The sequence below is a fragment of the Myotis daubentonii genome, chromosome 18 (genome assembly GCF_963259705.1).
Source record: "Myotis daubentonii chromosome 18, mMyoDau2.1, whole genome shotgun sequence".
Taxonomy (NCBI): Eukaryota; Metazoa; Chordata; class Mammalia; order Chiroptera; family Vespertilionidae; genus Myotis; species Myotis daubentonii.
The window spans coordinates 4,918,167-5,040,813 of NC_081857.1; the positions used below are offsets into that span (position 1 = coordinate 4,918,167).

The 122,647-nt window shown below is 48.5% G+C and overlaps 2 protein-coding genes across 3 annotated transcripts; both read right to left on the minus strand.

The window, feature by feature from the left end:
* Positions 1-1,043: 1,043 nt before the first annotated feature.
* On the minus strand, positions 1,044-63,135 carry F5 (coagulation factor V). Its single transcript, XM_059675491.1, has 25 exons — positions 62,830-63,135; positions 59,220-59,311; positions 54,564-54,686; positions 40,957-41,169; positions 39,358-39,501; positions 36,537-36,758; positions 34,987-35,152; positions 30,682-30,859; positions 28,405-28,504; positions 27,196-27,407; positions 25,964-26,114; positions 25,014-25,226; positions 21,038-23,774; positions 18,688-18,862; positions 17,609-17,845; positions 16,307-16,517; positions 14,973-15,152; positions 13,032-13,148; positions 12,121-12,192; positions 11,089-11,189; positions 10,232-10,387; positions 7,953-8,097; positions 6,537-6,688; positions 3,369-3,551; positions 1,044-1,637 (listed from the first exon to the last, which is right to left on the minus strand). Exons 1-25 carry the CDS (start codon positions 62,985-62,987, stop codon positions 1,491-1,493), a joined length of 6,585 nt encoding a protein of 2,194 aa, XP_059531474.1. The 5' UTR covers positions 62,988-63,135; the 3' UTR covers positions 1,044-1,490.
* Positions 63,136-66,100: 2,965 nt separating this feature from the next.
* Positions 66,101-100,214, minus strand: SELP (selectin P). Of its 2 annotated transcripts, XM_059673293.1 has the most exons (16): positions 100,071-100,214; positions 93,906-93,996; positions 91,636-92,022; positions 87,863-87,970; positions 86,915-87,100; positions 86,138-86,323; positions 83,965-84,150; positions 81,712-81,897; positions 78,098-78,283; positions 74,413-74,598; positions 73,306-73,515; positions 72,110-72,295; positions 71,193-71,312; positions 68,801-68,831; positions 67,741-67,796; positions 66,101-66,701 (listed from the first exon to the last, which is right to left on the minus strand). In XM_059673293.1, the coding sequence occupies exons 1-15, from the start codon at positions 100,071-100,073 to the stop codon at positions 67,742-67,744; spliced, it is 2,307 nt and encodes a 768-aa protein (XP_059529276.1). In that variant the 5' UTR covers positions 100,074-100,214; the 3' UTR covers positions 66,101-66,701; position 67,741. The 2 variants fall into 2 exon arrangements, with proteins under 2 accessions (XP_059529276.1, XP_059529277.1); XM_059673294.1 differs by lacking the exon at positions 83,965-84,150.
* Positions 100,215-122,647: the final 22,433 nt, after the last annotated feature.

A 122,647-nucleotide genomic window follows, 5' to 3' on the forward strand; every position in this document is an offset into this window, starting at 1 on the left:
AAAGCGGTTTTAACATTTCTACACAGATCAGATGTAACCCAAACATTTTATCCATCTCCAAAGTGATTTTCATATCAATTAATAATTCATATTAATATTCATGTCGACCTGTCTGGGGAGGATGAATCATAATCGTTATCATGATCATTTCCATTTTATGGAACAGAAACCAGACTGAAGGAGAGGTTGGGAGTCTGCTCATCTTGTTTCCAGTTTCACCTCTGACTCGAACTAGCCGTGGCCCCAGGCAGGTGGTTGAAACATCGTGGCCCTTTCTCTTCATGCAGTGGGTAATGAGGCTGGATCTCTGCTCCATTCTCCTCTCTCCCCTTACTGCTACTCGGCCTGATTTCCTTGCCTCTATTATACCTCGGTAGATAAGAAGAGATCCCGCCCATTTCTACAGTAGAGTGACCTCTTGCAAATTGCAAATGTTGGACTCATTGTTAAAAAATTATTAAGAACTTCAAGAGCGTGACCACAGAGCATTAAGTTGGCCAGGAGCCCCAGACTGACTGGCATCGCTGCACTGGGCCAGTGGGTACCAGCTGTCCCTTAGGTGAGCCTATGTTTGAAACAGTGCCACGTAATGTCAGCTGGAATGAAGCCAAAGTTCCGAGTTCTATGTTTAATGACCCCTAATGCCGAACATCCGCATTGTGCCATCAACTCAAGGGAGAGCAGGTCAGATTCATAGGCCAACGGGGCTGCTGAGAAGATGCTTACTTGCGTTTTCCTCGTGGGGGGTCAGAACAATCTCTGTCCTGTGGGTACGACAGGACATTTGAGGCTTTCTTCGTTCACACGATAAGATTGCTTTTCTCTCCACTGTCCAAAAGTCAACATTAAAAATCCTCATTTGTTTCCTTTACTCTTAAATCAGTGTGTATGTTTTAAAATAATTTTTATGGATTTCAGAGAAGAATGGAGAGGGAGGGAGAGATAGAAGCATCAACGATGAGAGAGAATCATTGATTGGCTGCCTCCTGCACCAACCCCACTGGGGGGTTGAGCCCGCAACCGAGGCATGATGGGGAATGACTTCCTGGTTCATAGATCCATGTTCAACAACTGAGCCACGCCGGGTGGGCCATAGATTATGTTTTTTAAAGAAAAATGTAGGAGTGACAGCTACCCAGGTATGGTTTTAAACATTAATATCTTTTTTATTAATATGTTCAGGGTTTAAAGGAACTATGTGAAGCATGTTAACTACTTGAATAGAATATTACTTTATAGAGCAAATTTAATCATTGTGAAAGATAAGCCATTTTCTTGTTGGTTCTTGTTATTTTCCCATTTACATTCAAATTAATGCAAAAACACCAGCTATCATCTCAATTAATGGTAGCCAGGAGTTACATTATAAAAATTTCACATATAAAATTTTATTCTCTAATAGAGAATTTAACATAGCTATAAAATACATTGCCCACTCTAAGTGGCTTGATACGTTTAAGAGTCCTTCCCGTCTCTCTGAATATTCAATTCTAGTAAATATCACAGCCGAAGAGCTCCAGGCGAAGGGCAATACTTTGATTCCACGTTTTCGGAATGATACGGATAAACCTGGAAATGATTGGAGGGTTGAAAAAGTTCTTCACATGCCCTTTGATATTACTATTTCCTTCAAAAATCTGAAAGCAAAAGATGAGAAAATCCTTAATGGTAGTATAATGAGTACACAAATCTTACAGTTAATTTTAAAATTATTTTTGTTCAAACCGAAGGCATCCAAGAACACAGACAACATTAACACAGAGATGACCCTCAATGAAATCCCGCTCCAGACAGGCCTCATTAGGAATTCCACCTCCCCAGTGATCTGAGTTGAAGTAGAGGAGGAGAAAACATTTGATGCTGTATGAGCAGCTACAAGCCCAGCTCTGCCTTCAGGCCCTTTGCCACTGAGTGACTTGGAGCCAGTTACTTAAGTTTTCTGATTCTCGATTCCTCGTTGGCAAAATGGGGATAATAAAATTTTACCTTATGGAAGTTGTAAGAATTAACAAAAGTCTGTAAACATATAACAAGTACCTAGTAAGTGACAGACAGTGGCACCAATACATGGTTAGCTCTTACCAATATTTAAAATAAAATGCTGCCAAAACCGGTTTGGCTCAGTGGATAGAGCGTCGGCCTGTGGACTGAGAGGTCCCGGGTTCGATTCCGGTCAATGGCATGTACCTGGGTTGCGGGGATGTGCAGGAGGCAGCTGATTGATGTTTCTCTCTCATCGATGTTTCTAACTCTCTATCTCTCTCCCTTCCTCTCTGTAAAAAATCAATAAAATATATTTTAAAAAATATTTAAAATAAAATGCAACCATGCGTCTATAGTCCTCCTTTTTGGATATACCCTATAGTTTCAGCTAAACTGTGTCCTTGCTCTGTTTTTGTTTTTTTGGGGTTTTTTTTTTGCTTGTTTTTTGCATCCCCAGCAAGTTTCCCATGATTCACACACAGCAGAAGCTAACCCACAGTTTGTTTCTGACAATGATGCTTATTCTGCTAGGAGGACATCCTGGTACAGTGAGAAATAAACCAAACCAAACCAAAGAAACAGCCAACCCAAGGGCTGGTTGTTATGGCCATGGGTGTGTGATCAGTCATGAACAACAAGCATATTCAAGGCAACGCTAATGCAGTGGTAGAGTTTCTGGACCCCTCTATGGACTGCATGTTTGTGTCCTCCCAAAATTCATATATAAACTTTGATACTTTATATAAAACTAGAGGCTCGATGCACGAAATTCGTGCAAGAGTAGGCATTCGCAGCCTTGGCAGCTGCAGCCCTGGCTTGGTCCGGAAGGATATCTGGTCTAATTAGCATATTATGCTTTTATTATTATAGATAAGTGAGGTAGTATTAGGAGTTGGGGCCTTTGGGAGGTAACTAGGATTAAATTAAATGGAATTAATACACATAATGAAGGGGGGAGGAGACCTGGGAGCTCTCTCTGCATGGACTCAACAAGGCAGGCCACGTGAGGACATAACAGGAAGAGGCTCTTACCAGAACCCGACAGGGCCTGCACCCTGATTGGGACCCAGCCTCCAGGAGTGTGGGAAATAGGTGTTTAAGTCAACAGCAGCCCAAGCTCCATCTCTCTCGATCAGAGGTAAGGATGTTTCACATCAGACCCTGCAGCTTTGTTCTCACTGCTTCACAGGGGGCTCAGTCAAAGCAGGAGGCAATGTGCATGGTCCCGGTCCCAGGACCAGTTCCCTGCAGAGCTAGGGTTTAGAGGGGGGACCTGCCAGCGTGTATTTGTCCAATGCAAAGAGCTATCTGCAAATGCAAGGTACCATTCTCATCACAGCACCGTTTTCTAACGGCTTCCTTTTTGCCCGGATACCACCCTGTACCTTGTCCACCATGGAGGATTTCTGCCTGTAAGGCTTCCATTCCACTCCCTGGTCACTGTAGTGGACGGCGAAGCTCTTCACGTACATTTCAGAGGAGAGGGACTTGCAACCCTGCGTAACAATCGCAGTTATCTTCTTGATTTTGAGCAGATCGATTTGTAACCACTGCTTGTTGTTGTTTGCCTGTGAAGATGAGGAGAACACATGGGTAAGACAGATGCCAGAACCTTCACTTTTTTTAGACCAAGTTACTCAGAAATGCCAGAGCTCCAAGGGTTTCTTTTCTGTCTCATCCCTTACGACTCCTCGAAGCCTTCCCTCTTCTGTTTGTTGCTACAACGCGTATGCTCACTTCTTCCGGAGTCGTTCACACATATGCAATCATGATCTGGGTCCATCTTTGTATCCCTTTGTCCCTGAGGACAGGGACCGATGAGTTTCGTTTCTATGCACTTATCACAGAGCATTGCACACAGTTGGTGTTCATCAAATATTTGTTAAATAAAAAAGTAAATTAAATTGACTTGGGAAAAATATTCAACCGATAAATTATATTTAAGTGTTATTCTGGTAAGCAAGTTGGTTTAAGTGCTATGATGATATTACTGATTACTGAAGGGTTACCTGGGAAAGAATGGAATAGTATCCTGTCTTTATTTTAGAAAAGCCCACTTTCCTTTCTGTTGTTAATGTCCAATAAGAGACATAGTCCAATTTCTTCTTTTCAGGTATTTCAAATACACTGAGAGACTTGATAAAGCTAGACCTAGGGTTTGATATGCACAGTAATTGTCCCGCCTCTGGCCAAATAAAATGCCTAGATACATGCTTAGTGCTATGCATGTGGAGGAGGAGGATCAGAGGACAGATTGAGTTTTAGAGTAATCTGAGATGAATTTTCAATTCTGGGAGATTTATCAAGCCCCATAGCCTCATTTAGATCTATCTGAAATAATGAAATAATGAATATTGATATATTTGTCTTAACATCACTCATATGCGCATGCCTGTATACACATATGTATACACATGCATATGTATATAGTCATATACCTTATATATCTCTAGAGAAAATTAATTGGATTAAAAGTATTGTATTGGATGATTTTTATTAATTCTGTTATACCCTTTAGTGGCATTTGGTGGTATTGTAGTGTCTTCAAACCAAGGTGGTATTAGTGAAGCAGAATATAGGTAGCTAGAGGGGTTTTCTAGGCATAACTTTTTTTTAGGCATAGAAGGGGTAGAGACCCTTCCAGTTGAATGCATGCCTATATATGTCTCACTTAGATTTTCATCCTCTCTAAAGAGACCCTATAAACGCATTTCATACTAATAGGTTAAGCGAAACAAATAATTGTGACCTAGAATTCCAGATTTAAAATGACAGCATTAAAAATTAAAATTAGCATTTCTTCTTTGGAGCCTTTATTATTTCACAAAGACTAAGAGCATATTGTATTCTGAGCAAGTTTTTTTAAAAGGCTGGACCATGGAGGGTGGGGGACAAGGTTGCACCATGAACAAATCTAAAGTGTCATCTGGGAAACACCTTTCTTTTTCTCTCTCCTTAACCTTTTACTCTTATTTTTATGATTTTTTAAAATTACATAAATGTAATGTGACATTATTGACTTTATTATTTTATCTTTTTGGGTCTCAATTCCCCCCTCTGCAGAATTGCAAAATGAGGTGTTTGGGTTGGAGGAAGGAGCACTGAGCTGCCTATGGGGAGAACGGGATTTCTGAGGAGAACAAGAAGTCTAAACAAAAGTATTTATTTCATCTCCTTTGTGTTGAGATTTGAAAGGAAAAATCCAGATCAGATACTTGCTGTTCTAACATTCTGGTGACCCTCTGAAGGTCCAGACATGAGTTTCAAGGCCTAGATACTGGTTCCCAAAACTATCTGTACAGGGCCCAAGGTCTTCTAGTCACTCCACCACCGTCTCTGGTGACCTAATTTAAGGACAGGAAGTGGCAATCCCTAGCAAGTCCAGGGAATTGCAGTGGGCACCTTAAGGGAGGGTTAGGAGGGGAGAAAACAGGGAACTTGGATTAAATTGGTTGATGGGATTGTTCTCATTTCTGATGTCATTCTGATGTCTCAGGTCAGTTGAAGAGTGCAATAAAAGTGAGTCAGTTATTAAGTTACCCTAAAATTGTCACCTGAATTACTCTGTCGGTGATATCAGGGGCAATATAAAAGCTGTTTCTCCAACTTAGATCACTGTTTTACTTCCTGGTTTTGCCCCATTTTACTATGCGGCCAATTGTCTAAAGCAAGCGTTTCAAATCGCAGCTGGTGGGCCGCATGCCTTGAGGCATGTGGCTTTTTTATTTTTTTAATTTTTTAAATTTTTTATTTATTGGTTTTTTTACAGAGAGGGAGGGAGAGAGATAGTTAGAAACACCGATGAGAGAGAAACATCAATCAGCTGCCTCCTGCACATCTCCTACTGGGGATGTGCCTGCAACCCAGGTACATGCCCTTGACCGGAATCGAACCCGGGACCTTTCAGTCCGCAGGGTGACGCTCTATCCACTGAGCCAAACCGGTTTTGGCAAGGCATGTGGCTTTGAGTTTGACATGCTTGGTCTAAAGGAATGTCACCAAGTTCTCAGAAAAATTGGAACAAAAGAATTTTAATGGCACTCTTAAGAAAATGAAAAATATTGCTAAATGGGGGCATGGTGGAGGAAAGGAAGAGATGATGTTGGAAATCTAAATCACTTAGTGCTAATGTAAGTTGCCTCAAAGAGGATTTGCAAACTACAGCCCAAGGCCAAATCTGACCTACCACCTGTTTTTGTAAATAAAGTTTTATTGGAACTCAGCCGTGATAATGTTTATGGTTGCTTTCCCGCTACAACGAGAGATGAGTCGTTTTGACAGGAAATGTATGGCTCACAAAGCCCAGAATATTTATTACCTGGCCCTTGACCACCCCTGGCTAAATTAAGATTCGACGAAGAACTGCAAAGATGATGATAACTTCTCTGTGAGTCAGCGTTAGAGCGAAAGCTTGCAGGTTAACAGGTATGCTCGTCCTCAGGCCCAGGGTCACAACCTGCAGAAACAGGGTGTGCTGTCTGGCTTCCCAGGCCCCCCATGTTCCTTTGTTGGCTCCTGGAAGCTGAGAGAACTGTGTTAACAGGGAGATTCACCTTGGCTTGCCAGGCATTCACCCGGCCCTGGGCATTCAGGCGGGCACGGGCGGGTTCCCAGTAATCTCCCCACCAGGACTTTTTAAACGAGGAAGCTGTGATTTGCGCGTCTTCTATCTTCCCACTTTCCACACCCAGTGGGGTGGAGCATCCTGGTGAGAGAAAAGTAATGGGATTAGTACGCACCACCAGTGCTCCCTGTACCCCATTTTGTGTGCAGAGGAGGGAAGGAATACTGTTCCTCAGAGTGCCAGCAACAGCAGCCATCACAACAATCAACCGTGTGGATGAACAGAGCTGACTGTCCCAAACTACTGCTGACATCAGACACCACACGGGAGGAAAACAATGATTTATGGAGCTGTTCCAAGGAGTGCGGCTGCCTGTAGGAAAGCTGTATTTCATTGGAGATGGTACAAGCCCCTGCTACCTGGGCACTGGCACAATGCCCATCCCTCATCCCTCATGAATATCAAGAGTGTATGTGACATTGCCTGCTCGGATAAGAAACTGGTTCCAAGGTTCGGCTACCTTCTCCACCATGAGCGTGGCTCTTCCCTCCACCCTGAGAGAAGGTGCTGTGGCTTCCCAGCAGGCTGCCACAGCGAGTTTCAGGTGCTTATATAGTGGGCTCTCCCTCCCCTTAGTCGTGAGTAGCCAGGTGGGGTCGGATCAGCCAAGCCCTGGGCCGGCTGCTTTATTCTATTACCCCAGGCCCAAGGCAGGGATTACTTTCTGTATGTGTTTTGCAGTGAACATTTTTTGGAAAGCACCACTTGAAGAGTCAGAGAGGGAGAATAGTTATTATGACTCTCAAACATCTTTGTCCTACATCGTAGAATTTTATTATGGCCACATGTGGTCCCCTACATCTATTTATACCAGAGGTCACATTACATCCCCTGAAAAATAGCGGCTTAACACAGAAGAGGCTTGGGTACCTACATAGGATGTGTAACAACACAGAGCCTGGCTAAGGTTTCAGGAAGTTGGGAAGCAGAGGTAGATTGCAAAACCACTCGCTGGATACTGACGCATGCCGGGAATGTGGCCAGATGCTGTTATTACATGAGTGTCCGCGAGGACTTGGGAAGAGCCAGGCCTAGTTTGAATCTCAGTCCTCTGGGAAATGGGCTGAGGGAGGTCATTCTCAGCCGGGACCCTCCCTGGGGGTCAGGGCGGAGACCATGTCATCCAGGCGCTGCTCACAGCGATGGCACCCACCCCCTGCCCGGGAGAACCTGTGTCCCGCTGAGTCACCGTGAGTGTTTACCTGAGTGGAACCTCTGCTTCCCAGAACATTGCTTCAGGAGCCTACGTGATTGAAGAGAACTGAAAGTCCTTCCCCTTCTCCCGCACCTCCTGACCTGGACTCTCTGAGCGGTGGTAAGATAGTCACGCATCTTGGTTCCTCACCATTAATCTCACAGCCTTGCAGCTCCAGGCGCAGGGCAGGTCTGTGGTAGAATCTGGTTGGATAGACCCTAATGTATCTTGCCACAATCGGTGGGTCAAACAGATTTTCTTTTACTGTAAAGGCGTCGGAGTTGCCATCAAAATACTAGAGGAAACGAGATAAGCTTAGTTATGCAAAAATTCTCTGTAAAGTGATCTTATAGTAAAATGTTGGTGTAATTTAATATGATGATGTTAAATTTTCATGTGGCCAGAACTAAATCAATATGGTCTTAAAACATATTGAAGGATGCTCCCACTTTAGGAATATGGGACAGATGTACTTTTCCCGATTCCTCCTGTTAAGCACAACTAAAACCATGAGAACGCTCTGGAAGGGGGAGAGAAGATGTTAAAAAAGGCAAATCTCTAACAAGACCAACAGACTGGCTAGAATTCTAGGACCCTAGGAACAACATGGTCATGGGCTCCAGACTTGGAAGAGAAGAAGCCAGCAACCAGGAAACACCAATGAGCACAGACAGAAACAGCCCCAGCACAACCCTGCTTTCTCTAGCCTCAGAACCAAGAGAGGGCAGCCCAGCACGACAGGGCTCTTTTAGACAATCATTGCTCTCCAGCAAGCTCAGCTCCACAGAAACGACTATGGCCTCTCCTCATCGAACAGCAGCGAAGGCCAAGGGCGGAGCCTTGACCTCCATGGGCGTGAAACTGCGATGAGCCACCTCTGTGCCCTCACTGGGGTGTGTCAGAAGGCCAGGTGGGGGCCAGCTCCTACCAAGGATCCCACCGCTGCAGTGTCCGTGGAGAGCATCTCATCCCACCAGCAGCAAAGAGGAGGAGTCCCTGGCAAGTGGGCAACCTGGGCTGGACCCCCTGGCAGTAGGAGGCCGTGCCCCATGCGCTTCCCCTGCCAGAGCAGCATGAGATATCCAGCTGAAACAGAGGTAGGCGCAGACTAAGCAACCAAGTAAGCAAGACAGAAAAGAGAAATACGGCAGAAAGAGTAATGAGGCAAAGAGCCAGTTCTTTGAAAAGATGTTAAAAAAGGCAAATCTCTAACAAGACCAACAAAGCAGAAGGAGAAGAGACGCAAATGACCAGCACCAGACGTGAGCAGGCAGTCTCACCGCTGACCTTGCAGACGTCAGAAGGGTGATAAGGGATGGACAAGCAACTCCAGACATGAATATAGCAATTTAGAGGAAATGGATCCACTCATTGAAAAAACACTATTCCGACTCACCCAATAAAAAACAGATAATTTGAAAAGCCCGTAACTGCTGAAGAAATTTAATTTGTAATCTTAAAACTTCTGGAAGAAAAATCTCCAGGCCCACATGGTTTCACTGGTGAATTCTGCCAAATGGTTAAGGAACTAACACCAATTCTAGACAATCTTCTCCACAAAATAGGAAAAAAGAGCACACTTCCCAATTTAGCTTGTGAAGCTAGAATTACTCTGATATCAAAACCAGAAAAGACAGTACGAAAAAATAAAACTACTACATACCAATATCTCTCATGAATCTAGATGTAAAATTCTTTAAGCTAGAGACTCTCACTGAAATCTATGTGCTCTCTCTGATACTGATTAGTAAGAGCCATCATTTAGGATTTTGCTTATCTATCCTAGAAATACCTAAGTGATAACATAGAAAGTTAGTCATGGAGAATATAGAAAATTGGAAAAAAATTAATAACATCAGAACTCTTGATGGCATATTTTTAACCTTAAGCACCAGATCAGATAGATGCTCTACGCTGCCATACACCATCTGCCAATCTGAAAAGTCTGGGTATTTCGTTTGATGAAAAAGTGATTTAAAAAAAAAATATTTTATTGATTTTTTATAGAGAGGAAGGGAGAGGGATAGAGAGTTAGAAACATCGATGAGAGAGAAACATCGATCAGCTGCCTCCTGCACACCTCCTACTGGGGATGTGCCCACAACCAAGGTACATGCCCTTGGGCGGAATCAAACCCAGGGCCCTTCAGTCCGCAGGCCGACGCTTTATCCACTGAGCCAAACCGGTCAGGGCGATAAAGTGATTTTTAAAAAGTTTTGTGGAGTTTTGAAATTTCAGAAGTCAGGCGTATCCCTTTAATTTGTAATGTACAGACCCATCATTTTACCACTTTCCTTCATTAGGCCCTAGAAAGCCCTCCGTGTTTCCAATGCCTAGAAAAGTACTTTTACAAAAGCAAAGAGTCATGGTCACAGTCATAGTGACCATCGGGTGGGTCTGGAGACTCTGAAAGAGATGTGCACACTGACCATCACATTCCTTGTGCTGTTCCCTTTGAAAATCTGCCAGTTGGTCTGGTCGGAGCTGTAGGCCACACAGAACTCGGTGGTGAAGTAGGACTTCAGGTAGTGTTTGGCGCCTTGGGACTGGATGCCTGTGAATACGACTTCCCTTTGCATGTCCACCTGCAACATAGCAAAGCCACTGAACAGAACTGTCCGTGTCCACAAGTCACACGCCACCGCAATTCATTGCGCGACCAGCCAGCTTTCTTCAGCACTAAAGAGCCAGCACCTCAGGTTTTACTTAGCAAACTAATAAAATGCAGTCTGTATTTGAGCACAGAGGACCTGAATCCCAGGTCAACCACTAACAAACTGTGCTTGATGCTGAGAAGTTAGTTAACCCCTCTGTGTCTCAGTTTTTTTCATCTGGAAGATGGGATATTATTAGAACCAATCTCAGAGGGTTCATTTTAAGGATGTTATCTATTTAGAATATTACCTGGCACCTAGTAATTGCTATTTCCCCTAACAACATTGCAAAGAAGCAACAAGAAGTTATTAAATCAGTGTCACTTTTACTATTACAACTAAAGGCCCAGTGCATGAAATTTGTACACGGGTAGGGTCCCTGGACCTGGCTGGCGATCAGGGCCAATCAGGGCTTATCGGGGCCTTCTGGCTGTTGGCCAGGGCCTTCCTTCCCTGGCTGCCGGCTGCTGGCCTGGGCCTTCCTTCATTCTGCACCGCCCCCTTGTGGTCAGCACATGTCATAACCAGCAATCGAACTGCCGGTTTCCCAGTTGAACTCCAGAGGGGACAATTTGCATATTAGGCTTTTATGTATATAGATAGCAGTAAATCTTATCAGATTAATGTCATACCTGGATCCAAGGTTTAGAGTCAAATTCTGAAGTTTTTTCTGTCATCCATGCATTATATGATCCACCATTGTTTAATCTTGCTAATTTGGGCTCCCAGTAACCTAAATCCAAAGGAAGAAAAAATGTATTCTGAATTAAACACACACACACACTTAGCAATTTCTCAAGCGAGTTCAGTCCCAGTGGAAAACCAGATCCCGGAGGGCCTTCTGTGTAGTTAGAAGACCAGGCAGGTGGCACACGCTCAGGATGGCTTAGCCCAGGATGACGAAAGCTTGGCTTCAGGTCTGTGCTTGGCCAGCTGCCACCTGCCACCCACCCCCTTTCCTGGATACAGGTCGTGTTTATCTCCTCTCAGTTATGCAAATTACTGTGGCCGCTGCTGAGTGTGCCTGCCTACTAGGAAGACATGGGAGGGACTTATGGGAGCCTCACGGTCCCTTGCAATTGACCCCTTGATCTTGGGAAGGGCTCTGAGCAGTGAGGACAGTTAGGAGGAGTTCCTGACACACAGTGGGGCATCAACGAAGTTTCTCAAATAGATGAGTGGTGGGCACAGCCAAGGGTCCTATTAATGGGGACTCTAACACGTGCCCAATGAGGCCCCGTGAATCTGGCTGGAACATCATGTGTGACCCAAACCAGAATGGGAATGAGTGGGGAGAGTCTTGGAAAAGGGCACATGGTCATGAGAGCAAGCTGTGTCCTCTTGCCCACTCTGCTGAGAGGTCAGACTGCCTATGGAGAGGGACCACGCTCTTGGTCTTTCCTGGGAGAGACTCTTTAGGAACATCCTGCACCAGAGGGGGTGGCGGCAATAAGGGTGCCAAGTGGCTTTAGCTCCTGCCACAGCGCTCCTTCCTGTACCAAGAAGCACCCCAAATAGAGCTGCTGTGCTATGTTGTGGTGGAGGAAAGCCTGGAGAGGAGCAATGCCCAGATTCTCCAGGCCCGGCTGGCATGCCTGGTTGTGCAGGCTGTATCCTGCACAGTGGGGGAGGTGCCTCTCACAGACTACGCTGCTGCTGCTTACCCACAAACTCCGACGCCTTGATCTGGGTATCAGCTATGAGGCCTGTGCTTAGTCCCAGTGGCATCTTACATTCTGCAAAAAAACAGGACAAGGAATAATGTTTGGTTAGAAAGTACATTTAACAACGCCTAACTCCATGGCTAGAGATCATACTTGTGGTGGGTCAGTAATTAGATATTGTTACCTGCCTTGCATAGCACTGACTTAAATGCATCTGATCCTAAAATGGTAAGTGTACTAACAAGACTGGTACTTTAATAGACATAGTGACACCCTATCGAAAAATAACTGAAATCCTGAAATGCAATTTGTTTTTAAACCAATTTCTGTCTGCTTATATCTTAAAACAAACCACTTTATAGCATTAAGTACTAGCCCTCAGGGTTATTGACAACCTGATTGCATCCCTGGAAGGAATACCAGCGAAGGGGATGCAACCACTGAACCATCTGGATGTTGACACCATGCTTGGCACTCAATGGGTACTTGATCAATGCTGGCTGGCTGGCCGGCCGGACAGACAGATGGAAATTTGTCCCGAGTCCTGGGATGCCAAGTCCAGGGACTCTTGGGGATTGCTGAGCTCCTCGTATCTTTTCCTCCTCTGTGCTAGGAGCCTGGAGGATTTCTTACATGCACTTTCCAGGGGGTCACACATCATGAAGGAGGATGCTGTATGCTGGTTCCCCAACTGGGAGGAATGCCTTTGGGCCGAACCATTTGGCTTAAGTTTCCTGGATGACTGATGTTTGCAGTATAATCAGACCGCGGCCAGAACGAAAGCACCAGTGCCACAGAATGTGCCTTTGTCATATCAGAGCTCCGAGTTGGATGTTTCCTGTCTAAAGGTCAGCAGTATTCTAGCAACAGGACTCTCCTGCGTAAAGGGTCCCGCGGCTCTTGGCTGATACCTCTGTCTATGATGAGAAATGGCGTTTGCATCCCTGCTATCTGGTTTTCTCCGACCTCCGTGTTTAGGAGCCACCAGCCAGGTTTTGATGCCTTCATTTCAAGAGTTTTAAATGAACCTAAAATTGAGAGTGAAGGACAACATTGCACACTCAAAGATTAACAGGTTACTATTTGGCAGCGATCAAAGGATCCTAATATCCCTGCATCCCAGGGAGCTTTAGGATAGAACTTAAGTGTTATCCACTCATTTCTGTGCAGGACTAGAAGTGTAACAAACAGGTCACACACACACACACACACACACACACACACACACACACACGGACAAATAAATCACCCAGAACCTTAAAAAATAAAGCTTTCATTTATCTGAACAGAATGTTATGGGTTAACATTCACATAACACAGCTTCACCGTCCTAAGGACCAGAGCAACCCGGAGTGACCCATCCCTGGGCCTCAAACACTTGTCCATCTTTCCTTTCCCTCTCTTTATCCCACTAGCTTTTCTTTTTTTCATACAAGAAACTTAAAGTGAAACATCTCCACATTTCAAATGTTTGATAAAGTTTACGTACGTGGGTAGAGCATGCATAACTTGTTTCAGGACACCCGGAAAGAATGAGTTTCTGAAACCTCTGCTTATCCATGCTCGCGTTGGCGATTACTACTGCCAGTTAGTACTTCAGTTCTGCCAGCTACTGCTGTGAGCATTTCCCAGGCGGTGAGTAAAGATGAAAAGCTGATAGACACCCCTCAAACAAGATTGTGAGTAAAAATGAAAAGCTGATGGTCACCCCCGTTGAACCCTAAAAAGATGTCCAGCCTTTCCCTCAGGGACGAGATCCTTAGGGTTGAGGTTTAGACGGCCAGCCCACCCCAGCCTCTCGGGGCTTCTCCTGGGCTCCTGGGCGGCCGGCTGGCCTGGTCTCCCTGGTGACAAGTAAGGAGTGTGTCTGACTCAATCGCCTCTGTCCCTGATCTCAATGGAATGGGCTTTATTAGTGGGTCACTGGCACGTTTGAAACAAGCAAGAGCTCTCCCTTTCCAGACCCTGAGCCAAAACGGGCCCATGGGACTCGTGTGCTTCCTCCTGAGGCTGACTCACAGGGCAGCTCCCAACCCAGAGCCCTGCCCGGGACGCCTCCCTGAGCTTCCCAGGCAGTGCTCAGCTGGTTCCTGGGTTTCCTGTGTCCACTGCAGCGGAGAATCAGTGGCATCAGCCTTCTCACACACGCATACCTACACACACATACACACACACACCTACACACATACACATATACGTACACACATACCTACACACACATACACACACACACCTACAAACAATGCATTGGCACATAAGAATCCTTTTAGGTGACTAGTTTGTTTAAACATTATTATTTTGCACACCAAAAGCTATAAATACCCCTGTTATTCTTTAGCTTTCATAATCATTAAAAAAATTTTTTTTTCTCCAAAGAGCCTCACGAGTTGGTTTGAGATGAAGAATCCTATAGTTACTTACCCAAAGATGTCAGGGTGATAGAGTAGAATTCAAGAAATCAAGACCCCCCCCCCATCCTTGCAGCCCTGGCAAACGTCCCTCTCGCTCCCGTAGGCTGCCTGAGCCCTGGGGGAGGGGGCCATTCTGCCTGTAAGCCCCCCCACCCCACCCCGCGTGGCACAGAGCGGCTGGGAAGAGCTTGCACCGAACATGGTTTCTTTGCCAAATGGAGTCAGGCCACACTGTTAGCTGGTGCCGCAAGCAGTGCGAGCCCTCGCCGGCCTTTTACACCCTGAGTGCAGCTCTGGGGTGTGGCTTTGCCGGGATCCACGCAGAGCCCATCTCCACCCTCAGCAGTAAATGCCCAGGGAGAGGAGAGGACTTGGGGACGCTGGGTGGCCTCCTCTGGCCGTGGTTTAGCCAGGACCTCTTTTCATGGCCCAGATCTTTACCAGGCAGCAGGGGCCAGACGCCGAGCTGGTGCTGCTGAGTGCCGTTTTCCAGCAGGGTCTGGCCGTGAAAGTGAACCACGTGGATGTCCCGGGAGCCGCCCAGGTTCAGCAGGTGCAACCTCACCCATTCCTGCTCGTACATCCTCAGGCCAGGCAACTTGTAAATCATCCCGTTGATGGCTGAAAGGACAGAGGACGGCAACCCATTAGAATCTGTGTGCACAGGAGAGAGGCTGCGAGGGCCTAGGCGGGTCTCCCTCTCCACCAGCTCCTCCATCAGCCTGCAACGGGGGTGGGTGAGCTCCTCTCCCAGAACTTTCTCTGTCTCTTCCCCAGACTTTCCACGGCTCCTGTCTGTACTTCACCCACACAGCCTTTCCATTTACAGTTTGAAGTTTCCTTTGCTGCTAATAGAAAAGGCTGATGTGGCCAGATAAGGGAACTCTAGTGTTTAGAGGAGAGAGAGTAAGTCAGGGGGTGTGCAGTGCCACCCTCAGGCCCCCTAAAGTCAGAGATAGAACCAGGCCAAGTCAGGAGGTCGGACTTCATCTCTACAGCACCCACAGCCGAAGAGACTCATGCTAGTTCTCTCATTCACACGCCAGCTGCTCTGCCCCCTCCCAGCTTGGATGCCCAGGGTTCTGAGATGCAGCCACTCTCCCCTCAGTGGGGTCTATGTGTGTGTGTGTAGCACCTGGTACATCAGATCTCCTTAAAAATACTACTGTATTTCAATGATAAAGCTTAGTGCTACCCCGCATTTAACTGGGACTAAAGTGAGGGAAGCTTTTGTTGTTGTTCTTGTTGTTTATTCTTCTAAAATTAAAGGCACCACTGTGGAATTTCAGGAGCCAAGCCAGTGAGCTGTTGGAGGGAGAGGAGCTGAGAGCACTTGGCTGCCTGTGTTATTCACCTGTGCTTGGTGCCACCGGGAGCTGCTGAATACTAAAGCTGTTATTTCTGAAAGCACAGGTGGTTGCTTCTCCTACAGACATCATTTTCCTTTAAAGGTCAGGAAACAGTCTATTAAGCACTTAAATTGCAGAATAATGCTAAGTCCTCGTCAATGTATGTTTAACTGAAGCGCACTGGCTCATTGCTGTGGGTTTGGGTTTGTTTCGTGGCAGCGCCGTGCCTGTCTCTCAGAACCTCTCGAGTTTCTTTGCCTGGAGTGTCACCTGCTGGGCCCCCCAGGCCCCCCGAGACGTGTAGGGACCTGGCTTCGTGGTCGCTCCTGGTTTCTCAGAAGCATCTCTTGCCTAATCTTTGGAGACCTAAGGGCAGGTGTCCCTGTCAGCCCGACTCCCAGATCAGATCGAATCAGAGGAAAATACCATGGAACGTGTGGGAGGGTTCTGCTTCTGAGGATCCATGTCTCCAGGAACTTTGGTGTTTCTTGTCATAGTACCAGCTCTTCTTTTCATCAAAGACCATGAAAAGCAAGATGAACTCCCTCATGTCCATGGGCATTCCGCTCTCCCTGTTCAGCGTTCCTTTCCGGCAGATCACAAGGGGGCCTATCAGGCCCGAGTGGATGTCCCGTTCCTGGAAGACAGCGGGAGGAATGGAGCACACACCCTGCCAGCACTCTCTCGGCTCTTCCGGCGATCAGTCGTTGATCGCATGGAAGAGGGAAACTTCTTAGAGGCCTGACTGTGAGGAGCACAAATGAGTAGCTTCATAAAGCTGCATCTATGGCATTCCTATCCCCTTCCTTTGCTTAGCTGTTTATCGTGACATGGTCGTCATCATAATGATAATAAAATATTGATGCTATAACAAATACTATTTATTGAGCACTTACTACTATATTAAATACTTTGCCTATAGCCACTTATATAATTCTGACAACAATCCTATATGGTAAAAAGAATTCACTTATTAAACAAATATGACCAACTATGTGTGATGTATGTTGTTATCTCATGTTTAACTTTGGAAACCGAGGCTAAGAGAGGACGAGAAATTTGCCCAGGGCCACACAGTGGGTGACAGGGGAGGAACTGAAATCGAGGCCGGTACACTCTCTACCATGCCCGAGAAGGAAGGGGTCTTGATGATGTAGTTCTTCCACAGAGAAAGAGGAGGAGAAAGCTCATATTCACTCCAGGAAATTGCAAATAAATGCCTTCCTCTATAAGGTGGTCTGTCTGACTGGGCCAGCCCTCTCAGCAACCTTCACTCCTCTTCACTGAGCACACCTTTCTCTCTCACCGTCATCTCTGTAGGTCTGCAGGGAGGTCCCTGCTATGGTAGGTGTGGGGTGTTGGCCACAATCCTTACACCTTCCTCACAAATAGCAAGACAAGCATTTAGCAAGAAATAATCTTCAGCCCTAGCTGGTTTGGCTCAGTGGATAGAGCGTCGGCCTGCAGACAGAGGGTCTCAGGTTTGATTCCAGTCAAGGGCACATGCCTTGGTTGTGGGCTCGATCCCCATTAGGGGGCCTGCAGGAGGCAGCCGATCAGTGATTCTCTCCCATCATTGATGTTTCTATCTCTCTCTCCCTCTCTGAAATCAATTGAAAAAATAAAAACAAAACATCCAAAAGAAAACAAGAAGTAATCTTCACCTTCCATTTAGCAGCCTCGGGTTCTAAGTTAAGGGAATGACAGCACATTGACGGCTGTGCCTACCGTGTTCACTGCTGAGTAGTAGGCCCACGCCCGGCAGGCGGAGCCGGGGTTCTCCGGCCCCGCTCTCCCGGTGGCGTGCCACACGTAGGTGTAGCTGCTGTTGGGCTGAACAGCATTGTCTTCCTGAAACCACTTGAAGGACTCATCTTCATAAGTCTTTCCCTCCGACGACTTTTCATAGGAAAGCCCGTGGGCATGAAGAGAATACGGTCTGGATGCTAAGTTTTTAAAACGAACCTAGAAAAAAACAAGGATCCACAACACACTGAAGCTTAACAAAATGCCAGTTGCCACGGAACTTAGGTACATTATTTCCTCTAACTTTACTAGCATCCTCCGAGATAGGGCCCAAGCAGCTTCCCCCAGAAATGCCAAGCCATGCTTGCTCCTCGCCCAAAACAAAGTTATTGACCTTGTCAGCAGAGGCCATGCTACTGACAGGAGCTCTGGTTCTGAAGGTCATGAGGCTTGGCTTTTGTCACAGCAAGCTTTCTGCCTGCTGCTGAAGAGACTGCACATGTGAATTCAAGTTACCCTCTGGGGACAAAAGGTGTCGTACATCACACGTGAACAGGATAGAGAGAGGTGCCTGGGAGGAGCCATTCAGCTGAATGTTTAGAAAGGCTGGAGGGAATTAAAAAAAGTTTCCTAGGGGAGACGGAATAGTCCTTATAGAATAAGCAGGAGCTTAGCAGAGGGAGAAATAGAATCATAAGATTATTTTTTTTCTCGAGGATTGCCAAATACTTGGCAACTGTCTTGGAGAAGAAATGTCATTATTTATTAATTTTGGAAAAGAAGTAAATCCACCCAGCCAGTGTGGCTCAGTGGTTGAGCATTGACCTATGAACCAGGATGCCATGGTTTGATTCCCAGTAGGGCACATGCCTGGGTTGTGTGCTCGGTCCCCCACTAGGGTGTGTGCTGAAGGCAGCCGATTCATGATTCTCTCTCCCACTCTCTTCCTCTCTGAAATCAATGAAAATACATTTTAAAAAAAGAAAATAACTAAATCACCCATAGCTCTCTCCTGCCACCATCGCCTTTACAACCCTATGGTGCTGGAGGGAATGACTCACTTGGATCACGTCATCCACCTCAGCTCTAATAACAGGACCAAGAATGCCAAGATGCTCTTCAGACTCTCCCCGAGGGTCCCGTTGGGTGAAAGTGCCATCCAGGTACTTTCGGAAAACAACTTTCTTGTATATGGTGTCCTCTGGAACCTCATCAGTGTCTTCGTTATCCATGTCACTGAAATGATAATGACAGTATTTGTTTACAAGAACAAATGAAAGACCATTCAAAGAATTTAGGAAATGGTCTCTGAATATAGCATCCAGCATAGAGAAGATATTGAGCACATATTTGATGAGCAAATGAATGAAAATAGAAATGACTAAAGACACAACCAGTAGCTACCCAGCTGCCAGTTCAGATACCATTTCTTAGGTAAGTCCTCCCATGAGCCTTTAGGTTAGGTCAAATCTCTGTATAGCATTCCTCCATTTCTATAGTAGTACTATAGTGCATATAGTAAAGTCCTATAGCATTGTAGCATTTCTGTAGTATATACAGTAAAGTATGTATCACTTATTTGTGTGATTATCTGTTAGTATCTGACCTGCCACCAGAGCAGTGGTCGGCAAACTGTGGCTCGTGAGCCACAGGCGGCTCTTTGGCCCCTTGAGTGTGGCTCTTCCACAAAATACCACATGCGGGTGCACACATACAGTGCGATTGAAATTTCGTGGCCCATGCGCAAAAGTCGGTTTTTGGCCTGGGTGAATCTATTTTGAAGAAGTGGCGTTAGAAGAAGTGTGGGATGTTGGTCGGTCAGGCGATGGGAAATGCGGTGCAGGCGAGCCAAGGGATACACAGTGCGGGGGGGGGGGGGGGAAGGCGCATGCGATTCCTGCACGAGTTGAGTGAGCCAGTCAGTCAGCAGTCTCATTGTGCAGTGGTTAGTGCTAGTCGTGTCTGCAAATCGCGCCCGGGTAACTAAAGTACCTACTCTAAGCATAAAGTTACCTGTATTTTTCCAACCAGCTACAAATCCTATAGGTATGTTTGTTATCAATTTAAGAATTGTAATTCTTTTGTGTTGGTGGCTTTATTATTATAAAACTAGAGGCCTGGTGCACAAAAATTTGTGCACTTGGGAGGGTCCCTCAGCCCGGCCTGTGCCCTCTTGCAGTCTGGAACCCCTTGGGGGATGACCACCTGCTGGCTTAGGCCCGCTCCCTGGGGGATTGGGCCTAAGCTGGCAGTCATACATCCCTTTGGCAGCCCGGGAGCCCTTAGGGGATGTCCAGTTGCCAGCGGGGAGCAGGCCTAAACTGCAGTCGGACATCTTTAGTGCTGCTGAGAAGGCAGGAGAGGCTCCCACCACCACCGCTGTACTGGCAGCCATCAGCCTGGCTTGTGGCTGAGCAGAGCTCCCCCTATGGAAGCACACTGACCACCAGGGGGCAGCTCCTACATTGAGCATCTGCCCCGTGGTGGTCAGTGTGTGTCATAGTGACCAGTCATTCCCAGTCATTCTGCTGTTAGGGTCAATTTGTATATTACCTTTTTATTATATAAGAGTGCCTGGCCAGCCTGGGTGAGTGGCTGATGGCTGTTTGCAGGCTGGCCACAGCCCCTTCAGGGTGGGGGTTCCCCCTTGGGTGCCTGGCCAGCCTGGGTGAGGGGCTGAGGGCTGTTTGCAGGCTGGCCACAACCCCCAGCTACCCAAACTCCCAGTGGAGGCTGGCTGAAAGCAGGTATCTGGGATTTGTCTTCTATAATTGAAACTTTGTTGCCATGAACGGAGGCCACAGCTGGCTCAAGGTAGGCGGGAAGCTTGGCTTTCTCCATCACCTGGGCAACCAAGCCTCCTGCTTGCTCCAGCTCTGTGGCTGCCGGTTGCCATCTTGGTTGGGTTAATTTGCATATAGTCGCTCTAATTGGCTGGTGGGCATGGATTAGGGCATAGCAAAGGTATGGTCAATTGGCATCTTTGTCTTTTATTAGTGTAGATAAAACATCTTTTTAGGTTCCCTGTTTGAGATGGCTACGAAGAAGAAGCTAAGAAAAACGGAAGGTGAAAACCATGAATTTAAAGTTGAATGTATCTACCTATATAGTTTAAGTTTAAAAAATTTGGCCCTCAAAAGAAATTTCAATCACTGTACTGTTGATATTTGGCTATGTTGACTAATGAGTTTGCGGACCACTGCACTAGAGGAAAAGCCCCATGAGGTAGGGATTGTGCCTAGTTAGCTCACGGTTTTATTTCCAGTGCCTCACAGAGTACCTGGCACCAAGTTGCAGCAGGGGAACAAAATTATGCTTAGCTAGTTTGCCCAGAATTATCTCCTTGGACTGTTGAAATTACTTTTCTGGCAGTAGTGGGAAAACGAGAAGAGATAAAAACACTGGCCAAACCTTTGTGCGTATTTTGCGTAATCCCAGGATATTTCTTCCGCAGCAATGTAGTAATATTTTTTGTTCCCGTTGCTGCTGCGGAGGTACGATGCTGCAATGCGGTCCGGATTTCTGGAGGATTTGGTGTCTATCCTAATATCGGTTAGGTAAGGGTCATCGTAGGTCACAAGATCTATTTCAAGAGCATCTTCTTCACTGCTCTGTGGTTTCTTCCTCGGTGTAATCTCAATGTACTCTCCATCTTCTCCACTGAAGCCAAACACAATGGGTGGATTAAATTCACTTGCTATCAAAGTGTTATTCAGTGAAGGAGATGGTTGCGGAGATGGCATCTGACCAAAGTCTGAATAAGGAAAAGTAGGATCAAATTCTGGAAGAGGCGAGGATGGACTGGATTCAGAAGTGTAGGCTGTTTGACCAAGGTCTGGAGGAGGTGATGTCTGCCTGAGATCAGGAGGAAGACCTGTCTGAGTGATGTCTGGAGAGAGAGTTGCATGTCTGAAGTCTGGAGAGAGAGTTGCATGTCTGAAGTCTGGAGAGAGGGTCTCCTGGCCGAGGTCAGGGGAAAGGGTCGTCTGGCCGAGGTCAGGGGAAAGGGTCGTCTGGCCGAGGTCAGGGGAAAGGGTCGTCTGGCCGAGGACAGGGGAAAGGGTCGTCTGGCCGAGGTCAGGGGAAAGGGTCGTCTGGCCGAGGTCAGGGGAAAGGGTCGTCTGGCCGAGGACAGGGGAAAGGGTCGTCTGGCCGAGGTCAGGGGAAAGGGTCGTCTGGCCGAGGTCAGGGGAAAGGGTCGTCTGGCCGAGGTCAGGGGAAAGGGTCGTCTGGCCGAGGACAGGGGAAAGGGTCGTCTGGCCGAGGTCAGGGGAAAGGGTCGTCTGGCCGAGGTCAGGGGAAAGGGTCGTCTGGCCGAGGACAGGGGAAAGGGTCGTCTGGCCGAGGTCAGGGGAAAGGGTCGTCTGGCCGAGGTCAGGGGAAAGGGTCGTCTGGCCGAGGTCAGGGGAAAGGGTCGTCTGGCCGAGGTCAGGGGAAAGGGTCGTCTGGCCGAGGACAGGGGAAAGGGTCGTCTGGCCGAGGTCAGGGGAAAGGGTCGTCTGGCCGAGGTCAGGGGAAAGGGTCGTCTGGCCGAGGTCAGGGGAAAGGGTCGTCTGGCCGAGGTCAGGGGAAAGGGTCGTCTGGCCGAGGTCAGGGGAAAGGGTCGTCTGGCCGAGGTCAGGGGAAAGGGTCGTCTGGCCGAGGTCAGGGGAAAGGGTCGTCTGACTAAGTTCTGGAGGGATGGCTGTCTGCCAGACTTCACGTTCTAAGGAAGGGGACACTTGTCCAGTGTTGGTAGGGAAGGACTGGGTTCCTCCATCATAATCAGGCATCTGGCCAGGCTCTGGAGAAGCTTCATGACTGGGGCCTGGAGGGAACTGTGTTTGATCAGAGTCTTGACTCGGGAACGTTTGGTAGAACTGTTCGGGGGGCATTGTCTGATACATGTCTGGCGAGAAGCTTGTCTGACCAGTGCTGTCTGGGAGACTGAGATTATGGTCGGGAAGTGAGGCTGCCAGGCTGAGATTCCCACGGGGGAATGCCTGGGCGAGGTCGGTGGGAAGAGACGTCTCCTTGGCCTTGTGAAGGGCGTCTGGGAGGGTGAGGTTGCCCTCCCCTCTGGGAAAGTTCCTTGGAGAGAGAGGAGCGTGGTGTATAGGCTTCCTTTTTCGTGTCCGAATGAGAAAAGTGCTGTTCTTCACTCTACTGCTTCCTCCAGGTCTTGTTTGTAGAAATTTATGTCTAATTCCAGGAAACTTTGGGTGGCCACCTTGCTCTCCATGCTTGTTGGTAAGAGGGATGCGTTCTCCCCATGTCCTTGAGGCATTCTGGGGGCTGTTCCTCAGCTTATTAACCGCCATGTCTTCATCAGCCTCGGGGATTATTTCATAGCTACCTTTTTCAGAAACCAAATGCCATTTCCCATTCAAATTCTTAGAGAAAGTCTTGTGTTTTAAGAGATCACTGGGAAGGTCCTTCCAGGGCCCCATGATGGAAGAAGAGTTGCCTTGGCTTAAATGTCTCCCTGTTTTATGTCCTAGAAATTTCATCCGGGATAACCTGTGCCTTGCCTCCAATCCCTTATGGTGAGCATGCCCTTGGCTTCTGAATCCTTCTGCACCAAGTGGTAGGAGGCTCGTCCCTGTGACCTTTGGCTGTAGAGGATCCTCTATAGGGACTTCAGAATAAGGGCTGGAATGCTCTGCTGTGAAAGGGCCGAGAACTGAGCTCTTTTCTGAGCTGTGCCCCACCTGAGGACCAGCTGTGGTGGTTTCAGGGTGAGGAAGGGTTTTGTTAGGTTCTGCAAATTTATTGTCAATGAGCCCGCTGTCACTTGGGGAAGAAGAATTTGAATCAACGGCTGTATCAGTACTTGGAGGGATAAATTCAGAGCTGTTCTCCAGGGCTAGGGCAGTAAGATTGAACTCATCTTCCTCCTGATTCAGTGATGAATTTCTGAATGACCTAATTCCAAAGTACGAAGCCATCCGACTATCGTAATCATCTTCAGTCTCACCTCCTTCACCCTGGTTTTCCGAAAACTCATGAATTTTCCGTGTAGTCATGGATGTAGATGGTGGAGGTTTGTATATTACATGTTCATTTTCTTCATCACTTTCATCATTCCGGTTACACTTAACATCCCTGAATTTCAGCCGTAGGTTTTTGCTTCTTGGGTTAGAATTCATGGTAGTTAATATCCAAGTTCCTAGAGAAGAGAGACAGACAGCATAGAGAGCTTTAAGTCCAGAAAAAGACAGAAAATCCCTAGCATTTGTTGTAGCAGATAATTCCCAACAAACTTTGGCCAGGGATACTCAAGTGTGGCCTGTGGACCTCTGCTTCCTTGTGAACTGCTGGTTACGGGTCCACAGTGCCACCAGAAGAAAAATTGAGAGCCAAGTACTTAGGACACTTCTGAGCAATTTGACATTGCTGTGTCACCCAAGCATGTGACCAATGCACTTACCTCATTTAACAGAATATAGACCAAAGGTATTGGTCAGCAGAGCGCAGGGAGGAAAAAATCATCTTAGCTCAGATAGTTTGAGGGTCACTATTTCAGAATATATTTTAAAAGGGATGGATTGAGAATAAAACAAATTTTAATCATCTCTGTCTTGTTAGCTGCACATCTTGTTTGAGGATTGTAGTGGGGGGAGGATGGTGATACCTACTCCCAGAAATGAGAGACATTTAGGTATTTCCAATTGACCAATAATTCATGTGGGTCCAGGGCAAGTTTGAATCTCTCTGAAATGGTGTGACTTGCCGGCACACTGAAGATTTCCTGGGAAGTGTCCAATGGTTACCACTTGCTGAGTGTCTACTGAGTGCTGGACACTTGGCACATATTATAATTAATGACCAAAGCAGCTCTGTTGTTGTTGTTGGTGTGTGTGTGTGTGTGTGTGTGTGTGTATGTGTGTGTGTTTTCATATGAATAAACTAAGCCTCAGTGAGGTCAGGTCAGCTGCCCAGGGTTATACAGGTGTTGCGTGGCCGGGCAGAATTTGAACCCAGAGCTAATGAACTCCAAAGCCCACGTGCTTTCCAGGGCTGTGGCGTGTCTGAGGCCAGCCTCGCAGGCACTATACCTGGTGATCACGAACCCTACCACAGGTGGCTGTCTTACAAAACTGGAAAGGGCATTTTGATAAAAGAAATGTCTTTTTGAGACTGAATGGTCATGCTGCCTCCTCAAAGTCATGCCATATCTTCTATGGATGTGTGTCTTTACTTCTCACTTACAGAAAAGGATGAACAGAACCCACATTAAAGGGCTGAACCCACTGAGGCCAAACTGAATTAATTCCCCAAATGGAAATCATGACAAGTATCAAAAGGGAAGCCTGCAAGGGATCTGAGAGCTGAGCCCAGGACCTGAGCCTGGAGAGCTGCAGCAGACCTAGGGACCAGGAGTCCCTTCCCCGCGCCAGGCTCTCACCCACGTTATCCATCGTGACGGTCACCGATTCCCCGTGCATGGGGAAGAGCGTCAAGGTGTCCTCATGCCTCTTCCCGTAGATGAAGGAGTGCCCAGTGAAGTGGATTGTCAGAAAGTCATCCCGGGTCCCCACGCTGCAGAAGTGCCACTGGATGGTGTCGTCAAAGCAGAACCCGAGTGTGGAGATGCTGTCGGGCACGTAGCCATTGATGGCTGAAAGAGTTGGATCGGTTAGAATGCCAGGCCTATGCCAGCACGACGGCACGTGTCTAACACGTAAAACGCATGCCCCAACGTTAATTTGGTTGCATCAGAGCAGTGATTACCTGAGATCAGCTTTACCAGGTCTAACATGTGACTACAAGGTCAAACCCAGACTTCCCACAGCAGTGGCTCTGAACTTAAAACTGCAGCACATGGCTCAGGGAGTACCTCCTCTTCTGAGCATCTTAGTACACACTTCAAACCCCTCCCACAGAATGACTTTGCAAAACTCCTGGCTAACCTTTTTAGTGTGATTTGAAAAATCTAGTTTTGAATTACTTATTTGGTTTCTGCCCTGGCCATGGAGTATCACCTTGCACCCAGAATGTCTATTTTGCACCCCAGATACCACAGACCAAGGCCTGTAGCCCCTTCCTTTACCACCCCCATCCCTCACCTGTTCTTCTCTGCCCAGAGCACACGCACAGGTTTACACACACACACACACACACACACACACACACACACACACACACACGGAGCAAGAGAAGACGTATAAGGATAACAAGCCTTTGACCTCTCGCTGTAAAAAGGTCACCCTTTATATGATTTCATCACCAAATCCCCGGATGAAGGTGAAGCTGAGATGTGAGTTGCTTCTCATCCACGTCTGCCTCTAGGCACAGCACGCTTCAACCACACGGGTGAGAAGTGATGGACAGAGAGGGGAGTGTGCTCCGACTTACTGCTCATGATGTTTGACTCATAAAACTTAGGGTCGTCACGCTTCACCTCCTCAGGATTCTCACAAAACTTGTTGATGTTGTCCTCAATGTACCAGCTCTTGTTCTCATCAAACACAGCAAACACAGCCTGCTGCTCGATGTCTGCTGCCCTCTGCGGGGGGAAACGCTGTGTTCTAACATCCCAGCCAGCGACCCACAGCTTCAGACACCCCAGGACGCAGTCCTCGGGGTCACTGAAGCCATGCATTTAGGCCTTGGTGAGAGCCCCTTGTGTGCAAAGCCCTCGTTAGAGCCAAAGGTATTACGCAAAAGCAAACAGAGCAGATCAGGAAATTCAGAGACTAAAATATCCTAATAGAAAAATTCCATTTGTCATGGCAACTGTAATTCTGTTTATCTCTGTGACGGAACACCTTTCAACCGGACTGTTCGACCGACAGGGTGTGCTACGAACAATTGCAAAGGATAAAGCAGGAGGCTGCAATAGGAAAGCTTCATACCTCTCCCTACGCGTTTCCTTTCCAAGTTCAATAAATTAGGGTCTTTCTAATGTTCGTTTCTGATTTTCTGAGGCATATATTTATTTTGTATGCCTTGAATGAGACCCTTTTAAAAAAAATTATAGCTTTGCCCAATTGTCTGTGAATTTAATGGAGCTTAATAAGATGAGACTCTTCTACAGTAAAGATCGAGTCAGAAGATCCACATCTTTGTCTAATTCAGTCTCACTAGAGATGGACCATTGTCAAGGTGCAGTCTCACCAGAAACTATATCTCCTGCGTATCTCTCTTATCTCTTTCTAGTGCAGATCTCTACAGGTAACAAGGATCGGTACAGAGCCTTACACTCTTGCCAGGTGCTACCTCCCTGAGCCCCCAAACAACCTGTAATGTTTAGGATGGGTCTTACCAATCTCATACAAGGAAGAAACCAAGGGAGGCTAAGAGACTTGCTCAGCACACAGACAATAACAACAGACATGGACTGTGAAACTAGAACGAAGTATGGCTTCGCACTGTAGACTTGCCTTCTGCAGTGAGAGTCTGGGTGAAAATCGGCAAGACAAAAAGTTCCCAAAGGAGTCAATGTCATCTCAGTCACACCCAAGAGGACTACTTAGTTTAATGTTTTCTGTTCCAGAAAAGTTCCTTTATTTAGCAGGGAGACCTAGTCTGTTCCAGCCAGAAGAAATTCCTGGAATTTCTGAATGGTTACGTCAAGGACAAAATACCTGTATGCCTCTTTTGTCCAGGGATCTGCTCTTACAAATCAGAAGTAGCCCTATGAGCCCAGAGGCAATGTCCCTTGTGACGTCCACATCACTGTAGTACGGTCTTGTTAAGCACTGGGCGTCATTGTCCGTGGGCTCATCAGACTCCAGGATATTCCATTTATAAGTGTAGGTTTCCCCTGGTTGAACTGCTCTGACCATGGTGTTACTGCCTGAAAGAAAATATAGTCAAAATTATTTTCATTTTCAAAATTATTTTATGAGAATGAATGAATGATACAATGGAGCTTTCATTGCAAGCAATTAATATTGGGAAAGGAATATTTTTTTTAATATTAAGATCCACTTATTGGAACCCTTGATAGCATGTACTCATCAGATCTTGCTCCCCTAGAGGCCTCTATGGCACTAATAAAGGAGGCTGTAGGGCAAGCATGTCAAACTCAAAGGCTAACATGGGCCAAATAAACAAGGTTTAAGTATATGTGGGCTGCGAAAAAAAACAAAAGCTTCAATTTTCAGAGAAATTATAGTAAGTTTATTTTGATAGATACATGCTGAAATAAATGAGTCCTCATTAACATAAAATAAATAGAACATTTTAATAAAAATTAGTGTTTTTCTTGTCCATTAACTTACCAGACACTGAATAACTGCACAAATTAATAAGCGTAACACTAATAAACCTGTTTTTCTTGTTCTCTGAAAGCGAAATATTTCCTGTTGTGCACACCAAACAAGTCAGTACAAGACTAATGACGTGGCCATCGGCTGCTAAAATATTCGCTGCAAGTATTAGTGGAGAGAAATGGTGCGCCTGCGCGTAAGGGAAATGAATGCAACATGATTATAGTAACCAGTAATTAGAGAACGTTGTAGTTTGTTATTAATAATTATGTATAACAGGATATTGTAAAAATTAAGTTACAAAATTTTTATTAAAATGTTTCTTTCATATCATTATATTGGCTGGGCTGCAAAAACATTCCTTATGGGCCACAGGCAGCAGGCCGCGAGTTTGACATGCCTGCTGTGGGGTAAGTAACCCCCTGAGATGAGCAGGGTTTCCCTGTGGTTTTTAGGTCCCTGCCCACGTACAGACACTACCTGACTGCACAAGGTTTCCTACTGAGCAAGAGGGACAGTAGGAAAATATGGTAGCTTCTCAGAGGTCGATAGCTTCATTCAGCAGAAGTGAAAGAGGCAAACCTGAGGTGGAGGAAGAGTTGACGGTGTCTTCAAAAGGAGAGAAGGTCACGCCATGAGGGTAGATGCTGTAGGCGCGGCTGGCCATGTTTTTGAACGTGATCTACAAAGTTAACCCAGATTCATTATTCGGGACTTCAGGTTGATTGCGAGCATTCATATAGGATGTTAACGTCGCACGCTCACTTGTTGGATGGTGCACGTGCGTGCAATCTTGTTCTGTTTATCTGAGCAGCAATCTCTCCATCACCCGGCGGAAGCATTTGAGAGAGTTTCGCCTCACAGAGTAGTCTGACCTTAGAAGTGACATTTTCCTTACAGTCCACCACCCCCTCCGAGCTGGTCCCCATCTCCTTCCCTTCTCCTTTCAGCTCAGACCCCATCTGTTTTCATTTTCTGCTCCTCCTCTTCTCTATACCATGACTTCCTCCTCCCACTGGCCAGGTCTCCCAGAACCCTTGTCCTTGAAGCTGTGTCCTGAGGTCATGGCTAAGAGCCGGATCCTCAATTTCCAATGAGGTGTATTTATACTCCCTAACAGTGGTCGGCAAACTGCGGCTCGGGAGCCACCTGCGGCTCTTTGGCCCCTTGAGTGTGGCTCTTCCACAACATACCTACTTCTGCGCATGGGCCACGAAGTTTCAATGTACATGCGCGCCTGCATGTGGTATTTTGTGGAAGAGCCACACTCAAGGGGCCAAAGAGCCCCATGTGGCTCGCGAGCTGCAGTTTGCTGACCACTACCCTAAGAGTACCTCGGAGGGATCAGAGATGGGGGAAGGGAAACAGAGAGCAGCTGCTTCTGGTCCTTTGGTTATTTTCAAATGAGCAGAATTGGCCTTGTCTGCAGACGCCCTCCTAGCTCCGCCCCTGCAGCAGTGAAGTATGGTCTCGGTAAGCACTGGGCGTCATTTTAGGAGCATTACCCACACAGGAGTCCTGGTGAGGCTCCTTAATCTTCCAAAGAGAACCTTGATTGTATCTTTGGTTGATTGCCAAAGCATTTGGGCCATCCTCCATCTGTAGATAATGTGCATTCTAGAATCTTGTCAAAGATTGCAACCTTCAATTCTCTGCTTCCTGTGCTTATAAAAAGCTTGATGTCCCTAACCAGTTTGGCTCAGTGGATAGAGCATAGGCCTGCGGACTGAAGGGTCCCAGGTTCCATTCCAGTCAAGGGCATATACCTTCGTTGCAGGCACATCCCCAGTAGGGGGCGTGCAGGAAGCAGCTGATGGATGTTTCTCTCTCATAGATGTTTCTAACTCTCTATCCCTCTCCCTTCCTCTCTGTAAAAAATCAATAAAATGTATTTTTTTAAAAAATAAAAATTAAAAAAATAAAAAGCTTGATGAACCCGGCCGGCATGGCATGGCTCATTGGTTAACCATAGACCTCTGAGCCAGGAGGTCATGGTTCAATTCTGGTCAGGGTACATGCCTGGGTTGTGGGCTCGATCCCCAATACGGGGCGTGCTGGAGGCAGCCAATCAATGATTCTCTCTCTCATTATTGATGTTTCTACCTCTCCTCCTTCCTCTCTGAAATCAATAAAAATATATTTTTTAAAAAGCTTGGTGATGTGACATAGCATTAAAGGAAAACTATTTGAACAACACTCTGTTCTCATGATAAATATGTAAGTCTTTCTTCATCAGAGACCAAACTTCAGAGAACTACATACCAAGACCACAGTGAAGGATTTTTTTTCTCAATAGTATTTACTGTGATATTTTTAGCTATAACAAGAAACACTTTTATAAGACTCTACAATATTTTTATTTATTGTACCAATTGTAGGGGTTTTTATCAAGGAATCTATCCACTGCAGCAATAGCACCCTCTCTTCAAGGATCCATGTGAGAAATTCTTCTCTGGTCGCTGTGCTTCTTTTGTGACTACTGTGACTCTGGCCCTAACAGATTTCCCTTTTTACTTTGGCTGCTAGAAGGCTCAGGACAAAATTTGCAAACAACCTTATAAGATCATATGGTAAGTACTTGATTATACTTACCTTGTCCTTGGTTTTCTTTTCTTTGTCCCCAATATTATTCACCCCAGTTACATTGACTATTGTATTCCTTTATAATTTGATAAACTATCTCTGATTCTTTGTATTATGGAGTAAGCTATAAATAAGTGCAAATACTAAATAAAAACGAAAAGTTGCATTTGAATTAAAAATTACATGGACACCTTTTAAAAAAAATAAACAGCCAGTACGTATAATGTCTTTTGTTACTTAATTTCTTTTGCACGGGCCTACCTTTCTGCTACTTACTTTGAGTGTGTCTCTGACCTGGGCTCTGATAATAGGGCCCAAGATCCCGTCTTCGTTGTTTCTGGACTCCTCCAGGCGTTTGGTGAAGGTCTCATCTTGGTACTGTTTGTACACAACCTTCTTATAATGTTTTCCAATTTGGTTGGAGAAATTATCCAAGTGCAGAGATCTGTATTTTCTTAAAGTGAAATGAAATATTAAAAAATGAACCATTTTCTCAAGTAGAGACCCCAGTAGGGTGGGGAAACCCTTGTGTTTAGAAGTTCTGCTCTTGGATTAGCTAAAAAAACAACAAACAAAAACAAAACCACTCTTAATATGATTTGCAAAGTCCTGATATCTTCCATCTGGTTGGAAAGCTGGAATCCTCTGATCCGTCTGATAAAGTCATAATCATGGTTAGAAGCAGCTTTTTAGCTCTTCCTGTCCCTTTGGTTACTAGAGAAGACCTTAGATGTCTCTGGGGAAAGGTCTATCTGGCTGAAAGGACAGGATATGCTATAAATTTTTCTCAAGTCTCTCCTATCACTTAATTTATGGTACCTTGGTTGGCTTTTCAGGTATTTCTCAATCTCTAAAAGTACTTTCTCACTCCAGGAAGTTTTTATTATCTTTGTTAGATATGGCTCTGTGCTGCTGGTCTATCCTGTCTACCACCCACTCAGTCTAGGTGCCAAATGAAAAGCCACCACCGTCACCCAGCTTCTGCAGTTCTGCGATAAATGATTAGGAAGCAGCAACATGAACCACTTCACACCTTGGTCTTCTTTATTACCTTAAAACAGTACCTTCGTAAAAGCAGAAGCTCCGTGAGAGAATTTATCCATTTCATCCATTTATTTTGCATAATAAACAGCACTGACTGTTGCCAGAGAGTCCTGGATCCCTATCTCAGTTCTGTCAGTTATTATATAATCTTGATCAATTCCTTTTTTGATTTTTTAATAGCAAATACATTCAAACGATTTTGATTAGTGAAAACTCTCACTCACATACTATATCCTCTCAACCCCACCTCTCTACCTCTCTCTCTGCATTTTCTAAGTATTGGTTTATATTAATGTATACAATTCCAGATAATCTGTATGCATATCCCTTCCAAGATTTGGAAAGTTTTCACCCATTATTTTTAAAGAAGCTTTCTGCCCCTTTCTCTTTTTTTCCCTTTAGACTCTTACAGTGCACATGTTAGCTCTTTTGATGGTTTCCACAATTCCTGTAAGCTTGCCTTATCCTTTTTCTTTCATTTTTCTTCTTGTTCCTGTAAGTGAATAATTCCAAATTACCCGTCTCTGAGTTTGCTGAATCTTCCTTTTGCATAATTGATTCTGGCATTAAATACCTCTATTGATTTTTTTCAGTTCTGTTATTGTATTTTTCAGTTCCAAGATTTCTGTTTGGTTATTCTTATGGTTTGTTAGACTTCTCATTCTGTTCATGCATTGTTTTCCTGATTTTGTTTAGTTGCCTATCTGTGTTCTCTTGCACTGCACTAAGGTTCTCGAAGATGAGTATTTTACATTATTTTTCCAGGCACTTCATAGATCTCCAATTCTTTGAGGTTGTTTCCTGAAGCTGTATTAGTTTCCTTTAGTGGTGTCATAGTTGCCTGATTCTTTGTGGTTTGTGTCGCCTTGGGCTGGTGCCTGTGCATTTGAAGAAGCAGACACCCTCTTCCAGCCTTTACAGACTGAATTCGGCAGGCAAAGACCTTCTCCCAACAGGTCTCCTGACTGATGGGATTGCTTTTAGGATCACAGTCAAGTGAGGTTGGATCAGGTCACATGGCTGCTGGCGGGCAAGACTTTACCAAGAGCTCAGACGGGTATGGGTCCTGTCTTGTCCCTGGAAGATGGGACTGCCTCTGGGACCTTAGTCAGTGGAGCTGGTGCTGGAATAATGGCCCATTTTAAGGTCCTCAGTGGAGTTTTCAAATGGTAGGCCTGTTTCCGGGTGTGTAGGTGGGTATGGCTCCCATCTGGTCCTTGGGAGGACTCCCATCACGTCCCTGGGTAGGTCCCTGATGGGCAGGACCACTTCTGGACTGCAAGTGGGAGGGCTGGAACTGGGCTACAGGGTCACTTCAAGATCTGCACTGGGACCAAGGTCTGCAGGCCAACCTCCAGGGTCATGGACAGGGCTGGCTCCTCCCGAGTCGCTTGTCAAACAATGTTGTAGCAGGGGCTGTCGCTGAGTCCATAAGAGGATGAGGCTGCTTCTAGGCTTGTAACCTGGACCTCAATGAGCAAAACTACCCCCTGAGCATGGACTAGCCTTGTAAAACAGACCTCTGTGGTCCTGGCTTTCCTTGGGATTTTGTAAGTTTCTACCTGGATTACACAGCTCTCACAAAGGCACTTTTGTTTGTGGATGGCTGACAACTATTGTTGCCGTCAGGGAGAGAGGTGGGGGACCTCCTATTCTGCCATCTTGCTCCCTTGACTTTTTAATTTAACAATGGAGAACTTTTTATATTAGTACATAAAGCATGCTTGCATCCTTTTAAAACAGATGCATGGTACTCTATGTATGGCTATCCCATAATTTATTAAACCAATTTCCTATTGATGGACATTTTGGGTTGTTTCCAATCTTTTGCTATTACTAACAGGGTAGAGTGACTATCCTGTATGTACAGCATTTTTCCTGTGAACAGTATAGCTCTATAGTAAATTCCCAGGGTGAGATTGCTGGGCCAAAAGGTATAGGCATTTATAATTTTGACACAAATGCCAGATTATCCTCTAGATGGCTCTTCCAGTTACTCGCTCACCAGCAAAATGACAGTGCCTATTTCCCACAGTGTTGCCAAGAGATTATGCTACCTGGACTGTGAGTCCGATGGATGAAAATAGTATTTCAGAGAAGTTTAATTTGCATTTCTCTCATTGTGAGTGAGCCTGAATATTTTTTTCAGGTGTTTCAGAGCTATTTGAATTTCCAGATTTCTTAATATCTCTGACCTATTTCCTAATGTAATCTAATAAAAGAGAAACATGCAAATTGACTGCACCTCTGCTACGCCCCAAGCCATGCCCACCGGTCAATCAGAGTGACTATATGCAAATTACCCCATCCAAGATGGCGGCCGGCAACCACAGAGCTGGAGCAAGCAGGAGGCTTGGTTGCCCCGGTGATGGAGGAAGCCAAGCTTCCCGCCTGCCCTGGCTGGCTGTGGAATTCCACTCAAGGCAACAAAGTTTCAATTATAGAAGATAAATAAATCCCAGATACCTGCTTCCAGCCAGCCTCCACTGGGAGCTTGGGTAGCTGGGGGCCATGGCCCGCCTGCAAACAGCCATCAGTCCCTCACCCAGGCTGGCCAGGCACCCCAGAAGGACCCCCACCCTGAAAGGGGTTTGGCCAGCCTGAAAACAGCCCTCAGCCCCTCACCCAGGCTTGCCAGGCACCCCAGTGGGGACCCCCACCCTGAAGGGGGTGTGGCTAGTCTGAAAATGGCCCTCAGCCCCTCAACCAGGCTGGCCAGGCACCCCAGCGGGACCTCCACCCTGATCCGAGACACCCTTCAGGGCAAACCAGCTGACCCCCACCCATGCACCAGGCCTCTATCCTATATAATAAAAGGGTAATATGCAAACTGACCCTAACAGCAGAACAACTGGGAATGACTGGTCACTATGACACACACTGACCACCACGGGGCAGATGCTCAATGTAGGAGCTGCCCCCTGGTGGTCAGTGCTCTCCCACAGGGGGAGCTCTGCTCAACCACAAGCCAGGCTGACAGCTGCCAGTACAGCGGTGGTGGCGGGAGCCTCTCCTGTCTCCTCAGCAGCGCTAAGGATGTCTGACTGCAGCTTAGGCCTGCTCCCCACTGGCAAGTGGACATCCCCCAAGGGCACCCGGGCTGCCAGGGGGCTGTCTAGCTGCCAGCTTAGGCCCAATCCCCTGGGGAGCGGGCCTAAGCCAGCAGGTGGTCATCCCTTGAGGGGTCTCAGACTGCGAGAGGGCACAGGCTGGGCTGGGGGACGCCCCCCAAGTGCACAAATTTTTGTGCACCAGACCTCTAGTCTACTTAATAAATAAGAGCTGTCTCTCACTTCTAGAGATAAAGTGAAGCTCTTAGATAGGATTTAACACAGTGCTTGGCAATAGCAAACATTCGACAAGTGGTAGCTGCTATTATTATTATTATTTTTTCCTTTAGTGAGTTTGGGGTAATTCCATGTGGATTTTGAACAAGACCTGAACGGAATCCAAAACATGTAATCCCTTGACCCGCGAACCCAGGACCCCATGGAACATGCCTGAACCTTCGCACAGTGGTCAGAACCCCCCACTCACTTGTTCATGTTCACTGGAATGAAGGGTGCGTAGTCCCAGATGACTTCCTCCGCAGCGATGAAGTATTCCCACCTCTTCATGTGCCGCCGCTGCTCCGGCGTCAGCCACTTAGGACTCCGCGTCTTCTTGGCGCAGTTCTCAATGTCGATACGAGCCTGCATCCCAGCTGAATTAGGATATACAGACAGTGAAAGAATTGGGGAGAAGGAGCTAAAGCTGTTCAAACTGTAACTTTTTAATGGTGGAAGGGTTAACTGATGATGGCGAAAGCGAGGGAGAGAGGGGACGGGCTGGGAGGGAAATCTGGGAAGATTGCCTTTGCTTCTTCCAGAGCAGGAACATCTGTGGCTTCCAGACCCTGAAGACCCTATGACTTAGGTCTTGTTGACTTCTCCTTTTTCCTGTCATCTGCCCCTTTATTTGTAAAATCAAAAGAATACAGTAATACTGTATGAAATTGTTAAAAATTAAGTAAGTTAATACAAAAGCAATTAACCTCAACAATGTTAGTTTTGTTGTTTTATGATCACTTGGGTGACAATTTCATTAGTTCAAATATAATTTTGAATGCTCAGTGCAAAAATATACCACAGTACCCGAGCCCTGGCCGGCATGGCTCAGTTGGTTGGGCATTGTCCTGTGCACTGAAAGGGTCGATTTCTGGTCAGGGCACATGCCCAGGTTGCGGGTTCGATCCCTGGTTGGGAGTGTGCAGGAGGCAGCTGATCAATGTTTCCCTCTCACATCGATGTTTTTCTCTCTCCTTTTCCCTTCTTCTCTCTCTAAAAGCAATAAAATAAATCTTTTTTTTTTATAAAATGAAATGGTCCTAATCATCTTTCTTATGTGTTTTGCTTGTACATATTATTTTGGTAACAAAATAATTTCCTATACTAATATCATTTGCTTATAATTTAGTCTCTATTTATAGGAAACCTCCTCCCAATAGTTTCAAAGCAACTATGTGTAATAGAACAATGAGTATTTTGTATACATGGAACCACATAACAACCTGGGCTGACCTTCCCCCACCAGAGTTCACTGATGTTCTTTCAAGCTCATTCCTCAGCTGCTTAGGTTTTGGGTTTGAGCCATTCAGTGTACAGTCATTGGGTTCCTCTTTGTGCTCATTTTGTTCTAAAACACAGTCTTTTCATGTTAAAACGTCTACACTTTCTCTAACTTGGCACTTCTATACATTTGCACGTTTGCCTTGTCCTGGCAGCCAGATCTTTTAGCTACATGCTAAATACCACAAGAAAGAACATCTCTATGTGCATTTCTCTCCTTCCTCCCTTTTCCTTTCAAGGAAGTAGAGACCTCTTCAGCTTTTGCTTCATTTAAAAAAGTCTTTGTCGATTCCTCCCCTTCCTTCATCCCCAAGCAAGGCTGTGAATCTAAGAGTGGAGAATGTAAGTTCTCTTCCGAGGGGCCACGGCAGGTATGTCTGGAGTGTGGGTGGCTTAAGAAGGCAAAGGATAAGGAGGGAGTTAGCGCCTGGGAAGAAGGATCCTACATTCATAAGCAAGACTGTTGGGAGCGTGTCTTGCCTTGAAAGTGCTTGGGGATGAGAGAAGAGATGATCCACTTCCCCTCCGGGCCCATCGTCATGTTAGCAGTCGCGGACGTAGCGCTGACGAGGGTCACGGCTGAGACCTTGCGATGGTTCTGCTCCAGGACCTGGCCATTGAAGTGAATGGAGAACAGTTCTGGTCCAGAGCTCATGCCGATCAGATGCCAGCTGATGTGGTCCTGGGCACAAACGGTGATATCTGCGAGAGGGGGAGAGATGGGGGCGGGGCAAAGCCAGGCAGTCAGCATTCTGTGGTAAGAACTTCTTCACCCCAAATGGATGAGTACCTGCTGTTGTGCAAGGTTCTGAGGAACAGACACTCAGCTGTAGTGCCTGCCCTGGAAACGCAGACATCTGAGGGATGGGCCAGCCAGCAGCTGCCACTCATTGCGGTGAGGGATACTACAGAAGTGAGAGCAGAGCGGTGAGAGGGGCCGTTAGTTCAGAGACAGGGATTGCTAAGGGATTAGGCCAAGGAGGGAGCCAGGTAGGTGACCACCATCCTGGGTTACTGGGACCGAGGGGTTTCCCCGGATGCAGGACTTTCACTGTTGGAACCAGGACAGTCCTGGGCAGGTCAGGCAGCTGGTCACCTAGAGCCAATCTGGGCTCAGCTGGAGGGAGTCGCTAGTCTCCACGAGGGCCGCGTTCAGAGCCTAATGTCTCAGCAGGATAGAGAGAGGCGCAAGCTCTGCCTGAGGAAGAGTGTGAAGGTGGTTAAGGGTTGCTGATTGCGCCTGTGCCCCTTGCTGATCGCTTTAATGAGACGGCAATGAATTACTCTGTGGGTCACAGGCTCTCCTTAATACCCAGAGGACAGGTCCTCATGTGCTGGGCCCCTGGGAGCACTTCATGGGCGGAGTAATGGGAACTGAGCACAGAGGCTGAGTTCTGCTCCTTCTTTGCCCCCCACAGCGACTGGGAAAATGTGCCTTTGCTGCGTGGGAGATTCCAACCCTGGCTTCCCTCCTTGGCCCGGCTTTTAAGTTTCAGATCCATGATCGCCAGATACAAGCAGTCACACCTCATTGCAGCAAGTGCTACCATAGAGGTAGGGTCGTGGGGCTAAGGATCAGTCTCTCACCCACAGAGGGCTGAGGGCTTGTCTTTTTTGGGGGGACCATTACAAGACAGGGATTCAGACAGCATGATGAGAACAAGAAGCTAGAACCTCAGAATGAAGCTGAAAGGTAGGCTTTGGTGGAGGCATTTAGCACCCCAAAGAGACGCTCACATCGACTGGAGCATTCAGTACATCTGCATTAGCACTTACCACCGCTATGCAGTCTACATGCTTCGTGAGGCTGTTTACAAGCATTAACGTCTGTTTCTCCTCACGCCATTTCCCCTCCCTGCCCTTCTTAACCCCAACTGGTCTGTCTTTTTCAACTACAAATTCAAATACTTCATGCCCTGGTCAAGTTATTACTTTTATTTTTGTGCCTATGGCTTGCTTCAGGGGGCTTCTGCATATTTAACAGATGATTCACTCGGCCAGGACACAGATACAGCTTCTCCTTGGAACACACCCCTCGAAGGCCCATAGCACTGGACATGCAGTTTTAAATGTAAAAAAAACAAAAACAAAAAACAAATTCTTAACTACCGTCTATCCCAGGAGAGATGTTTAATCCACTTTTGTAAGTTAGCTCATCTCAACAACTAACTGCCAAGGACCACACTAAGGTAGCGAAATGAGCAAGGAGCCTCAGTTAACTACATTTTGGGCGCTGAATCAAAGCCGAGAGTCATCGGGGTGTGTTTGTAATAACCCAGGCAGAGACGCAGTGAAATGAAATAGAAAACAATTGAAAGCAATGCCCAGACCTCAACTCCTGACAGGTTTGGTTGGTGGTAGGTGAAGCCATTTGTGATTTTTCAGATATAGAGAAGGACCTGTGAGAAATTTAATAAAACAACATTTTCATTTTTCTGCTTTTTCCCCAGGATCTTTGGTGCTACGCATTTCTATCAGATAGAAGTAAAAGTGGTGTAGGTGGGAGTCAGTCCTTTTCTCTTAGCAGTTGCTATGATGGAAAGAGAAAAGGTCTTCAATGCCTTTGAATAGTTCTCATCTATCACCGTTTGAAGTGCTAGAAGTGTTTCCGTAGGTTGGTATTTCTCCGAGTCTCCTGCTCATCTTCACCATATTTTTATAGACTTTTCCCTGCTAACCCTTTCTGCCAGGGCTTGACCTTGAACAGCTGTCCTAAGGCTTCCTCTGTGGCTGAAAGCAGGGTCATGTGCAGCAGGGACCACAGAACCCACTGAAGGAGACTGAGCTGATATCCTGGAGGCCTTCCTGGAAGTGCAGGCCCAGGTGAAACCTGCTCAGAGCTCTCCATCCAATACTGCTGCACACCCCTTCCCTTAATAGCTTCCAGTTTGCCTGTTGTACTTGCTGGTTTAAAAAACATGACAAAATCTCAACCAAGCTGGTTTGACTCAGTGGATAGAGTGTCAGCTTTTGGACTGAAAAGTCCCGGGTTCGATTCTGGTTAAGGGCACATGCCCAGGTTGTGGACTCAATCCCCAGTAGGGGGCGTGCAGGAGGCAGCCGATCAATGATTCTCTCTCACCATTGATGTTTCTATCTCTCTCTCCCTCTCCCTTCCTCTCTGAAATCAATAAAAATATTTTTTAAAAAGATGATAAAACCTTGAGGACCCTGAGCTAGATCACCTTACCTTCCTGATTAAGAGTTGAAAGTAGTGGGTACAATCACCTTTCTTAGTGCTGGAGGACAGCCGCAGGCCTAAGGCACTGACGAGTCTAGTGTTGTTGGGAACACGCGTTACCTGGCAACGTCCCGTTCACATAGCCGTTGACCGTGTACATGACGGATGATGACCGGCTCCCGCTCTTGCTTTCATCAAACACAGCAAACATGAGCACCTGCTGCCTGTCAAACATCTTCTGACTCCCATCCTCAGTGAGGGTGCCTGGGAAAGAAAAGACGTGCTTGTCAATAGCATCCCAGGTAGAAAACTCTCATTTGCTGTTCCTAGGTGGCAGAGCTGAAGGCAAGCAACCAATCTTAGTGATGTCAACTCAGAGAAATTCTTGTTTTAAAAATGGCATCTTGCCCTGGCTGGTGCAGCTCAGTTGTTGGGCGTCATCCATGCACCGAAAGGTGGCTGGTTTGATTCCCGTCAGTGCACATGCCTGGGTTGCAAGCTCAATCCCCAGTAGGGGACGTGCAGGAGGCAACTGATTAATGTTAAGCTCTCACACTGATGTTTCTCTCTCCCTCCTCTCTCTTCCTCTTTCTCTAATAATCTATGAAAATAAAAAAATAAAAATAAATAGCATCTTTATCAATTAATGATGATTAGGGGCTTATGAAAATCTTGCTGCCATATTAAACATTTTCTCTGGCGCATCATAGCCTTGAGGAATGGGGCTTTGAAGATAAATTTGACTTGACATAGAGAGGAAACATTTGGTGACTGTCAAGATTTTGGCAAAAGTATCATTTCCTCCTGTGTCGGTAGACGAACACACAGGTACCAGATCTTGGTTGGTGAAAGCCCAGCTCTCCAAGTTTCGTCCAGCCACCTTGCTGTTCATGGAATGGTTCACCAGAGAACTGGATGAGAAGGTTAAGGTGAATTCTCATATAAAGACAAAATGCAACTGAAAGTAGAATGAAAGAAGAGCTTTTTATAAGTTTTGATTTTTTTGTGTGCCATCCCAGTATCCTCTGTATGCCAGGCAAGGATCACATGTATTTGTGTAGTGAATAAATGATTAGCAATTGGTGTAGGGATGGCATGTGTGTCTGTGCAGACGGCGAGCTCATCCCATTATTTCCCACAGTGCAGTTCATGTGATCATTTGTTTTCATGAAAGATGAGCTGAATTCTTTTCAGGTAAAATGAAAATCCAAGCTGGCTCCTCAGAGGCCTAGACGATGAAATTTCTTATAAAAGTCAGTTGAGTGTCTTTGCAACCTGCTGCCCAAAGTGCTCCACTGTTTATAAGAAAGGAAACTAGAGTTTTGTGTGTTTGGAGACCAAATTACCAACCCAAACCTCAGACACGTTAGGCAAAGCTCTTCCCCAGTGCTGTCAGCAGAGGGCAGGCTGCTGTGCGCTTGCAGGAAGACTTGGCCTTGAGGTAAACATGCAGACCACACAGGCGTGGCCTCAGAACCAACTCCCAGACAGGGATTTACTCAGAAAGGCTCCAGGCCTGAGATGGAGGAGGGGTTGGAAGGACCAGAGGAGGACTCCAGACCCTCCGATGTCAATGTCCATCAGTGGTCTGCTTCCCACCCTCCTCCCTCTGCTCGATTTGCTGAGAGGTTCCCGGATCCCCCGCACTCCCGCAAGCCTTTCCAGTATAGTACTCCTCACCACTCCAACAGCTTTGCTATTGTTGATTTGTTTTTTTACCTTTCTTACAAATAAGCAGAGGCCCAATCAGCCCAGAGTTGAAGTCCTGTATCAGATTTTCATGGGAGTAGTAGATGTACGTGAGGCATGGCGGGTCATCCTGGGTGGGCCCACTGTCCTCACTGATGGTCCACTCGTAGGTATATTCGTGGCCGGGAGCTACGGCATCATCCAGCTTCTCTGCAGGGAACGTGTGGTCAGGGTAGGAGGCACCTGGAGAAGCAAAGGTCATGAAAACACCTGGGCAGTGCGTGAGGCTCGCCGTGCCATCACTCTCAAGCTGGAGGAACAGAAGGCCCCTATAGCGGTAGCTGTGCCTTTCCACAGCAAGCCTCCGTTGTTTGAAAAGATTCACATAGCATCCACGTCCATGTCTAGGTAATTAGGAAGGCTTTGAGTCCATGTGATCTGACGTGAATAAGAAAGGTTACTAGTACATTATTTAAGGCGTAGGAAGTTAATTTTCCAGGGTCTCTAAATAATTATTATTCAAACATAATCAGAAAATTGAATCATCTCTGATCAGGGAATCATTTCATAATATGAGGATGGATTATATCTTTTCTGTGGTGCTTGATGAGACATCTTCCATTTAACCTCCTGTTAGCATGGGATGTAGCTATATGCCGAGCTGTTTATATATTGTTCCTGTTTTTTTTGTGGTTTTTTTTTAAAGTTTTTCTTTTCTTCTTTCCAACTACTGCCACCCTCAACCCTTATCTCTTTGTCACATCTCCACCATCTGGTTATCCTAAGTCCTTCCCCAGAGTCTTAGAGTCTGGCTCCCATAGGCAGTCTAGTTGTCCTTAGAGTATGAAATGTGTCTACCCCAGCTGCGGGCAAACTATGGCCCGCAGGCCCGCAGGCTGGATCCGGCCCGTTTGAAATGAATAAAACTATTGAAAAAAAAGACCGTACCCTTTTATGTAATGATGTTTACTTTGAATTTATATTAGTTCACACAAACACTCCATCCATGCTTTTGTTCCGGCCCTCCGGTCCAGTTTAAGAACCCATTGTGGCCTTTGAGTCAAAAAGTTTGCCCACCCCTGGTACCCTCTGAAATGTAGATGTCTTGCTTTGGTCCTTTGTGTACCCAAACACCCACCATTAACACTTTGATGACTACTCATTTTTCTCTGCTGGTGGGAGAGGGGGAGGATGTAGAAATTGGTCTTCCTTATTGAAGAGAGGGAATTGAGATTCTGAAGATTAAAAGAATTGCAGAGGGTTGGGTGTGGCTTTCAACCACAGAAGGAAGATGGGGCTAGAGACGGAGCGAGTGGGGTCAGGAAAGGGAGAGGTCAGCGTCATAGATAGCCAAGTGGGCTGGGCAGCTTCCCCTGTTTGAGGCATTCCTCATTTGATTGGGTGAAAGTTTCACTATGACCAACTGGTATCAGAATGTCCCTTTGGGGTACAGTTATCTTTGGTACAAGAGCTTGATAAATTCCTTGAGGTGGAAAGTGAGACCCTCAGAGTGCAGATGTGGGCAGATAATTGGGTAAAAAAAACAACCCTAAAATGTTTTCTAGGATGGGGTAAAGGGCCAGTGGAAACTACTCTTACTGAAGTGACTGTGCTCTTTGAAAACAAAAATGCTTTATTGTTTTTCCTACCCTTTCCCTGTTTCTTTTCTTCTCCTCTTTATTCCTCCCTGCCTTTCACCATCTTTCTTGAGTTATAAACTATATACAATAAAAGGCACCAATTCTAAGTATATCTGTTGAGGTTTGACAAATGTGTTCAGTCCTGTAGACAATCAAGGTACAAGACATCTCTACACTCCAAAACTTCTGCCTCCTGTGCCATTCCTGGCCAATGCTGTCCCCACCCTCTGGGCCCAGATAACCACTGATTTGCTTTCTGTCACTGAGTTTTGTTTTCCAATAATGTAATAAAAATGGAATAATACATTATGTATACCCCCTTGTGCTTGATTGGTGTTGGTATGATTTATCTTTTCTATCCTGTATTGTTTTACCTATCTTGTCTTTAATTTAAAGTGTATTGCTTGAGTTCAGCATACAATTGGGTGTTGCTTTTTATCCAGCCTTACCATCTGTCTCTTAGTTGTATTGTTCTTCCCATTTGTTTTTAATATAATTATTTATATGCTTGGGTATTTGTCCATCTGGTCTTTGTTCCTTCTCTTCTTTCTTGATTTTTCTTGGGTTGAATATTTTTTTATTTCTCACCCAAGGATATGTTTTTATTGATTTTACAGAGAGAGGAAGGGAGGGAGTAAAAGAGGGAAAGAGAGGGAGAGAGAGAGAGATGTGAGAGAGAAATATTGATCCATTGCCTCCCATACATGTCCCAACTGAGGCTAGAACCTGAAACCTAGGTATGTGCCCTGACCTGTAATCAAACCCACAACCTTTTTAGTGTACAGAGGACACTCCAACCAGTTGAGCCACCCAACCAGGGCTGGATTGAGTATTTTTTATAATTCCTGATTATCTCCACTATTGGCTTGTTAGCCTTGCTTTGTTTCCCACTCTGTAGACAGAATGATTCCTTAAAATCCCAGATCCTACTTTGTCATGCTCCTGCTTAAAATCCTGACAATGATCTATTCTTACTTCTCTCTCCATTCTATTATGTGTGACTCTTTCCCCCGTACATTGTGTATCACTCCCTCGGGCCCCTTTGGTTCCCTGGACTGGTACACAATGCTCCCTCCTCCCTCAGATCTTTGCAGACAATATTCCCTCTGCCCAGGCTGCTCTTCTTCCCTTCCGGCCTTGGATAAGTGTGTGCTCATGCTTGATGTCAACCTAACTGCAAGCTTATTGCTTCCCTGATCTCTCACTGTGCTATGCACATTTTTATTTTACAACGCATGTCACGATTTTTAATTGAATATGTGTGATATTCCATGATTAATTTCATTTTATCCTTCTCGATAACAATTATTTGCCTCCTGCACATGTGACCCGAGCGAGGTCCTCTAAGGCAGGTGCTGGGTTGCATTTGTCTTAGAATCTCTGGTGCCTGTCGCAGTACCTGGCACGGACAAGAGCTCGATGACTGTTTATTGAACTCTTAGGATTTAAGGCCCGCAGCTAGAACCAAGGTCATCAAGTCACTCATGGGTTTCATTAGAACTGCATGGTGTTAAAACAAGTTCAATGCCAACATTAACAACATGGAGATATTATATAAGAATCTGGACTGCTGGTTTCTCTTAACAACAAAACCAACAAAACCTGGACATCTGGTGACACTGACCTAACTCCTGCATGGAATTGGCCTGGTCCTGAATCCTGATGACCCTTCAGATAGGACACAGAGCTCAGATCAACAGTGCCTACTGGACCTATTTCTCATTGAGTTACCCTCCTGACGACCAGAATATCTGAGCTTGTGACCCTTGCACTAGTACAAAGCTTCACTGGGATTTTGTTGTATCTTTCCTTTTTCCCAAAAGACACTATGACATTGATAACCAATCTGTACTGTCGACTGAACTTTCGCTCTGTTGATAAGAAGCGTTTGAGTGTTAAAATATCAGGGGCTGAGAAATGTTAAAAGCTCAAATGACTTCTGGTGAGTAGTAATATCATTTCAGTCTCAATCAAACAGGGGAAAAAAGCATTTATGTGGAAAAGCCTCTGCTGATAAACAGGAAGGACTATCTCTGGAAAGTTGCAAAATAGCTCTTGTAGCAAAGCACCCACAGGGCTGATAAGGGAAGCCGCCCTCTCAGGGTGGACTTGTCTATTGACTGGAACACATGTGGCGAGTTGTCCACAGGGTCCATCTCGAACCCAGCTGCCAGCCCTTAGTCAGTGCCTCATGCCTCGTGGCCTCACGAGGTTAAGAAAGAATATTTCTGGACGCGATGCATCCAGTGTTTTAACTGTTAAAACAGCACAGGGAATGCCTATAGTAGAAAATGGAATTCTTTTCATTGCCTTCACGAGCTCTCAAAAAGACAAAACGTGGTATTCTGTGTAGGGTGAGAGAGAACGTTTGAACTTCTTCCTCTCTTTCTTTGGATAAAGGCATGCTCATTCTTCAGATATCAGCTTCAATGTCAGCTTACTCATTCCCTGATCTCTGATTATATATCTCACAATATAGATGTGTACATGTCTGTATATCATCTGTGATTATGATGTGAGTATATATACACATAGCAGCATTATATATTATCTACACTAATAAAAGACAAATATGCTAATTGACTGTACCTTTGCTATGCCCCCAAGTCACGCCCACCAGCCAATCAGAGCAACTATATGCAAATTAACCCAACCAAGATGGCGGCCGGCAACCAGGCAGCTGGAGCAAGCAGGAGGCTTGGTTGCCCCGATGATGGAGGAAGCCAAGCTTCCTGCAGGCCCTGGCCAGCTCTGAGCTCCACTCAAGGCAACAAAGTTTCAATTATAAAAGATAAACAAACCCCAGATACCTGTTTCCAGCCAGCCTACACTGGGAGCTTGGGTGGCTTGGGTGCTTGGCCAGCCTGCAAACAGCCATCAGCCCCTCACCCAGGCTGGCCAAGCACCCCAGGGGGGACCCCCACCCTGAAGGGGCTGTGGCCAGCCTGAAAACGGCCCTCAGCCCCTCACCCAGGCTGGCTAGGCACCCCAGCAGGGACCCCCACACTAAAGGGGCTGTAGCCAGCCTGCAAACAGCCATCAGCCCCTCACCCAGGCTGGCCAGGCACCCCAGCGGGAACTCCCACCTTGAAGAGGCTGTAGCCAGCCTGCAAACAGCCATCAGTCCCTCACCCAGGCTGGCCACACCCTCATGGGGTAAGGGTCCCCGCTGGGGGGCTTGGCCAGCCTGAAAATGGCCATCAGCCCCTCACACAGGCTGGCCAGGCACCCCAGCAGGACCCCCACCCTGATTTGGGACACCCTTCAGGGCAAACCAGCTGGCCCCCACCCATGCACCAGGCCTCTATCCTATATAATAAAAGGGTAATATGCAAATTGACCCTAACAGCAGAATGACTGGGAATGACTGGTCACTATGACAAACACTGACCACCAGGGGGCAGACGCTCAATGCAGGAGCTGCCCCCTGGTGGTCAGTGTGCTTCCATAGGGGGAGCTCTGCTCAGCCACAAGCCAGGCTGATGGCTGCCAGTACAGCGGTGGTGGCGGGAGCCTCTTCCGCCTCCTCAGCAGTGTTAAGGATGTCTGACTACAGCTTAGGCCTGGGCTCCTGGGCTGCCAGAGGGTTGTCTGACTGCCAGCTTAGTCCCAATTTCCTGGGGAGCGGGCCTAAGCCAGCCGGTGGTTCTCTCCCAAGGGGTCCCAGACTGTGAGAGGGCACAGGCCAGGCTGAGGGACGCCCCCCCATCGCTCCCTGAGTGCACAAATTTTTGTGCACTGGGCCTCTAGTATATATAGAAAACAGCATTCATCATGATTTTAGTTAAATATTTGTGAGATTATATGATTAATGGTACTTCCTCCTGCTTAATTTAAGAGAAAGCCCAGGCATTTTGGGGTCAGAACTGTAACTTTTGGTTGTACCACCTGCTAACTGCATGAACTTAGGAGAGTTTCTTAGCCTCCCTTTTAGCCTCAGTTTTATCATTCATTATTACATAATATAATCTTTGTTCTAGCAATAATATTATTATTTTTGACGGGCATGAAGACCAGAAAATATAGGCAAAATGTCTAGCAGCTAGATGTGTGGCTGCCTGTGGTAATACACCTCAGTATTTGGGTTATTTTCTTTCCCAGCTATTTTACAATTGATATGGCCTCTTTCTTTATGTTTTACTTCTGATAAGATGTCTCTCAAGTGCTCTTGTGTTTTCTTAACACATGTGAGAAAGATTAAAGGTGTTGATATATTTATTCTAAAGAAGGTAAAAACTGGTAATAAGATCAGGTAATTACCCACAATCACCAGTAAAATTAATAAATTTCAGAGCAAGGGAAAAATAACACATAGACTCCACTTTCTAATCCAGTTCTCAGGTCCTCAATTTAGTTCGGTACTCATCATCATCATCATCATTACCACCATCACCACCATCATCATCATCACCATCACCACTACCACCACAATCATTATCATCATCACCATCACCATCATAACCATCACCACCACCATCACCACCATCACCACCATCACCACCATCACCACAATCATCACCATCACCACCACCATCATCACCATCACCACCACCATCATAACCATCACCACCACCACCACCACCATCACCACCACCATCATCACCATCACCACCATCATCATCACCATCACCATCATCACCACCATCATCATCATAACTATCACCACCACCACCATCACCATCACCACCACCATCATCACCATCACCATCATCACCACCATCATCATCATAACTATCACCACCACCACCATCACCATCACCACCACCATCATCACCATCACCACCACCATCATCACCATCACCATCATCAGCACCATCATCATCATAACCATCACCACCACCATCACCATCACCACCACCTTCATCACCACCATCATCATCATAACCATCACCACCACCACCATCATCATCATCATCACCACCACCATCATCACCACCATTTATGTTCTAGGCTCTGTGTCAGACACCAGGACACAAATCTAAAGAAGACAGCCTGAGACCTTGAAGGATTCATAGCTAATCGTGGGGTACATGCTGGCACCCTCGTTGCTAAAAGTTTCACCTCTAGAATTCTTCCAGGGCCACTTCAGGGGAGACGCCACCTTAGAACACATTGTTCATATGTAATGAGAACCAACCAATATAAATATCTAAGAGTCACCTAAGAGGCTGTTACATGTGCTAGCCATAGCAGCATGACTGATTTCCAAATGACAGCAAACTTATTTTTAAATGATCAGGGTTTCATATCCAGGTTTATTGGAACACATAGTGGTTTATAAATGTTCATCTAGTTGACCAAAGTAAATGACTGAGAATTTCATATTCATATATTAGTTAAATATAAGATAAACTTTAAATAATTGAATGAATGATTCACTCAAAGGTGAATTTTGGGCATCTAGACCCAAGTAGTGAACAGTACGGATTTATACATGGAGTAATTATACTGAATGAGGGTTACTAGTGAAATAGTTTGGGGGTAATTTTATCAATGCTTTTCTTCTTTTCACTTCAAAGTATTTTACTTTATCTTTAATCTAGAACAAAGCAGGCATATTTTATCTTTGAGTTTGCAAACTACATGAGGTGTAAAATAAAAACAGCTATCTTGGGGGAAGCATTTATGAAACGTATTTTTGGGAAAACTAATTTTAACTTTGCAATCAAAATAAGTGAAAAGTCTTAACTGAAAAGAAGAGGAATGGCCAGGAAAGACCATTGTGCCAAAGCACAAAAAGTCCTTGTTCAGCTTCTCGCTGGACTCAATTCTTTACACAAGGGTGGCCCTTCACTGTATATTTACTCAGTTCTGCTCACTTCCTGCTCAGTCCTTAGTCAGCGTGGCAATTTGTTTACTCTTGTCATGATGAACTAGCTATTTGCCAAAGGGCTCTCAGTATTTTTTTTCCAAGTGTAAAATGGGGTGTACCCGTTTGGGAAAGTGAAGTTACATAAAGAGCCCCTTTGGTCGTCCATTTGGATGCTCAGTCATGACATCCGCCTTGTTATTTTTTTGAACAGCTCTTTTCCTCTCCATTTAGTAAACCGGGTGAATGCTTCAGTGTGTCTTTGAAGATTCAGAAGGTGCTTTTTATTTTATTTTATTATTTAAATATAGTTTTATTGATTTCAGAGAGGAAGGGAGAGAGAGAGAGAGAGAAACATCCATGATGAGAATCATTGACCAGCTGCCTCCTGCATGCCCCCTACTGGCGATCAAGCCTGCAAACCGGGCGTGTGCCCTTGATCGGAGTCAAACCTGGGACGCTTCAGTCCACAGGCTGATGCGCTATCCACTGAGCAAACCAGCTAAGGCCAGAAGGTGCCCTTAGAACAGCGGTTCTCAATCTGTGGGTCGCGACCCCTTTGGGGGTAGAATGACCCTTTCACAGGGGTCGCCTAAGATCATCGGAAAACACATATATAATTACATATTGTTTTTGTGATTAATCACTATGCTTTAATTATGTTCCATTTGTGACAATGAAAATATATCCTGCATATCAAATATTTACATTACGATTCATAACAGAAGCAAAATTACAGTTATGAAGTAGCAATGAAAATAATTTTATGGTTGGGGGTCACCACAACATGAGGAACTGTATTAAAGGGTTGCGGCATTAGGAAGGTTGAGAACCACTGCCATAGAAGCTTTTATCGAGGCAAAGGGAAAACTGGATGCTGATGTTTCTAACGAGCCTGGCCCAGTGCACAGCACGTGCAGCTCTCTGCTGAAGGGGAGTCCACATGTTTGAGATTGATGAGAATTGCTATATTAGCCATTATGGTTTGTTTCAGGTACTTATATACTCAGAGAAGTGTCTGGATTAGGCCAAAATATTCAGATAAAAAGTGAAAAATGTAATTGCTTATATTATGTCAAACATTGGAACATTTTGGAAAAACCTAGAAGACTGTTTTCATATAGAGAATTTGGCAACACTTAAATGCAAAAAACAATCCCTGGTGGAAATTTTATTTTTCAATTTTTTATTCACAGTGCTGGGTTACCAGCAGAAAGTGGAATATTATAGTATTTTGTACTATAGTACTTATAATGCAACTCCCACATTTAAAATAAGAATATAAATAAAGTAAAAGGATAAGATTCACTCTGAAACAAACTCTTAGAGGTAATTGCACAAAGAATTTCAAAGGTCTTCGTGAGTAACAAAATGTGCTCAAAGGTGCAGCATTACAATCAGTCACCAAACGCTAGTCAGAGAATTGCTGAAGTTTTAGCCTCAAGTCAAAAATCTTTTAGTGACAGCCCTAGCCAGTTTGGCTCAATGTATAGAGCGTCGGCCTGCAGACAGAAGGGCCCTGGGTTTGATTCTGGTCAAGGGCACATGCCCGGGTTGCAGGCTCGATCCCCAGTAGGGGGTGTGCAGGAGGCAGCCCATCAATGATTCTCTCTCATCATTGATGTTTCAATCTTTCTCTCCCTCTTCCTTCCTCTCTGAAATCAATAAAAAAATATATTTTTTAAAAAGAGAAAAAACTCTTTTAGTGACAGAAAGTTTTAAAATACTTAGGAACAGTTGTGATTGTGCTTTAAAACACACTCCTGTTTAGTACATCTCTAAAGGAAATGATCTTGTAAGCATTTTACAAATCATGGCTTGTCCATCCTGCTCTCTCAGGGGTTACTCATCCCTCCCTGCATGCTACTGGGGTGCTCTCATGCACATCTGGAGAGAGGGGGCCACTGGGACCAGTTGGGTAACACCAAGCTACAACTTAGCCTTTATGTCAGATGCTACCAATTCATGGATGACAGGCCAGGGTGAGACGAGCACACCTTTCCTGTCCAGCACCCAGACTTCCGGCCAAGAATTCAAATGACAGCCACGGCAAGAAGGCCCAGAAACAAGGCTCCCGGGCAACTCTGGTTACAAAATGATGTACAAAACGCCTGCATGCAGTGGTTCTCAACCTTCTGGCCCTTTAAATACAGTTCCTCATGTTGTGACCCAACCATAAAATTATTTTCGTTGCTACTTCATAACTGTAATGTTGCTACTGTGATGAATCGTAATGTAAATATCTGATATGCAGGATGGTCTTAGGCTACCCCTGTGAAAGGGTCGTTTGACCGCCAAAGGGGTCGCGGCCCACAGGTTGAGAACCGCTGCCTGCATGAAAGCTCAGGGTCTTCACCTGCAGGTCATACCACAGGCAGATAACACAGCTGTTGTTTAGAGTCTGTTGACTCAGCCTGCGCACAGTTCTAACACCTGTGAATGTCTGTAAGCTCTCACAGCGGACTGGAAGGAATGGCTTAGAGAGGGACTCAAATTTTGCTTCTTATCCTCTGTTTTATTATTTTATTTATTTTTTATTCTTTATTGTTGAAAGTCTCATCTATGTCCCCCTTTTCCCCTATTGTCCTCTCCCAGCCTGCCCCTGCTCCTGGCCTCCAGGAGAGCATTATGCTAAGCGAAATAAGCCAGTCAGAGAAGATAAGTATCACATGATCTCACTCATATGTGGAATCTAATGACCAACATAAGCTGATGAACAAAAATAGATCCAGAGACATAAACGCCTCGAACAGACCATCAGCCGCTGTTTTAGAAAGGCCTGGGGAAGTATACCATTTAGAAAGATTCATACCCAAAGCAATGAAAAGAAAACACCTTAGACCAGTGGTTGGCAAACTGCGGCTCATGAGCCACATGCGGCTCTTTGGCCCCTTGAGTGTGGCTCTTCAACAAAATACCGACTTCTGCCCATGGGCCACGAAGTTTCAATCGCACTGTGCGTGCGCGCCCGCACGTGGTATTTTGTGGAAGAGCCACACTCAAGGGGCCAAAGAGCCGCATGTGGCTCGCGAACCGCAGTTTGCTGACCACTGTTTAGACACTTGAAGAAAACCTCAAACTACCTGCAAACTGCAATTATTCAAAATGTGCTCGGGATAGCTGAGGTTTTCTGGGGAAGTTTAGTTCATTTTGGCGTCTGAATTCGATGGGAGCCTTTTATTTCATTCGGGTAGATGACGCTATCTGAGGCCAAGGCCTTGGTTCAATCTAAGCCTCTGGGAACAAAATGCAATGCCCGCATATGAATAGCCATGGACGAGCCCCGCGACAGCAGCTGGCTGTGTTGTGCGCCCACCGTGCCTGGGCCTTTACTTTGATTCTGACTAATCCTTGCGACAACCTCAGAGGGAAGGAGTTATATTTTATAGATATGAAACTGAGGGTTTGTGGTAAAGGACATTGCCAACGTTTACTTAGGGTTCCAAGCGAGGCCATCCTGGCGCTAAAGCCAGCACTCTTCCCGTGGCTGTCCTTCCCTTCCAGCTGATGAGAGCAGGTTTCAAACCCCGGGTGGGGCTCCAGGATTAGTTCCCAGATAAGAAGATTGTTCTCGAGGTTGCTTCGGTTCTGGTTAGATCAAGCAGCCACCAGGACAAAGACTGAGTCCTCTCTTAAGCCTTTTACTCGTCTCAACCTCCCAGCATCCATCTCTCAAACATCTGCCTCTGAGATAAAGAAACCCGGATTCTCATGGAGCTGGCTCAGCGGGTAGCTCCTCTCCACCCCTGAAACAATCGTTCAAACCAGAGCAGGTGGCTCAGGGGGGTGAGCGTCAGACGTGAGGAAGATGTTTTATTTTAGGGAAGAGGACACAACAAAATGCGACTTGCCTTTTGCCAGGAAGGACACTCTTTCTCTATTGGCTGGATTTGCATCTCATTCCTAAGGCAAGATGTGACTTTCCCACCAAACTGTCTTTACTTTCTGAGAGACTTGGCACCAGGGGCAATGATCAGGTGACCAGCGGAAGTGGTGGGCGCATGTTAAACCTCTGCTCACGAATGGCTGCTGGCCGCGGCGGGTGGTAGGGACAAATAAACAGAAAGGAAGAGGGACGGTGTTGCAAGGTTTGTTTCCCGTGCAAACAGCCCAGCTTGGAATACAAAGTCCACAGCGCGTACCTCCTCCCACGTCTAAAACGGGACCTCCATGGGACATCCTGAGGGCTCTCCCTGCTGGCACCAGGGCGCTGAGTTCCTGACACTGTCGTCTGGGAGCCTCACATGTAGGTTAAGGGGCTGTTCTATGACATCATGTGACTTGGGGGACACAGGAGAGACTCCTCCTCATGCTACCTCACCCAGAGTCCTGCCAAATTGGCTCTTTAAGGTGCCTGAAATTTCACAGTTCATGCTTCATTGTTTTCCCTCAAACCAAAGAGTATGTGCTCACGCACATGTCCCCAGGGAGGGTAGTTCATTGACCTGTTAGCAGTCACGTATCCCTTAGTAGAAATGAGTTTGACAATAATTTGCACTATAATAATAAATGTAAAAGTCACTTTCTAATCCATAACTTGTCATCTAAATGTTAAATTATTTGGACACATTTAAAAAATTTTAATTGAGATATTGACATAATTTGAACAAATTTTGACTGAATAATCACCTTTACCATCATAGATAATATTTATCAAGTGTTTATTATATGCTAGGTGTTGTGCTAAGATTTCATGACAACAAACCTATATGAAGTCATGCCCTGGACAGTGTGCTCAGTGGTTAGAGTGTCAGCCTGCACACCAAAGGGTCGTGGGTTTGATTCCTGGTCAAGGGCGTGTACCTGGGTTGTGGGTTCCCTCCCACCTCCAGTCGGGGCATGTGTAAGAGGCAACCAATGGATGGGTGTCCCTTTCTCTCTTTCTCCTTCCTCCCTTTCACTCTCTCTGAAGAAGCAATAGGAAAATATCCCTGAGTGAGGATTAACAACAACCAAAAAAGAAGTCTTGATTATTATTCCCATTTTACAGATGAGAAAGATGAGGCACAAAGAAGTTACGTAACTTTCCCAAAATCACTCAGTTAGTGTCTGAGGCAGTCTAGCTCCAGACCCTGCCCTGTGAACCACTCTCCTCCTCAATTACTCTCTTTAAACGTATGGTGGTTGGAACATATGGGAGAAAGAAGATTTGTGAATTGAGAAAGGTCTAAAGTTATATTTGCATTATGATACTAACATCTATTACAATATGGACACAATTTCTTATATCAGTTCCTAGCAGAACTCTATTCTGCTTATTGTGGTCTGAACATAAGCATAATGGAAATAATCAGAACAATATCAACAACAGGTGATATTCACTTTTATCTCCATCAACCTCATGATCTTCACTGTCACTGTCATCATCATCATCGTTGACATCTTTTACTGAGCGTTTACCAGGTTCCCGGAACCATGTTTATTTTGTATAATACCTAAACAATCCCATCTAATCCTCAAAGCAATCTTAGGAGAAGGTATAACCATTCCCACTTCACAGATGAGAAAACTGAGGTTCAGGGATGCTAAGATCATTTAGCCAGAAACATACAGTGGAATTTGAACCTAAGCCTGCCTTCAAAGCTTATGTTCTCAACTACTTCATTATGTCCAAAAGTTTAACGTTACTTAAGTGTCATCTGTGTTCCAGGCTAGTCCTATGTCACTATTTCAAATGATGGCTAGTGGGCCAAATCCAGCCAGCTCCCTTTTCTTGTAAATAAAATTTTATTGAGGTGCAGTCATGTTCATTCACTAACATACAGATAGTGCCTTTGGCTGCTTTTGTGCTGAAAGGGAGAGTTGAGTGGCTGCAGCAGAGATTGCCTGGCCCACAAAGCCAAACATATTTGCTTTCTGCTCTCTACAGAGAAGTCTGCAGACCCGCCTTACACCGTCCTGCAATGTGCATGTGGTCGCTCTCACTGTGCAGGTGAACATACTGGAATTCAGAGAGAGCAGGCAATTGGCCCACCCAACGAGTGAAGTATAAGAACCTACAAAGCACTGAGGCCCAGATGACTCCAGGACGCCTTCATTCCCCTGACGCTTACACAGCCATCATTTTCCTCTTCACCAGTTGAGGGGAGTTCTGTGACAGGTGGTTAATAGAATGGTTTTCAGTGCTCGACACGGTGTTAAAGGGTTGTATGTTTTCTCCTGTCAGAGGGATAGGAAACTCCTCTTACCTTCTGAGGATTTACTGTACTTAATCCCTTGAGGATGGATGCTTAAGGGCTTGTCTGCGTTATTTTTAAAGTGAACTCTCATGATGTCTCCAACTTCAGCATATAAAGTAGGCCCAAGAAGTCCTAGGGAAGCAAAGATAACTATGTCAGGATTACAAAAGACAGAGCTGACACATGCACACACACACTCATATGCACACACACACACACACACACACACACACCATGCAGAGAATCCCATGAGTGACTGCAGTCAGCCCTCAGGTTCTGAGGTTGACCTGCTTATCTTCCATCTGTAAGGCTTTACCGCCTCATGAGCTCAGCATTGCGTGCAGCCGGCTAAGGACAGGAAGGGAGAAACGCTTGGCTTGGCTCAAAGCAAGCCGAGGAGTAGGAGTGGTCATTCTCACTGTGTCCCCCAATTCTGACCCACTGTCATTCCTTAGAGACGACCTACCGTCTTTGGTCAAGAAAAGAAAGATGTTCATTATTTATTTATTTACTTATTTTTAGAGAGAGTAGAAGGGAGGGGGACAGACTGAGAGAAACATGGATGTGAGAGAAACACATCGATTGGTTGCCTCCTGACTTGGGCTGCAACTGAGGTACGTGCCCTTGACGGGAATCGAACCCAAGACCCTTTAGTTCATGGGCCGACCCTCTATTTAGGGAGCCAAACAGGCTAGGGCAGATGTTCATTTTCAACTGTCCAGGGTGACATAAGGGAGGGTGACAGGCTACTTTAGAGGGACAAAGTGAAGTGAGGGAGCAAATCACACAGTTCTTGGACAAGTTCAAAGTCTTGGAGGCAGGAGTGAGCTTGATGTTTTCAAAGAACAGTAAACAAACAAACAAACAAACAAACAAAGAAAACAAAACAAACAACCCAGCCTGGGCAGAGTGAGAAGAGATGGTGGGGGCAAGGCCCTTAAGGCCCTATGGTCACAGCAAGGACCTTGGGTTTTCTTCTAAATGAAATGAAATGGGAAGTCGAGGCGGCTTTGTGCAGCAGGGAGGTGGAGTCTGACGCATTTTAAAAGTTCACCCTGAAAAAGAAAAAGGAAAAAAACAGACAAAAAGTTCACCCCTGCTGCTGTGTGGTGACGAGAGTGGAAGCAGGACTTGGTGATAGAGATGAGGCAACAGCACATCGGGCCAGAGAAGTGGTGAGCAGAGGTTGGGCTCTGAATTCTGGAGGCAGAGCCAGCAGCGTCTGCTGACGTGTTGGATGTGGCATGAGAGAGAGAGAAGCCAGGATTACCCGAGGCTTCTAATCGGAACAACTGAGTTAATAATCAGCTACGTCGATGGGAACACAGCAGGACAGTGGGTCGGGTGCAGGAGCTAAGAGAGGTTTCCCTTCTTACACGCCAGGGGCTGTGCCAGGTCCTGTCCTCAAAGAGCCACCGCCCGTTGGAGATGGACACAGGTAGCAGCTGCTGCTGAGCTACGGGCAGAATGCTGCGGGCAGAGGCTGGAGGACCAGCCCTGCGTGGGGGGTGCGGGGACAGAACATCTGCTCTGAGTCTTGAGGAATCACAGTCTAGACTCTAGACCCCCTTTTCTGGAACAGGTTACACCAGTCTTGACTCCTGACCGCTCTGACCCCGGCTGACCCCTCTCTTCTGGCTGCTACGCTCAGTCCTAGCTCCCTGCGAAGCTCCCGCTGGCTGCTCCCACCTGCCGGGATGCCCACGAGGCCCATGCGTGCGGACTCCGCTCACACTGTCCCTGCATTTCGTTGCCATGGTGGCCTTGCTTGGTTGATCTGCTTGTTGGCATCTCGTGGCTGCACATACCAGATGCCCAGAATAAGCCTTATAAGTTGTTTAACCTAATGAGACCTCCAACAGCAGTGAATTTATTTAGCCTCCCTTCTGCTTCTTCAGAATTAGGGCAAAACAAAGGAATGTTTTCATCAAGGCAATTCAAACGCCTTCATGCGTGAAGGCAAACACATGGCCAAATGTTCCTGAGCTGCTGCTCAGCTCCCCTGTCGGCCAGATGCCCTGAAACCTTTCCCACCCCTCTCCTCAGGGCCCAAGTCAAGCTGGGGGCCCAGGAAGGTAGCACAGCCGGTGCCAAACTTCCTGCAGCTGGGGCCTTCGGAACGGCCACAGGGAGGTCAGCTGACCCACCCCCTGCTCTCAGGTGAGTAATGCATTACAGAAAACAGGTCGCCCATCGTTGCAGCTCTTTTAGAACCTTCAGGGACAAACATGTCATAATTTTCTTTGAAAAGGTGCAAAGACTCAAAACTACTGTTTAAAAGCACAAGACAGAATTCCTGAAAATGGCCCCAGTCCCTCCCTCCCCCTGTCGCTGGGCAGGCATTGGTCTTCCGACCTCCAGTCCTGCATCAGAGTCTGGGCTCCTGCTATGGAGTGGGGCGCATGGCAGTTCCCCTTCAGGCTCAGCTAGAATCACACCCACGAGTGGAAACAGGAGGAGGTATGAATGGCAGAACTAGGCTGGGGGGGGGGGAAGGTCACAAGTTCAAGGGCAGTGTTCAGACCCAGATCTCCTCATTCAGTATCTGAGGCTTTCTCTGGACACCAGATTCGCCTCCTGTATCAACTACTACCAGGATCCAAAGATGAATAAGACATCATCCCTGCCCTCCAGGGGTTCATAGTTCAGCAGCTTTGGGAGTTTAGGAAGAGGCTGCATAAAAATGGATGTTAAAATGCCTCAGAGGTCATATACAACAGATCTGTTTGAGATATGCAGAGACTGACAGAAAAATACTGTTTTCAGCGCACAGGGCTTAACCATGAATCATCTGTCAAGGTCTACCTCTAATTGATGAGGCTGGATCAGGAAATCACTACGAAAGTTCATCATCTCGAAGGATTTTGATCACAGGGCCCACCTCCCCGAAAACGATCAATGCCTCCTATGGCTTAACGGATGGTCTCCAGCCTGGCTCCGGTCTGTTCTGTCACTCGCGGCACTCGGCCCAATGGCTCACAGCGGGGCACTCAAGTTCACAGTTAACTTGGCAAAAGCCACAAAAGACAGGGCTCTAAACACCCGCCCGATTTACTTTTCCCCAGGCCTCATTAATGTTTCCTGGCTCGCTCTCCCTTTACCCGCCTATAGTTTAATTTAATTAAAAAGTTCTTAGGTGTGTGCTAAGGTTGGAATTGAGTTATGAACGTGAGTCGACTCCGCGGCAGAGGCTGGGAGAGCCTTGCCCTCCTGCCCTGGGCTACAAACTTAACTTGGCAGGTAACCTCGGGCCCTGGGGAAGGCAGTGTGTCTCCTACCGCAGCTGATCACATCCTGTTTCTTCTGAGCCTGACTCCATCCCTCACAGGCTTTATCTGCGCCTTTTCTATTGGATTCTTCCCTGAGCCCTTATGTATTTTAAGTCACTGTGTTCTTTTTTATAAAACTCCAGAATATCCTCCAACCTCTTATTCCCTTTCAGAACCACCCTGTCGCTCCTCCCATGTGGGGCCAAGTTTCAGGAAGGCGTTTTCTCTGAGTTCCAGAGAGGAGGTAAAGAGAGTTTCCAGAGGGGAGCATTAAATGTCCTAGGAATGTCAAGTCGGGAAAGACCTGGAAAGAAACCGTTGGCTCTGGCGTCCCCGCAGCCATAGGGGCCTCTTCTGAGAGTCATTCTAGTGGGCTCCCTCAGAGCAGGTGAGAGAGGGAGTGCAGGGAGAGGAAGTGACACCATAGGGAATGAGTGGGCCCTTCAGAGGGCGACTGGTAGTGAAGGAGAGGGGAGAGAAAGGAGAGTGAAGCAGGGTGGAGGGGAGTTTTGTTCTAGATGAAAGTTAACCTGAACATAGCTGTGTTTTGTTTTATTGCTAATGGGGAAGGCAGGGGGATCAGAGGAGGTGGGGGCGAGTGGGATGATAGAGAGGCAGAAGAGTGAGCCTGGGACACAGTGCAGGCCACACTGGTCAGGGAAGGCCCAGTGAATCAGTGACCAGGGACCCAACTGGAGGAAGTTCTTGCTTGCTGACCTCTGTCGTTTCTGTGAAAATATGGTGCCATATTTCAGACCCCAACCCATGGGACCCGCTTTCCTTGGTTAAAGAAGAACTAAGGAAGGAAGAAGAGACTTTTCATCAAAAGTGATAGCTGTTGTGCACAGCACACTTAATAAAACAGGAGCCGGGATAGGCAGACGCAGAAGAATCCGGAACAGCCACTTGCAGTTCCTTTGAATGAGTGCAGGGAGCCAGAGGGAGGAAGGACCGTTAGCTCAGGCTCGTCTCATCGCACCCTCAGCCTGGGCCGCCTGTCTTGTTCCCTGTGGCACCCACAGCACCCACAGCACCCTGTGCAAGGCCCCGCCCAGAGCACGTGCTCAGTCACAGCTTGTCAGATGAATGAATAAAAATTCAAACACTTAAAAGGCCTTTTCAGCTTCTTGGTCAAGGTTAAAAACAGCTGGCTCCATGGGCGTGTGACTTGTGGCCTGTGAAACCACACAGGGCCCAGCTTGCCTCCATTTTTCGCTGTCACTGCTTTGAAATTTTCAATAATGTGAATTTCATTTTCATTTTGCCCTGGGCTCCACAAGTTATGTAGCCTATACTGGTTAAAACAAAAAAAACCTCACATTTCTATAAAATACCACTAAATGGATATTTTAGATATAGATAATATCAAATTAGAGAATATGTGTTTCATGCTTACCTGCAGTTTTAGATTGTGGTTTTTCTTTATGAAAATGTGCTTCATACTCTCTGTAGACAATTTTCTTAAAAGTTGTTGCAAAAGGATTCAAACTGGAAATAAAATACAAAAATTAATTTAAAATGTATGTCTGACATCTACTCACGTTCCAAAAAATAAATAAATAAATAAATAAATAAATAAATAGAAAGAAAGAAATCTCTCATGTCCTAGGAGCAATAGTATTTTTAATTATATTTCAGAAACCCATAGTTTTATAAATATGAACAATAAATGGCACTTATAACAATAATTGTTGGCCTCTTCAAGAATATTCTGCAGTGATCATCATTCTGTCACAAATTAAGCCTGACCTAACTGATCCTGTTACTCAGAACCAATTTTCTGAAGAAGAACCCAAGATGGTCATATGAACCCAAACTTTAGGTTTAGAGTTTAAATGATTTAAAAATGATCAAATCTTTTATGAATAAATATGTGGCATATTTTCAGCTGGTCAGTCAAATACAGAGGTAAGCTACTGGGCAACGTTGTAAAGAACTGACTTGGTGGATCCTACTTCTAGTTGAGAAGTTTGCTATGGTAATTGAGTAAAAGCCCTGGATTCACGCTGGGAACAAACAAATGAGCAAACTAACTCTGAGAGAGTTTAAGTAACTTGTCCCTGGATAAGCAGTAGAGCCAAGATTCAGAAAAGGTGGACCCATTGTGTTCCTGGTAAAGAATTCACAGAGGGAGGGAGAGGTTCCTGGGACACTTCATTCCTATCCTCCTCTCAAACTCAAAGATAAAGGTAAAGGGAAGAGAATTGGGGGACATTTCTTAAAATGTCCAAACCAGCTGACCAGGTTGGCTTTGTCAAGCTTCCTAACCTAGAGACAGTGGCCCAGCCATGCTCAGGGCATCGTGGGAGACCCTCCCCAGTGCTGTGACCTCTGCATGTTACAGTGGCTGGGCAGACAGGGGAGTCAGAGTGTCTGTGTTTAAACCATGTGGTCATTAACTGTGTAACCTTGAATAGCTTATTAAACCCATTTGTTCCTCCGTTGCTACAAATGTGAGACGGGAATAATAGTAAAATCTTCCTCTCAGAATTGTGATGAGTATTAAATAAGTTGCTGCCAGCAAAGGACTTAGAGTTAGCTAGTAATAATTTAAAAGTTAATAAAAGTTGGTGCTCAGCCTTCAGGTTTTCCCAGAAAACAGAAAAATCTGTAATTGTAGTAATATTTGTAATTTTTTGTGAGATATAAGAACTGTGTAAATGTTTGGGGGCAGAAAGTGCTTTTGGAATGACCAGCTATAGGAAGCAGTGGGTTCACAGTGGAATAGGAACTGGACAACTAGGAATATGGGTGTTCAGGGTGTGGGGGGAGCAGAAGGTAAAGACAGGGAAGTTGAAAATGAACTAAACAACCTCCAGAGTTCTTAGAGCCCAAGGATGTTGATTGTATCCCTAATGTGGAATTCCATTTTTATTTATTCGGTTGTTAGTAAAATTGAAAATTTTTTCCTCCTCCCCACCCCAGATCTCTAAATACAGGAATATAGATGATGGCGTAAAAGCTCTACTAGGAAAAATCAGTCTTTTATGTGGAGTAAGTTGAATAGACGTGTGTTTTCTAACGTATTTGACTGTATATATTGTGTGAGCATACTGAGGCATATTTGTCTTGATTTTGAAAAAGTTGAATGGCTCCTGGAAAATAATCTGTCAGAACAGAAAGTTAGAGATGATATGAATTCAAATAATATGCATGATGGATATATATGCATTTTTATTTTTAATTGATTTCGGAGAGGAAGAAGAGGGAGAGAGAGAAACATCAATGATGAGAGAAAATCATTGATTGGCTGCCTCCTGCACGCCCTACAATGGGGATCAAGCCTGCAACCCGGGCATGTGCCCTTGACCAGAATTGAACCTGAGACCCTTTAGTCCACAGGCCGATGCTCTATCCACTGAGCCAAACCAGCTAGGGCTCTATATGCATTTTAAAAATATCTGTTACTACGTGCATGTAATGACTGAACAAGTTTCCTTAAGGAAATTTCTAGAAACAGTCACTTCAGGCCTGCAGCAAGAATAATAGATATATTTAACCTCTAAAGGCATTGCTCTGCTAATTTTAGATGAACTAAAGGGAAAGATCTTTGCTTTGTGCTAAAATGGACTTTGGCAAGGGGTGGGATTGATTGCCAAATGTTGATTCCCTTATAGTATCAGTTAGTTCTCAGTGTAGGACAATTTAGAGCAAGTTCTTAATTTAAGCAGCCAGTCATACAGATTTTCCACCGGAAAGTACTAGAGGGAAATGACATGATTTGAGGTTCAATATGGAGCATTGGTCTGGGTTATTGATTCAATAGTTGATACCAGAAGAAAGACTCTTCCCAGAATCCTGGGAACTCAGCCTCAGAGCAAGAGGATGGCATGACCAACTGTGGCTCCCTGTGGACTCAACACGTGAATCTGACTTTTGACCACGGTGGTCCTGCCCCTAGCTTTCAGCATTAACTATGGAAGAAAGACCACGTTTCCAAGCGTAGCACAGCGGCCACAGGAAAGCCAGCAACCAAGTCAGTATTCGCAAGAGCAGGAAAGATCAGTGTTGGAAAGACTTGTCTTCCTGGGGGGTTTAGTTAATGGCAGCTCCGTACAGTGTGCGTGGGACTTTGATTATCACCTTGAAATGAAATATTTAAGATGATTTGTATTTTTTTTAAAAAAAGAGGGATTTCTTATTACAAGACCAAGAGAGTATGTAATAACCTCCAAAATAAACCTTGCTAAGGAAATTTTAAAAGGGTTAAGGTTATACACGAAAAGACTGAAAATACTACAATATCTCTTGGTAGATTGCTTTGTAATTGTAAAAAGGGAACGTCTTTTGCAATCATTCAAAGTCTGATGTTAAGTTTTTTTAAAAAATGGGCCACACTAAGAGATTTACCATTAAAACAAGTAAAAATATAACCAACTGGAAATATTGAGCAAATCCTGTAATTTGTCTCATTTCTGGGAAGTTTTATTTTTAGCCTTTCAATTGGGAAAAGTGGTTTCCGACTCAAAGATTGAGTTTTATTATTTAAACCTCCTCTTAACTGCCTCTCTGCCTTTTCATAGGGACCCCACTCAAATTGCCAAGATTAAGTGAGGAAAAAAGAATAAAAATGTTGCATTTTTAGGGACTAATGATGCTTTTGAAAGTCATTTAGAAGAAAACAACAAAATGATGGCAGTCCTTATTGAATAATCTGCGTATAATACAGCACAAGGTTTAGTTTTAGAAGATGAAGCGATGTAGAGAACGGAATAATGCAACTAGACATTTAACAATGCTAGACCACTAAAATTCTAGAACAGGAGTTTGCAGAGGGCTAGCCAGGGGGTGGGTGCCTGGTGCTTTTGAACCAATCAATACATTAAACCAACAATCCAGCATACTAACTAAACTGTGTTATCAGCCAACTTGAAAGAAGCTTCTAATCTAGCCAATCAAACTGCATCTTCTCAGTATCCTCAGACTCCCAGCAGGATCAGCGGAGGGAGCTGTCTAAGAGGAGTCAGGGATCCCACAGAAGCCCCCAGACGCCACCCCTGCCTTACCTGGGGTCTGTGGGCTCCGGCCGGTAGTTCCAGCTGATGCCCTGCGCAGCCACATAGAACTGCCTCAGCCGCGCGGCCCCGGCCCCCGTGGGCCCCCAGCCTGCCCAGCTGGAGCCCAGGACCAGCAGGACCCAGAGGCGCGGGCAGCCTGGGGACATGGTTCTTTCCTGCTCCTGCCCTCGGCGCCCCCAGCCAAGCTCAGGCTGCACCGCTGGGCGTCCGCTGTCCCTGCTCCAGTGAGCTAGGGAGGCTGTGGGGGGCAGTGTCCTCCCTGCAGCTTCTGCAGGCGCCTCAGCCGCAGCCTCGGGCTGTCCCGCCTCCTGGGCCCTTCCCGGAAGAGGTCACTGCCCCGGGAGACAAGAGGAGAGCGCCCAGGTTCCTGACTGTTTCACTACAGGTGACGAGAGCGCAGAGCTCAGAGGCTCCAGCAGGTGGGGCAGTGCCAGGGGTGCATACGCCACAGGCAAAACTGATTCCTGCACTTCCAGCCCCTCAGCCAGGGAGCCGGAGCCCTCAGCACCCACCACAGTGGTTCTCACCCTTCCTAATGCCGCGACCCTTTAATACAGTTCCTCATGGTGTGGTGACCCCCAACCATAAAATGATTTTCGTTGCTACTTCTTCACTGTAAGTTTGCGACTGTTATGAATCGTCATGTAAATATCTGATCCGCAGGATGTATTTTCATTGTTACAAATTGAACATAATGAAAGCATAGTGATGAATCACAAAAACAATATGTAATTATATATGTGTTTTCCGATGGTCTTAGGCGACCCCTGTGAAAGGGTCGTTCGACCCCCAAAGGGGTCGCGACCCACAGGTTGAGAACCACTGACCCATCACAAAACTGCCCGGGGTGAAAATCACTCTCACCAGACCCTCTGCAGTTCCCAGTGCAATGGGACCAACACCTTAAGCACAGCACTGTCTTGCCCCCCAGGAAAGGGCGTGTGCACTGTGCCTGGGCACAGGATGTGTCTTCAGCGGGTGAGGAAACAAGGGGATGAGCACAAGACCGGGGCCCATCGGCCTGGACCACTGACCGGACTTCTGCCCGCGCACAGTTCTGTTTTAACCCGGGCTGTGGCCACTGAAGGCAGCAACAGGGAGGAGGGCTTCATGAGTGTGGCTGGGAGAAACAGTGGGCCAGGTTTCAGTCCCACTCACAAGCTGTGTTGTCTTGGCTGAGTTACTCACCCACTTTGCAGCTCAGATTTGCCATCTGCCCAATAGGCGAGATGATAACAGTTCCCTGATAGTGTCGCTGGGGGGATAAAAGGACACTGTAACGTGTGTAACTCCTGGCAGTGGGAAAGCACTGAGCACGTGATCATTATCAGGGTTGTGTTTTTCCTACCTCCAGAGTCCCTTATGTTTCTGCCGCCTGTCTGTTTCCACTCTGCCTTAAGGTCTTGTTTTGCTATTGATAGAGAACCAGAGAATTATATTGTCTGGAGCATCATGATGGCTTGTCCCACGTCCCCTGAACCTACGTGCCTCCTAAGCCCCTGTCTTAGGATTCGTCTCAGCAGATTCAATGAACTGTCATGGGCACCTTGTGTGAGGTCGCGATGAAGCCAAGCTCCTCAACGCTTCACCCCCTACACACGGCCCTCTGCCTTTGCCCCTTGGCTGCTATTATTCTATAACGTAGAATGCCGGCTCCCTCCACTCTCTAAAGTCCGATCAGAGTTCTGCTGTCGCCTTGATTCTGGGCTCGAACGGGCCTTTCCATTCTGTGAACTCCTCCAACACTCTTCACATACATGTCATGTTGGTTGCCTTCTAGTACTTCGGGTGGGTGTCTGCTGTCTCCCCAGCTAGGTCAGAAGCTCTTCATGGGCAGGACACCCCGGTATCTATAATATCAGCCGGGAGCCCATCCAGATTGCCCGGGGAGCTTTCACAAAGGGTAGGCTCTGACTCCGGAGACAGGGCTGATCGGCATGGTCCCGTGAGACCTCGCCTAGTGATTGGCAGTCAGAGACACGAATGACAGCATATCTGGGAACCTTTAAAAGATCTGTGTCCCTCAGCCCCAAGGTTCCTATCAAAATTCTTTTTTAAAAAAACACATTTGTAATACCTTAACTAATAATAAAACAAACAAACAAACAAACAAGCAAAAAATATATATATATTGCTATACTGCCTTCAAGAAAGGCTGTGCTAATTTGCACCCCCACCTTCAATATAGGAGAATATCTGTCTTACCATACTTCTACAGCAGTGAGAACTGTTATTTAAAAACTATCACCCCATTATTTTGATTGGTAAAAATAGTATATCCTTATTGCTTTAATTTATATTTCTTTTATTATTAGGGATGTTGATTATTTCTTATGTTTTTTAACTTACTAATTCTTCTGTAATTTGACTGGTCATGCTTTAAAAATATAATAGCATTATTATAATAAAGTTATTTATAACATTAAAAAAAATAAATATATATATATATTTTATTGATTTTTCACAGAGAGGAAGGGAGAGAGATAGAGAGAGTTAGAAACATTGATCAGCTGCCTCCTGCACACTCCCCACTGGGGATGTGCCCACAACCCAGGTACATGCCCTTGACCGGAATCGAACCCGGGACCTCTCAGTCCGCAGGCTGATGCTCTATCCACTGAGCCAAACCGGTTTCAGCTCAAAATTCTTGCAAAAGTCTTGTGACCTTCGGTTAGACTATTTCACCATTTTATTGGCATGTTTGTGTCATTCAGTCCGCATGGCATGCTCATTGCCTCATAGTCACAGAGGTGAGACAGCTATGTTTGATTAGTTCCAGATAACACTGTGTAACTTTCAACAGCCTGTTTATCAAACCTGTGATTTCTATATATACTGATTCCGGAGAAAGGGAGAGAGAGGGAGAGAGAGATAGAAACATCAATGATGAGAGAATCATTGATCAGCTGCTTCCTGCACGTCCCCTACTGGGGATCAAGCCCACAACCCAGGTATGTGCCCTTGACAGGAATCAAACCCGGGACCCTTCAGTCTTCAGGCAGACACTCTATCCACTGAACCAAACTGGCTAGGACGATCAAACCCTTAAAGAATGTGTAAAACACACCCATTCTACCCGAGGACACTCAGGGGATGAAGACTCTTTGTGCTTCTCTGGTCTCCTCCCTGTGGGAAGGTGGTGCGACATAATTGCCAGCTGATGGAAAGGTCCAGCGGTGAAGTTGTTCATTATATTAATGTAAACAAAGTGATGGACACAGACCCTATTGAACAAAACATCAGATACTATAACATGGCATTTGGGGGGAAACCTTTTAATGACACCTTTGAATATGGATCTTTGGGGGAAAGTGACCTTGGAGGGACCATCACAGTGACATGTCCGTCCTGTCCTGGTTCTCGATCGGTTCTCGGTTGGTTGTCTGCAGCCTCTGGTGCCCCCGGAGGCCGCTCTGGATGCCTCTGCAGCAGAGGTCTAGGTGGGTCATAAACACCGCCCTGGGGACCCAGAGGCCTTACAGAAACCCCTCCAGGCAGAGGCACCGGCTCCTTCCAGAAAGTCCAGGAGGCCTCCCTCCAGTCCAGAACTAAGGAGCCATTCTTTCTCTGAAGTCTGGTCTTCTGGTGGCTCAGAGGCTCCGAGCTTTGGCTAATTAATATTCCAGTGACAGCCGGCAGCAGCACGCGGCCTGGAGAGGGGGCAGGAAGGCGGTGCGTGGAGAGTCCGTTTCTTCTGCTCTGGCCCAGAGCTGATCTAAAGGAAACGCCTTGTCCTTTCTTCACAAGCATTTACAGAAAACCAGCAGGCGCGCTCCAGTCCGTCAAGTCTCGCAGGAAGCCCGATGTTCAACAATAGCGTCCTCTGAGGTGGAGTGAGGTGACCAGGAGAGGACAGGTCTCTGAAAATGACCCGAAAGATACTAATTACATTTCCTTTTTTTTTTAAAATATATTTTATTGATTTTTTACAGAGAGGAAGGGAGAGAGATAGGGAGTTAGAAACATCGATGAGAGAGAACCATCGATCAGCCGCCTCCTGCACATCTCCTACTGGGGATGTGCCCGCAACCCAGGTACATGCCCTTGACCGGAATCGAACCTGGGACCTTTCAGTCCGCAAGCCGACGCTCTATCCACTGAGCCAAACCAGTTTCGGCTTACATTTCCTTTTAAAAAGTAAAAGAAAGAAAGCTCTCTTCACATCTGTTCCCCAAGGCCCAATAGAATCTTTCTGGAGGCCAGATTTTCTGCCATTGAGGCTACTTTTCTTAGACTCAACTGCTCACTGGGCCGCTTGGGAGAGGCATGTCAGGCTATCTTCGTTTTCCCAGCAGGCCATGAGGGCATTGTCTCCATAAGAGTTTGTAAAATTTTTCCAGTGGCCAAGACTTCTGGTTCTCAAGCCACAGTGTTAACTTCACTTACGAGTCATTGAAGGGAAGGCCATCCATCCTGAAATAAGTGTCAGTAGACCGTGTCACCTTGTGTGTGTGTGTGTGTGTGTGTGTGTGTGTGTGTGTGTGTGAAAATCCTCATATGAACGCTCTTTCTATTGTCATTCTACTGTCATGCCTGTCCCCTATGCCAACACAGTTTCCTTCATGGCTTGAACATTTACTACATACTTAAAATTTAACTCAGGATTGTATAAAGCCAAACTTTAAAATCTTCCCCTTCACCTTAGTGTTCTATTTCCTTTATGCCTGGCCAGTGTGGCCCAGTGGTTGAGCATCAACCTACGAACCAGGAGGTCACTGTTCGATTCCTAGTCAGGGCACATGCCCAGGTTAGGGGTTTGGTCCCCAATAGGGGGCGTGCAGGAGGCAGCCAATCAATGATTCTCTCTCATCATTGTTTCTCCCTCCCCCTTTCTTTCTCTGAAATCAATGAAAAATATATATTTAAAATAAATTAAGTAAGTCTTCATTGGTAACTTACCTTAAGGGCTCGGGTCAAATGCAGCATTTGTGAAAACTCCGTATGTCCCCAGGTGGCTAGAGAACAGAAACACAAAGATGACCTGCCACGTGGTGCTTAGCCCGTGACCACAGTCCAGGACATAGTTTCTCCAGACGGAGGGTTACCGCCCACCCCTGGGATTCTGCTTTAAAAGGGAAAGAAGAAACGCCAACAGGGCTATCTAGATGCCCCTTAACAGCGCCTTTCATACCCAGGTGCAGCCATTGTCGATGCCTTGGGTGCTGAATGCCTGCTACGCCCCCTACAGGGCTGCAGATTGTTCTTGGTGAGAGGAAGTCCTTACAAAATCCCTATCTTCATACTGGACCATCAGATCCCCGCAGGAGTGTTCGAGGTGTGGTGGTACTGCCCCCTACAGGCACTTTTTAATTTTCATAACGATCAAGAGTTCTATTGACATTGGCGGCAGGGACAGGGATGCTGGACACAAAACAACTGTCCTACGCTCGCATGACTTTAGAGTATCTTCTCTACGCAATATTCATGCAGGTGGGAAAGTCTCCGAGCCCAGAACTTCACCGCTTCACATAGAAATAAGGTGTTTTGCGTGTGTTGCTTATTTACATCTTCTAAAATGCAACTGCCTTGTGAGATGAAGGAAGATTTTAACAGGTTTTCCAGACGTTCTGCCAATCGTGCATCACTTACCCATCAGGTTGGCGATGCCTCTGGGCTTTTTGAGTCACTGTTACAATCTTCCCGTCAGTTGTCCTCTGTGGCTGTTGCCTTCCTAGTGATTCTACCTGAAGGTGCCTCTGATGACTCATGGGATCCGCCAGTGCAGTGCCCCAGATTTAGCCTTTTATTTCTACAGTTAATCACCTTCCCTCCTATTTTTATTTATTCTATAATTAGGGCACTTACTGACTTTTAAAACATGTGTAGTTAGGATATATTATCTGTGCGTTTCGTTTTGTTGCAAGAAAGGGGTGTTATGTATAATCATTCTGACATGTTATGGCGAATTAAAAAGTCAGACTAGAAAAATGAACTCAGTCATAAAACAGTTCCATCTTACCTGTGAGGGTTCAGAGGGTCTTTCCCATCATCTGAAATAAGCAAGAAGACACCCGTGATTGGTTAAAGAGGAAACAAGGTGAGGAGAAAGGTCACCCATGATGGGAGTTACTGGGGGGAGTCGGTAGGTAGACTGATTTTCAGGTGACTCATTAAAGGGACAAGCTTCCCTGAGAGGCAGGGCCTACCTGTTTTAGGCTAAATCGAACACCTGACATCTAACTCCAGAGTCCTCTGACCTCTCACCTTTCCCCTCTGCCCTTTCAGTAGCAGCCTCCCCTCCTGGGTCCGGTGCCTGCCCCTTGGTTGTGGTTGTGGTTGTGGTTGAGACCATTGGTTCTCAAGACCCATTTCTTTGGCACCCGAGGCCCCTGTCACTCATCCCGTGTCACAATCCCTCAGCCTACACTTGGGCAAGTTAATGGCATAAAGAAACCCATCCCAACATAACAGTGGCCGTCTCCCTCCGTGGTACCGTCAGCGATCAAGGGCCTTCTGCCCTAACCTACACCAGGAACTGTGATAGTGGGAACTTAACACACGGCAGCCATCCTATCAATGGAAGTATCTCGTGGCTAACAAAGCTTTAAAGTATCAGGCCAAGTGAAGAACAAGTATATTTATTACCGGGCATCACTGAGCCTTTAATGTGATAACGACTGTGCAGGGGGAGGGACAGAGTAGGCAGCACTGTCCTGAAATCGACCACAGAATCCTAGGAAGTTTAACATCCAGTCGGTCACATCAAGGGAAAGTCGCCCATCCTCACACATACATGTGTTTATTATTAAAGACACGGGAGGATGAGCCTGCTGGTCCCGCTCCCTGGTCCAGAGGGTTTCCTGGAAATGTCTCTAAACTAAGGAGGAACTTGGGGAAAATGCAGGAAGAGTGTGGTTCCAATGTAGCATGGAGCATACATCCGGGTCTCAGGAGCTCTTGCGCCTGCCTTCTGAGTTGGGTTAAGCAAGCACTGATGCTGCATGGAGAGACTGGGGGGGGGGGGCGTGAGAGGGGCGAAAACTTTGGTTTTTAAACAGTGTTACTCCTTGTCTGTCCCAGAGGAGAGCACTACACAGCCAGCCTCGGGGCAGTGGTGGCTTTGTGACGGAGGGAGCATGGAGCAGGGACCAAGTGGTTCTGCCCTGAGCAGGGAAGGGTAGGAGCCAAGACTCCCTAATTCAGGAGGACTCCCTAACTCCAGGGGGACTCCCTAACCCCAGGGGGACTCCCTAATTCAGGAGGACAACCTAATTCCAGGAGGACTCCCTAATTCCAGGAAGACTCCCTAATTCAGGAGGGCTCCCTAACTCCAGGGGGACTCCAGCAGGTGCTTTTGACAGAGACACTTCCTCACCTGGCTCTGCACAGTCCCGGCCCCTCTGATGCCCCTGGTCACTCCTGGTCACTTTCCATGAGGAGGACGAGGAGCCCCATAAGCTTATCCAGAGAGGTTTCTGACCTTAGGAACAGGCTAGGCATTTGGGCCAGACAGAGGAAGGATGTTCTGACCCTGAAGAAATGGTCCCTCCTCTTATCCCCAGGCCAGAGCTCTTTTTGGTGGGCAGCCTGATAAACACGTTTCCCTTACAGGATCTCCATCCGCTCTGGTCTCTTCCCAGCTTAAATCCGGCACTAGCTCCACACATGTCCATGTGAACATCCATCTTTTCAGACCGAGGCATGAGCAGGGCGGCTCTTCTGCCTCCAGCTTCCTTTCTCGCTTCCTCCATGGGCCTCTTGGGGCCGGACGCCCTGCACTGCCGAGCATAGCACCTCCCCAACTGCCTCACCTCTAGGTCCTTCCAGATCTTTCCTCCTGGAACTGCTTCTGCTTCCCCCGCCCCACAAATCCCTCCTATTCGTCAATGTTAAGCTGCAAAGAGCCTTTCTGAGCTACCCGGCTGGTTGGGACGCCTCCGTTTTGTGTCCCTGTAGCACTCAGGCTATAACTGTACCTAACCCAGTCCTGCCCTTTGGTGTTTGCACAGATCTCACTTGCCTATTTCCACTCCTGGATTACACGTCCCTCCGTCCCAGGGACCAGGAGTCAGGGTCCCACCACCTAACACAGTTGGTCAGTAGATGACCGGGGCATGAAAGACTAGTGGAGGGGATGAAGGAGAGAAGCAAGACGCGATTTCATTTAGTTTTGGTGATAATGGAGGGTGGGTGTTGAAAAGTTCAGATTTCCAAGCCCATGTCCTGTCTCCTTACCTGAGGATCTGTGCTTTTAGAACGTTCTTTATAAAGAGAACTGAGGGCAGTCAGTTCTCAAGGTCATGTTTTCTTCTAATGCAGAGGTTCTCTCACAGGTGCTGCTGCAGCTGTGGTCCCCCGCCCTCCCCAAACCTCAGGAAAGCGGAAGCGAAGTACAGCCTCCCCCCAGTTACCTTTCTGTCGGCAACGCCTCCGGAGCAGAGCGAGGAGTGTGCCGCCCATCACCAAGCCTGTTGTGGAGGCCACTGCTCCCCCCACGTACGTCAGGGCTTCCTGGACGGTCAGCGGCCCCGCTGCAAGCAAGCGCACACACACAGACTTAGGGTGCATTGTGTCAAAGCCCATCCTCCCGGCGGCGCCCAGGAACCTCCCAGGAGGATCACCAGAGGCCCTGGCAGCGCTGGCAACCTGGGAGTCGTAAAACCACATTTTACCCGCAAGGCTTTAGTATCAAACACAATTTCCAAAGCGGTCAGGGCAAGGATGGACAAAAAGGAATTAATGGCCACATGGTAGACCCAAGGAATGGAAGTCTGGGCAAATAAAATGCACCCTGGGTGACTTCTGTTGCAATGAAAAATACAGTTACAGAAAGAAAAAGAAAAAAGTCATGACAAGCTGTGGAGGAAAAAAATAGAAGAAGGAAGAAAGATGGTGGATGGAATAACCCTTAACAGCAGGCGGGGCTGCATTCAGGAGGTCTGTGGAGTCTTTAGTTTTTAGAGGCGTGTGATAATCAAAGGTCCTCTGAGATACGTGAGGAGTCTGCATATAATCACTCCCCCCCCCCCAGTCTAAAACATTTTGAAGTTTCAAGATGTATTACCTCCCCCAGATTATAAAGCAACGAGAGGATTCGGTTCATAAATCTGAGCTCTGCAGAAGGGCCAACTGCCCACACAGAGCACTGTTCCTGACCCCTCTGCTCTGTGAAGGCAAGAAGGTTCGGCTTGATTCATTGTGAAACGCTTACCTGATGAAGGGAAAACCCCGTGACGGAAAGCAAGACCACTGCCAGACATACAGAGAAGAACCCGGATTTGGTTATTTTCCACGTCAGCGTGGCTCCTGAAACTATATGAAGACGTACCTTGGCAGGTGGGCGTGGCCGCTGACCACTGGCCGTTGGGTCCGCATGCTGCCTCCGCTGAGCCATTGAGCGACTGGCCCTCCGGACAGTGGAAGGTGCAGGTGGCGCCATAGCTGAAATGGCCCCAAGGGCTGGAGCAGTTCATCAGCACCGGCTCCTCCGTGTGCAGCTCGGAGCACTGCACAGCTGCCGGACGGAACGGGGACAACAGTCATGGCTCATGAGGGGAGAGAGACCCTGGCTTCATGTAACCTGGCTGACGGTGCCAGAAGGTGAGAGCGAATAGGGAAGGTCAGGGAGGAGACGAGCCCCTCCCGGCATCCACGTGAGCCCTTCCACCATCTCACAGACCGAGACACCCGCCGGGAGGGTGCCACTCAATGAATTAGGGGGCACAGCGTGGCATCCAAGAAACTCCTGCTGAGGGATCGGGCAGCCTGGCCTACAGAACACCATTTATAAAATCTCCCTTCTCAAAGATGCTATTGTCCCGAATGTTATCATCACTGCCGCTGACAATTAGCTGACTCGTCAGTACGTGCTGTTAGATGTCGAATAGGATGAAAATATTTCACAAGGATTCAGCATGACTGGACTCAGGTGTGAAAGAAGTAGAGACTGCCACCCTCTTTAAACTAGTTTTCCATGAAACATTCAACTTAATTTGTGGACAGGAAGCTAGCGCTCAAGACATTAAATTTAATCCAGATAAACACCGAGATGTAGCGACGCCGCAAAGGGCTGTGCTGTGCTTTGTGCGGAAGACAGAGCGGGAGAGACAACGTTTCATGCACAGCGGCCGCCCTGCCGGGGGTCACACATGGCTGTCTTCTGATTTAGGTGCCAATCATGGGAATATGGACCGTCTAGCTGTCCCCTTGTCACTAGACCTGAAGCTTGTGTTGCAGCACTCACGGAGCTGGTTACGCTCAGCATGCTTGCTGCTCTAACACAGTTTTGGACGCTGACGAACGTGTCCCCATGAGGTCTCTGAGCGCCAGGGCTTTAGCGTGAAGCGAAAGGAATGGGGGAGGGATGCGCTTGCCGCATGTGACTGCCACTTGGGGTTGGTGTGACTTCGTGGAGGAGCGGGCACTCCAAGTGGCCGCTGGGGCTGGACAAGGTTTCGGCAGGCGGGTGCCCCGACTGGCTCGGGGCCTGAGGAATCGGCGTCCGAGCGGCCGGCCCTCACTCACCTCTGCAAGCCGGGGTGGCTGCTGTCCACCGTCCCGGCCGTCCGCACCGGACAGCAGCCTCTCCCCGGAGCTGGAATCCTGCTTTGCATCCGAAGTGACAGATGCTATTCAATCCAAAGGTTGCCAGGGGGTGTTGGCAGGACATCGCTCCCTGCCCCGGGGCGACGAGGGCTGGGCAGCGCACCTCTGCAGTGGGCGCCGGCGCCGCACCTGGGAGGACATGGGTGCACTTAGAGAGCATCGCAGACGGACTGTCCTGGGGTTACTGCCTTCCCTCCTTCCATAGAGAAGGCCCAGCCATAGCTCCTAAGGCAGTTCAGGGAAGCCCGCACCATGGGCATGCAAACCAGGTGCACAGAGAATTTGCCAGTTCAGGGAAGCCGGTATTCACCGGTATGGAAAACCGGGGGAAGAAGAGAATTTGCAAATGCCCTCGGAGGGAGAATCCTAGAAGAAACTGGGAGGTCAGTGTCACTGTTGTTAACTGAGCAAACCTGGGTGGGGCGGGGCTGGGAGGAGGGGGTAGGGGAAAATGGGGAAATCTGTAATATTGTCAACAATAATGAAAAGAATTTCAAGCAGGAGAGTTGGTGTGGAGATACAGGGAATGTAGTAGGAAGCCACATGTGCATGGCTTCGTCGGGAGGTGGGTGGTCCTCGGCCTGAGGTCAGCATGGAGTGTGAGGCGTGAAGGATGCCGCCGGCTTCGTCGCTAACATGGCACGCGGCAGAAAACTGGCCCCTGCGCTTCAGCTCCTCCACCTCTACTCTCTCCTGGCAAAGCAGGAGACCCACCCACCGACCCAATAAAGCTCTTAGAGAAAGAGGCCAAAATCACGGAGGACAATTTCTGCTTACGAATCAGTATATCTTTTATCAAAATATTAAAAAAAGTCCTGTCGCTCCTTATACACTTAGAAAGCCAGTCTGTGTTCCCTGGGCCCTGTTTCATAACAAGAAGTAGGGCTTTAATAATAATAATAATAACAATGATAATAATAATAATAATAATAAATGTATGGCTGTTTCCCGGGAAGAGCCATGTGCTTGTTCCTATCCTGGAAGAAGCGTGCAGAGGGGCTGTCCCCAGAAGGTATGCTGTGTTACCTTGGCAGGTTGGAGGAGGTGCTGTCCATCTCCCAGACGCCGTGCACTGAACACTGCTGGACCCCTGCAGCTTAAAGCCCCCGCGGCAGGAGAAGTGGCAGGTGGAGCCGACATTGAATTCTCCGCGAGTGTCCGAACAGTCCAGGCTCCCCTGCTCTGGGGCGAATAATTCTGGACACCTGATGGCTGGAGAAGCAAATGGAGAATGTCAAAACCTTCACGTTCATTCAGAAGCTTTGCTTTGCACCAATTCCTTCATCCACGCATTCAACAGGTACTTATTGAGCACCTACTATGTCGGGTGTTTGGCTAGGCAGCCGGCAACCTACAGCAACCATGACAGGCCATCTACCACAGGGGCAGCAGGAAGGTGGATGTGCTCACAGCGAGGGGTGGGCAGAAGTCACAAGAGTGAAGCAGTCCCACTCCAGAAGGCACAGTCTCATCCTCTTCTCTGTACACCTTCGCCTCCAGAGTCCCCAGGGCCCCCCAGGCTCCCACTGTCCTCTGCCCACGGGTGTGGTCCAGGGCCTCACCCCTGGCCTTCCTCCTGCCAAGGCCGCTTCCTCTCAGACACCCTGCCACCTGTCCACACTCAGCGCACCTACCACTGCAGTGACCACCTCTGTCCTCGCCGCTTCCTCCGTTTGGATCCTGACTGTTTCTTTATTCCACAGCTCCGGGCCCCGATAGCTCAGAGCCTCCTGGCCAAGCTCCATCAACCCTGGGAGTTCCCTAAACCGGCCTCGAGCTTCCTGCCCCTGGCTCTCACTTACACCGCCCGCATTCCCTTCTGTTTCCCCTGAAAAACCCCACCGGTCATCGGGGTCCAGCCAAACACAGGCTCTTGGCAGCCGCTGCAGCCACCGCTGCCGGAGGTCTTCGCCGGGCATAGCATTTCAGAGGCGGTGCCGGTTTTTTAAGCAAAGATGCTAAGCGAAATGAGGCTTCGCTGATGAAGGCATTTCTTTCAAAACAGCCTTGGGTTTAAAGAAAGAATAGTCCCTCAGTTTGCCAGTAACCCAACATGTGTTGCTCAGTGATAATCTTGTGTGCGAGAATTTAATGGGGAGAAAGACACAGGACGCAGAGAAATGTGCGACTGCCGTCATTGATAAACCCAACCCCGAGGCAAATGGTCAGCCAATCAAAGGCTCATGTATTCGACGCCTTGGCAATGCTTGCTGAGCCCCACGGGAAACGCTGCTGTGTGACTGGTGGGGCCCACGGGGAGGTGTGGCTTGTGGGTGTTAGACCTCCAGCTAGAAGGGGAGGGAAGACGACTCCTCATGCGAGCAGCTGCATCCAAACGAGTCAGGGCTGGAGGGCAAAGGCAGGGAGGGGCTGGGCCATGCAGGCAGAGCCTCGCCTCAGAGGGCCCAGGGTTCCAACGAAAGAGGAGTCTCTGTGGAACCCCTCGGAAATGACCTCTCGCATCGCCCTCTGCGAGGGAGACATGACTCCCCGGTCCCTGCTCCTGCTTGCAGGGTGGCCCCGCCCCTCAGAGGTGCCCTAGGACGCTGCCAACACCATGCGGACACCAGGGACCTGGGTCAGTGCCGAGGGTTAAAAATTCATGGACTCGGGCGTGCGGGACAAGAAGAGGGGCTGTTTGCTAAGCCTTCAGAGCTAATTTGGAGAATGAGGTGGAAACACAGCTATAAAAGCCTGAGCGCAAAGTGACAGTTCTGAGCCCTCCCCCCAACCCCCCTCCTTAGCTGAAGCTGCTGAGCCCTCCCCCAATCCCCCCCCTTAGCTGAAGCTGCTGAGCCCTCCCCCAACCCCCCCACCCTCCTTAGCTGAAGCTGCTGAGCCCTCCCCCAACCCCCCCACCCTCCTTAGCTGAAGCTGCTGAGCCCTCCCCCAATCCCCCCGCCTTAGCTGAAGCTGCTGAGCCCTCCCCCATCCCCCCCTTAGCTGAAGCTGCTGTCGAGGTCGGGGTTGGGTCTAGGCCCCGGGCAGGCTGGGCCCGCAGGTGGAAGGCAGATGTCTCTTCTTGTGGATGAATGGGATGGGGAGGGGGGAGTTGGGACGGAGGGGGCAGGCTTCAGAAATTACAGATTTGACAACCATGTCGGTTGCATATATGATTTAAAACTCTAGTGAGATAATTCTCACAAGGTTTTTATATTGTTTGGTCTGAAGACAGGATGTGGGAAGACAGAGCTCAAGATAAATGTTGATGGAATTAATGAATGAGAAATAAGTGAATGAGTGATGTCCTAACGCTGTCACCCACGAATGCTCTGGCGTCCTAGGCGCTTGTCGTGTGTCTTTTTAACAGCAGGTGGCAGCATTTTGTGTCCTTTTACCTGCAGGACTCTTGGCCAGGGAAGAGACTCGGGGATGACCTTGTCCGCTCCTCTCCGAATGGAGAAACCTGCCCCTAAGGGTGTGACAGGACCTTCTAACATGGCACGTGATGCCAGAGAGGACGACACGGCTCTTGGGATACTAATCTAGTGCCCATTCCACAAGAAAGAATAAATAACATCTTAGTGTTTTTCATATAATGCTAACAATGAGTTTCTATCAACACATTCTCTCATCTGACCACCAGGCACTGCTGTTTCTCAAGTTCACTTCAGCAGCCATAACTGCAGCCGGAGGGGTGGCAAAGAGCAAGTTCACAGGCGACGGGCCCAGGTGTGACACCCTGCCCCTGGGGGGCAGCGTGGTGCAGCGCGGGAAACACCAGCCGGGTGGCAGGACCGGACCTGGCTTCAGATGCTGGCACCACACTTCCTGGCGATGTGCCCCTGGCCTGCCCTTTAGTCTCTCCAGGCCTCAGTGTCTTCATCTCTAAGATGGGCATAAACGTAGGCGTGTGAAGACCGCGGGGTGGATTGACTGTGGTAACGCCTGTGAAGCAGCTGGCTCTGGGTACACAGCGGCAAATAGCCCCTCTGGCCTCACGATCACTGAGCACACTGAACAACCAATCGGCACGATGGTACCTTTCGAAAGTAACGCGACCTGGGAATTAATAAGTCAGTACGTTTCTGCCTTAGAGTACACTGCATGCCAGATGTTTGGGCGGAAATCAAAGGCTGGCAAGATCCAGCCCCCGCCTTTGATGGTTCCACTAATTCGCTCTCAGTAGGACTGGTGCTTAAATAAATTTTATCAGTGAATGATCAGCTCAATTCAACAGCAAATTGTCACCCCCACCCCCACCCCCACTTTCACTCTGTCTAGTTGCTGCCGGGGCACAGAGATGAGGAAGGAGCAGTGCCTGCCTCGAGGACTGTATTTCCACAGAGAAGTGGGGGAGAAAGGAGCGCGCCGTAACCAGGCCCTGAGCTCCTCGAGGGGCGAGATGCAACGATGCCACCCCTGACGTCAGTTCGTCGGGCTCAGCCGTGTTCAGGAAGGGTGAACGCAGGAAGGAAGGAGTGGAGAGTGCAGTAGAGAAAGGCTGTAAGGGAGGAACATAAAACTGCGGCAAACATCGAATGCCATACTGACATGAGGACACTATAAAACTAAATGTTCAACTGAAGTTATCTTCCGAGAGAGAGAGAGAGAGAGAGAGAGAGAGAGAGAGAGGAGCTGCCCTTGGTCTAGAGATCAACAGGCTTTGTGGAAAGTGTGTTTCCTTTAGTTTAAGACAGTTTTACATAAATCTCATTCTATGGCTCTGCCCAAGAGAGAAGCCATAGAAAACACAGGCTGGTGACCCTACCTCCGCAGGTTGGTGGGGAGCCTGTCCAGCGCCCAGACAGAGTGCAGTCCAGCCTTTCGGGCCCGGATAAAGAAAAGCCCTCGTTGCAGGTGAACTGGCATGTGGACTGAGAGCTGGAGTCTCCCAGGGGGCCGGCGCAGGCCATCCTTCCGTTCTGCGGGCTTCGCAGAGGCGTGCAGGTGATGGCTGCCAGGGCAAGAGGGGAGGAGAGGCTGTTTTAGAACTCTGCAACCCAAAATCTGCACGTGCGAGTGTGCGAGTGTGTGTGTGTGTGTGTGTGTGTGTGTATGAGTGTGAGTGTGGGTGTGTGAGTGTGAGTGTGTGGATGTGAGTGTGAGTGAGTATGAGTGTGTGTGTGAGTGTGTGTGTGAGTGCGAGTGTGTATGGGTGTGAGTGTGAGTATGAGTGTGAATGTGTGTGGGGTGTGTGTGTGAGTGTGAATATGTGTGTGTGAGTATGAGTGTATGTGTGAGTGTGTGTCACTGTGTGTGTGTGTGAGTGTGGGTGTGAGTGTGTGTGTATGAGTGTGAATGTGTGTGGGTGTGAGTGTGTGTGAGTGTGAGTGAGTGTGTATGAGTGTGAATGTGTGTGGGTGTGAGTGTGTGTGAGTGTGTATGCGTGTGAATGTGCGTGAGTATGTGTGTGTTCTTAGTACATAAGGGCAGCGTTTGGTGATTGAGAGGGAGCGGTGCTTTGTTGGAAGAGAGCAGCGTGGTCATCTCGGCGGCCCCTGGTCAGGAGCGGAAGCGGCTGCTTCCTGAGCACTTTCTTCAGAAGCTGACCTGCCGACCTTCCCCAGAAACAAGGACAGCGACCGGAAGTAGGAAAATGGGCTGAAGCACTCTCCTCCCCTTCAAGCTTCCTGTCCCAGCCAAGAGGTGGACACACTCTGGGCCCAAATCCTGGCTGTTACTCACTAGCAAGGTGTCCCTGGAAATAAACCTCTGAGCCTCAGTTGTTCCGTCTACGGAATGGGAAAGTAACAATCCTTGCCTTGCAGGGAATAGCAGTTATATGAAGCAAGTTCATTACAGCACGCATGAAAACGGAATCTAAAAACCACGGGCGCACAGGGGGCACTTTATGTAAATGGCCATCTGCAGCAGCTCTCCCCCAGTCTCATCCTCCAGGGCCAGCCTCCAACGACTCTACCTGCTCACTTGCAAAAGAAAGTAAATAGGATTTCCTGGGGCTTTGCCACAGTTTGTACACGTGGAGCTTGAGGTGCTGGGGACTTTCTGGGTTGGTTGGAGATCATGCTCTGTGAGCTTGGGCAAGTCACTTAACCTCTCTGAACCTCAAAGCTTTACCTTAAAAATGTGGAGAATGGCATTCCATGGGTCCCAGGATTTTCACAAGAGTCAAGGGTGAAAACACTGTATGTGAATGTTACCAGCTGGTGAGGCTATCCCTCTGTCGGTTAGTGGGATGACCAAGTCCAGATGACTGGAAAGATGAAGACTAAGAGACCGCATGCTCCGGCATCCTTCCCTGTTTGACCCGGCTGAGCAGGGGGCGCTATCGAGCAGAGGCAGGGGATGTGCGGCTGCAAGAGGACCCTTCTCCAGCCACCGACCTGAACTGCTTAAAGTTTTGACAACATTTTCTGCACCTTTCTCTTCCCTTCATTCCTTCCCCTCTCAACTACGTTCCCCTTAATCTGATGGACTTACCAAAAAACCTATCTATTTTCTGCCACTTGAAAAGCCCATTTGCACTCAGGGTGTGTGCGTGCGTATGTGTGCGTGTGCGTGCGTGTGTGCGTGCGTGTGTGTGTGTACGCGCGCACTGGTGAGGTGGGGAAGGGAGCCTGTCATCTATAAGAACAAACAGGGAGGCCTTGGCGCCAGGGAGCCCATTTCCAGCTCTTCTGTGGCCGAGCCTGTGGAAGCCAGGGTGGGCTCGGGGGTGGGCGGGCCTTGAAAAGGGAAATAGATAACAGGCTCTCAAGAAGTATTGCAACAGCTGGCAGATTGCAAGCCTGGGGTGCCTCCCTGCCCCGGGTGCCTTCCTGCCCCGCCCACACATAGGTATTTCACTGGATGCTCAAGAGGAGAAAGTTCGGTCAGAGTAAACAAGGCACCAAAAGCAGAAGGGACTGGAGGTCACAGGAAGCCGCGGTGCATGCCAGCCTCCTTGCTGCGCCACGCCCACGCGGGACGGTGGGGCAATGAGCTGAAACCCGTGCCCCCACCGCCCGGGGCTGCCGGGAAGGACTCTGATGACCCCCTGCCCCAAAGCCGCGTGGGCTCTGTGCCACGTCCAGGCTTCCAGGAGGCCAGGATGAGAGAGGAAGCGCAAGCTCTCAGCCTCACCGGGTCGCTCCAGACACAGCTCAGACTGTGCACCCACCCGGCTCCCGGGGCTTGTGGTGCTCACTGTGCTGGGGGTGAAGGCCCCAGACTGCTGAGGGCATTCATTTATTCACTCATTCATTCATTCACTCACTCATTCATTCACTCACTCATTCATTCACTCATTTGTTTACTGTTGTGCTAACAGTGGTGTGTGTGTGTGTGTGCACGTGTGCATGTGTGTGTGACCTGCATAGCAAGTGGTTTCCTCTCCATTTACACCAGATCCGCCTGCTTTCACTCAGACGTTGAAAACTTGTGCAAGGGAAAGGCAAAGGCCAACAGCCAATTATCTAGCATTTTACCTGTTTGATTTTATTACGAAAACTGTGGACGCATCATAGAAATGCTAACTGCCTGGAGGGAAAAGTGGACGGGGACCGTGTGGAGGGATTCATACAAGAATGCTCACGGTGTCTATTGTGAGGTGGGGGCCTTTGAGAGGATTTTTAATGTTTCTCTATTTTCTTATTTTCAGTAGCTTTCATAAATGAAAACATTGCTTTTGAAAAGCAGTACTTGCCATAAATATAACAAAAAATCGATTCCTTACGTGGAAAAGGACAGGGGAGTGTGAAAAGCATCCGTCTGTGCTTCAGTTCCCAAACACCTGTGATCACACCCCGCCGTGTGCCACACAGGGGCAGACACGATGGCTTTGTCTCACATCAAGTCCCACGCAGATGGGCCTGCTGAGGCTGAGTGTGCACTTTCTCATTCTGAGAATTGCATAACCTTGCGTCTATAGACGAGTTTCTTCCTCTTTCTGTCTTTCACCTTATCCTACGCTTATCTCTGCAATCTGACACAGAACTGGAAAGTGTTGCAGCCAGCACCCGTATATTCTGCCCCTCCCCGCTCCACCCTGATATGACCTGGGCCCCCGCCCCCTCCCCTCCGCCATGCCACCAGGAGACTCCACGCACCCTGGGGTAGGTGCCAGTGCAGCCTGGATAGCGGCCTCGGCTGCGCGTGGCCTGTGGCCTTCTCTGCAGATGCTGGTTCAGCCCAGTGAGCACAGTTCACCTGGTGCCGGATCCCAGCCTCAAGGCCTACTGAAGGGCCTGGTCAGCTGCAGGCAGGGCCACCCCGTCGCCCACCACCCAGCGTCCTGCCCTGTGCTGCCCGCCTAACCCCTCAGGGCACCTGCGCTCCGAGTCGCCAGGTTCATGCATCTTCCAGTTTATTTCAACTTTCTGCCGCCAGACATTACCCCCTCTAGAATGTCGGTCATGCCCAAGGGTGGGAAGGGCCTCCTACCTTGGCACTCGGGGGGTGCGGTGCTCCAGGTCCCGGTGGCCAGGCACTGGAGCTCGCGTGCCCCCACCAGGAGGAAGCCTTCGGCACAGGCGAAGCTGCAGGCGGACTGGTACCTCGAGGCGCCAAAGGGGTGGACGCACTTCACCCGGGCGTGGTTTGGAGCCGGAAGATCCTGGCACTGCAGAGCTAAGGGTGAGGAAGGGAGGGAGTGAGGGAGCGAGGAAACAGCGGTACACAAGTTCTCATCGCTCCCCGCCCCTTGGCCCAAGTTCCTGCCAAGAACAGGGGCTTCTGAATGGGGCGCACTTAACCTGGAGAGTGAGAAAGTGTCCTGTCATCGCGAGGGGGCTGAGGAAGAGGCAGGGCCATTGTTAACCGGTTGAGCAATATGTATCCATACTTTTCAGAATGTCATACCTTTGGACCCAAGAGTCTATGCTGAATATGCCATCAACATGCATATCGAAACCTCAGTTCATAGATCGTTTAATCATGGCATTAGCTATAAGAGCAAAATATTGAAAACAAAAATATAAATGCCACTGATCAGAGGCTGAAAATGAATGATGGTGGGCCCATGGGAGGAACACGGAGGGTCACTACAAAGGGTGTATTTCCCCTTGAACAGAGATGGGAGGTGCCTGACGGTGTGATGTGAAGCGAAGACGCAGAGCGTAAGTTGCCCGCACTCCTGCAGTGTGGTCTGCGTCATATGAAGCAGATGGTCATAGACGGAGAGAGCACGTGGACGCTACAGAGGCTAGGTCTCATCTTTACAGCCGGGACAATCACTGTAGTGACCACAGGGAGTTAGACTAGCGTGCTCCCTGACTGTCACCTGGGTGCTACTGGGAGTGGCAGCCATAGCAGTGGCAGCAGCCGTAACGGATGGTAGTAATGCCATTACACTCTGCACCAGACACAGACCGGACTGTCGGGGCAGGAAACACTGGGAGCTCATTGGGGGTCTGAGACACGTCTCGGAGGCGTGAGAGAATAAGTACACAGCTGTCTCTTCTGGATGGCAAGAGTGGCTCCCGCGATGGCTAAGACATGAGCGAGTCCAGGGCTCCCGTGTCTTTGCCTTTCAGGCAGGGACCTGCTGTGCACCCCATGACTCTCCTGCGCCCCCCATCACGGTGCACGGCCATCTCCTCCCCCATGCCCTCTTTTTCTTTCAATTTTTTCATTGTGGTAAAATACACATAAAATAAAAGTCACCACTTACCACATAACCATTTTTAAGTGTGCGGTTCAGTGGTATTGAGCACATTCCTACTGACCATAACCACCACCATCTCCTCAACGATTTTCGTCATCAAGAACTGAAACTCCACACCAGTCACATAGTAACTGCCCATGGCCCCTTCTCCTCACCCCTGGCAACGGCCACTCTGCCGTGTGTCCATGACCCTGACTACGCTATGACCTCATACAAGGGGACTTTGAAGCATTTGTCCTCCTGTGGTCAGCTTCTCTCACTCAGCACAATGTCCTAGAGGTTTGTTCACGGTGTGGCATATGTCAGAATTTCCTCCTTCTGAAGGCTGCATAATATTCCATTGCATGTTTATGCCACATTTTGTTTATCTGTTCGTCTGCTGATGGGCACGTGGGTGGCTTCCCCATTTTAGCTGTTATGAATAATATGCTATGGACATGAGTGTGCAAACCTCTTTTCAAGACATTGATTTCAAACCACTGCCTATTTCTAAGTCAGACTCAGGGATTGACTTAAATTGCCCAGATCTCCCAGCACCCGCTTTTGCAAAGCGCTCAGCAGCTTTAAGCTTGCTTTACACACACTAGCTCACTACCACTGGCGAGGCAGGTAGGCCAGGCAGAGAGCAGCACCCCCATGTTACCGAAGACGCTGAGCCCCAGAGAGACCAAAGCTCGTTGGCAGGAAATGACCGAACTAGACTGAATGCCTCGTCCTTTATTCTTCTGCCATCCCATGCCCTTCCTCAGGCACCACCCCTGCCTCCCAGCTCCGTCTCCTTCACGCATGCCCACCCACACGTGTCAATCCATGCAGCCCGACTTTTGTACAATAGGCGGTGATGACCACGTTGTGCCCGAGCCTGGCTTTGCTCCCATTTCCTCCCTAGGGTCCAGCACAGAAGGCTCGGCACCTAGTAGGTTCTTTGTGACTGTCTGATGAATAAATGAATGACAGTGCAGATGCTCCATCAGATGCTGATGCCTTTAAGAGGCTGAGGGACACAGAGGGATGCTGCCATGTCTCCGTACCTTGACAGAGCGGGGCCGGCGCTGTCCACTGTCCCGCGTCGGTACACCGGACTGTGTCCGCTCCGTGCAGCTCGAACCCCTCGGCACAGCAGAAGCGGCAGGTGGTGTTGTACGGCCATGCCCTCGAGGACGGGGAGCAGTCCACGCTGCCGTGGGCGGGGCGCTCCGGGGGCTCGCACGCGATGGCTGGAGGGAGAGCGTTAGGTCTGCAGCTGGTCATGGAAGGTTCTTCTCAGAAGAGCCCTCCAGAGACGCTGCATCTTGCTACCCATGTTGTCAGAGTGTTCAGAGCCTCCATCCCCCCTTTCCAAAGGGAAACTGCCCAGAACACCTCCCTGGCCTCCTTGCGTGGCCACTCCCCTGCCCTTCAGGTCTCAGCTGAGACCTCACTTCCCTTAAGAACCTCTCTGCCCACCAAGGGGTCAGAGCTGCTCCCACAGCCCCAGGTTCTGCTGTTGGCGCAGGACTGTAACCCTGCCCCTCGGAGCGCGGCCCTCTGAGGTCGGAGTTGTCCTTCATGGTGCAGCTCAGAGCCTGGCAGTGTCAGGTACGTCAAGGGCACCCTTGAAGTATTTGCTGGCGTTACTTGTGGAAGAGGAAGCACAGAGCAGGCTGGACTTTTAGGGAAAAAGCTGGGATGCACAGCTTACTGCTGACTCTATTATCCAGCCCCGTAAAGGGGTCCTGATGGCCTGGGCTTCCGGACACAGGAAGCTGTCCTATGGGACCTCAGCCGCCAAGTGCAGCCCGCCGGGTCCCTGAGCGCAGTGAAGCCCGGAGACCTCGGATCTGAGAGACTGGCTTCCCCGTGCCCTTCCTCCCCCAGGCGGCTCCATCTCCAGCTGGTCCTGTGTGTCTGGGTCTTTTTCAGAGTAAAGACCAGCCTCACCCTGGGCTTGGACTTCTGGCCGTCACAGAATTGGAGCATTTGTGAACCAAAGATCCTCTTGTGTTTCTCACTTTACCCATGAGAAGAGTGAGGCTCACCAAGTTGAAGTGACTTCCCTATGGGCTCATGTCCTATGGGCTCCTGTCCGGACAGTAGCAGAGCCAGCCGTCTTCTGGGCATCCTGGGAATCACTAGCCAGTTTTAACTTCCTGCTACCCTGCCCTGCCTTGCCACCTGGCAACCAGGGGGTGAGGCTGGTGCACGGATTCAGCCCTGTATGTCACTGTCCAGTGCTGCTCATCTGTTCAAGGCCACCTCTGTACCCTGACAGTCTGACTCCCTGTCAAGCACAGGGCGGTGTCCCACAACCTGTAGGCCAGAGGGAGGGAGGGGAAAGAGAGGCAGACACTGAGGTGGACCACGCGCCCAGGCACTGACACACGCCATGTAGCTGTCTGCTTCTGTAGACTTCATCCTCACAGAGCCCCTCGCAAATATGAGCTCAACCCACAGATGCGAGACCCTGCCTCCTAGAGGCTGACCACTTGCCCAGCATCAGAGCCCGGAGGCCGTGCTGGTGGTAAGAGCCCTGATCAGCCCACTGGCCACAGCTCCTTCCTGCTGGACGGGCTGCTGCAGGGACATCCTACCCTCCCCGCTGCAGGGCTGCGGCTCACTGGCCGGGCCAGTGCAGCAAATGTGCCAGCCCCTCAATGGACAGCTGGCCAGCCTTGAGTTTACAGGTGGAATCCTACGCACAGGCAGCACGGGAGGAACACAGCTGGCTCATGTGCGGGGGATTCTGGGAGCTGACAGTGCCCCGCTAGAGAGAACAACCGGGGACAGAGAGAAGAGCTGATGGGGAGAGACCACTCCCACAGCTGCAGGGCAATGCTGGAAGCACCTGGAGATCTGGGGGCACAAAGCTGTAAGGTCAGGAGCCTGGGAGTGCCAGTCCTCAGGACTACAGGCTCCTCCCAGGTCCACTCCCACTTCCCTTGACCTTAGAAACCTGCCTCACCCTCCCTACTATGTGAAATTTCTGCACCTGCTTGAGAGCTGGGAGCTGGGGGAGGGAGACTCACATTCTGTTTCTAGTAAAATCGGCCTCTTAGTCTCCTAGAGACACTCTCTTCCTACCCAGATGCCCCAGGTGCTGAGCAGAAGGGAGAGGAGAGTCAGGCTGCAGCCACGCAGGCAGCTTCTCCACCGCCGGCCAGTCACCTGCACGCCCCGTGGAGGTGGGGACAGTGGGCCTTGAACATGCCTGCGCATGGAGCTCACCTTCGCACACAGGGGCCGAGGCCGTCCATGCCCCCGAGGCCGTGCACCGCACCAGCTCTGGCCCCACCAGCACAGACCCCTCCTCACAGGCGAAGCTGCAGCTGGCCTGGTGCGGGGGTCCCTCTGCGCTGTGCAGGCAGCTCATGCGTCCTCGCTCCGGAGGCCTCAGGGCTGGGCACAGGGTGGCTAAAAACAACCACGGGCAGCGTGTGAGCAGCCGGAAGCCCAGGTCACTGCAGCAGCTTCCTACCTCCCCAGGTGGGGGCATCTGTCTGCCCGAGTGACGGGCATCTACCTCCCCAGGTGGCGGGTGTGAAGCTGCTGCCCCAGGTGGCGGGTGTGCAGCTGTCTCCCCAAGCAGCAGGCAGGGCAGGGACTGGGGGCTTAGAGGGCACTTTCAGTAGCTGTGTGGAAAGAGCCAGACAACCTTATTTTCCTTGTTGTTGTTTTTTTTTAGGGAAGCAAAAAAAAAAAAAAAATAGATCAGATTAATAATACTCAGTCCCTAAGTTGTCCTTATTGTACACTGTCCACTTTGCAATTAACAATGGGAGACAGGCCCCTGTGTAGTGCTTTTGCCTGAGAACCCAGACTTACGCTGGCCATCTCACTGGACAGACACAAACCATGACAATCATGGTTGATGGGTGACAGCACGAACCAGAGCCCACACCCACTGCAGGCCACGTTCTCTACCAGGCTGTGCGATGGGGAAAGCTCCTCCTCCCCTCGGATGTTCCCCTTGTCGTGAGGGTGGGAGGAATGGGGTGCACGCACCTACACACTGCGGGGGCTTATTCGTCCAGGCTCCCGAGGCCAAGCACTCCAGCTCGCGGGGCCCGTCCAGCGTGTAGCCTTCGGCGCAGTGGAAGCTGCACCGGGAGTTGAAAGAGAAGCTGCCCAGGGGGTGGCTGCAGTCCATGAGCACACGCGGAGGGAGCTCCAGGCCCCCGCACTCCCTCACTGCGGGGACAAAATTCCAGGTTCCCATCGCAAGCTGGCAACAAGCCCGGGCTTGCTGAGAGCCGGAACTGTTAGCACAACCCGCTAACCCTGTCCCCCAGGCTTCCCGCCCAGCCTGGTGCTCCTGTGTGGGCTGCCTCTAGGGAAATACTCACTCTTCACTCTTCGCCTTCGTTTTGCTTCCCTTTAACCTTTTGAGATTTTATGACACACTAGAGGCCTGGTGCACAAATTCATGCACCAGTGGCTCCCTTGGCCTGGCCTGTGGGATCGGGCCAAAACCAGCTCTCCGACATCCCCCAAGGGGTCCCAGATTTCTAGAGGGCACAGTCCAGGCCAAGGGACCTCACTGGTGCCTGATCAGGGCCAGGGAGAGATACAAGAAGTTGGCCAGCTGGGAAGGATGGTGGGAGTGCACTAGAGCGTGTCCAGCCCTTCTAGCTCAGTCCAATCGGCCAGACCCCCCGCAGCAAGCTAACGTACAGGTTGAAGTGTCTGCCCCCTGGTGGTCAGTGCACGTCAGAGTGAGTGGTTGAGCAGCCTTAGCATATCATTAGCATATTACGCTTTGATTGGTTGAACGGCCAACTGGACAACTGAACACTTGGCATATTAGGCTTTTATTATATAGGATGTTCTCCCTTTGGATACAGTGTTTTTTAACCCAGACTGTGTGTCTCAGGGAGCTTGAGTCGGGCAGAGGGACAGGTGGTAGAGAAAGCACAAGCCCATGACCGCAATGTGGGTAAAATGGGGCCTCACCGTATTCACATTCTGGTCCGTAGAACCCAGGGTGGCAGGAGCAGGTGTAGTTCCCGATGGTCTCCACACACTCCCCCTGCTGGCTGCAGGACGTGTCCTGGCAGGAGGCTGCAGAGACAGAGGGGTCAGAGTGTGGAGAAAAGCAGGATCCTTGCTCCAGGCCACAGCCTCTCGGGGGAGACTGCTTTGGCGAGAGGGCACTGCGCCTCGGGCCCCGGGAGAGCAGCCCGTTTCCCGGAGAGGGTGCCACGTGGCTCCAGAACAGGCTGCATTTCGTGTGGACACAGAAGGACAAAGGGAGCCACAGAGAGAAGGGTCGGCAGAAGCTCTCCATGTGCTACCAAACAGCTTGTGGCTTTCCAGCCAGCGGCACTCAGAGCGCCGTGTTCATCCGGAACCTCTGACAGATGTCACGGCACGGGGCTGGGAACCACATGGAGTCACACATATGACCTCAAGTCCTGGCTCTGCTGCCTACCGGTGACCTTCCTGTGACCTCAGGCAAGTTCCTGCTCAGAACCCAACCTGCCCATCTCTTCCATCTTTTGCCCATTTCCAATCTATGCCCAGTACCACATGGTGAAGGAGCTGAGGTGCCACGGGAGGCGTTCCAGCCCTGCTCCCGGTCAAGGGCAGAGAGTTTTATGAGCAGCGGTTTCGCAGGTCTAACTAGCCTGGAATGGGCGGTGCAGGGCCGGCTGACCCGCCGGCCTCCTCACCGAGTCTGTGCCCCGGGTGGCGGACGGAGAAGGGCCAGCGTCGCTTTCCCGCAGGAGGCTCTGCGAGGGCGTGTGCCCTGCGCGGTAGGTGAAGGGTTACTGGTCTAACTGATGCCATCAGAGTGCTGAGAATGTTTTCATTCCTGTTTTTATTGATGAGGTCAGAGCCGGGCACGGTCTGTTGGTCCACTTTGGGTTCCTACCACAAGAGGAAACCCAGCCCTAACCGGTTTGGCTCAGCAGATAGAGAGTCAGCCTGCAGACTCAAGGGTCCCAGGTTCGATTCCGGTCAAGGGCATGTACCTTGGTTGTGGGCACATCCCCAGTAGGGGGTGTGCAGGAGGCAGCTGATCAATGTTTCTCTCTCATCAATGTTTCTAACTATCCCTCTCCCTTCCTCTCTGTAAAAAATCAATAAAATATATTTTAAAAATAAAGAGGAAACCCATAGGTCACATTGAGCACTATGCGAGGTGATCCCTCTGTTTCCTCTCAACTCTGAGATGCTCTAAGTCTAGGAGCCGTGCAAGGTTCCGCAGGAGTTCCCATGACAACCAGAGAGTTCAGTGACGCTGCACTGAGGCACTGGGAAGGGTTCAAAGTGAAGAGAAGGTGCGGGAGGCAGCAGTAGCTGGTAGAGGAGGCTTGGTCCTCGCCCTCTCTCCTGCTCACCTGGGCCCACCAGGGCCTCACAGGAGCAATGGTGCTCACAGAGCACACAGCTTTGTTCTGACGGTGGCTCCCCAGGCTCTCTGAGCTCTAGGGATGAGAAAACAGCCCCTGTTCTGTATCTACTCCACTCCAGGGTCTCCATCCAGTTAGCAACGTCTCTACTCCTTTGGAATTCCAGGAAAGACATTAATGACAAATCAATGACTCAATCTTCTTTTGCAAGCCTGTTCTGAGGTCTGACAAATCCTGACATTTATGGAAATATTCAAACTTAATTTCTTGTTGCAGTTTACATGTCTGTTCCTCATCCATCGCCTACAGGGAGCTGATGGCTCCTTGCGCCCTTTTCACTGTGATGGCAAAATGCCCACTCATGGTAGTGGAGACGAAAGCCAACTGCACGCGGGTGAAATGGTGCCAGTCAGTGATGCCCGCCAGTGTTGCAGGGCACAGGGATGGCAACACTCATGCCAGTGATGTTCGACCTCTTTCCAGTCCTGTAATTGTCTGCACCCTTTACTGGAAAGACGGCCCAGCAGACATGGGTGCTGGAGGTTGGGAGGGGAGAGGGACATGGCATATCGGAACATCCAGTGGCAGCCGCGGGGACCTCTGGGGACAGGTAAGCTCCCTGACAGCAGGGAGCAGACTGGGAGAGCAGGTGCAGGAGGAATATTCTGCAATGTCCGTCCTGGCCTTTGCTAGCTTGTTAGCTAGTGAATTTATTTAATAGCAAATAAATTATTTATAAAATGGGACGTGACTACATGACAATGCATTTATGCGTATGTTTTCCCTCAGCTTGGAGGCTTGGGTGAGGAGAGGGAGAAAGTGGAGGGAATACTCTAGACCAGTGGTCGGCAAACTCATTAGTCAACAGAGCCAAATATCAACAGTATGGCGATTGAAATTTCTTTTGAGAGCCAAATTTTTTAAACTTAAACTATATAGGTAGGTACATTGTTATTAACTTAATTAGGGTACTCCTAAGGCTTAGGAAGAGCCACACTCAAGGGGCCAAAGAGCCGCATGTGGCTCGCTAGCCGCAGTTTGCCGACCACGGCTCTAGACTGTGTATGCTGTTCCTATTGTTGAGGGCTTCTAGGGGGAGGTGTTTTTAATCTAAAGAAATGAGAAATACACAGCACAATGTGGCATCTGTAAGATGGCTTATTAAGGGAGGAGCTTCAGAATGCCCAAGGCTCTCCTGCTCCGGGCGGTGGGCCCCTTCCCTGGGCACTCCCTCCCATGTGCCCAGGTGCCAGGGCAGGAGAGGCCCCTCCAGAGGGCAGCCACCCCAGAAAGATGGAGCCAGCCCTGGCACTGGGCACCTGGGTCTGGGAAGACCAAGCTTTGGTGCATGTCTGCTTAGTCTGGAACTGGGAGAGTGAGAACCAAACATGCTCACAGGATCTCACCTTCAGTCACCTCTTTCCTGACCCCGCACCCCACCAAAGCCCACCGACCTGAAGATATGTTGTCACTGCGGGGAACCCATAAAGCGCCTGTCACCTGGGTCACGCTCTCAGATTGTCTCATGAGAATGCAGAGCAGAGTGTGGGCGCCTATGCAGCTGAAACGACAGCTCTGAAGTCAGCACGGGTCAAGCCTGCTCCAGCATCAGGGGCTTAGAACCCGGGGCAGGTCCCTTCATGGCTCCAGGCCTTTCCTCGTCAGCAAACGAGAGGAATGGAAGGATGCGTTGAAGAGTCTCCTGGGGACTCTGTGCCACCGAGAGGAAATGGCCTCATGACCTAGTAACTCTGCCTGGAACACACTGATGTCCAGCGGTGTCTCGAGGGCCAGGGCCGAGTTCCCTCTCAGCTCACACTCTCTCTTCCGCTAGGGCAGCGGTCGGCAAACTCATTAGTCAACAGAGCCAAATATCAACAGGACAACGATTAAAATTTCTTTTGAGAGCCAAATGTTTTAAACTTAAACTATATAGGTAGGTACATTGTTATTAACTTAATTAGTAACTTAATTATTAACTTAATTAGGAAGAGCCACACTCAAGGGGCCAAAGAGCCGCATGTGGCTCGAGAGCCACAGTTTGCCGACCACAGCGCTAGGGCACAATGTGCAAAAGCTCTGCTGGGCCTGCGTTGTAGAGACTACAGCTACCTGGGCTCCTGGTCCAGCAGCCACTCAATGAGAAGGGTGGGCCAGATGAGAGTCAAACTCCCTTCTGGTTTCAAAAGTCCAGTTCTCTCTCATCCGGGTGTTCTATTCTCCCAGGTGCTCAGTGATGCTGCTTGATTGGCAGTCTACTCTGTTTCATGTCCCTGACTCTGACTCCATGGTACCGACCCAGTGGCTGTAGTCGCGAACCAGGGACGGCGTTTTTATTAAACACACAAGTTGGGAGTAGAGAAGACCTACCTGTGTAGCACAGCGGCCGCTTCCTCCTCCAGCACGGCTCGTCGTTCCACCTGCCGGGGGCCGACGGGCTCTTGATGTAAATCTCCACGCAGTCCTGGTTGTTCTTCTTGTTGTTGGGCTCGTGGTCGGCCCAGTTCTCAGCCTCCTCGGTGAGCGTCTTATTGGTTCCCACCCATGTCCATTTATTATTGATCTTCCGGATCCCAATCCAATAGTAATGGCTGTAGTAAGGAATGACCTCGTTGAGGTAAGCAATTTCATCTTTATTCTGGATGGCCACGAGATCCGTGTAGTACTTCTGGCAGAATGCCCGGGAGGCATTCCACGAGTAGGCCTTGCTGCTGATATGATAGGTCCACGCTGCCACCTCTGTCTGGTTCATTAGTTCTACGGGAAGGAGGGGGAAGGCCGGTTAGTCGGTGTTTCTAGCCACAGGGGCGTGAGCATGAGCACAGCTCTGTGGAGCTGGATAAGTTCCTGACCAGAGGACCAGTGCCCCGAACATGACTCTGTATGTCTAATCTGGTCGTTTTAGGGGAAGAGTGGTTTCCATCTTTCACTTAAAAGTGCGCATGAAGCCACAATAGAAAAATGCCCTCGTGGGGTCATAAGATACCAGAATCGGAAGGGACCTTAGAAGTCATCTAATCGCCTCCTTCTGTAAGTGGAGGGTCCTGGCAAGTCATTTGCCAAATTTACATCAAATGACACGTGAAAGGTCTGGGTGGGGGCCTCGGATCTGCAGGTCCCAGCTGCTCACGTGGAAACTAAGATGCGTCAGGCCCCGGAGCCTGCCTGCTGGCCCCGCTCACCACCCACCACATTTAATTTCTTAGCCAAACAGAACCCCCACTTCCAGGCCTGGGCACCTGCTCTTCCTGCTGCCCGGGCTGCCGCCCACCTGTGCCCGCTACACTCCCCCTCGGGCTTTCTGTGGCGCCCAGGTAGGCTTGGTGCTTCCCTCCGGCCCCCACTGCCTCCCCTCTGCCTCCGCCTCCCTGTTGCTGTGTGCTGTAGTGTCTGTTTCTCCGACCCGGTCCACGCCTGTGGAATGTGAATCGGATGGTGGTCTCTTTGGAGTTCCGGCTCCTTTACCGCAAGCATAGAGCTTGGGCCTTACCAGGCTCGGTAAGTACTGGCTGTGAAACCCCAGCGGGGGCAGCGGCGGGTTAGATGGCAGACCTGGCTTGCAGTCAGTCGTACACTCATCCCACTGCTCGCGGCTGTTTCTCTTTGATAAATTACTTCCTCCGTCTCTGCTTACTCACTGTGAACGTTTAATACGGGCCTTTGAAAGAACTGTTGGTGATGTCAAATGAAATAAAGAATGTGCCCTTCGAGCGTATGAAGGGCACGCATGACGGTGCAGTGTTATCACAGCCAGCGGAGCGCAGCGAGCAGGGGCTGTTCCCGTGCGGAGAGGTGGACATCAGCAATCAGGCCTGGAAACGGCTCCCTTTCCTGTTTATAAAGTCTTCTTCCGACTCAACCTCCTCACGCGGCAGCTCTTGGTGGCCCTCCCTCCCTGACACCTTTGCTGATTGTTCTGCCGTAAGAATTTGTTCTGCGATTGCCAGGGCTGCGTTATGACTTCCGCCAGCTCCAGGGAACTCTGCCCTTGTGGGCCCCTTTTTCCGTAATGTTTATCAAAAACTACATTTTAGCCCAGCTGGTGTGGTTCAAGTTGAGCATGGTCCTATGAACCAGGAGGTCATGGTTTGATTCCAGGTCAGGGCACATGCCCGGTTGCAGGCTCGATCCCTAGTGGTGGTGGTGGGGGGGGGGGGGGGACGGGGTGCAGGAGGCAGCTGATCAATGATTCTCTCTCATCATTGATGTTGCTACCTCTCTCTTCCTCTCCCTTCCTCTCTGAAATCAATAAAAATATATATTTTAAAATAAACAAAAAAAACCTATATTTTACAACTGCATTGGCATAAAGACGAATCTATTAATATTGTATCCTATAACATTTTCTTTGACCTACTAGTAGAAGGAAATATTTTTTAAGGAACTCGTGGGTCGGTCAGAGTAACGTGGGCCTGGGCCTCCTGTGCTGGATGGGGAACTTGGTCCCGGACGGATCGGTCCAGTTCTTCCGGAAGCCTTGTCTAGCAGTGGGATGGTGGTGGGTGCCTTTTTCCTTCCAGGAATCTGGGCTAGGACAGCTCCCCATCCTCACCACAACCGGCTTCCACCCCTCGTTTCTCCCACCGGGAGAAGTTACCCTAACCACTCGGGGCCACATGCAGGGCTAGCAGAAAGGTTACCAGAGAGCAGGGCACCGAGGCGAAGGAGCTGGGCGGCTATGAAGACCAGGCCCCGAGACCTCCAGTTCCAGGTGGCGCTCGGGAGGCGAGCCTGAAACGAGAAAAGAGAGCGTCCTCTCAGTGCGCGTGTGCACTCCAGTCCAGAACCGTTATGCTGGGTTGCCATTCTGCCCGTTTCCACTAAGGGGGTGGCCAAGCCCTCTCCCCACTTCCTGTTTCTCGCTGCTCTGCATCTGAGTCCCACCTGGCTGGACTCCACACCAATGCCGTGTCGTTTCTGCCTTCATTCGACGCATATGTATTGAGTAACTATTTCATGCTATTTATATTTTTCTTCTATAATACGTTTTGTAATGTGATTGTAAAAAAACACTGTCATTATTATTTTGCAATAAACTCCCTTTAGGAACTGGTGTGCCACACCCAGGGATAATGGGAAGTCACATGAAAAGGGCCTGATCCACACCGTGGACTGTGAGCACCGTGGTGCTGGGCTGGGCTGTGGCTTGTAGACCCACATTTGGCCTTCCTGCGTGGCCATTTCAGCATGCATCGCAATACCGTCCAGTGCTCCATAGACATGCATGTGTACATATATATTTCTACTCGGATATATAGCTCTCCCTTTGGATCTGTAGCCTGTATTATTTTCCATGAACTCCCTTCTGTTGGGATCTCATCAAATACATTGAAATTTTCAAAAATCTATTTAGGTAAGTCAGTGGTAGAAATGCTCCGCTTGCCCAACTCCGTCGTGTTGCACATGAAAACACGGAAAGTTGGAGAGTCTAAAACGATGGATTCGAAATGACAGCAGCAGAGCCTGACTTTGAAACAAGAGCTTGACCACTTCACTCTTTCACCTTCATACACCTCCAGGCCTCCATATCCATGCTGCGCTGTGGTAGATGACAGAGCATGTGACGGGCCAAGCCTCACTGCTGCCTGGGTGCCCCTCCACCCCACCCCAACGCATCTATCAATGTAAACACCGTGTGTGCACTTGCTTAGCATTGAAGCTGTATCGTTCTTCCAGCCAGACTGCCACCTAAAACCCTCCTGTGTAGAAATTCTGAATTGCATAGCTCATACTCCAGTGATGGGTGTTGTGGGGTGTATGGTGTGTGTGTGTGTGTGTGTGTGTGTGTGTTTGTGTGTGTGTGTGTGTGTGTGTGTGTGTGTGTGTGTGACATGCACTGTTGACCACAGTCTGACTAGATAGTGGGGCAGACATAACTCAAATCAGGGCAAGTCTCCCAGGCAGTGGGTTATGGTTGTATAAGAAGCCTGGCACACTTCCACCTTGGAGTTCCTGAATATTGGCTTTGGGACCAGGGAGGGAAGACGGGGCACCTCCCCCTCGTCCAAACCCTTCACTTGGATCCTATTGACTGCACCTTGTGACGAGATATCTGGCCATTCTCCAGATTTCCACTTTGCCCTACAGCACTGCCTTAGATGCCACCCCTTCTCTCCTGGACCGGCACACTCATCGGCTAACCCCTCGCCTCTCCTCAAGATTGCCCATCTCCCACCTTCCTCTAGGGTGCAGTCAGCATGATACTCCTAATGCAAGCATCGGATTGCATTACTTCCCTACGTACAACCCACCAGCTGACCGTGCTGTGCTCCCTGGGCAGTCCATCCACTGTCAAAATGACACACCAGGATCCTTTAAGACAGGACCTCCCCTGTTTGTCTAGTCCAGCATTTCTCCACTGGTGTGCTGCACAGATTTTAAAAACAGGCAATACCTGGCTACTTAGTCAGGGGCACTGCCTCTTTTCCCTTATGTTGTCAAATTTAAAAAATGACAACAGCCAACACTACAGTAGCTGTCCACTGTGCATGATTCAAAAGTATACCTATTTTTGCCCTAGCTGGTTTAGCTCAGTGGATAGAGTGTCGGCCTGCAGACTGAAGGGTCCTAGGTTTGATTCTGGTCAAGGGCACATGCCCGGGTTTCGGGCTCGGTCACCAATGTGGGGTGTGCAGGAGGCAGCGAATCAGTGATTCTCTCTCATCATTAATGTTTCTATCTCTCTCCCCCTCTCCCTTCCTCTCTGAAATCAATAAAAATATATAAAATATATTTTTAAAATTATACCTATTTTTTGTCATATTGGCAAAAAATATGTATATATTTTGGTGTGCCTCGGAATTTCAGCAATTAGTTTATGTGTGCCAGGAGGTGAAAAGGGTCGAAAATCACTGGTCTAGCCTCAGCTCCTGATATGACCCCTCCATTGAACCCCCCAACAGTGAAGTCACAACACAACGTCGTGTAGTTTCCTGGATGTACTATACGTTCTCTGTGTCCTCGTGCCCAGAGCACCCCTCCTGCCGTGTGTGCCTCGCTCTGCAAGTCCACACACCTCCTCCGAGGAGCGGCCTGTCCCCACGCCCGTCCTCCCACACCAGGATGAGAGCGCCCTCCCCGCCTGGGCTTTTCCCACTGCGCACTCCAATGACTGTTGATTTATTATGTGCCATGATGTGTCAGCCTTTGTTCAAGGCACTGGTGTTAACATGACAAAAACAGACGCAATTCCTGTCCTTATGGAATCTATGTCCCAATAAGGAAGACAGACAATGAAACAAACATCAGTAAGTATACAACAGTGCGAAACGAGGAAACAGGAGACGTAGAAGGCAGTTATAAGTGACAGGGAGGGAGTGCAGGTGGGGTCGTGTGACAGAGGGCCTGGTGGTTACGTTAGACAGGGAGGCCAGGGCAGGGGACGTGCCGCCAAGAGCACAGTGAGCAGAAGAATCCAGCGGCCAGAAGCAGGAGGAAGCGCATTAAAGACGGAAGGAAAGCGATGGTGAAGCCTCTGGTGGGCGCTAAGAGTGGAGAGTGCGGAGAACAGGAAGTCGTCGGGGTGGCTGGCATGGAACGGGCAGGGGGAGAAGGGGGAGAGATGAAGCTGGTGACGTTTCACCCTGGGAAGCAAAGCAGTGGGATGAGACTTTGTTCTGCCGTGAGAAGCTGGAGGTGGAGGGGGGTGGGGCTTCAGAGAGGTAGTGATGTGGTCCGATTGCCGGTGAAATTGCAAGGGGCCAGGTCTTGTGTGTCTGAAATGACAGTCGCAGAAGGACTCCAATGGCCAGGGTTCTGGACAGAGAAGCATCCTGAACATCTGCATCTGCCCATGGTGTGGGGGTGAGTGAGCAGCAGGAGGGGGCGCTGTGAAAGCAGCAGGCTGCTGTGATGGTCCCCGTGAGAGTGCAGAGGCCTGGCTGGGGCTGGGCCAGCAGGAGTGCGCATGGGGAGCACAGGTGATGGTCATTGAGGAGGCAGAACTGTCCAACTTGTTGGCAGTGTCCAGGTTTCACAGCCGATGGAACAGTATTTCCCTACTACGTTTCTGGGTGGTGGTGTTGGTGCACGGATGTTAGTAGCCCCACATAAAAAATACAAAATGAAACACCGTGAAAAAAGAGGTCTCTAAGCCGAACAGAAAATTAGAAATAGGAACCGGAGGAAACCAAGGACATTGACACTAAGAATTAGAGCATATATTTAAATTAGGCAGCTGGTCACCATTACTCCGGGGGAAATGGTGCCATTAAAAAGAAAGTAACATACCTAACTTTCTAAAAAGTCTGTTGGATAATGGCTGAGTTATCTCCCCACAAGTATAAAGGATTGTTTTGTATTCGATGTTATAAAATGTCTGTTTTGCCTTTCGACCAGAGAAGTTAGACACCTCAAAGACAGCGGAGAGAGTGTCGTCTAGGAAACCACCCTGCGCCTACTCTCTGGGCCAGGGGTGGGGAACCTTTCCTCTGCCAAGGGCCGTGTGGATACTTATAGCATCTCTCGGGGGCTGTACAAAACTATCAACTTAAACATTAGCCTGCTAGTCTTGGTCAAACATTTAATTAACTCACCCCGAATGCCTTGGCAGGGCCAGACCCAATGATTTCAGGGACTTTATAAGGGAGTCCATGAGTTGGCCATTCCCCACCCCTGCCCTAGGGTGAGGTCGGGGGTCTTCTCTCAGCGCCGACTGCTACACAGCGAGCCCCTGTGATCTCGGGGGGATTGATAAGCTCCCACTCACAGAGCTCTGAAGCTGGACATTCTAACAGCCAGGGGCCAGCCCAGGAAAATATGAACCATTTAGTTGCATTTTGAAAAGCAAGTAATGGAAGGAAGAGTAAGAACTAGATGCCACAGATCTAAGATGGGTAGAGGTATAAATGGAAGAGAATCCAGCCCGGCTGGTGTGGCTCAGTGGTTGAGCATTGTCTCATGCACCGAGGTCGCCAATTCGATTCCCTGTCAGGACACGTGCCCCAGTTTCGGGCTCCATCCTCAGTAGAGGCGGGGAGGGGAGCAGGAGGCAGCTGATCTATGTTTCTCTCTCAGAGATGTTTCTATCTCTCTCTCCCTCTCCCTTCTCTCTAAAATATATATATATATATATTAATATACTTAATATATTTTATATTCAATATATTTTAAGAATGAATAAATGAAAGAGAATCCAGGCCTGCTCTGCTCCTTAGCCCCTAGAACCTTGACTAACACTAGCACCATTTTCCTGTACGTTTCCATCAGGAGCTCCACCGCCGAGCCCTACCCGACTGAGAACGCCCCGCTGCTAAACCTTAACCTCTCTCCACAGGTCCTAGGGGCTGATTGAAGCCACTCTCTGAACTTGAGCCAAATTACACACATGGTTTCAGGTTCCTGAATCCCTGAAAGTCAAGTGTGTTAAAGAGCAAAGGAAGAGGTCCTGCCTTTGTGACATTTAAAACAATTCCAGGGCGTGGCGCCCTGCACTTCACTGCAGAGCCCGTCTCAGCTGAGGACGCCACGAGGAGTTTCTGAGCATAAAGCCTGGATGGTGACAGGGTGGGGCTCTCAACCTGGGCCCCATGTGGAGGTTGGGGATGCCCCCTGTGGTTTTCCACGGAGCTTGATGCTTATGTGGATGTTTGCGTTTTGTCTGGGAAGAGGACTCCTTTCATCTGAACCTCAGAGAACACCAAGACCCAATAGGTTAGCATCCCCCGAAGCAGAGGAGGATCCGGAAGGGAACAGAATGAAGAGAGGGGTGACTGCTCATTCATTCAAGTTGACCAATTCAGGAAGCCTAGGATACGCCAGAGATAAGACAAGAGTGGCCCACATGCTATGTCATCAGGGTTCAAGCTCAGGCCAGGCTGAAACCCCTTCCTCTTCTCTTCATCGTTCTCTACCCGTCTCCCGACAGAGTCCTCGTCACAGGAATTAGCAAAGTGCACTAACTGCAGTTGCAGCAGGGCGGTGGGGGAATCAGGTACGAGGCGTCCCAGAGGAAGAGACTCAAACACAGAGACGGGTCCTGCCCAGCCGCCTGGGCTGTAGCCCTGGGACTGCGGGAGGCACTCATCTCGGCTCATGTTAAGGAATTAGGCCTTTCTCCTCAGTTCTTCCCTGGACCCAAGCCTCACTAAACCCAGGCACGTTCTCTTTCTCTGAACCATGATGGGGAACCTTTATTTACCAGTTGCTACAGGCCAGGCTCAGAGCTACTCGCTTTCAGCGTAATTTTATTTCATCCCCATAACGACACTATAGAGCAGAATACTATTTAATCATTTCACAGAGGAGGAAACTGAGTCACTGGCAGGACTGAGACTTCGGGCAGAAATGGAGTCCACGTGGACACGCCCCATCAATCCCAGCAGATGCCTGGGGCTCAGAGAAAGAAATAGGAGGCAGGGGAAGGGAAACCCATCAGCTGTAGGCGAGCCCAGGCCTGTGCTCAGCCTCGCGTTCAACCCAGAGAGGAGAGCATCCCTGGAGAAGGGCCCAGGGATGGAGAAGGGCCCAGGGATGGAGAAGGGCCCAGGGATGGAGAAGGGTCCAGGGGAGTCCCCGTGAGCCCCCCTGGACACCAGAGGCCAGGAGCCCAGAAGCAGACAGCGCCACGCCTACCCGTGCAGCTTCAGTGAAACCCCAGCCCCAGCCCAGAGTCCCTGGAAATCACCTTCACTCTCGAGGGTGCAGGGAGGGTGGGTCAGGCTTTGCAACCCTCACAAGCTCTGAGGGCTCATCCACAGAGAGCCGCGTGCCTTTCAATTCCTCATTTCCTGACCTGTTACCTGTCCGAGTCAGCCCCAAATCCCTTCATGTCACCCCCTGCCCGGAGGAAAGAGACATGGACTTACCATCTCCTCTGCGCCCGGCTGGTTCTGCCGTCTGCCCAGCCCCGGCGCCTCCTGTTCTTATAGTCTTGCTGCTGGCCCTCAGTGTCAGCTGTTTAGAACAGCAACTTCCTACTCGCTTGCCAGAAATCCACCACAGCCCTTCCCACGAAATGAGAGCTGATAACCCAGGCGCAGAGCTGGAGGTGGGCAGAGCAGTGGCCGAGGGGCAGGGGTCGCACTCCCACGGGGGATGCTCTGGAGCCGGCAGGTGTGACTCACTGCCGGGCATCCCCGAGGAGCAGGCAGGGGGAGCACCCTCACCCGGGTCAGGTCCCCTTTGATGATGACACGAGCCCCCCTGTAAGGTCACTTGTTTGGAAAGCAAGCTTTATCTTGACTGTAAAGGCTTAGTGTCCATTGTCCACTTATTGCGAGGCCCCAGTGCCTGCCTTCCATCCCAGCAGCTTCTGGGGGAGGGAGCAAATACAGCAGGACAATGATTAGGCAGGAACGGAAAAGGCCACGGAGGGATTCTGGCAACAGTGGGCAGGGGAAATTGCTGGAAATAGTTTTGAAATGAAATGTGAAACAGACATGGGGCCCTAGCCGGTTTGGCTCAGTGGGTGGCGTGTCTGCCTGAGGACTGAAGGGTCCCGGGTTCGATTGCGGTCAAGGGCATGTACCTCCTTTCAGGCTCCTCCCTGGCCCAGGACCTGGTCGGGGCTTGTGCAGGAGGCAACCAATGGATGTGTTTCCCTCACATCAATGTTTCTCTCTGTCTTTCCCTCTCTCTTCCACCCTCCCTAAAAATCAGTGGGAAAATATCCTAGGGTGAGGATATAAAACAAACAAAACAGACATGGGTCATTGTTAGGAAGGAACTTCTGCTTCTTATATCAGAAAAAGACATAAAAGTGGAAGGGTCAGCGCATGGGAGTGGACGGCGTGTAGCGCAGCGTGAGATGGGCGCTGTGACGACACTGCCCAGGCCTCCCTGGCCGAGTGTGTCTCCTCCTGGCTGAGTGTGTCTCCTCCTGGCTGAGTGTGCCTTCTCCTGGCCGAGTGTGCCTCCCCCCTGGCCGAGTGTGCCTCCCCCCTGGCTGAGTGTGTCTCCTCCTGGCCGAGTGTGTCTCCTCCTGGCCGAGTGTGCCTCCCCCCTGGCCGAGTGTGCCTCCTCCCTGGCTGAGTGTGCCTCCCCCCTGGCTGAGTGTGTCTCCCTGCTGGCTGAGTGTGCCTCCCCCCTGGCTGAGTGTGTCTCCCCCTGGCTGAGTGTGTCTCCCCCATGGCTGAGTGTGCCTCCTCCCTGGCTGAGTGTGTCTCCCCCATGGCCGAGTGTGCTTCCTCCCTGGCTGAGTGTGCCTCCCTGCTGGCTGAGTGTGCCTCCCCCCTGGCTGAGTGTGTCTCCCCCTGGCTGAGTGTGTCTCCCCATGGCTGAGTGTGCCTCCTCCCTGGCTGAGTGTGCCTCCTCCCTGGCTGAGTGTGTCTCCCCCCTGGCTGAGTGTGCCTCCCCCCTGGCTGAGTGTGCCTCCTCCCTGGCTGAGTGTGTCTCCCCCTGACCGAGTGTGCCTCCCCCCTGGCTGAGTGTGCCTCCCTGCTGTCTGAGTGTGCCTCCTCCTTGGCTGAGTGTGCCTCCCCCCTGGCTGAGTGTGCCTCCCCCTGGCCGAGTGTGCCTCCCCGCTGGCTTAGTGTGCCTCCCCGCTGGCTGAGTGTGCCTGCCCCCTGGCTGAGTGTGCCTCCCCCCTGGCCGAGTGTGTCTCCCCCATGGCTGAGTGTGCCTCCTCCCTGGCTGAGTGTGTCTCCCCCTGGCTGAGTGTGCCTCCTCCCTGGCTGAGTGTGCCTCCCCCATGGCTGAGTGTGCCTGCCCCCTGGCTGAGTGTGCCTCCCCCCTGGCTGAGTGTGCCTCCCCCCTGGCCGAGTGTGTCTCCCCCATGGCTGAGTGTGCCTCCTCCCTGGCTGAGTGTGTCTCCCCCATGGCCAAGTGTGCTTCCTCCCTGGCTGAGTGTGCCTCCCCCTGGCTGAGTGTGCCTCCTCCCTGGCTGAGTGTGGCTCTCCGTTAGGCAAGTGACTGAAACTTTCAGGGCCTCCGTTTACTGGGCTGGGAAGCAGAAGGGCAGTGCCAGGCTCACCCTGAGGGCTGCTGGGTGAGGGTGTGTCCATCCCCGTAGCAGCTACGGCTGGAGCCCCATGTGGAACCCCTAGGCCCTGGGGCACTCAGCCCGTGTCAGTGAAACCCCTAGGCCCTGGGGCACTCAGCCCGTGTCAGTGAAACCCCTAGGCCCTGGGGCACTCAGCCCATGTCAGCCGTCATTGTTACTTTTCAGACTTGCAATCAGAAAACACAAGCAAATATCAAATATTTCCTGTCACGTCAGAAAACCGGCACTGCGGCTTCTCCTCTCGGAACCCTGGCTTGCAGGGTGGGGCTGGCCTCCATGCCCCTCGAGCGTTCCAGCTCATCAGTGGACATCTCTTGCCTGGACTAAACCTGGAGGGAAACAGAAAGGTCTGGAGGGAGGCCCCAGACCGTGAGGCATTAAGGAGCTGGGAGCTGCGTCTGCACTGAGGACGTGGGGGCCTAGAGGAAGGGCCTGATTTCATGGTAGAAACACAAAGCCTGGTGACGGAGGAGGTGATGAAGGAAGGAGAGAGGGGGCAGGGGACTTAGGCAGCGATGCAGGGCCAGGGCGCCCCCCCCCCCCCACACACACACACACACTCCCGGGAGCCAGACGGCTGGGCTCCACTAGCCCCTGGCTGTGTGACCTGGGCCAGTTACCCCCTGTGACTCAGTCCCCTGAGCGCACTCATAAACAAGGAAACCAGTCACCCACAGTCACCAAACAGAAGTGTTAGGACAACTATCTGGGTCTGCACTTCAAGTGCTCAGAACAATCCCTGGCTCGCCGAGGGCGCCGAGGGCCACCGAGGGCGAGGCCGGTTTCCCTGTGCTTTTGCTCCACTCGCCTCCACTTCCTCTGCTCTCATTCTCAACTCCACCCCTTTTCCATGGCCTCTTTTTCCCTTTCCTAGTTTCTCAGACGGGTGTGAGGGAAGGTGCGAGGTAGGCTGTAGGTTCTAAAACTGGACTCAACGTGTTTTCAGTTGGATATTAAATGTTAAGGGTTTTCAGGGAAGTAGGAAAAGATCCCAGGAGTAGGAGTGGGAGGAAAATACCGTTGGACTTTGTTTCAAAGCTGTTCAGGCCGAACACCATTTGCGCATCTGGCTATCATCTCCTGTCCCAGGTAGATCCCGGGAAAGGATCTGGGGAGTTATCCAAGGTGTCCCTTGAGATAAACTTTAACCGTGCAGGTGTTGGAACATTCAAGTAGTTGCTAGTGAAGAGGCTGCTCTACGCAAGCAGGACCAAAGGCGGGCTTAGGACCGAAAATACCAGAAACTTTAATTTCAGGTTTAAGCGTACGTAAAATGATTCAATTAACTGCCAGAGGAATTACACCACATGAAACATATGCAATTGCACAGCACTTTATTACTCACAAAAGTTCCTGATGCTGTGGGTACAGGCTAAACGGGACCCCAGAAGTGCTGTCCTCTGGGGTCCAGCAGCTGGGCTGGGCTGGTCCGGGTGCAGGGGCCGGCGTTCCTCACCCGAGAGCTTGGTCGCATCTCGATCGGGAGGTACTAGCCTTTCTTCTGTCATCTGGCAGAGTGGCGTCACTTGTCAGACTGGCACAAGGACGTGCCTTTGTGGCTGTCTCGACAGGCAAGCACTGTTGGCTGGTCAGGACCCATTTTTAAAGCCTGTTTCGTACCTGCAGCAGTTCAGGTGGCTATAAATGAATTACATCAATGCACACATGTTAATCTTAAACAGGGCGAGGGGCTACATATGGTCACTCTGAGTCAGTAATCGAAGTTCAAATCCTTATCTATGGGGTACACACGCTTCAGGGCAGTGGGGAATGTGTCCTTAATACCACACTTTAAGTTTCAGAAAAGTTAACTCAAACATTTTAAAACCTTCAACATTTTTTAGACATTTTAAAAACTTTTTTAAACACTTCTATATTTTACGACAACATCTCCATAGAGCATTTAGGTGGTTTCCAGTTATGTGGCCATGAAACCTACAATTCCAAAAAAAATTAATTAGAAGTGTCATCTGGTTCATATATGTTTTCTCCTCTCTTCGTAGTAGATTGCAGATCCCCAGGGCAGGGGCGCTGCCCATTGAGTCCCCGGCAGCATCTCTCAGAAAACAGACACCCACACTGCGGGTTCCTCGATAGGCCTGATGGCTCTGGGGGGCACCGTAAGTCTACCCCCGCCTCCCTCTGCCCTCTGTTTATCTTATCCCAGTGGTGCAGTCTAGACACAGGAAATACTTTACTATTAAGTCCCTCAAGGTTCCAGGCAGGTGCCAGCACCAAGGATTCAGGAATGAGCAAAACCATCATGGGCTCACGACTGCTTTATTTGGGGAGCGGGGGAGGGGTGGACATTAAGATATTAAAGAAAAATCTTACCAATAAATGCAGGAAGCAAAAGGCGTGCTCAAGGAAAGGGCATGATGGGAACTTGCCCTGAGAAAGGCCCCCGACGGTGCCCTCAGAGCTGAAGTCTTAGTTAGCATCAGCATCACTTCACTGGCCGGAGAACATTCTAGGCTGGTAAGGGGAGCAGCCTGGAGCCTCCCAACAGCATCGGTGGCTGGAGGGCGTCCAGGAAGCTGGAGAGGTGGGCACCCAGACTACACCAGGTGTCTTTTGGGCACCATCTGTCATCCGGTCAAATAGAAGGCAGCTAAGTTCTCAGGGAGGCTCGCGTGCACAGCTGGTCCCTTTACTCAGAGAAGACTAGAGAATTTTCTACATCATAAGCTGTAGGGTGACCCATTAGAACTTTATATATATATATATATATATATATATATATATATATATATATATATACATATATATATATATATATAGCCTTCGCCCTTATTATTAATATAATACATGCTTGTTTTTAAACTTTTTCAGAAAAACACAGAAAAAGAAACAAATCACCCATAATACCATCATCAGTGCAATTGGGACAAAATTCTATATTCAGTACAATGATTTTTTTCATTTAATAATATATCATGGGGGTGGGGAGAGGTCAATGGTGGGAAAGGGAGACATATGTAATGCTTTCAACAATAAAGAATTCAAATGAAAAATAGTAATAACATATCACAAACTTTCTGATGTTTTAAATTATGTTTATGCTCAAGTTACAACTGAAAATAAAGCCCAATATAGAAGGAGATGTTTACGTATAGATACAACATGGAGGTGAGGCATGAGTGATCAATCCCTCCTCCCCACAGCTTAAGGGGCCTTATCGCCTGCAAAGGAGGCCTTGGGGCGCATGGCCGGAAGTGTCTGTCCCTCCACAGGCGGCTGAGACCGCTGTGGCCCAAGCCGTCCGCTCTCCTGCAGGCTTTGGAGGGTGCCAGAGACCAGCTGGGGGAACTGCCAGCTCTTCCTGCTGAAATTCTATTTATATTGGGCTGTGGTGTTCCGATCAGGCCTTCCTTGTCTCTATCTTTGCTCTCCAGTTTTTGGAAGGGAAGTAAGTGTGAACTTTCACAACTGCCCAACCACATAGGAGTCGGATTCTCAGGACACACTCCGAATTGTCCTATGGATGCCCACTTAGCCCCACCCAAGCATCCCTCCACTCATCCTACGGGTGTTTGTGGGACCTGCTTGGTACCATCACCTGGAGACACAGAGGTGCGGGAGACACCGCCCCTGGCCCGAGGGAGCTCAGACACCAGTGGGGAGACAGGCACGGAAAGACAGCGAACGGCATGGAGGAGGCAGCATATACACGTGCTCTTGTGGGAGCCCGCGAGAGGCCAGCTAACAGGCTGAGGCAGCTGGAAAGAGTATGTAGAGGACATGACCCTTCAGCCGGGTTCTCTGTGCAAGCTCAGTGGTTGGACAGAACACACAGCAAACACTCTACGCTCGGCAGATGAATTAGGAAGTGGTTTTTCTCATTAAAGTATTTTTACTATTTCAAAGCATATTGTGTGTGGGGCCCTTTGATTACCAGAGGCTGCCATAACCACAGGAGGGTTATCACCTACCCCAGCACCCTCGACACAGCTCAATGGTGGCTGCTTACACACGAGCACACAAGCAGACGATTGACACGCCTCAGAGGAAGCGAGGCAGAGGTGTGAACCTGATGAGCTGCCGGCCCTGAGCCCTTGTTCTTGGGCCAGGCCCTGCGCTCAGCATCTTAGCAGCTCCACCTCAGTTAGTCCTCCCGCACCTTGAAGAGGTAGATCCGTCGCACAGCTGACCCATCTATGGAGAGTAGTGTCACTCGCCTTTTATTAAAAGGGAAATTGTGGCGTGGAGGGTTGAATGCCACCTTGCTTGAGGTGACAGAGCTGATATGATAAATGGAAAAGATAGGATTCAAGTTCAAATTCAAGTTCAGTGGAAAAAACACTACACTAAAACCTGGACTTCATCATCTCACTCATTAGCAAGTGCTCACTGGAAAGCGCTCCGGACCCCTTCTCTTGGGTTCCGGTGGCTTATTCTCTGCTCATTAAAGAGGAATCAAGAGTTAAACAACATCAAGCTACATCTCACATCGATGTCAGGGCTCAGATGAGAGGTCTCATCTGTTCTGTTACTGAGCAGGTTAAACAGAGGAATTGTAGGGGATAAGTGCGTTCTATACTGCCTCCCAACACACACACACACACACACACACACTGCACACACAGATGTTGCACATACACTCACACACACACACTGCACACATACACACACTGCACATATATTTACACATACACTGCACACACAGATGCTGCACATACACACACACACAAACTCACACACATACACACTGCATACATGCATTGCACATATACTCACACACACTCATACACACTGCACATACACTCACACACTTCACACATACACACACTGCACATATACTTACACATACACTGCACTCACACACACATGCTGCACATATACTCACACACACTCACACACACTCACACACACTGCACATACACTCACACACACACTGCACACATACACACACTGCACATATATTTACACATGCACTGCACACACACTCATACACACATGCTGCACATACACACACACACTGCAATACACACACACATAGTACACATATGATCACACACACACTGCACACATACACACACACTGCACATATACTCACACACATACTGCACCCACACTCACACACACACACCCATTCACACATACACACTGCACATACACTCACACACACTCGCACACACACTGCACATACACTCACACATACACACTGCACACATATACACACTGCACATATACTCACACACAAACACTGCACACACACACACACACATAGACACACACACTGCACATACACTATTTTTTTAAAAGAGAATAATATTTTCAATTATAGTGAAATTCTTATGGGTCAGGTGAATATAGAATTTTTCCCTTTTTTAAAAAAAAAAAAATCTTGCCCCTACGATAGGTTCCTAAATTCAGACTCAGAAATGTATGACCTCCTTTGAGAGTCTTGCCTTGTACTGGCAGGAGAGGTCTGAACCAGGGCCGGTTGGGCCAGGTGAGATTGAGGGTTGTGTCCCTGGGAACTGAATGAGGGAGGCCTCAGAGGAAAGCGAAGGGGAAGGTCTGAGAGTCAACACCCTGAGGCCACAGGTAGTATCGGAGCCAAAAGGAAGGGAAGGGAGGGCTTTGTACCTGACCTGGACCCTTGCCCTGGCTTGGGCCCCCGAGCAAATCCTGTAAGTCAGTGGACGGCAAACTCATTAGTCAACAGAGCCAAATATCAACAGTACAACGATTGAAATTTCTTTTGAGAGCCAAATGTTTTAAACTTAAACTATATGGGTAGGTACATTGTTATTAACTTAATTAGGGTACTCCTAAGGCTTAGGAAGAGCCACACTCAAGGGGCCAAAGGGCCGCATGTGGCTCGCGAGCCGCAGTTTGCTGACCACTGCTCTAAGTAGATAGGTCATTTCAAACTTTAATAATGGACACATAGGCTTAAAAATTGCTTCATTTTCTTGTAACTATTTTGGTTAGCAAATGGGTAATTTACTGAAATACATATGAACTCCAGCTGTGACATGAAACAATAGATTGTAATAAAATAAATAATCGGAAAAATAGCTGTGTATAAAATCACTAGGCTGGAAGTAATCAAGTTGAGTCCCATTTTTAAAACCCTTGAATAACTCTGCACTCCTGGCTCCGGATAAAAGTGAAGTGTCTGACCAAGAGACACAATCGCCACCGGGAATCTGCTTTCCTTCCTGCAAGAAGAGACAGGAAAAAGCATTATTTGAGATTGTAATTTGGGTGACTTGTTTGTACTTAAACTGTGCTTAATAAGTGATCTTCTCTTTCTATAGCGGGAGTTATTGCAATAAAATGTAAATTTTGTAGCTCATCTGTCAATCTACACTAATAAAAGAGAAAAATGGTAATTGGCGTACGGCGATACCGTTTTCATTGGCTAATCAGGGCTATATGCAAATTAACTGCCAACTAAGATTGGCAGTTAACTGTCAACAAGATGGCGGCTAATTTGCATATGTAGGCACAATGCAGGGAGACGAAAGGGAAAGCAGGAAGAAGCCCCCTGCCACTGACAGTGATCGGAAACCCAGGGGGGAGCTAAGAGCTGGGGGGCAGGGCAAAGGCGGCCCTGGGGCATCCTTTGCCCTGCCCCCCAGCCATGATCGGAGAATCAGGTGCCTTTGCCGCCCTGGCCAGTGATAGCAGGAAGTAGGGGTGGAACCAGCGATGGGAGCTGGGCACGATCGAAGCTGGCAGTCCCAGGAGCTAGGGGTCCCTTGCCTGGGCCTAAAGCGAAGCCCACGATCGTGGTGCCCCCCGCTGCCACTGCAGGTCCCCACTGCCTGGGCCGGACGCCTAGGCCAGAGGCGTTAGGCCTGGGCAGGGGCGGAGCCTGCAACCACGGGGAGCTGGGGGTCCCCTGCCCAGGCCTGACACCTCTGCCAGAGGCCTCAGGCCTGGTCAAGGGGCCGATCCGGTGATTGGTGATCGGAGGGTGGTGAGGGTCAACTCTTCTGGCCGAGGCATCAGGCCTGGGTGGGGGGCGGAGCCGGGGATTGGAGGGATATGATGGTCCCCTTGCCCAGGCCTGAAGCCTGGGTCAGAGGCGTCAGGCTTGGGCGGGGGGTGGAGCAAGCGATCAGAGGGAGATGGGGGTCCCCTGCCCAGGCATGATTCCTGGGCCAGAGGCCTCAGGCCTGGGCGGGGGCCAGAGCCAGTGATCGGGGGGAGATGGGGGTCCCCTGTCCAAGCCTGACACCTCTGGCGGAGGTGTTAGGCCTGGGCAAGGGGCCGATCAGGCGATTGGAGGGTGATGGGGGTCAATGCCTGAGGGCTCCCAGTATGTGAGAGGGGGCAGGCTGGGCTGAGGGACACTCTCCCCCCGCCACACACCCAGTGCACGAATTTCGTGCACCGGGCCCCTAGTGTAATTAATAAAAATAAATTTCCATAGGCTGGTGTGCTCAGTGGTAAATTTTCAACCTATGAACCAAACCTAGTTGCAGATTTAATTCCCAGTGTGGGAGGCAGCTGATCAATGATTCTCTCATCAGTGATGTTTCTCTCTCTCCCCCTCCCTTCCTCTCTAAAATCAATAAAAATGTATTTTTTAAAAAGAAAGTTTTTGCTAAAATGAAAATATAAAAGTAATATGTTTCCTTATAAAAGATTCATGCTATACTGAAAGAAAAATAGAAGTAAAACTTATCCTATATAATAAAAGACTAATATGCAAATTGACCAAACAGCAGAACGACAGGTCTCTATGACATGCACTGACCACCAAGGGGCAGATGCTCAACACAGGAAGCCCTGAGCCAGGCTCATGACTGGTAAGTGCAGCGGTGGTGGCGGGAGCCTCTCCTGCCTCCATGGCAGCACTAAGGATGTCTGACTGCCGGCTTAGGTTTGCTCCCTGCAGACATTCCCCAAGGGTTCCCATACTGTGAGAGGGTGCAGGCTGGGCTGAGGAACTGCCCTGAGTGCACAAATTTTGTGCACTGGGCCTCTAGTTATTTATAATGTACTGAAATATAATATCAACAAACCATTCATATGTATTTATTTATATTTCCAGATTTCTTGGCAACCTTGTATACATAGTACAGCTATCAACAAGGAGAGGTTAGGGAGAGTATGTGAAAAGTAGAATAGGCCCTAATTGTCATCCACAGGTATTAACTAGGAGTAAAACTTAGGTGTGAGGGTAGGGCTACAGGAAGGGGTTAAGAGTACTGGAGAGTTTCAGTGTTGTTCTGTGTGGGGAACCCAGTCCTGCTGGGTTTCTCCTGTCACACTGACACACAGTGCTCCTGACACCAGGCCATCCCATGACACCAGCTGGTATTCCACCATTTAACTCAGTTCTGACACCATTCACCTGGAGAGAGCTCAGGCCCACAGGTTAAGGGCTCAGCCAATAAGTCCGCCCCCACTTCAGAGGTCATTCAAGTCCAGGTTGTCACCTGTGCTTCTGACCCATCCGCTGTACGTCAGGTCCAGCTCATTTGCTAGGGCAGCTCAATAAGATTTAGGAAAACACTACTTACTATTTACCAGCTCATTATAAAAGGGTATGATAGCCCCGGTTTGGCTCAGTGGATAGAGCATTGGACTGTGAACTCATAGGTCCTGGGTGTGATTCTGGTCAGGGCACATGCCCGGATTGTGGGCTTGATCCCTAGTGTGGAGCGTGCAGGGGGCTTAGTGCTGAACCTCCCCTAAAAGTATGGACCATTCTGTCACACTGTGGTCTCACCTTCTGTAGAGAACGTTTGAGGACTGCCACCTCTGCATGTATCTCTAATCTCCTTTATAGTTCTCAATAACACAAAAAGTAATGAACACTAAAAAGTCTAGGTTCCTAAGTTCACTTTCTGGTCCTATAAAATTTCCTTATACAGTGAGATCATATGGTATTTGTCTTCCTCTGACTTTTTTTCACTAAGCATAATGCCTTCAAGGCCCATCCATGCTGTCACAATGGCAAGATTTTATTCTTTATGATGGCTGTGAATGGTATTCCATTGCGCGCGCGCGCGCGCGTGTGTGTGTGTGTGTGTGTGTGTGTGTGTGTGTGTGTGCTTGTGCGCACATTTTTGTTATCCATTCATCCGTTAGTGGACTCTTGGGTTGTCTGGCTGCCTGCTCTGCGCAATAGGTCAGTCTGCTCATTGTTAGAAAAGTGCTTTGCTTGTTTTGTCACTCTGTGTGCTGGAGGCCACATTGCTAGGAACCTGTTAAATTCGAAGAGGGAAGTGCTAGTGGAACATAGAAGCTGGAATAATAGAAATTCCATGTGTACTTTGGAACAACATTTGACATCCAAATATTTTGGTTATCAAAATGGGTCATTAACTAAAATACATTTATGCTCCCGCTGTGATATCAAACAACAGATTATAACAGCAAAGCATGGAAAAATAGCAGCTGCATAAAGTCACTTAGCTGGAAAAAAAGAAATCAAGTCTCATTTAAAAAAAATACATTTTATTGATTTTTTACAGAGAGAAGGGGAGAGCAATGGAGAGTTAGAAACATCGATGAGAGAGAAACATCGATCAGTTGCCTCCTGCACACCCCCCACTGGGGATGTGCCCGCAGCCAAGGTACATGCCCTTGACCGGAATCGAACCTAGGACCCTTCAGTCTGCAGGCTGACACACTATCCACTGAGTCAAACCAGTTAGGGCATCAAGTCTCATTTTTTAACCCTCAGATAATTCTGTGGTCCTGGCTCCTGATAAGAGGGAGCTGTCTTGCCGAGTGTCCTCCCTGAGGATTTACTGAAGAGGCGATGGGGACCTACATGGCCCTGAATGGAGCCTTGGGTCCCAGACAGCAGGGCTGCCAGGCAAGATGCATTCCAGCTGCCATTACCCAAGGGGTAGAGTGCTTCTCTCTGAATGCAGAGGTCGCTGGTAACATCTAAGCACCTTCTAGTCCAGTGATGGCGAACCTATGACACGCATGTCAGAGGTAACACGCGAACTCATTTTTTTGGTTGATTTTTCTTTGTTAAATGGTATTTAAATATATAAAATAAATATCAAAAATATAAGCCTTTGTTTTACTATGGTTGAAAATATCAAAAAATTTTTATATGTGACACGGCACCAGAGTTAAGTTAGGGTTTTTCAAAATGCTGACACGCCGAGCTCAAAAGGTTCGCCATCACTGTTCTAGGCTGAATCTACTTCTAGTCTACATGTCTCAGAACTACAAGGTTTCAATAATTACTTTTTACAAATGCTCAGGCTGTGTGGCCTTGGGCAAATGACTCAACTTCCCTGAGTTTACTTTTCCCTCTGTGGCCTATGTGAACAATGAAGAGGTAGCATGGTGCACCCTGACCCACCTATCCCAGGAATGCAAAATAAGGTTAACATCAGAAAATCGGTTATATAATTGTCCCTGTTAACAGATTAAAGAAGGGAAAATGTAATCTTCTCAATGCACAAAGTATGTTCAATGAAATTCAACCTCCATTAAAAAAAAAATAGGATAGGGAGCGCCATAATGTGAAGGATGGTATCTACAAAGAAAACCTATATGTTTATAATAATAAACTTCATAGCGAAACATCAGAAACATCCCTTCAAGATCAGGAACAAAACAGAATCCTACTCTTTCTACTTCTTGTGTACTAGTTGTCCTAGACAACGCTGTAAGAGATAAAAGAGAAAAAAAAAGACATAAGGATTAGAGAGTAAGAAATATAATAGTTTTAATTTGCAAATGATATGATTGAGTAGAAACCTCAATCTACAGATAAATTAAATAGAACTAATTAAAAAATTTTAAATATGACTCAATAAATAATATACAAAATTAAGTTGCAATTCTAAGTGTCAACACAAAGAATTAGAAAATGTGATGTTTTTATTTTAAAAAACCTCAGATACCTAGGGATAAATCTAACAAAATATGTGCAGTGCCTTTATAGCAAAAAAAAAGTATAAAATTTTATTGAAAACATTATAGGAAACATCAATATAGAGATATATTATGTTTGTGAGTCATTAAACATACAAATACTCCTAGGATGAGTGGATAGATTTAATGCAATTTTAACCAAAACCTCAATAGGTTCTTTTTTCAATTAAAGTGCTTCTTACCAACTTGGTAAATGTTTACTGAGCACGTGCCAGACACTGCCGAGCATGGCGGGATGTAGCAAGGAGCCAGACACAAGGTCCCGACCCTTACGGTCCTGATGTGGGGGAGAAGCTCCCTTAAGATCGCTAATTACCAGTATGACATACTGATTTCAGGCTGTGTGAGTGCACTTGGCAAATCAATGCTTAAACAAGGTGAGCTGCCCTGTGCAGGACTGCAGAGCGAGGACGTGCTGCCCTGTGCAGGACCGCAGAGCGAGGACGTGCTGCCCTGTGCAGGACCACAGAGCGAGGACGTGCTGCCCTGTGCAGGACCGCAGAGCGAGGGCGTGCTGCCCTGTGCAGGACCGCAGAGCGAGGACGTGCTGCCCTGTGCAGGACCGCAGAGCGAGGACGTGCTGAGCCACTTCTTAAGCCCAAGGCCGCAGAGTCTGACTTCGAAGCCCACCTGCTTTCCCTGTCACCATGACCCCATTTGGCCGAAAACAAAAGCTCAGCTTCTGTCCGTTCCTCTGTGGGCCTCTGGGAAGCCACGGATGCTTCTGAAACACGCACAGAGAACATGTGATCCGGGCACCAGGCTGCGTGAAGCGGTGCTCTTGTTGCCGGCCCCGCTGGGCTCTGTGTTGGGCACAGTCGGCAGCAGTGTGACGAGCTTCTCCTCGAAAGCTCTCCTCCCTGGGTTGGCTCAGTTTCCAAAAACTCCCAGAGTTGGAGAGCCAGGCTGTGGGATTTCTAGAAAGACTGTCAGGTAAGTGAAAATGTCAGCCAACTACCTCATCCCCAACGCCGTCACTTAATTCGTTTTCTTTTCCGTAACCACAGTGACAATGACACAGAGCTCTACCCGGCCCTACAACTGAGTAGGACTTGGCCATAGTCTGGCTTTCTCCTCTAAGTTGCCTCACTTCGGTGCCAGAGCCACAGCCATTCTTCAGAAATGGGATTGGACCGATGTTTTGTAGGAGAAAAGCTGAGTTTCCCAATGCGACCGTGAAACTCCTGCCAAGGGAGACACAGAGTTTGGGCTCCTTCCATCCCATGCACAGGACCAACCTCACCGTTGCAGCCACGTGATCCCGCCCAAGAATGCTGATGGTGCCGGCAGCCCTCCGCGAGTATGGACCTACACATTGCCTCCCACTGCCTGCAGGAAATTCATACTCACACGGGGGTTCCCTGGGTCTCCCTAGGTCAGTGGTTCTCAACCTTCTGGCCCTTTAAATACAGCTCCTCATGTTGTGACCCAACCATAACATTATTTTCGTTGCTACTTCATAACTGTACTGTTGCTACTGTTATGAATTGTTATGTAAATATCTGATATGCAGGATGGTCTTAGGCGACCCCTGTGAAAGGGTCGTTCGACCGCCACAGGGGTCGCGACCCACAGGTTGAGAACCACTGCCCTAGGTCCTTCAACTTAGGTTCCTCTCCTTAGGAGATACTCATCTCCCAGCATCTCTGATCTAAAGGCAGAAGCACGCACAAGGGGTCATGTCAGAGTCTGGGAAATGGCCTTATCGTGCTGTCTCGAAGATCCCAGCTGTGTGGATAAGCGATGGAGAAACCATTGCAACCCACTGAGCTAAGTCACTGCTGGGTGGTGTGGGCCTACTGATGGAGAAGAGGGCCATGACCACACGCTCCTTCGTGAGCCCTCGGAGAGGCAGACGGTGGTCAGGAGAAGTGGGCAGCCCCAGAGGCCAGCGAAAACGAGGTCACATTCGGGGCTGGCCCCAGCTTTGGTCTGGGCACCAGGACAGGAGCGCCGAGACAGCAGCGTCTCTCGTCTCTTCCTGTCTTCAAGCACCAAGGGGATTGTACAGGAAGTTGGTCACACCAACTGGCAAACTGGGAGATAAGCGGTGGATGCCTTTCCCGGGCAGCATTCCGCCTCCCATTGTGGAAAAATCTAAACAAACCAGACCTAACGGGAATCCAACATCTTTTTTTCTAAGATGTTTCCCTGAAAAACTCTTGGGAAAATCCACTCGAGGGAGTTAGGAAATTGGAAAAAGAAAAATTACATCAGTACCTGAGTATTTTTAGCTTCTTGTGTTGAGAATGAATAAAAACTGATAAAAATGAATAAAAACTGATAAAAACTTCGCACACACAGTAGGTTGCTATGGAGCAGTGATGAAGAACCACCTCTGTGCAACAGCATGGACGAGTCTCAGAGACACCACGCTGGAAGAAACCAGCCCCAACAGAGGACACACTGAAAGGTTCTACAGCTAAAGTTCAAACACGGTGCAGCAGCCTCTGCTGTTAGAGAGCGGGAGGGGGCTGCCCTTGAGCGGAGGGTCGGGCCATGGCCGGAGAGGTGCTGAGGGAAGCGTTGGGTGGCACTGGCCGGGTGCTCCTCTGGCTGCTGGCTACATGGACGTGTCTAGTTGGTGAAAATGCACCAAGCTGTACATTCTGGGCATGGGCCCTTTTTGTGTGTGTGTTTCAGGTTTCAGAAAAGCTCAGACAGTGAGTAGCATTCTGGCTTGATCATGGTTTTGCCTTTCCAGAAAAGAAGTGATCAGTCGTTTTTAAGAATGGGCAAATTGGGGGTGGGGGGTGGGGGTGTGGAATTGGAGTAAAAGGTTCAGAATTGAGGTTCACCAGGTCACTGTGTTTATTAATGTGATCGGTGCCCCTGCTTCCTCTCACCCACCCCCAGAGCAGACGAGGGCCAGGAGGGCTCCCCAAAAAGAGCACACATGAAGGTCATCTTAATACGTACAAGTCAAGTGCAAGTGCAAATCACCTTAATACGAATGCACTTTTAAACATCACTTGAAATGCTACTACTCAGAGATGATAGTGGTTAAGAATTTTTTTTTTAAAGCACATACATGCAAACACACATACAAACTATGCCTAGACTTCTTTCTCTGCATAAGGGCATACGTAGATCTGAATAAGAGCTGAGATATGAGTGCCCTTTGAGTATAAATAAGTAAGTGCAATCTGATATGCTTTACCACAATGCCTTTATTTTGTGGCGATGGTCACAGCAGGTGCGAAATAATGGTTGGCGTGGTCAATGTTGGCGTTGCTAGCGGGTGAGCGCTTGACCGCTGCAGCTAGACTCCCTGGGCTGTCTCCCGGCTCCATCGCTGACCAGCTGTGTGGTCCTGAGCCAGGTACTGTTGTTCCTCAGATTCTGTAAAACAGACGCAGGTCGCATCTGCCTCAGCAGGTCGGTGCGAGGATTAAGTGATATAAAACATAGAACAGTGTCTGTCGCATAGTAAGCCCAAAGGTATTAGCTATTGTCTTATTTGCCACTAACCCTCATCTATTCAGGGACAATGCTGATCTTCTTTGTATCCTCAGCCTGGTTCAGAGTTGTTGACTACTATTATTACTGGCATTTAAAAAGTATCTGTTGAATGGGTGAAAAAATACCCATTTACTACAAAGGTATTTGATACTGACAAAATAGTGGGAAAACCCCACGTTTTAAAATCATGCAGATTTCAACCCTTCTTCCCTTATCCTCAGTTATTAACTGTTATTTGGAGTGCTGTGGGGTACTGAATTTTTCTCAGCCTCTGATTTTTCATCTCTAAAATGGAGATAATTCCTTCTTGCAATGTTGTTATATGGATTTGCGACAATTGTGTTAGTTTATCAATAAATAGTATGTATGCCTAGCTGGCATGGCTTGGTGTTGAGTGTCGATCTATGAACCAGGAGGTCATGGTTCAATTCCAGGTCAGGGCGCATGCCTAGGTTGTGGGTTCGACCCCCAGTGTGGGCCTTGCAGGAGGCAGCCGATCAATGAATCTCTCTCATCATCGATGTTTCTCTCTCCCTCTCCCTTGCCCTCTAAATCAATAAAAATATATTTTAAAAATAAGTAGGAGGTACTTTTGTATAAATACCATTTAATGGTATCCAGAGCCACTGCTTTGCAGAATTCATGTGGACACGGCGTATGTGGTGTCCCTGAAACAGTGCAGTGTGGGACCCTGCGGTCCCCACAGTATCCTTCGAAGTTCATAAAAATTACAAAGGAACCTTTTATCAGAGCCTCTCAGGGTTGGACTGTTCGGGGTCCATAAGAGCAATTTAAGGTTACTGTTAGCTGAGAGGCCTTCTGCCAGTGATATTCTCATTTCAAAGCCATGGAAAATGAGATGGAACTACAAACTCCGGACCTGGATTTAAGCTCAAGCCTTTAAAATTCCAAGTTGATTATTCTCTAAAACCCAGAAAACACAGGGACCAAGGGCTAGGGGTGGGCCAGCTCCCTGAATACGTGAGGCATGTCAGTGTGTGTGCTGTCTGCTTATTTTTCATTCATTCAGCGTCTGAGACTCAGAGCTAAGGACCCTCAAGTCCACCCTGCCCCCTTCGCGCCCCCTCATCCCGGGATGGCTCCGTTCACCGGTATCCACAGTAACCCAGTGTGTGGCAGAACACAAACCTCGGCTCCTCTCTTATCAGATGAACAGGACGCTTGGCAATAACAAGCCATTTCTGAGGAAAATTAAGTTTGTTGGCATGCTCCTTGTCAGCATTACAAAGCTGAGAGCTAAATTTATCGCCACTTATGCCAGCACGCCCTGGTGCCCACGTCTTGTTTGTTTGCATTTGCTGTGGCTACTGGTGGTGCACGAATCAGGGCCCCAGCCCACAGGTTTCTCCAGAATTTTCTCAGGAGGTGACCTCTGAAAGGGCTTGGGGGTATTCCCAGGCTGGCGCACCACAGGGCCAACCTGCGGGCTGGAGAGGTCGTGGCCGAGGGGCATTGGCAAAGCCCGGGCCTGCACTTCAATAGCAGGAAGGGGAAGTGCTGACCTCTAACCTCGGGAATTTTTCCAAGTGCCCATCCCCGATCCCTTCCCTCTCCTGCGCCAAGCAAGTGGCCCAGCCTACAGCAGCATGACACGCGGGAGAAGTGCAAACCCACCAGCAGTCGCAGGCCTTCCCCGGGGACAGCTCAGGAAGGCCACCCGGTGCTGTTACAGGTTTAAAAGTGCTCGTGTTGGCCAACCTCGAGGATCTTGGATTAAGCATAACGGGAACGTTGGCTTTCCTTCTGTGAGAGGGCCTGCCGGCCACATCTGTCTGCCCCAGTTCCCCCCAAAAGAGACACTACGCTGATGTTGCAGCAAGAGGGAGTCGGACAGATGTGAAGAGGAGTCCTGAGTGCAGCCTAGTCCATGTGGAACCATCTTTTTTAAAAAATATTTTTTTTATTGATTTCAGAGAGGAAGGGGGAGGGAGAGAGAGAAACGTTAATGATGAGAGAGAATCATGGATTGGCTGCCTCCTGCACGCCCCACACTGGGGATCAAGGCTGCAACCCAAGCCTGTGCCCTGGCTGGGAATCGAACCTCCTGGTTCATAGGCCGATGCTCAACCACTGAGCCGTGCCAGCCAGGCCAGCTTTCAGTCTTGCTTCCATTCTAAGATTTACTGCCATGAGCAGTTTTCAGGAGTTATCTGGCCAAGGCCACTGTTTCAAGAATGGATCATCTGGTAGAAAATCATGCACACAAATAAGCTATGAGTGACACATGGTGACCAGTGCTGTAGCCCCACGGAGTGCCGCTGACTGTAGTAGAGGGAGAGGTTATTCTGATTTGGGGGTTAGGAGGAGTCAGTCCCCTGGTATGAGCTGGATCTCCTAGGATGGACTAGACTTACAGAAGTGGAGGCTGGGGAAAGTGGAGGCAGCAGCTCAAGTACAGACGTGGGAGCAGAAACGCACAGAGAGAGCCAAGGAAAGTCAGTTACCCTCGTGTACCTAAAACCCGCGTCAGGCCTTGCAGACTGCACTGGCCAGGCCTCCAGACACAGCGCCATGTGCGTGGGAGCAGCAACAGCGTCAGCTGAGAGTCTCCAAGAAACAAGTGCTTAGATGGGGAGACATCCAAGAGTTGTGTGGGGAGACACGCTGCAAAGGATCAAGGGAACAAAACGGAGGTAGCTAAGGAGAGCCTTCCGAATGGGGTGCAAGCATGACCCCTATAAAAGGAAAAGGGGGACGGAAGGATGAAAAGAAGGAAGGGAGGGAGGAAGGAAGGGAGGGAGGGAGGGTTTCAGACTGAGTGCAGCCAGGAGAGTTTTCGTTAGGCCAGAGGGGAATCCTTGAGGCCAAGCGGTCCATTAGACCAGTCCCACCTGCAAGATGGGCTCGCACTGTCACCACCGCTGTCAGTCATTGGCTGGGAGCAGCCTGAGGGATGTGCAGCCTCAGGGGAGAGTGGTGGTGGATCCAGAGGTGGCAGGTGGGGTTGTCAGTCAGTGCTGCTCCCCGAACAGGAGAAGGGAGGGGTGGGTTCATGGCGACCAGGCCCCCGGATCACAGTGACCTCTGATCGAAGAGGCCCAGCTGCGGACAGAGCACTGCAAGGAGCTCCTTTGCCAGTGCTCACTAGGCTCCTCTGCAGCCAAGGAGAGTCCCCTGCCGGCTGCTAAACGCTTTCTTTTCCTTTTTAAAACTCCCGTCGCTGCTCTTTTTGCAATATTGAGATGACTAGATGGTTTTCTCCTCTAATCTATTCTATGGTGATTTATAGTTAGAGATTTTCTAATGTGAATTCTACCCTTATATTCCAGAAACAAACCTGAACTGAGCAGGAGTTCATATTTTTTACTTTCTGCTATATTTGACTTGTTTAAGATTTTTAAGATTTTTTTTTCTTCATATATATTCATAAGTGAGATTGCAGTAAAATTTTTCTTTCGTGCAAAGTCTTTCTCTGGTTTTGGATCAAGGATATTTTGGCCTTGAAGAACAATTGGGGAATAGGGATTCATTTTATAGCTCTATAAAATGTTGAATATATTCAGAAAAATATGGGCTTATTTTTTTTTTAATTGGTAGAATTTAACTCCAGATTGAAATTCTTTAATGACTAGGAGACCATTCAGACTTTCTCTTTCTTTAGGGGTAAATTGGGCAAGTAAATTTTTTTCAGCAAATTTGTTTGTTTTTATTATTAGCAAGTATATTTTTTATTAAATTGTTCTTAATGTGTTCTTAATTTTTAAAAATCATCTGTGATATTTTTAGATATAGCTTTTTGTGCTCCTAATTTTGTATTTTTAACCATGTTTCTTTTTCCTTAATCAGTTTGTCTATTCTTGATCCTTTATTATTCTGTGTTTATACATATTATTTTCTTCTTTTTATTCTGTTTGATTTCTTCTATTGTTCCTTTCTCTAACTTCTGAAGTTGGTTGTTTAATTTTTTAGCCTTCTTTGGTTTCCTATTATGAGCATTAAAATGATGTCTTCCTTGACATTTCCTTTTACTGTGCTCCACAATTGCTGATACATAGTATTTTAAATATCATTTGGTTATAATAATTCAAATTTTGTGTTAATTTGAATTATGAGTTATTTAAATGTTTAAAAATATTAAGCATACGGAGAGCTTTAAAGTTAATTTTTTATCATTAACTTATATAGGAGTGAATTTGATCTGTGTCGTTCTAGTTCTTTGAAATTTATTGCTTTGCTTTATAGCTTATTCCAGGGGTCCTCAAACTTTTTAAACAGGGGGCCAGTTCACTGTCCCTCAGACCGTTGGAGGGCCGGACTGTAGTTTAAAAAAAAACTATGAACAAATTCCTATGCACACTGCACATATCTTATTTTGAAGTAAAAAAACAAAAAGGGAACAAATACAATATTTGTATTTGCATGTGGCCTGCGGGCCGTAGTTTGAGAACCCCTGTTTTCTATGATCTTTTTTGTACATGTCCCACATGTAGTAGAATGGTTTGTTGTTGAGTGAAGTGCTATATGTACGTATCTCCATGACATCAGGCACAGGTGTTTTGGGCTGGAATTACTGGTGAATGTCAATCTGATTAAGATGAAAATCATCTGCAAAGCTGGGCTCCTTAGAGATATTGCAGTGTTAGAGAAGCAGTGATTTCCAACCTCTGAGTCTTAACTTCCATCCAGGCAAGGAGTGTTGTTGTTTTTTTTAATTAACCATATATATATACATCTGTGTTTTCTCAATCAGTGGGTAGCAAAAGTAACTACTATCCTACAATTTTTTAACTTTAATGAGTGTTCCTCATTATAGAAAGGTTTGGAAATGGCTCCTGTGGGTATATGCTTCCTAAAGAGGCACAGATTTACCCAGAACATTCATACGATGCGCAAGAAGTTACTAGCACAATTGTGCAAGTCATGTGCACCATCAGACGCGCCTTCTGCATGTTAATTCTAAATCCACGGGAAACTGTCAGCGGTGCGCACTGGACAGGCATTCTCAGAGGCTCCCCAGCACATGGAGACGGGTCGGCCCGTCTGCAGCGGGTCCCTGTCAGAGCTGCGTTTCTGAAACTAAACTCAGATTGCTTCAGGGAAGGGTCTGAGCTGATTTAACCGATATCTCTAGGAGCCCTTAGTTTGGGGACTTTTCCCATCACAGTCTCCGCCACTTGCCTTGGAGAATCCAAAGCCATTTTGACCATATCCTTGTCTCAATCCTATATATTAAGAATAAAAGGATAGGTTCATGCAGAGGAAATGTAACAAAGGAGGGACTTTCCTACAAGATCTTTTTTTAAAAAAAGCATTTGCATAAACCATATTTAACCAGAGTCTTTGTTTTGTGTTTTTCCTTTCTGAGTGCTTTGTTACACTCCCTTGCAGTCCCCTCCCTGACCCCTGACCCCAGCTAGTCCAGACCAAAGTGTGAACAGTATTTCCCAGTGGAGTCTTCCCGGCCCCACCCTTCTCATCAGGCCTGACTAATTACATTTGCTGACTATCCCACTTCCGGTTCCCTCTGCTCCCGACCCCTCAGCCCAGCTAACCTTCCCAGAACATCACTGTCATCTCGCACCTCTTGCTCAGGTCTTCCCAGAAACTACGGAACAAACTTCGAGAGCTTGGGGCTGGGGTGTGAAGCGATTGTATTGCCCTTTTTTGCTGCTGGTGCTCTGCCAGGCCAATCTGTCTGGCATCTCTGATTTCAATACCTTTGTCTCAGACACTCAGTTCACCGTCTGGTTGCTAATTAGACCTCGCTCTATTTTATCTCTAATCCCCCCTTCGCCAAGGGGCCCTCCCTCCTCCGAGCCCGGCTCCCTGGGCTCACACACCCAGCAGGCCATTGTGCACAGTCCCCTTCGCCCTTCATTGCTGGGTCCTTCAGGGCAGGACTCTGCCCCTGTGTGTCCTCAGCCTCTGGTTGCATTTCTTGCAATAGCAGATTTGTATAGACGTTTAATTGGCTCATTGGAAACTACCACCCCACGCCTTGCGCCTATCTTCACATCAAACACTTTACCATGCGATGACCCCCGCGAGCATCTGTATCCCAGATACAGGGCGAGTTCTAAGGATGCTGAGGGCAGAGACAGTCTGTTCTCTCAGGGTCCTTTCCAAGAGCGGTTGTCAGGTGACTTG

Coding starts and splice junctions, on each gene's coding strand:
- F5 (XM_059675491.1), bottom strand. CDS start 62,987: ATGTCCCCAGGCTGCCCGCGCCTCTGGGTCCTGCTGGTCCTGGGCTCC. Junction 18,863..21,037: donor TACGCAAAATACGCACAAAG/GTTTGGCCAGTG, acceptor TTATCATTTCAG/TGACATGGATAACGAAGACA. Junction 10,388..11,088: donor ACTCTAAACCTTGGATCCAG/GTATGACATTAA, acceptor GCTATGTTGCAG/GTGGACATGCAAAGGGAAGT.
- SELP (XM_059673293.1), bottom strand. Junction 84,151..86,137: donor CTCGGCCCCTGTGTGCGAAG/GTGAGCTCCATG, acceptor CTCTCCCTCCAG/CCATCGCGTGCGAGCCCCCG. Junction 81,898..83,964: donor GCCGGCCCCGCTCTGTCAAG/GTACGGAGACAT, acceptor CCTCACCCTTAG/CTCTGCAGTGCCAGGATCTT.